Source organism: Acinonyx jubatus, chromosome C1 (assembly GCF_027475565.1).
Source record: "Acinonyx jubatus isolate Ajub_Pintada_27869175 chromosome C1, VMU_Ajub_asm_v1.0, whole genome shotgun sequence".
NCBI classification, from domain to species: Eukaryota; Metazoa; Chordata; class Mammalia; order Carnivora; family Felidae; genus Acinonyx; species Acinonyx jubatus.
In genome coordinates, this window is record NC_069381.1 from 132,635,001 (window position 1) to 132,740,000 (window position 105,000).

General features: G+C 38.7%; 1 protein-coding gene and 1 long non-coding RNA gene across 30 annotated transcripts in view; both read right to left on the reverse strand.

Annotated features, from left to right (window-relative positions):
- Positions 1–2,576: 2,576 nt before the first annotated feature.
- Positions 2,577–67,270, reverse strand: LOC128314022 (uncharacterized). 3 transcript variants are annotated; one of them, XR_008295321.1, is made up of 4 exons: positions 65,440–67,270; positions 61,307–61,408; positions 27,108–27,207; positions 2,577–3,359 (listed from the first exon to the last, which is right to left on the reverse strand). It is a non-coding gene; the product is annotated as an uncharacterized LOC128314022 (long non-coding RNA). The 3 variants fall into 3 exon arrangements; XR_008295322.1 differs by lacking the exon at positions 2,577–3,359 and adding an exon at positions 8,844–13,251; XR_008295320.1 differs by lacking the exon at positions 2,577–3,359 and adding an exon at positions 17,298–25,602.
- A 21,818-nt stretch (positions 67,271–89,088) lies between these two features.
- Positions 89,089–105,000, reverse strand: part of GTDC1 (glycosyltransferase like domain containing 1) — a 396,065-nt gene continuing 380,153 nt past the window's right edge. For 23 of the 27 annotated variants that reach the window (XM_053214999.1, XM_053215007.1, XM_053215005.1 and 20 more), the window contains 3 exons: positions 101,708–101,778; positions 100,914–101,005; positions 94,659–95,796 (listed from right to left, as the gene is read on the reverse strand). In XM_053214999.1, coding sequence (XP_053070974.1) covers positions 95,713–95,796; positions 100,914–101,005; positions 101,708–101,778 — 247 coding nt within the window. In that variant the 3' untranslated portion in view covers positions 94,659–95,712. Of the gene's footprint in view, positions 89,453–91,058; positions 91,384–94,658; positions 95,797–100,913; positions 101,006–101,707; positions 101,779–105,000 lie in introns of those variants that run through there. The other 4 variants (XR_008295325.1, XR_008295324.1, XR_008295323.1 and 1 more) reach the window with 3 other exon arrangements.

Genomic DNA, 105,000 nt, shown 5'->3' on the forward strand with positions numbered 1-105,000 from the left:
TCTGTGTTTTTGTTTTTAAGGAAAAAAAAAAAAAGAGAGAGAGAGAGAAGCTGGTCTAGTGACCTAAAGTCCCTCTTTCATCTTCCTTTTGTTGAAACGATACACAGATACCCTGGGGTAAGGTGGGAAATCCTATTCCACACGGGATAGAGTCATAAACTCTTATGGAATGTCATTGTCACGGGCGAATTCAGATATTATTTCAATAAACTCCTTTGAGCAACATAATCTATGAGTTTATTAAAAGACCCTCAGGTTTATTTGGTGGACTATAAATAATCTATATGCTCTTTCAAACAAAAAATTCAAATGGCAGAGCAAAGGCATTAAGCTTTCCCCTCAAGTTACATTAGGAGTGGATCTGCTTGCTGCCAACGCGGCCTCCTGATACGCTAGCAGGGGCTGGATCGGTTCCTAATGTAGCTGTAGAACAGCCACTGCATCTGGATTTCCCACAGCCTCTGAATTAGCGGTGGGTGAACCAGGGTTCAGAAACACACAAATAAGCCGAGGCTATTTCTTTCCGCTTCGTCAAAGGGAGCAAGTGAATTTCATTTGCTTCTCCTCTGTGTCCGTCCACAGAACTCTTCATTACCTTCTTCAATTCTTTCTGCTGCTGAACATCTTGGATTTTCTTCCAGCCGATATTGTGGCTCCACACCACCTGCCCTCTCTCCCTTGTTACCTCCTCCCCTTTCTCATTCCCTGTGTTTCCTCACTCACACGTACCTTTAGATTCTACCAAGTTGAATAATGACAAATAAAACTTGATAATTTCCTTTTCCGCTAGAGTGCAATTTTTTAAATCCTCTTGGGGTTGATTTTATGGATCCTGAGACACATAACATACTTCTCGATAATCTGAGGCCTCATTCAAAAGCCAGCCCAGAGTCAGAAAAGATGCTATCTTGAAAATGTTCTCTGATGGGATAAGTTTTTTGAAAACAGGAATCTGACTTCTTTGTCTTTCCATTTCCCACCTTGTCCAGCCTCTGTTTTATATTAACACAGAGTGAAGCAAATGCATGAATAAACTGAATGGTTGTTTGGGTGTAAGTTGAGTGTAATGACAAAATGTAAATACATTAATAAATAACCTGGTGGTAGCATCCGAATATAAATAAATTAATAAAAGCCTTAAAAAGTACATTCAAAAGATAAAGTTAATTGTAAGCAATAAAAAAAACACTTGAGGCTAAAAGGCCAGAAGTCTTTGGGGGAGAGGGATGACGTACGGCAAAAACTGACCCAAGTCAAGTCTGTTGTAAATGTGGATAACATAGCAGAGAAAGCGATAGTTGGAGCAAATATACGGAGTATTAAAAGGAGATGGAGATTTCAAATAGAAGCATAAAAATATCAACTTTGAAAATATATATAATTGCATCGCAAAAGAAAGATTTAGACCTACTTTTTCCCAAAGCAGTTTGTCCTTTTCTAATTAGGATCCCATGCAGTTACTGCTAATGCGTCCTAATTCATTAGTAGTAAATGGGCCTGATTTTAAAGTAACTCTTCCCCGTGGCATTAGAGTAGAATTGTTGGGGCAGAATAGGATATTCTAAAGAAGAAAGCAGACTAAAAATCTACTTCTGAAAAACCAAAGAGTTAAATGTTGATGAATGTAAATTCCTTGGAATTGGTAGGTACCTTTACCTGCGTGTGTCAGAGGTGTGCCCAGCTACAGAATGGATCTGCCGGACTCTGGCTTTTCTATTATTGCTTATTTCAAGTACAGTCTATGGAACCTTCTACTTGCATTGTCCACCTATTTGTTTTCCACACGATTTGATTTAATTTATTAGATTTCATAAATTTATTAAATAACAACAGACCAATGCCTGTTGGAGACAATCTCAAATTTCAAACTATTTTTTAAGGAATTACTTAATTATAGGACCCATTTTTGACACTGGTCTGTACCCTTCAAATGATGAGAGAAGGGGACACTCAAAAAAAGAATAATGAAAAGGGGTATTTACATAGTCTAAAAATATTATTGATTACAATGGAAAAAAAATAGTAAGGGTACAGGGAAAAAACCCACAAAAATACTACCCTAACCAAGTGATCAGAGTTAATATCATCAGTTATGAGTTATATCAATGTTAGTAACCCTCGATGGGATGAGGACACAACATCACTTCTGTAGTATTCTTTTTTTTTAATCTTTTAATGTTTTATTTATTTTTGAGAGAGAGATCACGAGCATGAGAGGGGAATACAGAGCGGTGGGGGAACAGAGGATCCAAAGCAGGCCCTGCGCTGACAGCAGAGAGCCTGATGCAAGGCTCAAATCACGAACCACAAGATCATGACCTGAGCCGAGGTCAGATACTCTACTGAGTCACACAGGCGCCCCTCGCTTATGTAGTATTCTTACCAAAAATGCAGAACTTCACTTTCACCATTGCAAAACACCAGTCAATTCCAAAAGGAGAGACATTTTACAATATAGCAGCCCATCAAAATGTTATTTAAAAAATGTCAACATCATAGAACACAAAAATAGACTAAGAAATTTTCACAGACTGAAAAAAAAAAAAAAAGAAAACCTGACAGAGCAATTAAATACAATATGGGATCCTGGATTGGATCATGAAAAAAATGGGTGATTTTAAAATGGACTGTAAGTGTAGAAAAAGACACTATACCTGGGCGGCTGGGTGGCTCAGTGGTTAAGTGTCCAACTTCAGCTCAGGTTATGATCTCACAGTTTGTGGGTTTGAGCCCCGCATCAGCTCTGTGCTGACAGCTCAGAGCCTGGAGCCTGCTTCGGATTCTGTGTTTGCCTCTCTCTGTGGCCCTCCCCCACTCATCATGGCTCGTCCATGCTCTATCTCAAAAAAAAAAAAAGTTTATAAAAAAAGAAAAAGACACTATACCAATGTGAACTTCTGGTTTTGATAACTGTACCATAGTTATGTAAGTTATTTTTTGTAACTTTCTGTAAGTCTAAAATTATTTCAAAATAAAATGTTTTGATAAAGAGTATTGTTGCATAAATATTTTAATGCAGAAATCTTATATAAGTAATGATTGAGAAGGTACACGAAAAAAGAGTACATGTAACCAAGAATTTTAGGGTCTGTTGAATTTGTTATTACGAAAAGCTGAACTTGTGTTATAGAATGGCATTAATAAATATTGCAAATCTCCATTTCTAGTGAGAGAAAAAGAAAGAAATTCAGACACTATGATAGGTTTGGAAGGAAGTAGTGGCATTCCTTTCTTTTCAGAACTTTAACAGGAAACCTTTCTTCCATGGCAATTTGAGAAATTATCTTTCTGTCACTCGTTCAGATTTCTATTCCCTGTGCTCAGAGAAGTGACTCAAACAGTGGGTGTTCTGTGAAGATCTGTTGAATAAAAGAAGGTAAACATTTTCAGAATGACTTGTGAAATTGTTGTGTTTTATATACCTGTGAACCCACATATATATCAGTCCAATCTTCAATACATCCTAACCCTAAATACATAGTATTTCTTCCATTAATTATAGGTGACGAGCTATTCCCCAAAACTAGTATGCCAGAAAACTGGAAGCCATTTCAGTTATATTATAAATTATCCCCATAATCTCAGTCTATTCATGAGAAAATCATCCAATAAATCCCCACTGAGGGATATTCTACAAAATGCCTAACCAATACTTCTTAAAACGTCAAGGTCATCAAAAACAAGGAAAGTCTGAGAAAGTCTAAAAGCCAAGAGGAAAAATCTGAAAAACTGTAGCAGTGAAGAGGAACCTAAGAAGACATAATAATTAATATAATGTGGAGTCTTAGATGGGATTCTGAGAAAAAGGACATTAGGAAAAAACTGAAGAAATGTGAATAAACTTTGGACTTTAATTAACAGTAATGTATAGTTGAGTCTTGAACAACACAGGTCTGAACTGCATGGGTCCACTTCTACACAGATTTTTCTTTTTTTTCAATAAACACAATACAGTATCGTAAATTTATTTTCCTTATAATTTTTAATAACATTTCTTTTCTCTAGCTTACTTTATTGTAAGAATACAATATTCTTCATGTCATATACCACACAAAAATATGTGTTAATTGACTATTTATGTTATCAGTAAGGTTCCAGGTTAACAGTAGGCTATTAGTAGTTAAGTTTTGGGAGAACCAAAGATTAGATGTGGATCTTTTATTGTGCAGGACGTTAGCATCCTTAACCCCTGCATTCATTGTTCAAAGTCAACTGTGTAAATATCGTCTCATTAACTATAAGAGATATACCATCCTAGCGTAAAATTGTTAATAATAGGGGAAATGGGTGTGGGATATATGGGAACTTTCTGTATTACCTTTGTAGTTTCTTTGTAAATCTAAAACTATCCTTAAAATAAAGTTTACTTTAAAAAGTTCAATGTAAATATGGGGCGCCTGGATGGCTCAGTCAATTAAGCGTCCAACTTCACCTCAGGTCACGATCTCGTGATTTGTGAGTTTGAGCCCCGGGTAGGGCTTTGTGCTGACAGCTCAGAGCCTGGAGCCTGCTTTGGATTCTATGTCTCCCTCTCTCTCTGCCCCATTTCCTGTTCACACTCTGTCTCTCTCAAAAATAAATCAATTTTTTAAAATTAAAATAAAATTAAAATTAAAAGTTCAATGTAAATAAAATATTTTAATGATTCATTTTCATAAAAATGTTTTAAACATATATAACAAATTTCTCTACTTTTTTAAACAGCAGTTTCAAGCATAATTTAATCTTTTCTTAAAAACTAGAGTACATTATACGTATCAGTTTTTATCCCTTATTATAATACAATTATTATTTCCTCCTGACAGTCTGAGGCCAGTGTGCACTTCTACTTTAGCAAAGTACTCTTATTAATATATATGAAGCATTTAGAATGGTGCCTGGGGGCACCTCAGGGGCTCACTCTAAGCACCTGACTCTTGATCTCCGCTCAGGTCATGATCTTGCAGTTGTGAGTTCAAGCCCCTCATCGGACTGTGCTGATGGTGCAGAGCCTGCTTGGGATTCTGTTTCTCCTTCTCTCTGCCCCTCCCCCACTTGTGCACGCACATTCTCTCTCTCTCTTTCAAAATAAATAAATAAAAATTAAAAAAAAAAAAAGAATGGTGCCTGAACATAGAAAGTTTACGGTAACATTAATATTATATGAAGATAATTGTCATTTACCCACTGTAAGCAGATTATAAGCTTTGGATTTTTCTAGTTCAATGATGAACTAATTGTAATCTATCCATATTTTGCTCACATGGTTGCTGTGGTGACCAAATATCAACATTAGTCAATGGTCAGTCAAGATAAGAAATTAAGTCTTTGAGCACGGAAGAGTGAAGTTAGATGATCCAGCAGGAAATTACACCTGTGTTTTAGGTCCCACTGGCACCATCATGCAAGCATGGGGGTCCACCCATACCCCTCCGCCACACCACCACATACACGTACCATCTTCTTTCTCTCTATTGACTTGCCTCCATCTTCGGGGGCAAAATAGACCAAGATGTAAAGTACCAAAATGAGCTGACAGGTTGTCTGGAAAGGTGACTGTATACTACCTGCGTTTCTAAAGTTTCTATCCAGCTTTCAAATGCTTCATGACCAGAAGCCCTCCAGTCAGCAGCATGGAAGAGGTCGTGGGTGACTGGTTCGGGTCACTCTGAGGCAATGCTTGATTGGAAAATTCCTTGCAGGATACTTACAACTCCTCCCTGCCTGGCTCCAATCCTGCCAATCAAAAATGAGGCAGGCATCCCCTTTTGGCAAGTGGCCAGAGGAGGGTGCTCTGTTGTTAGGGGAAGACCCTCCAGGAAGAGAGGGAAACAGACAAATAAGGATCCTCTTTACTCTCCATCTCCCTTCAAACCTGCAAGTGGAGCCCTTGTGGTGTTTCTCCTTTTTTGTCTCATCCTGTCACTCTCTAGTCTTTGAACAATAAGGGCAACAATGGTCTTGTCTAAATGATTTCACAGGCTATTATTCAGACACTCAACTTTTAACATTTCAATTTTGTCATTCTGTTTCCACACAAAAGGTGCACTTCTACAGTATAATGTTCTCAGAATTATGTCAATGAGCAGTAATGGCTTTTAACATTAAGTTGATCATTAACAACTACATTATCTGAGGCATAATCAGTGCTTCAGCCTTTTGTGAGATTATGACACTACGGAATTTGAAACTAATAGGAGGATGCACTCATAACAACATATAAAAATATTTACATGGTAATAAAAGCTTAGTGAAAAGCAAACATCTAAAACAGCCTACTGAATAAAAATATAAACTTCCATTTTATTTGCAAAAGGTGAGTCTCTAACGGAGAATATAGGTGAGCAATATCACTTCCACAAATTTCTTTGTTCATAAAGGTTTCTATATTGTATGTAAACGTTCTACATAGGCATAATTTCAGTGGAGCTTTATCAGAAGGGCTTATTCCAAAACGTTTGTATTTTTTAAAAAAGTGAAAAAATAGAAAGGAGATTCTGTTTTAAGTATTATTGTATCTTCTCAAATTTTCAAACCATTTGCCAAAGGATGTTTATTGATAATCTTGGGTATTGTTTTTAAAGTTGTTTTCTTCTCCCCGCCCCACCTCCAGCTCTTCGATGAGAACTCATTCAGGGAAGAATTGTGTATATTTGCCTACAATCCAATGTTTACAACCATGTACCTACCATCCCAGTGGCATTCAAGCCACAGGAGAACAATCACAGGGGTGACACCAAATCCTGAAGTCTAGAGACATGCCCAAGTCTAAATGGACAATGTCTTATATGTGATTTTGGGTCTTGATTAGAATTCATTAGTCATAAGGAGGAAATCTATTTCACCAAAAAATCAAGCCAATGTTCAGATGATCGTAAAGAGTAACATATATGGTATTATTATCCTTTAATAAAGTAATAAAATTTACAGAAATCCATCTTTTAAGAAATTTCTAAATCCAGAAATAACTTAGTACACAAAGAAGTTTACCATCACATCATCTATAACAGTGACTGTCAAACCAACCGAAATATCCAGAAACAGAGGGATGGTTAAGAAACCAATGGCTACATTTTCACACCTGAAAAGTGTGAGATGGCCTTGTGGTAAATGGCATAGCCATTAACCGAAAAAGTAATAAAAATTATTTATAAAATTAAATGAATAAGGACAAATACAAAATCATGGGTGTGTGTGAGTGTCAAGCACCCTGCATGGAAAAAAAGGAGGAAGTGGGCTGGAAGAAGAAAATATACCTAATATTTCAGGTGTATTTTTTCACAGTGCAGCTTTTCAAAGCAGTAGTTTTTTTTTCTGTTCTTCTTCCTTCTTCTCCATACTTCTCTGCATTTCCAAATTTTCTTCAAAGAGAATACATTCTTTTTACAATTAAAAACGATGTCTATTTCACTCTCCTGTGTAGTTGTCCTTCTTGGAAGATACCGAAACAAATATATACCCAACGAGAGCAATGCGCAACAACCATGGTTTTCATTCTTCCAAGCATTGAAAATCAGTCTTTTAATTGGAAAATACAAAAACTTGGGGCGCCCGGGTGGCCCAGTCAGACATTCTACTTCAGCTCAAGTCATGATCTCGTGGTTTGGTTCGTGGGTTCAAGTCCCACGTCAGGCTCTGTGCTGACAGCCCAGAGCCTGGGGCCTGTTTCAGATTCTGTGTCTCCCTCTCTCTCTGCCCCTCTCTCTCTCTGTCTCTCTCTCTCTCTCTCAAAAATGAAATAAACATTAAAAAAAAAAAGATTTGAAAATACAAAAATGCTGCATGGAACACATGTATGATTTCTGTGACTCCATCCCGGCCCCAAATCTTCCTTTCTCTGACAGGCCCCATCCACGCTGAGAACTCAGTATCATTTCCAGGTACACCTCCCTGCGCCCAGAAGGTTGGCAGCATCTCTCTCTGTGTGGAGTAAGCTCATTGTCGTTCACACTGACCTTTTCTGAGCCCGTCTCCCAGCATCAATACAAGAGGTTTTATTTAAGGAATGGAAGCAGCATATTTTGAGGGAGAGGGGACAGCTTTTATTGCCTCCTTCCAGGAACCAGGGAAACACGTAAGAGAAATGTATGTCCTCTGATTGCAGGGAGGGAACTTGAGGTGACAAGTTGTAGCGTGAGAAGGCAGATGGGCAAGAGAGGATTGTTCAGCACACACTCATTGCTCCAGTCAAAGAGTTCAACTTGCTGACCTCTGTATGGTCTCCTTCCATCTGTCTCCCTTTTCAAACACCTTATATTATTTCTCCCTCCTGGGGTACTCACTCTTACCCTGCCATTCTTATTCAAGCCCTGCCTCTATTTTTCTTTTTAAACATAGCCCATTTAAAAATAATAGATATAATATGATAGATAGATATCTTACTGACAGTACTTCAGATCCCAGAGGACCCTTTCCAAGGGTTCCAACCGAAACTTCAACTCTGTAATTTTTCTTATTATTTCTCATTTCTCAATTGCATGTTGGAAAAATACTGATATACAGAAGCATTATGCCAAAATTATATTAATAAAATATGAGCAAGGTTTATTCTCTTGGACATCTTTAAAGCTTCAAAGATACAAGGAAATGTTGTGAACTATAAAACACAGGGATAATGATTTTAGTTGTATGACTACTCTGAAGTTTTAAGAATTTGCTAAGACACCAAGTGGCTCAGTCAGTTGAGTGACCAACTCTTGATCTCAGCTCAGGTCATGATCTCATGGTTTGTGGTCTCAAGCCCTGCACCTGGCTCTGCATGGACCACATGGAGCCTGCTTGGGATTCTCTCTCTCTTCCCTCTCCCTCTGCCCCTCACTCACGCTCTCTCTCTCTCTCTCTCTCTCCCCCCACCAAATAAATAAATAAACTTTAAGAAAAGAATTTGTTACATGCATGCACATTTAGCTCTGTTGCTCTTTTCTGATTTTCAGTCAGTATTTCCTTAAAATACATGGAGAAAAAAAGCTTAGGTTTATCTTTGATATAAGGAAAGAATAAATGTACTAAGAAGATATGAGAACAAATCAGCCCAGAATCCATGGGTAGCCAGCCTAGCAAAACACAAGTCACTAGCTTTTTTGAAGAGCAAATCAGTTTTTCTACAGATCAGTTTAATCACTTGCTATGACAGAAGAGAAGGACACATGCACCAACAAGAATTCTTTGATATAATCTTTCTCGTCTTCAGGAAGCTTTTGGTCTCTGACTTTTGCAATACCGGTCAGGGCTGTCAACAATCCTGTAATGCCTACCAAAAAGTGACCGTCTACATTCCCCTGAGTGGTCTATCTTTGCATGAAGACCATGTTTCTTCTGCACACAGGATCTCACTTCTGCTGTACAGACCTCCTGTTACTCAGTGTTTGACTTCCTCCCATCCCTAGAAGCTAAGCAATGAGAATGCTGTTCATTGAATGGAGTACCATGACCTTCTTTCTTTCATGGTGCTATTAAACTGTGAGTCAAGTACTATGCTGCATGAGATTCACCAGTGGGGGGAAAAAAACCAAACAGTGCCCTCAGGTTATCTTCAAAAATTACCTCTGTGTTATTTATCTACTGCTGTATAAAAAATTGCCCCCAAACTCAATAGCTTCAAGCAAAGGTAAATATTTATCACATCACAAAGGTTTTGTGGTCAGGATTCAGTAACTTCTTAGACTGGCGATATAAGCCTGAGGTCTCTCACAACATTGTACTCAAAATAATGACTTGAGTTGCAGTCACCTGAAGGCTTGACTGAGACGGAATGATCCACTTCCAAGGTGGTTCACTCCCATGGCTGACAAGTTTGTACTAGCTGTTGATGAAAGGCCTCAATTTCTCTCCTTGCGGGCCTCTCCAGAAGGAGGCTCAATATGGGGACCAGCTCTCCTCAAGGATAGTGATAGAAAAGAATAAGAGAGGAAGACTTTTATGACCTAGCCTGGGAAGTCACAGACCATCATTTCCACAGTGTCATATTGGTTATACAGGGTGAGCCCTGTCCAATATGGAATAGAACTCTACAGGGTCATGACAACAAAAGGCAAAGATCATTGGGGGTCATCTTGGTCATCTTGCCATTGCTCTTGAAACCCTCCGTCAAGATGTGGAGTTTTTGTTTGACCAGTTTGAATCTGGACTCACCTACGATTGTTTTGAACTATTGAACACAGTGGAAATGAGGCAATGCCAGTTCTAAGTTAAGAGTCTTTTAAAAAGACTAGCAATTTTGATTTCCTGCCTTTAGGGGTCCTGAGCCACTGAGAAAGAAATTCAGGTTATGTTGCTAAAAGGATGGCTACCTGCAGATGTGCTGAGATATCAGGCATGTGTGCAAGAAAGGCCATCCTGGTTGATTTTTCAGAGGACTCCGGTACCTGGTGTATATGTCTGCAACCTCATGAGAAACTCTGATTAAGAATCACCAGCTGAAGGGTGCCTGGGTGGCTCAGTCAGTTAACGATCCGACTTCAGTTCAGGTCATTATCTCACAGTTCATGAGTTCAAGCCCTGCATCAGTCTCTCTGCTGTCAGCACAGAGCCTGATTTGGATCCTCTGTCCTCTCTCTCATTGCCCCTCCGCCACTCATTCTCTTTCTCAAAATAAATAAATAAACATTAAAAAGAAAAGAATCACTAGCTGAGCCCAGCTAACTCATAGAACTATGACCCATTATATAATAAATTGGTGTCTTTAGCCACTAAATTTTGAGATGGTTTGTCCTGTAATGACACAACCAGAAAAAAAAGTTATACAAGTTTTTGGCACTCATTTTTGGTATTTTATGTACAACCTTTACAACATAAGTTCTGTGATAATAGGAAACATACCTGGATCACTGTGATGGCCTTCTAACTGGCTTTTTACATCACCCTTGCCCCCAACCTTCCAGTCCCCAAATAGCAGAGTGACAATCATTATAACGTATATTAAAGTCATTTCTGGGGGCACCTGGGTGGCTCAGTCAGTTGAGCATCCAACTTGGGCTCAGGTCATGATCTCACAGCTCATGAATTTGAGCTCTGTGTCAGGCTCTGTGCTGACAGCTCAGAGCCTGGAGCCTGCTTCAGATTCTGTGTCTCCCGCTCTCTCTGCCCCTCCCCTGCTTGCTCTCTCTCTCTCTCTCTCAAAAATAAATAATAAAACATTTTAAAAAATTTTTAAGTCTTTTCTGATAGTCAGACTAAGCTACGTTTGTATTATGTAGTCTATATATCTATTTCATAATGTTTATTGGACTGTGTTTTTATTTATAATTTACATAATCACTTTTTTAAGTTGGTGTCCCTCACTACATCCTAATGTCTGACAGCCAAGGTGCATAAATATCTTCTTCATTAGTCTACCCTCAGTTTTAAGCACAGTGCCTAGAACACAGTAGGTTCTCCATAAATATTTTTTGAATGAATCAGTTTCAAAATATCGGTGCACTTCTCTTGATTTTGTAACAGCAACTTATTTTTTTGATGCTTTCAGCTTGCTTCTTTGAGCTGTTTCTGGTGGCAAAGAAAAAAAAATAAAGCCAATTAATGTTTCAGATAATTTTTTACAGGCTTCTAGAAATAGGTCATGGAAATAGCTACCTGAAATGTGACCTCTTCCAGTCATTGGCTTGACTTTGGATTCTCTTACAGAAAGCAGAGATCCAGTCAGTCTTTATTGAGACCAGCTCTTCAGATTCTATGTTGTTCATCAACACAGAATAAAAAAGCAATTTACCCAATCCCTTTTTCCAGTTCTCATTTGACTTTCTAAATGTACTATAATACTCTATTTTTATTTAAAAAACTGATTTTCTACCTTCTCTGTTGCATGTTTATATTTATTAACTTATTTAGACTAAGAATAAAAGATTCTCCAGCTCTTTCCTTCAGTGACCTTGGAAAGCATAAAGCTTTGGTTAATATAATTATACCACTCCTAGAAAATCAAAATCACTACCCCAAACTCTTCAACACTAATAAAAAATGGAGCCAGACTGACTGTTAGGTAAAGCATATGCTAATAAAGCACAGAAGTGGTTAAACACAAGGACATTTCCCTCTATAGGAGACCAAAGGCCCAAATATCCAATAACAAAAATTTTAGCCATATGTGCACTTATGTAGAACAGATTATTAACGGTTATCCTTCGTAAATATAAGAAATGAATTACAATAAATCTGAATAATTTTAGATTATTTTTCTGAAATCCCAGCCATTAAGCGGTGATGATCATTCAGGGGAAATTTTCATCAAGATACACGTACGACAGAAATTCCAAGTTCATTCTGCAGTGTCAAGGGGAGGCAAATTCTACAAATGCTTATATTCAAAAACATTTTCAGAGTAATTACGTTTTTTTGGACAACACTTTTAGCATTCTTTTTTTTTCTTACATATGCTTCTAAATCTGTGTTTGGAATCCAAATTTTAAATTTAATTACAAGCAGAAGAATATGCCTACTTAACATCCAATTTAGGCTTAAATTACCCTTAAATTTATAGAGATTCATGGAAGTTTAGGGTTGGAAGTTTTTTAAAGTTTACCTAACCCAGTGGCTTTCAAAGTTTAATGTGCATCAAAGGGCTTCTCGAAACACAGACTGCTGGATGCCACCCTCAGAGTTTCTGAATCGGTGAATCTGGGGTAAAGCCCAAGAATTTGCTTCTTTAAGGAGTTCCCGGATCATGTTAATGTGACTGGTCCAGGGACCACACCTTGAGGATCACTGATTTAACCCACATTTAAATTTTACAGATAAAGGCATAAAAGCCCAGAAAACCTGGGCTGAATGATTGGTTGAATGATTCTGCCACAGTCAGTGGCAAAAATGGCAGGAAGAGGCGGAACTAGGATGCAGCGTTTCTAATCGCAGGTAGGGTCTCCTTTGATTCGACTTTCCCAGTCCGAGGTGTTTCAGCACCATTTGAGGTGTCGATGACTACGCTACAGAAAAAAAAGTCACAGCGGAGGAAAAGGGAAGGCAACCCCAACACCCTCTCTCCCAGATTGACATTAAAGACATGCCCCGGACCGCACCAAAAATGGCATGATTCAGGTATTTCTTTGCGGCCACTACTCTCCTTTTGAAGTTCCTATCCCTCTAAACATCTAAGGACTTACTTTGCATTCTTACATTGCAACGTCTTTGTTGATAACTTTTCAGTAATTCCATTACGGCAAATCACAGGGTTGTCAAATCTTCAAGGATCAGAAGATCATGAGTTGACAAGTAGCAGATGCGCAGAAAGAAGTTTTAAATAACGTGCATTCATTCCCCATGTGGAGCCAAGTAGAATACCTATTACCCCGTGATAGTAAAAACCAGCCGGGGAAGTAACAAAGAATAGAGTTATGCCATGATATTTACTGTTTCTCCCACTTTTATTCAGTGAAGAATCAAAGAATTCAGAAGAAAGAAAACTCTTAGATTTTCAAACAAGCTGTTTCTGTTTAAGGACAGAAGTTTCTGTTAAAATTTAGTATAATTGTGATGTCACTGAGCACAGTGAAAGCTGCAGGCAAACAGAGCATTCTCATTGTAATACCACTACTGTAGGCATATTTGAAACACTATAGCTTCTTCAGACTATAATTATAACTGTTTGTTGCTTCTGTGGTTTCAAAGATAATAGAAGCTGTTCACAAAATTTACACAACACTGATGTGTTGCATATAAAATGTAGACAGTCACGTGTAAAATATCCCATTATATATTTTCTCATAGACAGAAACAGCTGAGAAACCTACAGACCATCAAATTATGACTCCAGTGTTTCATTACAAGCAATTAGACTCCGGAACCCAAAGGTACAACCAAAATGCTTGGTGTAATCTGGTTAATACCACTGAAGAGCTGGCCCACAGGTGTTTGCGTCTGTAGAAAAGAAAACTTCTAGTGGCTATAGGGGCTTGTTATTTTACTGGTAACTACCTCTATAGGCAGAGCATCAAATGTGGAACTAGTGAGAAGATACATGGTAAGTGAAGTGAGATATTCAAAATTATACTCATTCCTTCCACTGAATGGCTACTCTCTGTTAGACACAGTCCTTGCCCTCAATGAAATCAAAATCCAGCTAAGAGGTGGGCATGAATTCATTCCTTTGTCAAACATTGAACAGTGCTGTGAAGCTCTCAGTACAACCTGTTAGTAATATTGCAGAACACAGTGGCTTACGTGTTCAAAGGACTGGGAAATTAGGAAATTATCTCTAAGAAATGACACCGACCTAGGTCTAGAACACTTAAAAAAGTAGTTTCCATCTAGAAAAGAAAATCCCATGGTGGGACATAAAGTTATGAAAGACAGACGTCATATCCCTCAGAAAATTATGCTAAACAATTTGGACACTGTTTCCAGATAGTAGGAGCCATGGCGGGTATTTGAGGGCTATAAGCAGAGTAATTTCTGAGAAAACTCTTCTGGGTGGCACACCTTAAAAAGTGGACAGAAAATAAAAGGCACTTTTGGTAATGCCTGAATGAGCTGTCATAAATAGAGGACCAGCTAGGAACCCATTACAAAATACAAACAAACAAACAAACTAAAAAACAAAACAAAGCAAGCAAACAAACACACAAAAAAACCAAGGGAGGGGCTAAAGAAGTTTGGATGAAATTTTAGCCTGAGGCAACTGCTAATTCCTGGTGACCTGGAACCCAAATTTCAAAGACTCATGCTTTAGTGACATGACACAAATCCGAGGTCAAGGTAGAAATGGGGTATGAACACGACAAAACAAATAGAAGGAGACAATAAAATAATAGAAAAGAACTAAATGAAACTCAAAAATGTAAGGAGAAAACTAAGGAACTAAGTAAGAGGTTCTGTCCCTTTTCACAAGCAGCTAATGAACTGACAGAAAAACGTATGGAGAATCAACATGAGACTATTATGAGACTAATAAGGAACAAATCTCTCACAATAATAGTCAAGAAAAAGAAGAATACAAAATATACAATATGAGGAATGAAAGGGGGACTTAATTAGTGATGCAGCACATACTAGAAAGATTATAGAATATTATATCAACTTTATTGCAGTAAACTTGAATGATTCCATGAAATAAAAAAAAAAAATTAGAAAAATTCGTAACCAAACATATTCACAAAGACCTAGAAAAATCTGAATCACCTTAGAACCCTCTCAGTAAACTGATAAAGTCATTTAGAATTTCCGCAATGGAAAACACTTCCTTGAAATACTCCTTCTAATGCATTCTACCAAGCTGTCAAGAAGCAGATTATTCCACTTTTTTAGAGATGAAAAGAAGAAGAAATACTATCTAACATATTTGGTGAGACTAGCATATCTCTTACACCAAAACCATGCGGAGTCAGTTTGAAACAGAAAATTATGAGCCAATCTCACATGAAAAAGGATATTAACAAACTAAATCCAGGGAATATATGCAAAAGATAATACATTATTACCAAGTTGTGGTTATTTCATAAAATCAAAGTTGATTCAATATTAGAAAACTATGGGATAACTTCATTACACTAAAGGATTAAAGGAAAAACTCAAAATCACCCCAATAGGTACAGCAAAAACATTCAATATAATGCAGCCACCGTTCCGAATAAAATTCCTAGCAAACCAGGAATACAAGAGATCCTCTTTGACTAAACAAAGAATATCTACAAAAGCACCTACAACAACAATTATACAGACTATCTTTAAAATCAGGAATCTGACAGTGTTACACTTTACCACTAATTCTATTCAGCATTGTACAGGAGATTCTTACCATAAGGCAAGGGGGTGGGAATACTCCGTTTAATTTCATTTATATGACACTTTTTAAATGACAAAATTATAGAAATGGAGATCAGACTAGTGGTAAGCAGGGGTTATGAAGGAGGTGAAGATGAGAGGGAAGTTGAATGTAGCTCTAAAGAAACAACACAAGGGGCCCTTGTGATAACGGCCTATTATGTATCTTGACTGTATTAATGTCAATATTCCATTTGTGACACTGTACTATATTTTTGTAACATGTTACCATTGAGGAAAACTGAGTAGAGAATACATAGGATCTCTGTATTATTTCTGCATTTAAATCTATAATTATCTGAAAATAAAAAGTTTAACTGGGGGGTGGGCAGAAACAAATTTTGCATGGAACTTGACAAACTGATTCTAAAATGGATATAGAAAAGCAAAGAGCCAAGAATAGACGACTGGGCCAGGGACATCAACATAAATGGCGAAGTAGGAACTAAGTAAGCGGCTCCGTCCCTTTTCACAAGCAGCTAATGAACTCGCAAAACCTGTCAGAATGAACTCATGAAGAACACTGAAATCCAATCAAGAACTTACAACCAGAGGATGATTTTGGTGAAGAAAGAAACTGCTGCTTTGTAGTGAGAGAGTGCTGTGGCATTTTAAACTGCGCCCCACCCCCCCCCCCCCAACCCCACCACCAACTCGGATCTGTGTCAAGACTGTAGAGCACACAGTCCTCATGCACCTTGCTGCAGGGACCAAGACTGACCTTATGCTCAAAGAACTGTGCTCTGGGGTCTCCACTGGAGTTTCCTTAATGACCAGCGTAAAAGCTTCCCTTTGTGTCACCCCATTTGGAGCATTCCCAGGGCTGGGGTGGCTTTCCCAGGCAGCTTCTGCAAAACATTTAAAGGCACAGGTACTGGCCGGGGCCTGGGCAAGGGAAAATACTTGGAAGAAGCAATGGATAGATTGAGAAGCTGGAAAGGCAGGGAATGGAAAAGGAGATAAATACAGGAATAGGGATTTGAACAGCTTCCATGTGTACCAGAGAAGGAAGAATGACATATGCATGGCCAGGTTGGGACGTATGTTAGAAAAGGCCTCAGAAGACCTAAGCTTCCACTGCTGGCTGGCCTTCAGTCTCCACATGAGTGGGAAGTACGTACTAAGGCAGAGTTTTAAATAGACTAGCTAAACACTGAACGAGTGTCACAGCACAGAGCCCATCCGCAGAGTAATTTGTAATGCATATTTGTCTTATAATTCCTATTTCTTTCTCCTTTTTTCCCTATATTATTTATTTTCTTGAAACAGTTATTTTTTATTTACTAAAAAGATTTTTTTAATGTTTATTTTTGAGAGAGAAAGAGAGACAGAGCATGAGCAGGGGAGGGTCAGAGAGAGAGGGAGACACAGACTCTGAAGCAGGCTCCAAGCTCCAAGCTGTCAGCACAGAGCCCGACACGGGGCTCGAACACATGAGCTGTGAGATCACGACCTGAGCCGAACACGGACACTTAAGTAACTGAGCCACCCAGGTGCCCTGAGAGTAATTTTTTTAAAGGTTATTTATTTTTGAGACAGAGAGAGAGAGAGAGAGAACTGAAGAGGGGCAGAGAGAGTTGGAGACACAGAATCCAAAACAGGCCCCAGGCTCTGATCTATCAGCACAGAGCCTGATGTGGGGCGTGAACTCATGAACCACGAGACCATGATTTGAGGCAAAGTCAGATGCTTAACCAACTGAGACACGCAGATGCCCCTTCCCTATATTATTTAGAAGATAAATGCAAATATATATATATAAATAATTTTAAAACTAGGTTAAAGGGTGGGAGATGGAGCTATAAAGGAACAAAGTTTTTCTCTACAACTGAAGAATAGTCTGAAGAAATTTTTATCTAAAGAATAATAACCAGAGGAGGGACCTGACCTATCAGATAGCAAGGCTTATTACACATCTGTAGTAACTAAGACAGTGTGAGATTAGGTGTATGTGGAGATAACCCTATAGACCAGTGAAATGGGACAGAGATTTCAGAATCCGATCTGTACACCTAGGTGGAAACTTGATATAGGAAAGAACTAGTATTGCAAATCAGTGGCAAAAGGATGAATTTATCATTGACCTCTGCAAGGACAACTGATGATCCACACGAAGGAAAAAACAACGTGGTAGTGTCTTTGAACACATGAACACTCAGTTCGGGATGGCTCACGAACTTACATGGGAAAAGCAAGACTTTAAACCTCTAAAAGACTATATAGGAAAATGCACTTAACACTTCAGGGTAATAAATAACTTTCAAAGTAAACAAAAACATAAACCAAAAAGGAAAAGAGTGATAAAGGATTGCTGCTGTCCAGAATAAAATTTGAAAGCCTATGAATTAAAATGAGAATGTCAAACAACCCCTAGAAATGGGAAAAAGACATAATGAATAGTTTTTCACAGAAGATGAATGGAGAGTAAGCATAGGAAAAATTTCTCCATGTCAATGGTAATCAAGGCAATGTATATTTAAACTATCATGAAATACAATGTCATGTCCAAGCAGACCAGTTCAAAGTTAAAAATCTAAAAATGTCACGAACTGGCAATATGTGGACTAAAGATACTTCTCATACACTACTGATGTAGAATGAAGTGGTTACAACTACTTTAGAAAACAATTTAAAATCACAGGACAGGTGAATTTGTGCATATCCAACAATACCACTTTTAGATATATGTTCTAGAGAACTTCCTCTTTAAAAAAAAAAATTTGAGAGAGTATGAGAGGGAGAGGGTCAGAGGGGAAGAAAGAGAGACAGAGAATCTTAAACAAGCTCCACCCTCAGGGCAGAACCCGACTTGGGGCTTGATCCCATGACCCTGTGATCATGACCTAAACCAAAATCAAGAGTCGGATGTTCAACTGACTGAGCCACTCAGGTATCCCTAGAGAAATTCTTAAATATATGAACATGAGGAAAGTTATACAAAAACAATTATAATAAAACTGTTTTGCAACAATAAGTCTGTCCAAATGCCCAACAACAGTAAAATAGACCAAAAAAAAAAAAAATCAGAATGTATTTTTGAAATGGAGTACTATGCAACAGTGAAAAACAGATTACAGGTATATTTATCAACATAAATGGATCTCAAAAAAATCATGTGAGTGAAAATATCGAGTTATGTGGAATAACACATTATAATTCCCTTTATATGAAGTTCAAAACCAGGTAAAATGAAACAATATAGAGGTGTAGTTTATTTTTTTATTTAAAAAAATTTTAATGTTTACTTATTTTTGGCAGAGAGAGAGAGAGAGCACGAGAGCATGAGTGGGGGAGGGGCAGAGAGAGAGGAAGACACAGAATCTGAAACAGGTTTCAGGCTCTGAGCTGTTAGCACAGAGCCCAACATGGGGCTCGAACTCACAGACAGCGAGATCATGACCTCAGCCAAAGTCAGATGCTCAACCGACTGAGCCACCCAGGCACCCCTAGCGATGTAGTTTATATAATGTATACATATATAATCTTTATATAGGTTAATATATATACCAAGATGGTAAACTGAGGAAAACAAGGGAATAACTAACATAATTTCAGGATAGTGGGTACCTTTGGGGCAAAGAAAGGGAGATGCAATTGGGCAAGAACTCAAAAAACATAGGCTTTCAAAAGTAAAGGTAGTATCTTTTTGGAGCGCCTGGGTAGCTCAGGGGGGTGCCTGGGTAGCTCAGTCAGTTGAGCATCTGACTCGTGGTTTTGGCTCAGGTCATGATCTCGTAGTTTGGTGAGTTCAAGCCCCAGGTTGTGTTCTGCACTGGCAGTGTGGAGCCTGCTTGGGATTTTCTCTCTCCCTCTTTCTCTGCTCCTCCCCCAGTCATTCTATCTCTGTGTCTCTCAAAATATATAAATAAACTTAAAAAAAAAAAAAGGTAGTCTCTTACTTCTTAATCTGACTTGTGAGCAGTGATCATTTTACTAGTTTTTAAATGCTACTTATATGCTATATACATTCTTCTGGTATGCTATATTTCACAATGTATAAAGCATGCATTCACAACAAAATACAAAGCATTTCATTTACAGTAAAAAGGAAAGACAAAAAGAAAGTCTGAGTATGAAAAAATAGATCAAGTCCATGTTTTAGAAAGATTATTCTAGTGGACACGAAGAAGAGAAACACCAAAGGCTCCTACTATCCAGGAGGAAGAAAATGAAGTTCTAACCTCAGCAATGCCAATCAAGTACAGATTTAAAAGAGAAACCTTGTAAAAATAAGTAAATGAAAAATAAATAAGAGAGAAACCTTGGGAACACATAATTGACAGAATAGCTAAGAAGATACTGATGTGTTTTGTGCCTGGCTTATTTGTGCCTGCGTTTATTTTTAAGATGGTGATAATGACCAAAGAGGCCTGTAGGGAAGACCTGTGTGAAGTGCGGGAGGTAGAATAAGAGTAAGCCGTGGAAAGATAGACCCACAAGAGAACAATGTCCCCAAAGCCAGGTGAGGAGTAAGAAGTTAGAGTTTACATTAGTTAGCTTCCATCACCATAAAGTATGTTCTGAGGTCATCTGCTATTCTGAAATTTACAGGAATGGTTTTCTGGACTTGAGGAGAATGGAAGGCTTTGGAGCAGGAGCTATGGGAAATATAATGGGGGGGGGGGGAACAGAGACAAAATGCTGAACAGCAATGAGGGCTTGCCTGAAGTTGGAAGGCATGAACCTGTAGGAGAGTCATCTGGCATGAGTCATGACCTGGTCCAGCCACCTTGACTATCACTGAGCAGTTACCAAGATTGCAAACATTATCATGTCCAAAACATACAGATTCACACATGCAAGCACTAGCACATACACTCACACACTCTGAAGTCTGGGCTAAGCGATTTGTCAAAAGTCCATCAAAGACCATAGACCATGGCATAGAGGAGACTTTGTAAAAGCCCTTTTACTAGGTAATGTAATTTCCATGGGTAAGTATTTCCATCTAGGCACAGCTTCTTCAGGATTCTGGTTGGACAGCACTTCTGGGAAAACTTACAAGAGGAAAGTTGCTGGGACAAATTACAACCCCCACTGCTTTAGCTGACTGCAAGGCAGTAGCTGATATTCACCCTCTTTCTCATTCTGACCCTCTCCCACTTTTAGCCACTACTCTGGCTGGTCCAGGTGGCTTGCTTGGTGGTATAACCTAAGTCCTCATCTCTGAAATCTGTTTCTGTGTCCTTCTCAAGCCACAGTTACTGCATTTGCTTTTCACAATGGGCAGGAGAGGTGCCCTACACCTTTATGTAGCAGCAGGGTACCTGCTCATAATCATGGTCAATTACTTCTGCCAATATGGTAACTTTCCTTGCTTGCTGACCAGCTATAATAAGTGATGTGGTGCCAGCCAGGGCTTTGAGTTCTATGATCCATGATGGAAGCATCCTTATCTGAGAACAAGGACCTCAGGTTACTAGGGTGATGAGAAAGAGGACTACTTCTATTTCCAACCCTAAACTTCCAGACCCATGCATTTTACCTATTGAGTCCACAGTACTATGTAATGTTTTTTTTGTTGCAGTTGTATAGCATATCCTAAAGAATAGGACCCCATACTTTGAGTGTGTCATCTCTAAACCAGCCCCTCAGCTTTACCCCTGCCTTCAAGAAGCCATGCAGTATACTCCACAGTCAAATGCCAACTGCCACACTTCATCTGTTGTAAAGTGGTCCCTTGTTCCAAGGTAATGTTATGCAAGATTGCCTTTCAATAAGTTAGACACTCAAGGAACCCTCAGATACTGGTGTTGACCAACAACGAGCAAGCAGAAAAAAACCAACTCATACCTGGACTATGAGTGGATCTCAGTTAAGATGAAACACTGTACTTTCTATAGTACAAAGAATCTGATGTAGTCAATTCCAGCAAGTAGCTTGATATTGCAGGGGATATTACAATATCCAGGGATATTACTGTATCAGAGTGTGACAGTACTTAGCTATGATGGAAAATTCTGGCTACATGGCCACTGAATATCCTAAGTTTAGAAGCTCAATTTCCACCAGAGCCCAGTATAATGCCAGGAGTTGCTTTTCAAATGGCATACAGTTCTCTGTTGCAGATGATCTGTTCTTGCTCCTGACGGGCTTCTCTGTGACTCACCTATGGGTCCATATCAGAAGCTCTATATGCTGTCTTTCTCTTTCACACATATCTCTAGTACTATGGAGTCTGCTATGTCATTGGCCCAAGGAAGAGGCCTGCTTGCAACAGAGTCTAAGACCTACTCAAATCTACAGTCCCTCTCTGTCATCTAAGACATGACTTATAGTATTCCTAAGAGCAGGTTATGCTGTCTCCAAACCCAAAGATGCCTACCAAATGTGCTTCTCTCTTAGTGGTAAGAAGTGCAAGATGTTGCTGGATACCCATCTATCTTGCCTCTAAAAACGCCACGTTCAACGAACCATTCACATAGGTTCCTAAGGGTCATTCTCTTCTGCCTGCCATTATGACCTTGTTACTCACCATGGTAATTGTGCTACTTTATTTCTGACAGTTGAGTGTTGCTACTTGGCTTCTACTCCTCAGAAGTCCTATCATTCCCACTGTTACCAAGATCAGTTTTTTACAGCATGCCCCTACAATTAGCCCCAGCTTACAGAGGACATTCTACCATTGGGCTGCTTTTTATTAAATGCTTATTTATTTTGAGAGAGTCGGGGGAGGGGGGAAGAAGCAGAGAGAGAGAGAGTCCAAAGCATGTTCTGCATTGTCAGCATAGAGTCAGACATGGGAGCTCTATCTCACAAACTGTGAGATCATGACCTGAGCCAAAATCAAGAGTCGGACCCTTAATAACTGAGTCACCCATGCACCCCTACCACCAGCCTTCTTAAAGACCCTGATGTCCCCATGACCACCACCAATATATCCCTTATTTCCTTGATAAACTGAATGCCTTCCAGCCCTTGTGAAGAACTTGGCCAGTCAATATATTTTTCAGCCTTATGTGCTAGATTCATTGTAGCATGCCTTGTCCTCTGAGCCTTTGGATCCTTTCCTCCACAATTTCTTCCACTGGACTCCATAGAGGTTCTAGGACTTCTGCTTCATTTATTGTAGACCACTGGTCTTATCCAGCTTCTAAAACTATCCCAGCAGTATATTAGAACTACCCTTCAGACACTTGCTAGAGTGTTTAACAGTGTATCATGGGAGAATGCCCCATATCAACAAATTCTCCCTTGACTGGCTTTTACTCCCCTGATCCCCACTTGATCCAACACTCTAATAGGCCATTCCCAAGCATATTCTCCCGGTTCTTTTTGGAGCATGCTAACCAAGTCTCACAAATCTCTATCTTTTTCCCAGTCTGTACTAAGATTTAGCCATTGTTATAGGTATGGGACCAAATGAAGAGATGAGGGAAGACCTGAGAAACAAAACCATTGTGTTATAAGGAGTCGGCCTTGTTTGGAGCCTCTTGATAGCTTTCGGGCAAGGAGAGAATTTCTATTTTCCAACAAGGTGTAAGTCTTCCGTAGAACGAAAGGTCTCAGGGGAATTGGCAGATTCAAAGTCTCAGGATCTCATTTGCTTCTTATCATGGCCTAATTTTAACACAGAAGACTCGTCTAGTCTAAGAATTTAGCTTCTCTAAAATTCAGCCCACTTTTACAAGTAAATACAGGGTGACTAAGCATTGTCTAATGTTAGTTGTGTCTATCCTTCAACTACAGAAGGTGAGAGCCTCAAATGCTCACAGGTGGCTTTCTAACACTTTGCTTTAAATTGGTAGCTAGTAGATGTAAGCAGGTCATTATTTCTCTTCATTGAATCAATAGCACTTAGCAATAGTCACCCAGTTCCATAGTCCTTACAGATACTATTTCCCCCATATTTCTCAAATACCTGAGACATTGCACCAATTATTACATTCCCTTCACCTGTACTCCATCCCTGTTCGCCACAGATAAAAGTCTTAGCAATGGCACTGCCACACTATACCTGGGATGATCAATATTCCCCCTACCTCCAGTGATTGCCTAACATCTAGACAACAAGGAATCCAACTTCAGAATTCTACCCTTACAGTTGCTTCCTAAGACCACTTCTGCTCTCGACTATCTTAGATCTTGTGCCCTAGAAGCAGCCTAAGAAAGGGATTCTTATTCAGGTTATTTTCTGAGAGAGGCGGGGCAAGGCAGCAGGAAGAACCAAGAGAGGCTGCGGTCTTGGTTTCCTTCTGTTCCCATAAGAAGCTCTGGAGCAGAAACTGTACTGCAGAGTTGGTCGCAGCTTGAGACAAAAGGTTGACAGTTTTCTTCCCTCGTGTCAGACAGTCAATGTCTATAGTCCATCACAGGGGGCAGTGTTGGAGCTGGGTGTGTAGCCTTCCTGGGTGAGGCCCCTCCCCGTCAAGGGTAATTCTGCAGACAAGGGGACAGCTGTGAATGGTAATCAGCCTACACTACAGCAGCTAGGCAATGGATGCATCACAGCATGCAAGAGACCCAGCGGCATCCACTAAACTACTACTTCTTAAGATATTCTTAGTGCTCCAAATTACAGTAGCACAGAAGAGCAATTGCATAAAATCAAACCGTAAACTTAAAGTCATACCGTGGTGTGTTGGGAGCTGGCCTCTATCAAACCACAAGAGTAGATTATACACAGCTCTTTCCAATTCAGTGACGTCATGTTGGTAGCTCAAAATTGTCTGTGGTGGGAATATTTACACCATGGAAACAGGCAGAAGCTACACATCAGGTCCTTTATCCATCTGTCTGTCTATCTGTCTATCTGCCTATCTATCTATCTATCCATCTGGAAAGGACAGTCAAGTTGTTAGATATTTACCAGCACACACGGAAGCAGTGCGAGACAGAAAGCTTTATTCCTGATTTTAAATATGAGGAAAACAAGCTAAGAAAGAGCAATTAAGCGATAGTTTTAGAATTAAAACCTGTTGTTATCTACTTCATTGCAATGGGAATAATGAGGTTTAGTTCAACACACATTTATTGAGTGACAACCATGTGCGAGCACCGTCATCACTAAGATACATTCTCAGTCCACAAAGGAAATGGGATGGAAGTTCAATCTTCGGAAAACAAAGAAGATAGTATCTTGAAACCTTGATGGGATCACTTCAAATTATTTTCACATCTTTCAGATTTTAATAATGTTCTAAAGATTTTTCGCTTTCAAATTTATAAAATGAGGGTTTAAAAAATTGAATCCCAATGCTTCCATTTATGAGATACATATTTTGAAATGCACAAAGCTTAACACAAACGAATGAATTGTTAATAGGAAAATCAATAGTAAAGGTAACCGTCCTGTTTCAAATGGCTGAAGGAGCAGATCCCTCAGAGTCAAGATGAGGGCGTGACTCTACTATACTTTTCAATTGAGTCAAGACCGTTTTGTGTTGTGGTGTTTCAAGTGAGTTGGAACAACTTTGGGCTTTTATTTTAACAAGTGACGCTTTCATGTGATCAGAATTCTTGTGGCCCTGGAGAAACAAGCAGCATTTCTCTCTTCCAACGTCTGATTCCATATTGTTTTCAGAGCCAGAGCTAGAGTTGTTCTGAAGAAGTTTCCAAATAAAGGCAGCTCCAGCTGCTCGTGGTACACGCATCTTCTCATCTCCATTCAGGAAAGGTCGATGAGTTCAGTGCCTTCCTCTCTTCGGATGTTTGCTGATCTGCCAGTTTCAAGACGGTCATATTTCAAATCTTCTCTTCTGTTCCTCCTTTTATTTTCTCACACCTTTGTCCGTAACCCACTCCCTATCTGTCCTAGGATCTCCACTTCATTTTTCATCCCAGCTGCACTTGATTGCTCCTCTCATTACTATTTCTGGCAGAACAGTACATTATGGTCACACTGTCATTGGTCTTCGGTGCCATCAGGATACTCTGATGGAAGGGGAGAAATTAAAAGATGGCTTTCTATTGCCATAGTTAGAGGTATAATCACAGCAACAGAAACACTCATAACACTGGTAAATGTGCCAATCTGAGCGCCTTACTGGTTCTTTGAGAACCCAATTCATGTGTGCATAGAAACATTCACACACACACACACCTATGCGCACATACATACGCACACACTCCGTATGATTATATATCCTTTTCCTAACTGAACACAGCAAAGGCAACAGTACTCTTCAAAGGGTTTCTTCTCACTGGGCCGAAATTTGTAAGTGTGCTATCCGGGAAGGTTGCATACGACAGACAAAGACCAAAAAGTTGGCTTGTTCCCAGAATTTACTGAACGATTTCATATTGTTGAATTTCACCCATTAACACATGGATTTAGATCCTAACAATGACTGACAGACATTTGGAAAGCAAAAGTAAAAGTTGACCTGCAGACAGTTCAAATTGGCCATATGCTTGCTATCACCATTAACAGTTTGTAGACCATCCTAATTTATGCTTCAGCTAGCTAACCTGATATATTTTAAAGAGAGGGAATACCTGTTTCTTTTTCAAATAAGGTATTTTATTTTTCCCTATGATTCATAAGTATGACAACATAATAAATGATGAAGGATAAATTTAAGATAGTTTGAAGGGGGAGGAACAGTTTTTTTGCACCCTGGAACCTATCACAAATGTTTCCACCTGAATGCCCGCCTCACTGACGAAATTCTCTAACAATATTCATCAGGTACAATTTCAGAAATAAAAGGTATTTCCTTCAACATCATCTTTAAGGGGAACTTCTTGGTGCTTAGAAATCACTGTAGTTGGAATTGTATATACGTAAATAAATGACTACAAATACTCAGTTTTTACTCCAGTTTTTGCCTTTTTGGAAAAGAATTCTATTACCCTCTTGTGTGTTTAAATAACTAAACATCCCATTAACTAGCTGCCCTTTCTTTCACTTCTTGAAGCTTCATTTCTCAGGCACCATTATTGCTGGAAGGGAGTTCCGATGAAAGGGAAAAGAGAAAGAGGTCCATGTGAGTTGTTCCAGAATTTGACACTTCAGTGTCGCCCTACTCACCCTTTCCCCTTCATGTGCTGGGGAAAGGATGGGTCTTCAACCTTTCCAGTTTTAATCAGATAGCCCAGATGGTCATGCTCATAGTAAAAATGTTATTAAAGCCTGAGTAAATAAACTAATTAAGAGATTTACTAATTAATTTTTAAAATATTCTAGATTCTGAACAAGGGCTATAGATTGTGTCATACAATCTTTGTCCCTTCTGTTTGCAACATAGTTGTTGGGAGGTGGTGGTACTCAATAAATGAATTTTAATTAGTTAGTTAAAACAGTTATTTATAAGTCATAATATGTCTTCTGCTTCAAAAAGTGCCACGCTTATGTCAAAATATTCTGAAACAATTAAACCAACCGTCTAAAACATAGAAACATTAATTATTTTATGATAAGATACTCGGTTGCTTACATTTTAGCAACCGTCACCTTTCAAAGATCTCTTCTGAGGACACGGAAGGCACGGATCAGGAAAACAAGAAATGACTCGCGGTGAGCCACGGAAATGAAACCTGGAAAAAAAGGAAAACGGTTCGACTGAGGGCTCCTGCTCGTCGTCACGCCGAGGGACAAAGCCCTCGGAGATGCTTTTCAAAAAGGACCCACGACTCGCCCGACACCACCTCTCCGGTTTGTCACGGCTGGCCCTCCTTGCCCTCTAAACGGTCACTGGGAGGAGGGCGAAGGACGCCCCGCTTCACGCGAGGCCCCACCAAGACTCTCGGTTCCTCTGCGACAGCGAAGCCCTGGGCACCTGCGCCCTTCCGCAGGGAGCTCCAGACACCCCTTTGCCACATTGCGAGTTTCCTCAGGCAGCAGATGTCTTGGAGCTGCTGTGCAGGTCTCCAGCTCTACCGAGCCACCTGTACAACATATTTAATGCACCGGCAATGCTTTTGATGCCGCTTGGGAAAGATTTCTTTCTTTCTTTCTTTCTTTCTTTCTTTTAATTTAATTTTTCTCTCAGCCCCTGCACGATCGGTGGCACTATTGTATGAAATTCGGCCCCCTGTTGCAAAGTTTTGTACTCCGAAACAGAAGGGAGAAGCCTCTCCCCCCAAACGATTCAGGAAAAGGCTGTCGCCTTCTAGAGCATTGACAGTTATGCTTCGTTCCTTAAAAATCGAATGGTTCCGAAAGGCAGTTTTGCTGAACCACCCCACAGCAAAGTTAAGCAGCTAAGTGTTGAACTGCTGACCTTCTGCAGCACTCCGACACTACCAAACTTTAAACTGCGGGTGCAATCCTCTTAGAACATTATCTGGAACACATTCTGACTTTTTCGGCTGCTAAAGTGATACTTACAGTACCATTGTGTCTGTTTAGTTTAAAAATGAGGTTGATAACGATAATGCTTTTCCATAAGATGATCTTCTACTTTTTAATGACACCCGTAGTTTCCCCTACATAAATGACTAAATCCTTACAGAATCTCGGTCTTGATTAGCACTCCTGCTAGTAAAATTTCACATACTAAATCAGCACCAGCTGTAGCAAGAAAGAAGGAAAAAGGCAAGTGTAAATGTTCCATATGCCCCACCAAATTGGCATCTGTGTCAGTAACCCTTTTTTTTTAAGCTATTGTATACATACATTCTCTTAAGTGTTTTGTTCACAGAATACTGCTAACAAAATTCCTCTGTTGGCATCTCAAGGAAAGAGCCTGTCCTTGATATCATTCAACTGCACAAAACACAATTTCTCTTTCTCCCCTTGTGGTCACAGACACACCTGAACGTTCTATTTATGTAAGTTGCTTCAAGTTAGCGAACCTTTATTTTGACATCTGTTCTCTGTAATGTGACACTGCAGTGCTCTTACAAAGCTGTTTTACAGCTGGAGTTAAATGGATAGCAACGCCAAATAGTGTCAGAGAAACAATAGAATTATTTCGGTCGACCTGAAAGGTATCTCGGAGAGCAGGCTCAAAACAAATAACCTGGAATGTGGTGGAGATAGGAAGCATTTGTGATCACTCTCATCTCGTCATCCATATTTTCTTCAAATTACGAGGTGCCTCTACATAGATAGGTGATATAGCTATACCAGAAATAGTCCGAATGACGTATGTAAAGCACGGTGTTATACTGCTTTAGGTGGTTTCCAATAGTTTACCCATCAAGACCTTATTAACTGTCTGAAACCCATTAAATACAGTTCTTCGGGGACATATTCAAACCATCCCTAGGAATCCTACAATAGCCATCAGAAAGCTACAAACACAGAGGAGCATACTAATTAAATGGTTTACATAGAAGGAATAGTGGTCGGATATGTCCCAGAGAGCTATCTGGGAAAAAAATGTATTCTCTTCTCTCTTTGGAACATGGTTATGTTGGTGAAGGCCAGCCGACACGAAAAAGAGAACTGACCACTCTTTCTTTGTGACAGTTTTGATTCCTGCTCATTCATGTGTTCTCACACATGTCGAAAACCTTATGTTGTTCTTGTTTACTTGGAGGTCTGCCTCTCCTGATCTGACTCTAAGCTCCTCAAGAGTTGAGATAATATCTGTGTGGTCCTGTATCTATCTTACCAGAGTATCAGAATTTAGTAGATATGCAGGAAAGGTTTACCCACATCAAAATGGCTAAGAAGAACTAACAGTTTTTGTTAAACCTAAACAAACTAGTTGGGAAGCAACTTACCAACTCAGATCAAATGACCCAACTAAATGAGGACAAGGAAAAATGGATGAAAATGTCCCTTACTTTTCTGAAGTTTCCTACTACATAAATATCTTTCATCATGTGTTATCATAGTGCTCTTGAGATTTAGTCAAAGTTATACTTGATTACCATTTTATATCTAAGGGTGAACACCAGGAGATATTTTGGATACAAGTTTGAGAATCACTTTGACCTTAAGATCTAGTTTACCTAAATTCTTTTCTTTCCTTTGTTTAAGTTTATGTATTTATTTTGAGACAGACAGAGACAGCATGAGTTGGGGAGGGGCAGAGAGAGAGGGAGAGAGAGAGACTCCCAAGCAGACTCTGCGCTGCCAGCAAGGAGCCTGACGTGGGGCTCAAACCCACAAACCGTGAGCTCATGACCTGAGCCGAAACCAAGAGTCAGACACTTAACCGACTGAGCCACCCAGCAGCCTCTACGTAAAGTCGTAATGAGTAATTTAGAGAAGGTCATGTGGGAAAATCCACAATTGTAGTATATCTTGCAAAGTGCTTTTTTAAATTCATTCTCTTAAAAATACGTAGCTTCTCTTATAAGACAATGGCCTCTCTCCCCAGTACTGTAAGTGATCCAACAAAGCTGCTAGCCACCTCTCAGGGAAGCTGTGATACTGAGAAGTTTGGATGAGATGATCCGATGTTTATATACATGAAATCCAACTGCACCTACCAACCCTAGAGAGATCTTGTAGCTGTTATAATGATTATACTGAGCTGATTCTTAAAACATTTGGTCATATTATAGTTGGCAGTAACAGTGGTAAGATTTCTATTTCTACTAACCTATATGCTCCTGAAATGTAAGTACCGTTGTTTTTAATCTCCAGATTCCCACAGTGACGCAGAGTATGTATTTTAAAATGACTGTCGAGTACCTGAACTTATTTTGAACAATTGATTCCTTAACTTGGTTGTCCCCTTGTTTTTAGACCGAAGTTTGTCATTGACATGCTTATTTTCATACAGTCGTATGGATGGTAAAGGAACACGATGATACGGGATTTCCTCAAAGGACAGACAAGTATAAAAATGAACCTGGGGAGTCAATCAATCAAAAAGTCCTTTCCAAGAACACTGTGTATGCAGTCCCATGACACTTCTTCATGTAGCGTCATCAACCCCAAAGAATGAGGACAGTAACTTGAGCAAGCCGAAACAGTGTCAAGCCAGCATTCTGGTCACTCTATGTCTATGTCTGGTTGTTAAGCATTTTGAACATCAGCTTTGGTTTCTGATCTAAGGCAATTTGCGACTACATTGAGAAGACGCCATATCATTATAATCTTAAAATAATGAAGCAATAAGCAGTATGTGAAAAATAGGGTCATTTAGCCAATGTTTATAAGGAGGTTGTGGAAAATGGTCATGTTTAGGAGGCAAAGTTGTGGAGGTGATGACATCTGGAGTTTGTACTTACAGCACTGGTCTTCATATCCCAAGGTGATGTTTGGACTAACATGGTCTATGCATACTGGGAACTGATAGGTACCACTTGTCATTGCCTTTTATAATTTCATAGTCTTTGCTCACCAAAAGCTACCTCGTTCTCTAGAGTTGCACGCCAGGGTGGTTTGTATGTGGTGGTTGCTTCTTAAGAGGCCATAGCCAGGTCACACACTATTTAAAGCACTCCTTTATTTAAGACAACTTTCAAGTGTTTCTTCTCCCTTTGCTATCTATGATTGCCCCATTTCAGTTTGCCATAGAACAGCTGTTTCGATATCCAGCATTTATCCGTTCTCCGCATGCATCCAGCCCAGAGGGATTGTTAAGCAGATCATTGTTTTAATTCTGGCTACATTCCAGGTCCCCATTATTAGTGATCCTGTCTTAACATTTACTGTTCAGTTTGGCTCACAGGTGATGTTGATTAAATTGGAAATGCCATCTGGGGTAGGTTCTCGTCTGGTAGGCACATTCAAGGCTGAGCACACCATTCTCTCGTTTTGGTGTGACGCTTTATGCCGTATCTGATGGCCTTCTGGACATGGTTTCGTGCAACCTGGGTTTGACTCCTAGCTTATCCTTTTGGTAGTTGTGCAAAATTGGGCAATCTACCTCACTATAGGGTTTTGGTTTTCTAATGAATAGAGCAGAGAGAATAATCATTAAGTCGTTTGTTCACTTAGTTCCTTGTTAATTTTGTAACCATTTACTTGGCAACCACTTGGTGTCCGATACTGTGCTAGGTGTAGAGAAATCAGAGATAAAGAAGGAATCAAAGCGGAGGAGAGAAGACACATACCCAGAATGATGGCACGACTACATGTACTGTTTACAAAACGTCTCTTTGCTAACAGTTACAAGCAAAGAGCTCTGCAGCCTGGAAGAGAGAGCAACAAAATGGGCCTAGGAATCATAGGATTTCTCCAGAAGGACATGAGCATTGAACTGCACCCTGAAGATCAAAAGCTCCAAACTTTGCTTTTGTACATCGCATTGGTTAAAATGTCCGTGTCACGATAACATACAATAATTTTATCTCTTCCATTGGGGGAAAATATCAAACGTGTACAAATTACTTATTCATTTCATTAGTTGATTTAAATGAGCAATGAAGACTTTAAAACATGTGCTCCACTCTTGGTGGGAATGCAAATTGATGCAGCCACTCTGGAAAACAGTGTGGAGGTTCCTCAAAAAATTAAAAATAGACCTACCCTATGACCCAGCAGTAGCACTGCTAGGAATTGACCCAAGGGATACAGGAGTGCTGATGCATAGGGGCACTTGTACCCCAATGTTTATAACAGCACTTTCAACAATAGCCAAATTATGGAAACAGCCTAAATGTCCATCAACTGATGAATGGATAAAGAAATTGTGGTTTATATACACAATGGAGTACTATGTGGCAATGAGAAAGAATGAAATATGGCCCTTTGTAGCAACGTGGATGGAACTGGAGAGTGTGATGCTAAGTGAAATAAGCCATACAGAGAAAGACAGATACCATATGTTTTCACTCTTATGTGGATCCTGAGAAACTGAACAGAAACCCATGGGGGAGGGGAAGGGAAAAAAAAAGAGGTTAGAGTGGGAGAGAGCCAAAGGATAAGAGACTCTTAAAAACTGAGAACAAACTGAGGGTTGATGGGGGGTGGGAGGGAGGAGAGGGTGGATGATGGGTATTGAGGAGGGCACCTTTTGGGATGAGTACTGGGTGTTGTATGGAAACCAATTTGACAATAAATTTCATATATTAAAAAAAATTCAAAAATAAAAAAAAAAACCCATGTGCTCCATACCACATTGGATTGTTTTGCGAACCAAATGGCACAATTTGTGAACAAACACCTTTTAAAAGTACTGGAGAAAGCTCTTTCAAACGTGTGGGTGATGTTGCTTGTCTGGCCTATCCCGAGAGGCTATCACAGAAAAATGTGATATATATATATATAATAATAAGAGTGGTAATTGCTAACACTTAATTTGTTCTTACAATGTACTAGACCCCATCCTAAATGTTTTATATATATTTGCTCCTTTAATCCTCACAACAGCCAGCAAGGCAGGTTCTGGAGGTAAGCCAAATAAACTTGTCAGTATGGGACTATTTTTGACCTACAAAAATGACAGTTTCATACGGTTCAACCTGGTATTACACCAGTATTTTAGGGGTAATATATTACATCACTATATTAGATGAAGAAAAGAGGTGCAAATAGGTTAATTTACTCAAGATCACAGTGTTAGTAAAAGATTATTATTTTTCTTATTTTTTATGGACATTGTGAGTTTGTTAGAGTTCTTGGATTACAAGAATAAAAGCCCAAAATGTCTAACTTGACAGAGAAAAATAATTGATTGAAAGGATGTAGAATCACTCATAGAATCAAAGGAAAAGCTGAACAACAGAATATTTCTAGAATCCCATGGTTTCTCATCACCTCAAGGTCTACATCCTCTTTAAAGCCACCATCATTCCTCACCTGGATGAATGCAGGAACCTCCTAACTAGTCCCTGGGTTTCTGCCCTTGACCTTCTTCAGGCGATTTCCAACCTAATAAACAAATAGATGATGTTTGTTTCTTTGTTTGTTTCTTTGTTTTAATGTTTATTCATTTTTGAGAGAGAGAGAGAGAGACAGAGCACAAGCAGGTGAGGGACAGAGAGAGAGAGGGAGACACAGAATCCAAAGCAGGCTCCAGACTCTCAGCTGTCAGCACAGAGCCTGACGCAGGGCTTGAACTCACAAACCACAAGATCAAGACCCGAGCTGAAGTCAGAAGGACTGACTGAGCCACCCAGGTGCCCCCAAATAGATGATATTAAACGTAGATCAAGAAGTGCTACTCTCCTACTTAAACTGTTCAATGGCTCCATTTCACTCCGGATCAAAGCCAACATCTTTTCTCTTGACCATGGAATCCCTATGTGATCTTCCCCCAGCCCCCAGACCACTCTGACCTCACCTCCTACCACCCTCTCTCTCCTTCCCTCTGCTCCACTCACATTCCTTGAAGACCCAGGGCATAATCCCACCTCAGACCTTTGCATCTTTGGGTCTTTCTCCAGATAACCATGTAGCTCATTCCCACACCTCCTTCTGGTTTTTCTCACACCTCACCTTCTCAATGAGATCTTCCTTCCCTCCCCATTTAAAGTTTCCTTTTTATTTAACTTTATTTATTTATTTTGAGAAAGACAAGGCTCAAGTGGGGGAGGAACAGAATAAACAAAATGGTCTCTGTGCTGAGAGCAGTGAGCCCATTGTGGGGCTGGAACACATAAAACATGAGAGATCATGACCTGAGCCAAAGTCAATACTTAACCAACTGAGCCACCCAGGCGCCTCTCCCCCCACCCCCCCCCCCCATTTAAAATTTCAATCCCACGTGGCACCTGGGTGGTACATTTAGTTAAGCGACTGATTCTTGGTTTCAGCTCAGGTCAGTCTCATGGTTCGTGAGATCCAGGCCCACGATGGGCTCCACGCTGACAGCACAGAGCCTGCTTCAGATTCACTCTCTCCCTCTCCCTCCCTCTCTCTCTCTCTGCCCCTTCCCCGTTCGTGCTCTCTCAAAATAAATAAGTAAACATTCAAAATTTCAACTCCGCCCCATAGAGAAGCATCCCATTCTCCTGCTTTCCTTAATTTTTTCTCTGTAGTACTTATTATTGTTTCACATATTATACATTTGCTGACTTACATTTATTATTGATCTTAAGTAAAATACTAGGGCAGGGACATTTTACACAGTAGATAGCACCTAAATAAATACTCGTTGAATAAATGAATGACTAAACCATGGAAAAGTAACACAAACAAAGAAACAAATAGAACAAAACTACACAAAAGTAGAGTGTTGCAGAGCCAGGATGTTCCCACTACTCTCCATGAAATTGTGTTCAAAATAATAATTCTTAGAAGAAAGTATGATGGGCATAGCTTAGGTCCCATGCTCATCCACTGGCCAGAATAGGGCAAGACACAATGAGTCTCTAAAAAAAATAGCAGATAAAGGCATTATACTTCTAATACCATAAGAAGGAGGAATGGATTCTAGGTAAGCAAAAATCAATAGATATAGCACCCACTGCACATGCTGACCTTCTTGATTGGCTTATCTACTTTTTATTGTATTTTCTAGGCAATCAATATATCATCTAGTATTCTTCAAAAACAGACTTCCATGAAAATTTGATTTAAAATCAGACTTCCCAGTGCAAACCATTATTGTCTCCATTTTCTTTGTATTGATTATCTTTCCACAGTTGTGGGTAAACTTTAAAATATACTATACATATATTAGAATACCGGTGTATCTTATAGAAGCGTTTTTGAATTCTTACATTTAGGATTTTTATTTTATCTTAATGAAAATACTGAAATTATCAGCTTCTAGCTGATTATACTGCTTTTGCTGACAACAAGGCAATGTGTGCTAATTGAAAAAAAAAACTGGACACACAGACAAGTATGTAAAGCTACTTAGATCATGCCTTACCCCTTGTTTTCATCCTATCCCACAGGTATAGTGTCTTTTAACATGTGGGATATGTACTTCCAGTATATTCTTCTTTAATTTTTTTAATGTTTTTTTTTTAATTTATTTTTGAGAGAGAGAAAGAGAGAGACAGAGCACGAGCAGGGGAGGGGCAGAGAGAGAGGGAGACACAGAATCCGAAACAGGCTCCAGGCTCTCAGCTGTCAGCACAGAGCCCGACGCAGGGCTCGAACTCATAAACTGTGAGATCATGACCTGAGCCGAAGCTGGACGCTTAACTGACTGAGCCTCCCAAGCACCCCTGTACTTCCTGTATATTCTTATATCCAGCATACAAAATCACTAGATAGAATATTTTATGCACTACTCTGTAAACTGCATATTAGATAAATTAACATAATGCATGTTATTCTACAACTTGCATTCTTCATTTTACATTTTATCATGGACAACTTTTCATGCCACATCGGTCTACTTTATTCAAAGTCCATATAGTGTTCCATCAGATGAATGTATCGTAACTTATTTAACCAAACCTTTAATGATGAATATTGCTGCTACAACCGATGTCACTATATGTAAATGTTCATTTGCATTTTTAGGGTAAAGTCCAAACTGTACAATTACTGAGTGAAAGTATAGATCTACTTTATATTTTGATACGTATTACTAGATTGCACGAGAGAAAATTTATCACAACAAACATTCCCATCAACGACATATGGTAATGTTCACTTCTTAACACTTACCATCATCTAATAAAAGGCATGGAATCTATTAGTTTGTCTGTGAACTCTAGACTTTAGATACCAGAACTTATACAGTTCCATTTTTCACTGGTAATGGGAGGTGAGTCAGACAACTTAGAGTCAAGGGGTTTCAACATTTTCATCAAGACTGGATCCTCCCTGAAGTAGACAGATGGATGCCGAAATATAGTACTTAGAAACACAGTATATGCCAACAATGGAAGTACAGGACACAGACACCTCCAGCCCACATTCTCTGGACTTTGGCAGACAAACATGTTTCCAGTGATCTGAGGCTCTACCTCTGATCCTTCACAATACAGCTACTACAAACTCATTGAGTAGACACATCAGATAAAACATACCTGCCATCCCTGAACTAAGCTGTTGGTTTTGTCACATGGATGGAATTCAGAAGATACAGAATTCTCACCAGATGTATTTCAGAGGATGGGGAAAGTGCATGTGGCATCTGATCGTTGGCTTTAAGTCCATTTTTTTAAAGTGCTCCCCGGGGTGCCAGGGGGGCTCAGCTGGTTAAGTGTCTGACTTTGGCTCAGGTCATGATCTCACGGTTTGTGAGTTTGAGCCCTGCATCAGGCTATCTGCTGTCAGCACAGAGCCTGCTTGAGATCCTCTGTACCCTTCCCCTCTACCCCTCCCCTGCTTGATCTTGTGTGTGCTCTCTCTCTCTCTAAAAAATAAATAAACTTAAAAATAAATAAGTAAATAAAAGTGCTCCCCAATGTTCAATAGTATCAAAGATGTGAACAGGTGGAAGCCTAAAGCTTGGTTTGTGGGTGCACCTAGTGGAAAATAATAAATAAATAAATAGATAAATAAATAGCTGATTCAGAAGGATTCTGGTCAGAATCTTGATGGTGATGGAAACAAACATTACCAGAATAGCAACTACATCCATTTGATTTCATAAAACAATTAGAAATTCTGTAGTTTTTGTCCAGTATATCTTCAATGGTACATATATTTCAATAAATAGATAAAACACAATCTGCTGTCCCAAATTTTTTTAAACGTCCTTGATACTATATTAGTAAGGACATTTAATGCTAGCTGCTGTAACAAACAACCCCCAAATCTCATGGGTTAACACAACAAAATATATTTCTTGTTCTTAAAGACATCTCTGATGTCTCAAAGTCTCAAAGACTCTCTGATGAGAGTTTTCCTGGGTGCCTCTTTCAAGTGGTGACTATCGGACCCAAGCCCTGTGTATCTTGTGACTTCAACGAATGACCTCCATTGTTACTTCCAAAGGAGAAGAAAAATCGTGAAAGATCACAGAGATGGTTTGCTGGGCAGTTCTGGAAGTGCTGTATCTCACTTCCATCCACTTCTGGATGGCCAAGACCTAATCCATGGCCAATCCTGAAAGAAGCTGGAAATGGAGTCTCCTTGTGTGCCAGAGAGAGGAAATGGGATGGGTGAACATCCAGAAGGGCCATCTCTGCCACAAGTACACAACCAGGCTTAGGAGTTTTATTGTTCTTTGTAAATCTAGCAGTAAAACTCACTTACTTAAAAATTTGAAGGGAAGAGGTGTCAGAGTGGCTCAGTTGGTTGTGAACATCTGACTCTTGATTTTGGTTCACTTTATATTCCCAGAGTCGTGGGATCAAGCCCCACGTCAAGCTCTGCACTGAACGTGGAGGCTGCATAAGATTCTCTCTCCCTCCCTCTCTCTCTTTCTCTCTCCCTTTGCTCCTCTCCCCTGCTCACTCTCTCTCTCCCTAAAATAAAATTTTTAAAAAAATTTTGGAAGGAAAATTGTTTTGCTATATTTTACTGAGTTCTTTATGCCATACAATTCTTCATTCTTGGGAATAAAATTGTATTATGAATATGACCGAATTCATAGATTCTTAGATCTGAAAGCTGGAAGTGATCTCGAGAGTTTTCTTAGTTGAATTCACCTCCTCAGGCAGGTGATATTCTCTCCAGAAGTGCTCAACCTTTTTTAACCACCAAGAATACCTTCAGTTATTTCTCTACAAAGGCCTTATGTTTAGAAATAATTTGTCTACCAAATCACATGTATGGGGCGACAGCATTCATTTTTACCATGTGTTACTAATCAGAAATAGATAAAGCTGCAAATCAAAAGTTCTGAGCAGAATGTGGAGACTAGTCTTACACTGAATTAATGTAAAAAGCCAGCCAGATACAAAGAAACCTGAAATTCCAGTGAGCCTTTGCGTTATCTTAGCATTATGGACTAAACCCTGTCCTCTCCCAAAATCATACGTTAAAGCTCTAACACCCATGTGACTGTCTTTAGAGATAAGGCCTTTAAGGAGGTCATTACGGTTAAGTGACGTCCTGAAAGTATGCCCTCATCCAGTAGGATCGGTGTTCTTATCAGAGGAAAAGACACCAGAGGTTCTTTCTGTGTGCACACACAAGAAAGTCCCTGTGATAACAGAGCAAAAAGTTGCTGTCTGCAAGGCAGGAAGAAAGGTTTCACCAGAAACCAACCCTCCTGTCCTCTTGATCTTGGCCTTCAGACCTCCAGAACTGTAAGAAAATACATTTCTATTGTTTAAACCACTCAGTCTGCGGTATTTTGTTATGGCAGCCTGAGCAGAGTAAGACAATTAAAAGTCAAAGTTTTATACATCTTTAAAATATGAAAATAGACCTCAAATGTTTACTCTGTCATAGTCCATTGTGACTAGGAACAACTGAATTATCCTCCTTTGGTAAAGAGCTTTACTTCTGAAGGATGGTGTCATCTTAAGTCTCATTTTTGCTAGATGCGACTCTGTATATTGTGAGCCATATATCAGAAAGTCCTGGCTGGAGTAAGAATGCACCCCACAGACATGGAATTAAATAAGACTTGGTGTTTGTTTATTTGCTTGTTCTTTAATATAATGTCCCACCTTCCGGAGATGCAGGTTCTAGCTGTGATATTCTCCCTAGCAATCTTCACATACAAGCATACATGCACGTTAAAGGATATTGAAAGTGTCAACCCAACTTATTATTTTTAGATTAGTGCAGAGGATAAAGATAAGGGAATCATGGCAATTAAATAAAACATTTCAATCTGCCACCGACAGATCATTTTCCCATCCCTCTTCAAGGCAAGCATCAGTACACACAGGTGAAGGAAAAGTTATGAGGCAGAATGCCAGGGTCATTTTTTTGCAAAAATTCCAAGCCCTGTTTTGCAAAGAGGCACCCGTCAAAGGCATTTGCCATTGGGTCCTCTCTCCCTCCCCCTGCCCACATGACTCTCGTATTGTACTTCTTGAGTCTGCTTCTCTGACCAACACAGCCTTAAAGAATGTGAAGACTGTTAGAAAGCAGGATTTAGCATCCCCATTTTAATAATAAATACAAACACACACTTACCCAGTACGGTTTACGCCTGCCTGCAACCAAAACAGCTGAACAGATTGTGATGAAATTCAGAGACTGACAGTCTGACAAAAAAATCCCTTTTTGTCTAAAATCTGGCTTCCATAGGTTTTTGCAAATCTAAATATTTGATTTTGCACTGGAAAAGGAGCCAGTCTTATGTACAATTTATAAAATAAATGTGTAGATACATGTTTAAAAATCTCCAAATTTTGTCAACACATACTGTCCAACTTTAAAGACTTTTTCTCCCCCATTTTTTTCCCTATGACTTGGGTGTATTTTCCTCCTGCCTTTTAAGGCTTTAACTATATGTATCTAATAAGAACTCTTTTGCAAACCAGTGTTTCAATAGTGATTTACCAGTAGATTCAGTGTCAAGTTGCCCTTTCCACAGCAGGGACTTTTAAGCCTTGCTGTATTATACTTGCAAGACACTCAGGAGCTGGAGTTGGGACATATAATATTTTCTTTGAAGTTTGCCTTTCATGACACACGGGGATGCAAACAGGCTTCAGTTACTCAACAGTCAAATAATTCCACCACACAGCGACCAGGGCCATATATTGTACCAAATTTTCTAATTATGTCTTTGTGATACTTGCTACATGAGGTCAGGCAAAGGCAGACTAGAATCAATACAAAACTCCTTGTCTACACAGGACGTGTAGGCTTTGAGAAATTTCATTTACCGCTTCAAAATTCCTTTGGGAAGTCATAATTGCAATAAAAATAACTTGATGAAAACCTTAAAGATATTTCTGATCAATTAACGTATGTTAAAGGTACTTATTGTACCAGAGATTTTGTTTTTGTTTTTTTTTTCAGGATATATTTTTTAAATATGAAATTTATTGTCAAATTGGTTTCCATAAAACACCCAGTGCTCATCCCAACAGGTGCCCTACTCAATAACCATCACCCACCCTTCCCTCCCTCCCACCCCCCATCAACCCTCAGTTTGTTCTCAGTTTTTAAGAGTCTCTTATGCTTTGGCTTTCTCCCTCTCTAACTTTTTTTTTCCTTCCCCTCCCCCATGGGTTTCTGTTCAGTTTCTCAGGATCCACATAAGAGTGAACACATATAGTATCTGTCTTTCTCTGTATGACTTATTTCATTTAGCATCACACTCTCCAGTTCCATCCACGTTGCTACAAAGGGCCATATTTCATTCTTTCTCATTGCCACATAGTGCTCCATTAAGTATATAAACCACAATTTCTTTATCCATTTATCAGTTGATGGATATTTAGGCTCTTTCCATAATTTGGCTATTGTTGAAAGTGCTGCTATAAACATTGGGGTACAAGTGCCCCTATGCATCAGCACTCCTGTATCCCTTGGGTCAATTCCTAGCAGTGCTACTGCTGGGTCATAGGGTAGGTCTATTTTTAATTTTTTGAGGAACCTCCACACTGTTTTCCAGAGTGGCTGCACCAGTTTGCATGCCCACCAACAGTGCAAAAGGGTTCCCGTTTCTCCCATTCTCTTCAGCATCTACGGTCTCCTGATTTGTTCTTTTTAGCCACTCTGACTGGCGTGAGGTGATACCTCAGTGTGGTTTTGATTTGTATTTCCCTGATGAGGAGCGACGTTGAGCATCTTTTCATGTGCCTGTTGGCCATCTGGATGTCTTCTTTAGAGAAGTGCCTATTCATGTTTTCTGCCCATTTCTTCACTGGATTATTTGTTTTTCGGTGTGGACTTTGGTGAGTTCTTTATAGATTTTGGATACTAGCCCTTTGGCTGATATGTCATTTGCAAATATCTTTTCCCATTCTGATGGTTGCCTTTTAGTTTCGTTGATTGTTTCCTTTGCAGTGCAGAAGCTGTTTATCTTCATGAGGTCCCAATAGTTCATTTTTGCTTTTAATTCCCTTGCCTTTGGAGATGTGTCAAGTAAGAAATTGCAGCGGCGGAGGTCAGAGAGGTTTTTTACTGCTTTCTCCTCTAGGGTTTTAATGGTTTCCTGTCTCACATTCAGGTCCTTTATCCATTTTGAGTTTATTTTTGTGAATGGTGTAAGAAAGTGGTCTAGTGTCATTCTTCTGCATGTTGCTGTCCAGTTCTCCCAGCACCATTTGTTAAAGAGACTGTCTTTTCCAGTGGATATTCTTTCCTGCTTTGTCAAAGATTAGTTGGCCATACTTTTGTGGGTCCAATTCTGGAGTCTCTATTCTATTCCATTGGTCTGTGTGTCTGTTTTTGTGCCAATACCATGCTGTCTTGATGATGACAGCTTTGTAGTAGAGGCTAAAGTCTGGGATTGTGATGCCTCCCACTTTGGTCTTCTTCAATATTACTTTGGCTATCCGGGGTCTTTTGTGGTTCCATACAAATTTTAGGATTGCTTGTTCTAGCTTCGAGAAGAATGCTGGTGCAATTTTGATTGGGATTGCATTGAACATGTAGATAGCTTTGGGTAGTATTGACATATTAACAATATTTATTCTTCCAATCCATGAGCATGGAATGTTTTCCCATTTCTTTATATCTTCTTCAGTTTCCTTCATAAGCTCTCTATAGTTTTTTAGCATACAGATCTTTTACATCTTTGGTTAGGTTTATTCCTAGGTATTTTATGTTTCTGGGTGCAATTGTGAATGGGATCAGTTTCTTTATTTGTCTTTCTGTTGCTTCATTATTAGTGTATAAGAATGCAACTGATTTCTGTACATTGATTTTGTATCCTGCGACTTTGCTGAATTCATGTATCAGTTCTAGCAGACTTTTGGTGGAGTCTTTCCGGTTTTCCATGTAGAGTGTCATGTCATCTGCAAGGAGTGAAAGCTTGACTTCATCTTTGCCAATTTTGATGCCTTTGATTTCCTTTTGTTGTCTGATTGCTGATGCTAGAACTTCCAACACTACGTTAAACAACAGCAGTGAGAGTGGACATCCCTGCCGTGTTCCTGATCTCAGGGGGAAAACTCTCAGTTTTTCCCCATTGAGGATGATATTAGCTGTGGGCTTTTCATAAATGGCTTTTGTGATGTTTAAGTATGTTCCTTCTATCCCGACTTTCTCGAGGGTTTTTGTTAAGAAATGTTGCTGAATTTTGTCAAATGCCTTTTCTGCATCGATTGACAGGATCATATGGTTCTTATCTTTTCTTTTATTAATGTGATGTATCACGTTGATTGATTTGCGAATGTTGAACCAGCCCTGCATCCCAGGAATGGATCCCACTTGATCATGGTGAATAATTCTTTTTATATGCTGTTGAATTCGATTTGCTAGTATCTTATTGAGAATTTTTGCATCCATATTCATCAGGGATATTGGCCTGTAGTTCTCTTTTTTTGCTGGGTCTGTCTGGTTTAGGAATCAAAGTAGCTGGCTTCATAAAATGAGTCTGGAAGTTTTCCTTCCCTTTCTATTTTTTTGGAACAGCTTGAGAAGAATAGGTATTATCTCTGCTTTAAATGTCTGGGAGAATTCCCCAGGGAAGCCATCTGGTCCTGGACTCTTTATTTGTTGGGAGATTTTTGATAACTGATTCAATTTTTTTGCTGGTTATGTGTCTGTTCAAGTTTTCTATTTCTTCCTGTTTGAGTTTTGGAAGTGTGTGAGTGCTTAGGAATTTGTCCATTTCTTCCAGGTTGTCCAGTTTGTTGGCATATAATTTTTCATAGTATTCCCTGATAATGCTTGTATTTCTGAGGGATTGGTTGTAATAACTCCATTTTCCTTCATGATTTTATCTATTTGGGTCATCTCCCTTTTCTTTTTGAGAAGCTTGGCTACAGGTTTATCAGTTTTGTTTAATTTTTCATAAAACCAACTCTTGGCTTCACTGATCTGCTCTACAGTTTTTTCAGATTCTATATTGTTTATTGCTGCTCTGATCTTTATTATTTTTCGTCTGCTGGGCTTGGGGTGTCTTGCTGTTCTGCTTCTATTTCCTTGGGTGTGCTGTTAGATTTTGTATTGGGGATTTTTCTTGTGTCTTGAGATAGGCCTGGATTGCAATGTATTTTCCTCTCAGGACTGCCTTCGCTGCATCCCAAAGTGTTTGGATTGTTGTATTCTCATTTTAATTTGTTTCTGTGTATTTTTTAATTTCTTCTTTAATTGCCTGGTTGACCCATTCATTCTTTAGTAGGGTGTTCTTTAATTTCCATGCTTTTGGAGGTTTTCCAGACTTTTTCCTGTGGTTGATTTCAAGTTTCATACCATTGTGGTCTGAAAGTGTGCATGGTATGATCTCAATTCTTTTATACTTACGAAGGGCTGTTTTGTGACCCAGTATGTGATCTATCTTGAAGAATGTTCCATGTGCACTCGAGAAGAAAGTATATTCTGTTGCTTTGGAATGCAGAGTTCTACCTATATCTGTCAAGTCCATCCGGCCCACTTATTGCACCAGAAATTTTGTACGACCAGATTATATCACCTGCATTGTGAAGTTCCAGGTTAAAGCAGATACCATTTATCCCTGTGCATGTTATCATATTGCTCTTATGGTTTGTATATTGTAGTAATTCAGCTGCCTTAATGCCATTTCTACAAGGGAGTTCTTAATCATTTTTTATCCTAAAAAGGAGAGCTTCTCCTTTTATAACACTTCTAAAGGTTATGCATGATTCTTTTCTTTCTTATTAATAGTATATAGAGAGAAAAAACAAGAACAATAAACTGCCAAGGAGGCATCTTACCCACTAGAGAGAAGTAAGGTGTTGAAAAGCATTCAATGACTCAATAAAAAGCATCACTATTCCCCACAGGAAATGCAAGCAAATTGGAGGGGCCTGAAGAGTCAGGCATGGCCACCGAGGCATCCATCCTACAGTTCTGAAGAGCTGAGGAACTGAGGGAAATAGTTTTGTTTCATTACACAAATATAACCATTTCAATATTATCTTAAACTTTAAACAAGAATTCTGATGTACTTTAACATTCACTCATGTACAGCAGCATCTGAGCAATCTGTGTGGTAGAAAAGGGAAGACTGGGGGATTTCAGGAAGTTTGGGGTCTTCTGGAACACTCGTGGCATAGTAGAAAAGGGAGAGAGTATTGCACTCATAAGAAAGGGACACTAGCAGGATTTCTGTGATGGCAGCCTTAGCTAATAAGAAGATCCAGCTCTGCCATAGCCATCAGATCACATCCTTGCCTGCAACGGGCTGACCATTTCTAAGTCATAGAGCATGGAAAAGGGGGGTGAGGAAGGGCATACGCTAAAATAGTAACTGGCAGTCATCCTGGGACCTTGAACCCTGAATGATTTTTTCTTTCTGCATATTTATATTATTCTAACATTATAAAAATGAGCGGGATTGAACTATGTCATCAAAAAAAGCTCCTAAGAAGCAACCAAGGTGTCCTCCAGTAAGTGAACGGGTGAACTGTGGTATGTCGAGTCAATGGAATGTTATTTGGGGCTAAAAACGAGCAAGTGATCAAGCCACGAAAAGACGCGAAGGAAACTTCAGCACAGATTACTAAGTGAAAGAAACCAATCTGAAAGGGCTACATACTGGATGATTCCAAGTACATAACATCCTGGGAAAGGCAAAAATAGCTTAAAAATCAGCAGTTGCCAGGGATCAAGAGAGAGAGGGATGAATAAGCAGAACACAGAGGATATTTAGAGCAGTGAAACTAATACTAGACGATACTATAATGATGTGTGATATATGCCATTATATATTTGTCCAAACCCATAGAATGTACAACATCAAGAGTGAACCCTAAAATAAGCTCTTCACTTTGGGTGACTGTGAGGTGTCAATGTATATGTTCATCAGTTGTAACAAGTGCACATCTAGGATGTCGATTATGGGGGAAGCTGTCCATGTATGGGGGGGGGGGGGACAGGGTATATGGGAACTCTCAGTACCTTCCTTTCAGTTTTGCTGAGAACCTAAAACTGCTCCAAAAAACTAGTCTTTAAAAGAAAAACAACTAAAAGTCAGAATAAGAGTGACCAAGTATCATGTGCTCTAAAGAAATTTATAAGCATTGGCCTGGCCTGTCTCTTGTATCCAGTAACTAAACATACACCAGCTTGTTATCTTCTCCAATACTGTAACAAGGAAAGGTTGGCTAAATGTGCTTAAATAACTCATGAAGGTGAAAAAGGTAAATGCTCCGTGTAGTCAACCACGTGACACTCCATGTATCTTCAGAAAAAATTACGATTATAAAAATATCATGTAAGCCATATTTGGAAGAATTACAAAGATGCACCAGAAACACCCTCCAGATGAAGTTTCACAAATTAAGTCATTGACCTGCATGGAGTTGAACACCAAACAAGGTGCCCCTTCTTCTACAAGTAATGAATATTCTTCAAACGGCAAGGGAGTGCCGGCTGCTGTTTGATGCTGATGACATTGAAAATTTAGGAGAACGGAAAGCCCATCATTTTTCATTTGTATGCAAATTTGTCTGTTCCAGAAATTAACCCCTGGACCCCACGTCAGTTTTCATCTCCAGGAATTTTCTTTGCCAGCACCACACGGTGTAGTCGTGTCACTATCCTGAGGTCACCGGTTTCCCCAGTTTAAAAACAACCACCATCCCCAAAGTCATAATGGTCCTTTGTTTACCCTCATTACTGGTGGATAAAGAGCCATAGAAGGAAAGGCCTGTTGTAAAATGCACATCTCTGATGGCCGCCCCGGTGCCAGCAGCATTGAAATGCAAACTGCATACTACTTTGGCCAAACAGCTCTCATTGACCACTGCTTCCCAGTTTTAAGGTGAACCCAGGACAATGGACCAATCCTATTACCCTCCTTTTCAGCCAGATCTTCAACTGTTAAAAAGTTCCTTTGTTATTTCCCACCTTAGACAAATGTCACCATCTACATGTGAAGGGGAGAGAGGTGATTGAGGTTTTTAATTGATGTGGATTTAATTATGCTAATTTAGACAGCTGTAAAGCATTTCAGTATAGCTGCATAATAGGACTAGCAAATACAGGCGCCCTTCACTGTAGGGGCTTAATTTTTAACCTAGGTAGCTTTAAAAGAGAAAAGGAGTTCAAAAGCCTGGGCAATTCGAGATTTGTAGAGGGAGGTCCATCCGCCTCAGAAATACTTAGCCGAGTCTCCTGCACCTAAGAGCCTGAAGAAACACTCATTCTTGACTGAAAACTCCAAACTTGTCTCTAATTAGAATAGACCATATTAAATGATGGATTTATCAAGAGATGATGTGAGATAACACTAAACTCGAATTTGGGGATTAAAAATGACCTTTATTTCCATCTCTGGAAATAATCACACAATGAAAATGATGATAAAAATGAGCAAGCATTTTTTTTTTAATTTTCTTTTTTTTAAAAGGAAGGGACTTCTGTTTGTTTGTTTGTTTAACTTTAATGACAAGGTGAGTTTACCTTACTGTGTATCTAACGTGACTTCCCCTACCAGCACCATGGAGATAAGATATATAGCATCATCAGTGGGAATATAGTATTTGTTTAGTTTTTAAACTGCTGCATAATACTGCTTTGGTGTTTTTGGAGGAGTGGGGGTTGGTGAATAATGCAGCAAACCCTATTTAAGTTGTATTGTAAGAATGACATGGAATCCTATGCACTGTCCTGATGCTGAAGAAATGCCAGCTGGTGAATTCACTGCTCTCGAAGGAGGCTTGGTTTTAAAGGGCAATATTGGACAGGCCAGTATATAATAGTGTGAGTGGAGAGGAGGAAGGAGTTGAAGACCTTTTATGACTTTTTTTTGTGGCTTGCTGAAGTAGGGAGGTCTGAAAATGCTTCACTTCTGTTTCCATTCACCTCTGGGTTAACGCTTCCTTCGGCACTCAAGCTGTCCCTACAGACACTGAAAGTCTCCTCCTAGGAGGCCTATTACATTTCTAGGGGACAAAGAGCTTATAAATGAATCATCTTCCTTTCTCCCGGCCATTTCCTTCTACCCTGTCAGCCTTCTCTTCTGTGCTTCTCCTTTGTCCTATACTAATCAGAGATGTAATTAACTAGCAAAGAAAAGAAGCTGGGGCATCTGTCTTGGGTTCCACACAGAGGGTGGAGAGGGACCTTTCCAATCCTGCCCCAGTTTTTGGTGAAAACACAGATTTGGGTTTGAATTTTGACTCTGGGTTTTACTAACCCTTCAGATCTTAGATGAGTTATTTAATTTCACTGACTGAACTGATTTACCAAATGAAATAACATAAGCACGCATAGTTCACACATTTGGTGGTGCTACGTGAGATATAAACAGTGCCTAATATTCTGTCCAGCACACAGGGGCATAAAGGAGTTTGTTGTTTTCCTCTTTTTATCACCCACAATACTTTACACCTCCTCCATCCCGGCACTGCTACCTCCTTTCTCTTTTCATTTGTCCAGTGCCTCTTTATTCATTCCCATCTTATTTTCTCCACTCCTAAAAATTTACTCTTCGGCCTTTTTCATGTCCTTCTCTCCTTTTGCCAACTTATTACATAATTTTTGTTCTTTTGGTTATTTCTCGCAAATTCTTTCAGTATCTTCCTCTCATTTTTGCCCCCTTTGAGAGTTACAACAAGAGTGGAGAAGGGAGGAAGTTGTTAAAATGGGGCTCTTAAAGGAATGGAGAGAAAAGTAACGTTTAAGAACTTTATGGATGAAATTCTGAAATTCCTTTGCCTAAAGGAATTGAAAATAGTATGTTGACCGATATAAAGCTATACAAATTATTTCATTCTATCTCTATGCCATAAGCGTAATCTAAAATATGAAAATCAGGTATGTAAAAACAATATGAAAAAGTGGCAACTCAGATTACTTGAGGATTTGATTCTAGCAGCCATACGATTCTGTTCTTAAAAGGTATAGAAAAGGCAAGAACAGTAAAGACGGTAGCAGTCTTTCGACAATGTTTTAATAAATGCATTCACAATCATATAATAACAATCAAGGGATTTTTGTTTCTAGCAACATGACAAGCTGAAGCAACACAAATAAATCTTTCTCTCCTAAATTGTGGGGATGCTGGATACAATATAACAAAAATTATAATACATAGTGAAGTTTGAAAGGAAAATGAAATTGCTTCAGAAATAAAGAAGAAATTTGTGGTCAGAGTGATAAGCACATATCTGACAAGACAGTCACTGTGGAAGATACTGGTTTAGGTAAGCAGCAAGAATATTTGCTTCTGCTTGCTACAGGGGAAGAAATAAATTCTCAGCAAATATTAAACCCCCAAAGATGAGCCTTATGCAAGTGTCCATTCATACGGAGTTATTTGAAAATCTCAAATAAAGAATATGATGTACAGGAAAAAACAAAGTGAACTTGACAAAGCCAAATCCCGAACCTAGGTATAAGGACTCTGGCACAGCCTGGGGTCTCAACAATCTTACAGCTGAAGAAAAACCCACAATACTAAAATGACAAGCCACACAAGAAAACAGATTTCTGAAAGGGAGAATCAGGGGACACAATAGAAAAGCTAGTACCCTTATGACCTTAATGTAATAAAGTAATCCACAAGAATCTACAAAATAGTATGTTTAGAATGATAAAATCGATTAGAGAAGGAATAGCTATGAAAATGAAACAAAATATAATTTTAAAAAAGGAAAGGCAAACTTGAAAAATAACCAAATAAAACTTGAAGAAATTTAAAAATATGTTCATTGAAATGAAAATCCTCAATGGATGAGCTGCTCAGTGGCTAAAGAGCCATTGCATAAACTGGAAGACATGTCAAAGGAAGAAATTATCCCTAATTAGTACAGAAGGAAGGAGATCAAATGCTATTTTCTTACTGCTGAGAGACATGAAGGAAAGAATGAGATGGTCAAACATATGCCTAATAAGAATCACAGGAGGGAGCTCCTGGTGGCTCAGTCAGTTAAGTGTTCGACTCTTGGTTTTGGCTCAGGTCACGATCTCACGGTGTATGGGTTTGAGCCCCGACTAGGGCTTTGCAATGACAGTGTGGAGCCTGCCTGGGATTCTCTCTCTCCCTCTCTCTCTGACCCTCCCCCACTCATTCTCTCTGTCTGTCTCTCTTAAAATAAATAAATAAATAAATAAATGCAAATAAATGAATTATAGGGGATGAAATAAATACAAACAAACCCATATCTAGATACAATATAATAGAAATAAATAATGCTAAATTTAAAAATACATATATATTAAAAGAAACTGGAAAGAAAACTTAGGTTAACTAAAGTACAATTAGCTGAAGCAAACTTTGCATCAATAAAATAGAACCAGCAGAAAATGGAAGAAGATACTCAAAAATGCTGTGGAAAAAACAACTGTCACTTTAAAATTTTATATTCAAATCAATTATAATTAAAGGAGAAGAAGATGATAAAGAGATTGTTGAGTAGAAACTGATAGGGTTGACCATTTTCAGATTCCTTACTGAAAGAACCACTAAAGGATGTTCTTCAGTAAGAAGAACATTGAACCATTAGAAAGGAGAGACACGAATCAAATGATTTAGTAAATATGTGGGTAAATCAAAATAAATACTGCAGTAAAAATATAATAACTTCGTTTAGGAGACAAAACAAAGAGAAGCGAAATAAGATATTGATGGTAGAGGAGTGTAGTGACTGGAAATTAAAACAAGTATTTCAAGTGTTCTTGTTAAAAAAAATGGAAGACTAGAAATAGAAAATATGGTTCCCATTTAATAACAAAAAAGGGGGAAATGCAAGCAATCTAAATAGGAATAGGGGAAAAATTAGAAAGTGAAACACGGTAAGTGGAAATCATAAATGCAATTTGAAATCATAGGAAGTCCAAATATTTCATTCATCTCAGCAAAGTTGTGTGAATTAGGTCTAACACATTGAAACCTCATTAGCCTACATCATGTTTCTATATCATGTTTCTATAACTAGTTGTAAGGAAGTCTTGGACATAATAGTTTGGGGAATTCTACTTGGAGAAGAACAGCTAAAATGAATAGTTAGAATTCAGTGACAGCACAATTACTGACTTCCCTTAGGATAAATTATGCAGCAACCAAAGTCAGACAAATAAAAAATGATGGTGTGGTACACAAGAAAGCTCATTGGACCAAACCAGGAAATGTGTGATTTTGTTCTAGATCTGCTACTAATTTTGTGATCTTAGAAAACTGATTGATCCCTTCTAGTTCTCTATTTCATCCCGAATACAATGAGGGGTTTAGAGTTTTTGTTAAGCTTGCCTTTGTCAAATAAAAAGACCATGATACTTTGAGGTAATAAGAAAAGCAAGGGCAAGAGGTATTCTAGGCCCTCCCTTTTCACACCCTCGTATATCCCTCCCACCTCTACAACTGGACTTCACTAATTTTAGTATGTCTGTTAATCAGAAGAAGGGTTGTTTCCAATGGGTTCTGTGGCAGACACCATTAATTGACTCTCCAATAGCCATCCCTTCCCTTCTTTACAAAAAAAGAATACGAATTTTGAGCAGATTGGCACTAGGCCTATTTCAATACTTTTCTGATACCCTTCGCTAAAAAAAACTAAATCAACTGAGTAAAATTTAAAGATCTTTTTGGCTTTATTCAACAATTCATGAATCAGGCAAAATCCCATTTAACAGATAGAAAGAAGTTCTAATGAGCTATACAAAATGGAATACTTCTATGGGCAGAAGGAAGCAGGATAAAAAAGTTATTAGCAAAGAGTAGATTATTTCAGACCAGGCCACCTTTCCATGGTGGATAGAAGGGGTCTATCGGGCAGATAACCTTACTGGTGCTGACCAGGTAATTCCAGATTGACTGGTTAAAGGTCACATCCCGGGGAGAGGCCGAAACTACAATTAGGTTAGATATTAAGTCTTGATTTGCTATATGGGGCTTAGCACAAGTGACTCTATTTTGGACCTGTTGTCTCTTTTTTAACAGGTGCTAGGAAAGGCCATGTGACACAGATCTATCCAATGAGACAGAGTTGGAAGGCCAATAAGGATGTCTGGGAAAGCTTTGGCTTTCTTGATGTGTAGCAACCATCTTGTAGCCATAAGGCAACATAGCTGAGGAAAGAAACGAGAGAACTGTATTGAAATATGTCCTGATATTATTGAACTATTGACCCCAGACCAGCAGCTACCTTCCTCCAGACATTTTGTTAAGGAAGATAACGAAACCTCCATTGTTTAAGCCAAGTTTTCAGGTGTCTGTAACGTCTAGCCGAACATATTCTTAAATGATAAAGAATGATTTATTAAGGTTTGATTGTGTGTGTGCAGAGCCATTAGTGATGAATCATAAAACTAGACAAATTAAAACATGAATTCAGAAAAGTAAAGTCGAATATTGAATCCCATCTGTACTTTGCATAATGAAAGATATTTTAAATGTGTTACTGAAAATTAAAACAAACAAACAAATAAATATATTTACTTATATTTCTAGATACTGATTGTACAAACTTGTAACTAAACTTTCAATACATGAATACTCTTCAAGGTTACCTGATCAGTTTGAAGCAGATGTTATAAGTATGGTAAAACATCTGATGCTTAAACCTTTGAAATCTGAGAGACACTTTAGTAAATGGGTAGGGCAAATAGAAAGTGTAGAATATGTGATTTTCTTTCATTTTATGCACTTGGACTTTTAGCACCGGCAGAATTCAGGCATTAAAAAACCCATGTCATTGAGATTCAATCTGATGTTGAACGGTCTGAATATTTTGTATCCTGTAAAATATAACAGATTTACATACCATTCATCATCAATAAACATACATTCCTAAGTTTTGATCCATTTAGTTGGAATGTCTTAAATATAGAGGTTCAACTAGTGTTCTCACCTAAGCTCATTGAGGATATTTCCCGATGTTTCTGATTTTTCATGGACTAATCAATACTGATTCCAAGATATATTTGAGATGCCTGCTTTAATAGTTTCTTTAAAACCTTTACCATGGATCAAAAAATGACTGTCACACATTCTGTATGCATGTTTGAAAACTTGGTTTGCTGGGCTAAAACAGAGATAGAGAAAAGGCAAATCTCATTCCAACATTTAGTGCCTAGAGAGGGAAAATTTTATTAATAGCAAAATGACATTGAGGTGCTGTTTTAAAAATGGGCTTCTTCTTATGTAGAGTTCCAACTGGGGCAGGGGTTGGGACAGGAGGCCAGGTGCTTTCCTGTTTATTTTTTAAAAAGTCAGAAACCTGTTCATTTTTAAGGGAAGGAATCAGAAAGCCATGTGATGCAAAGGAAGATAGCATGGACTGCAGCCTCAGACAGATTTGGTTGCAAATTCACTCACATCACTTTACTTAATATATAGTCACTGAGTCATTACCACATTCAAAGTACTTCGCTAGGGCCCAGAGATAAAATGATGAACAAAATAGCTGCATTTCTTGATCTCATGCAACTTACAGTCCAGTACAGAAAACTCATTTCAAGAAATGCTCGCACACAAACGGATACTATGAAAAAAATGATCGGGAGCTTGCAGCTATAAGTGGTCCTGATTCAGTCCGGGGCAAGAGAGAAATGAGTCCCTAAAGAGAACGTTCAGGCTGCAATTTAAAAGATATAAAGAAAAAAAACCCTGAAGCAGGGTCAAGTTTCCACGCCAAGGGTACAGCATGCATGGCAGTCCTGAGGTGAAGGCGAGTTCAGTCCATTCAAGCAAGTAATGAGCGACTCTGTCTGGGTATCTTAGTCAAGAAGAGAGTCATCTCTTGCTTTCTGAGTAACCATTGGCAAGTTACTGGACCTCGTTAAATCTCAGGGTCCAACTCTGCAGGATATTGTGATTATTAAATGGTATAAATGAAATTCTACGGTGATAATTCAATATTGTGAAATTAAATGTTAATTAAGTGATGACTTTCTGTACATAAAAGGGCCTGGCATCTAGTAGATGCTGAATAAAACTAAGTTCCCTTTCCTTTTCTCAAGCTGAAATTATACTAAGTCATTCTCGTTTTTATCTCATTGGAAGCGGTAACTTCAGATATAATGAAACTTTTCATATGATTGACTGTCTGATATTCCATGTGCCAATTCAAAGCCATCTCATGTTTATTTATTTAAGGTATTCTTAGTCTTGTCACTCATTTCTCAGATCAACTAGTTAGTTTCCATTCTTATAATCTCTGATTATATTCGATACAGTGCCTTTTCTTATCAGAGCTCACTATCTTTTTGAGCCCACTACCCTGGTCTATTAGGGTTCTCCAGGGAAACAGACCAAGGGGATATGAATATACGTAGAAAGAGAGAGGGATTTATTTTAAGGAATTGGCTCAGGAGATTGTGGGGCCTAGCGAGTTTGCAATCTACAGATCAGGCAGCAGGCTGGAGACCCAGGAAAAAGTTGATGCTGCATCTTGATAATGAAGGCAGTCTGGAGGCCGACTTCCTTCTTTGTGGAGGGACCTCAATCTTTTCTCTTAAGGCTTCAACTGACTGGATGAGGGCTAGCTATATTATGGACAGTAATCTGCTTTTCTCAAAGTCTACTGATTTAAACGTTAATCACATCTACAAAATATCTTCACAGCAACATGTAGACTGCTGTTTCACACAAAAAACTGGGTACCCTAACCTAGCCAAGTTGACACAGAAAATTAACCATCACACCTGGTCATGCAGATTCAGTTCAATTCAGAGAAGTACTTTTCCCAAAGGCTGCTGTCTCCCGTCAGGGCCTGGATCTCTGGGGTGCCTGAGGAGACAGGACTTCTCCCCAGGGGAATGATTGCATGCCAGCTGACCTCTAAGCCAGTCTCAGAGACACGTGAATTCAAGACATCAGGGAAGGCCACAGTGAGAGAGGTTCAGAGACTGAAATGCATCCTCACAGGAAGCAGGAAGTGAGCAGGGATCACGAGGCAAAGGAAGGCTTGGTTGCCTAGAAGTCAGGGGGAGAAAGGAGTCTCGGGAGTGTACAAGTGTGAAGCAGCAGAAGAGATACCAACAGAGAGGGTCACAAGGACCCACGAGGATGGTAACACTCAACAATAGGAAGCTGCAGACACTGTTGTTGAGAAGACAAGATAACTGGATCTCCAGAGGTGCATTCTTCGCCAAGCGATATATCAGTTTCCACCTGAGTCCTGAATGTGCAGCTGTTGTTATGCCTGAACAATGCTCCAGTACCCCCAGTCCTATGACTGTAAAATTACTATTCTTCCATATTGTCATATATTGTCTTTGTCCGTTTGGAGGGCTATAACAACACCACAGACAGGATTAACTTAAAAACAGCAGATACTGATTTCTCACACTTCTGGAGACTGATGTCCAAGATCAAGGTGCCAGCATCGATTCTGGCGAAGGCCTGTTTTCTGGTTCATAGAAAGCCATCCTCTCCTTGTGTTCTCACATGGTTGAAGGGGTGAGGGGGGGTATTAATCCCATTTGTGACGGCTCCACTCTCATGACTTAATCACCTCTTGAGGGCCCAGCCTCCTAATATCATCACATAACGCATTAGGATTTCAACATCTGCATTTGGAGGGGGACACAAAACAAGCATTCAGATCATAGTGTTTTCTGGCTGCGGACCTTGGCTTGCCTCCCTACCCACCTTGGGCAATGATTTTGAAATTTGAGGCCCAGTTTTCACATCTGTAAAGTGGAAATAATAATAGTACAGCTGTAGTGAAAATTTAACGAGATAATCAATATACCAAAAGCTATTAATATTGTGGTTGGCCAAGAGTAAGTGTTTAATAAATGTCAACTGTTATCATAAATCCATCTCCTCCATCAGAAACATGTTGGGGGCACCTGGGGGCTCAGTCGGTTGAGCGTCCGACTTCAGCTCAGGTCATGATCTCGCCATGTGTGTTCAGGCCCCGCATCGGGTTCTGTGCTGACAGCTGGGAGTCCGGAGCCTGCTTTGGATTCTGTGTCTTCCTCTCTCTCTGTCCTTCCCCCACTCATACTCTCTCTCTCAAAAATAAATAAACATAAAAAAAAAAAAAAAAGAACCATGTTGGAAAGTTAATCTCTTGGCCACTACAAATGCCTCTCTTTATGCATGTGTATATGACATTTTTAATTCTGTGTATGTTAGTATATTTCTATCATATGTCATTTGTGTTTGTCCTGTACCTTCTGTATTTTCCACTAAAAGTCAGGATCTTACAATATGTCTCATACTTCCCAGAATGCCTCACAATTCCTAGTGACGATTATTAAAATTAACAAACGTTTATTGAGAACATACTACATTCAGTGTCCCATACCAGGTGCTATTCACTACAGTGGACTAATACAGTTATCAATACGGAACATTTTCATAAAGTTTGCATACAAAGTCTCACCACCAAAGTGAGAGTATAACAGTATAAACCTGGAGGCCGCACGACTGGGTGACTAGACAAACTCAAGATTCAGTAAGTCATATTCAGTTTTCAACATTTATGAAACGCCTGCTTTATGCAAGCAGGACACTCCTGAGCTTCAAAGGTGTTATACATTGACTTGACATAAAGATGTATTCTTCTCTGTTTAGACATTTTTGTTTGAAGAGGTGATCTATGATTTCAATTTTGATCAGATGTTAGCAGCATTCCTGACACTAAACAGACACAGCAAGTTGCTAATCACAGCAAGGGTCACTTATTTTCTCTATTGAGTGAAAGAAACATGACAGCTCTCTGTTCATAATGCCAAATTCAAAAACCCATTTTCTTTTTAAAACCCGAGTATCACGTTCCCTCTAACCACACCTCTCCTTTAAACCTGGTATTCGCTTCTCTCGCCATAGTTTGCAAGGCCCTGCTTAGTAAACAAAACGTGCTATCTGCAGGAATTGAGGGTTAAAGGAAAACTGAGCCCCATAACCAGGTCCTAGGAGCAGAGGGGTCGATTATGTCCTCAGAATTGCTACATGCATTCTCCATGGGCCCTCCTTCCCCACAGAACCCAAAGAGCAAAACAGAGTATCTTCCCGTGAATACGTTATCAGTACTAACTTGAGAGCCTTGCTGTTGACAATATTGATTGTATTTCACTCCCTTCCTGTGATCTAAAACCAGATCCAACACCCCTGGGCCCACACTGGGGATGTACAGCAGCTGAAGGGCCAACTGCCAATGGATCTGGAACAGAGTCTTTCCAGCCCCGGCACCTGACTTCCTGGCTGCCTCCCGTTCAGGTCTCATTGGTTGATGCGGCAGCTGTGGTTCTGACAATGAGCTTGGTGTTGGGTCAAGTTTTTGTCTGGCTGACTTACTCCCTTGTATGCCATTTTCCTTGACTCACCCTTGATTACAGGGAATGTTCTTTATTACCTTTTAAAATCATATGATATCCATAAGCAAAGCTTTGGATTAGAATTTTTGAAGGCATTACCCATGACTGATTTTTTTTTCAAAGCTGAAATGCAAGAAGTAGAGCCAGAGTCAGCCCAAACCCTGTGTTTAGCCCAGCAGTGTATCAAATATCATTTGTAACTTCAGAATCGAATGCACAGATTTGTTTTCCCTTCCTAGGAACCTGGATGCAATGTCTGCCTGTGTAAACAATTTATAAATGCAAAAGTAGTAAGCATTTTATGCATTAGAAAGGGTGTGAAAATCTTCCTTTCTCCAAAACTGTAAAAGAGTAAATATTTGTGTTATACATAGCAAATGTGAAATAAAAAGAAGTATAACTCTATCGATATAACAGAGCTTTATACAATAGTTATAAGATAAGTCACTTGTAAAACTTGCTTACGCAAGGAAAACACTCTCAGTGTTGTTTTTTTAAATCACAGAACACCATCGCCCTGTGATAATTAATGTCCATGGTATGAAAATTCTATGTGATATAATTTATTTCTGCTTTGTTATAAAAAAGGTAAATTGACTGCCAGCACTAGAGATGTTGAAAATAATGCTGCATATGTTGAAAAAATAATTCATTGCTTTTATTGATTCTGCTAATTATACATTGATATCTTTAAAGAACTATCATTATGGTTTATCATATATATATATATTTATATACATAAAATATCTAAATATTACAGAAATATACAAAGTAGAAACTAAGAGTCCTGCAGAAACTCTTACGCACCAGTCTGGTGAATATTCCTTCAAACTTTTCTCTTCATATTCTAATGTACATGGATATAATTTTTACCAAAATGAAAGCATACTATAATTCCTCTTTGTGATTTCATTTTTTTAAATTATATTTAGTATTAAAAAATTTTTTTAATGTTTATTTATTTCTGAGACAGAGAGAGACAGGGCATGGGGGGGGGGGGCAGAGAGCAAGGGAGACACAGAATCCAAAGCAGGCTCCAGGCTCTGAGCTGTCAGCACAGAGCCTGATGCGGGGCTCAAACTCACAAACTGCAAGATCATGACCTGAGCTGAAGTTGGTCACTCAACAGCCTGAGCCACCCAGGCGTCCCATATTTAATATTCTTAGAAATCTCTTCTCTTTCATGATGTCTAAAACTGTCTCATTCTTCAAAACAAAACAAAACAAAACAAAACAAAACAGGGGCACCTGGGTGTCTCAGTTGGTTAAGCGCCCAACTTAGGCTCAGGTCATGATCTCACAGTTCAAGAGTTTAAGCCCCACATCAGGCTCTGTGCTGACAGCTTGGAGCCTGGAACTTGTGTCTCCCAAGCTTTCTGCCCCTTCCCCACCCCTGCTTGCTCACTCTCTTTCTCTCTCTCTCTCTCTCTCTCTCTCTCTCAAAAATAAATAAACATTAAAAAAAAACTATCTCATTCTTTGAATATGTATAAGTATTATAGTAAGGGATTTATGGGCTCTGAACCAAATGTCTCGGTTGGATCTGAATTTTAGTTCTACCATTAGTAATTCTGTGATTTTGACATGTTACTTAATTTCTCTGGACTTCACTTCCTAAACCCATACAATGTGATGGTAACAACATCTACCCAAAAATAGTTTCTGTGTGGAAAGAAGAGGTGCTGTTTAGCACTTGGTAGGCCAGCAACTATGGCCATGCTGCTGCCATGGACGATGGATGTCTTGTTAGCAATGCAGTGTTGATAGGCATTTAGATTGCAGTTTTTATTCTCACACATGATGCAATAGTGACCATCCTTCTCACTACAGCTGTACCAATGTTGTAAGTATTCCTAAAGGTCAAATTTTTGGAAGTACAATTTCTTAATCATAGGTGACACACATTTTTTTCAACTGATAGATACTCCAGAGTAACTATCTCCAAAACTATTTATGCTATAAATCAGAGAAAAAAATAGAGTCAATTTGGGATTAGGAGAAATACTTTGTTAAATCTTTTTCCTGTACATAAAAATGCACAGTATTTTTTTTTTACAAACAAGCTGTGGATTGCCATAACACAACATATAATAAGTTAACACTTATATTATCCATAAAAATCAGAAACCATTTTCTATAATTCCCACCAGGCTCACATTTCTGTAAGACTTTGAGCCCTCTTTCCCCAGAGAAAGAATTCATAGCATCTTATCTATTTTAACTATGAACTGTTACTATGATAATAAGTGACTATGAACTGCAGAAAATGATATTCCATCAGGCAACTACTCATAAATACCTACCAATCAGATATGTAACAAATGTTTATGGAAATTAATAAGTTGAGATATGGAATTATGTCATCTTCTACAAGTATGGTAACGTTTCTGAAACCCAAATCGAACACATCCCTTGACAACCCTACCACATATTCAGAATTGAGATTGTTCCAAGCTGCTTTCTGTAGTTAATCAGATCTCAAAGAGGAGGAAATCACTGTGATACCAATCACCTTAATGTTTAGTAATAGATGTTATATGGTGGCATGAGAGAGTATTCCTTCAAACAGTAAGCACTGAATTTAACAGTGCCTGGAAATACTTATATATTTATTTCTAGCTCTTTGGAATAAAGCTAATTTGAGGCTTTGTCAGGGATAATAACATCTGAATCAATGACAGCATAAGAGTAAGTAGATCTCTCTTTATCAAGATAAAGTCTATAAGGGAGAAGAAATTTTTTTCTCTACTTTTCTAGGTTTGTTGGCTGGTCTAAGAAATTTTTTAAGTTAATTTATTTAATTTGAGAGGGAGAGCAAGAGAGCAGGGGAGGAGCAGAGAGAGAGGGAGAGAGAGAATCCCAAGCAAGCTCCGCACTGTCAGTGCAGAGCCCAGCATGGGGCTTGATCTCATGAACCATGAGATCGTGACCTGAGCTGAAATCAAGAGTTGGACACTTAACTGACTGAGCCACCCCATGGCTGGTCTAATAATTATATTGACATAAGACAGATTAACAAGAGAAAAATAAATTTAATTGCACATGTACAGGAGCCCCATAAAAATATGAGACCCAAGGGCAAGTCAAACAGCTGAGGCTTATATGCCATCCTGAACTAAGGAATGAGATAGGGGCCTGGTCTTTAAAGGAAAGGAAGGCAATTCATTAGGCAACAAGAAAAGCAGATGTTTGGTTAAGTAGATGTTTGTTCTGCCATACAGATAGGTCTTTCAGATAAAAGTTACAATAGCTTTCTGATAATCACTTTCTTTCTGGATCAAGCCCCCTATCTATATCATTTTGGGGAGTCAAGGAGAGGAAAAGGTTTTTCTTTAGTCTGCTGGATCTTGGTCACCTTCAGCTCAAAATAATCCACTTGCCAAAGTGGCATATTTTAGGGTCCCATAGTTTGCTCTCCTTCAAGCCAAAAAAAATTTTTAAATAATGAAGAGGTTTTGCATCACATGAATAGAAAGGTAAAGATAGTCACATAGAAGAAGTTCCCATGGGTAAATCTGTTCTTTTTACATACAACAGCAAATACTGTGTTCTTTACAAAGTTTTATTGTTTCCACACTCATTGGTTAAATGCCCTATTATTTCTGCACAATGAAGTTTTGAAGTGAAACAAATAAAAACATTTGAATATTACAATGGAGAATTTTATTCTACCCTTTCTCAAAATAGGTTAATAGGTGGCACTGATACTTTGAAAGCAGTTGAATTTTCCTTTCTAAAAATGGGAATTGGGGGCCAAATAAAAAATGAATGCACATGTATATTTAAAGAAGAGTTACTCAAAAACAATGCTTACTTTATCTAGTTTCATATTTAACAGATTTTAAACATAATCAATTCTCTATCCGGTCTCTTAAACTATAATTTGTCTACAATAATAAAGCCTAATTCTTTGGAAATAATGCTCTGCTAGCATAATTGGCATTATAGAGTTTTAAAGTATATTATAGAATATTCTGTCACTCAACACTAAATTGAAATTTTAAAGAAAATGATGGAAATAGCTGTAAGGGGGAAAAAGTAGCCTTTTAAATCTAATTTGTTATGCACTGCAGTAGGGTAATGGATGCAATGGAAGTTCTTTTATTGACTTCCCATGTCCAAAAGGTATTTAGGTAGCAAAAGATGTTAAGCAGACCCCCTGCAATCCCCTTTTAACTGAAGATAGCAGGAAATAAGGAATATAGGTCTGTGTCCTCCTGATTTTTTATTTCCTTAGGAGTACAACTTATGCAAAGGACACCTTAGGCTGCTTAGCAGATTACAAAGGGTGCACTGGACCCCCTTGCTGTCTGCTTAAATAGAGTGATCTAAAGGATGGCTGAAACCATACCGGGAGTTCAATCCTTCAGGTGGGTCTTTTCAAATTCCAATAGTGAGGAGTTACTGGAGAATTGGTAAGGATTTCACTAGGTCCCAGCAGGTTTGAGATCAAAAGCTTTGGTTAAATAGAAGCCTGTTGGGAAATCTTAAAACCTCTTTGTAATGTAACTTTAAAAAGTTAATACAAAGAACCCTTAGACTGAAGCTCGTAACAGCGCGAACAAAGAGTATATCAAAACTGATTCCATTAAGAGAAAGCGGACATACAAATTCACTTAATTTAAAGAGCAATCCGTTATATTACTTTGTGAGAGAATGGAACTTATACCATACCATCGAGCCCATTTAGAAGATGTGCTCATTTCTTGTTACATATGCCAGACTTCATTCTTTGTCATTCAGATATGCTTTTTAAACAACATATATATTCATTTTCTGAAAAGAGAGAGAGCAATGTGCATTTAAATTCACTCCTAAAGAAGATACTTTTAAAACAAATTAAAATTAAACTTGATGGGGACCCATCAGTCAGTTGGTTATCTCTTTTTCATGGTGTTAAATTGCTAATTGCCCATTCTCCTTAAAATAATAAACCTTCAATTGATATTGATTGGTAGATCATTAATGAGTGCATTAATTATAATATAATTTTTATAATTAATACCAATCCATTTCTTCGCAAGTCACACACTTTTATTAACTGAACTCATCCATTAATGGTGTAGTGGAAATATTTTGCTCAGTCAACAACGACCCCCCCTCCCCCGAATCTTTATTTGGTTTTAGAGTCTAAATTTTACAGTTAGTTTTGAATCTTTCAAAGCACTTTCATGTACCCAGTGTGTCTCATATTTTCACATTAGGCATGTGGGATGGGCGGGTTAGGGGTTGTTTCCCTTTTTGTTTTTAATAAATAGGGACACTGAAGCACACTGGTAGGACAAATAATGTGCTCTTGATTGCACAGCCGTTTTGAGACGGCTTGGACTAGAACCTTTAGCTCCCAATGTCAAGCGTAGAAATTTTTCAAATGAGCAATGTCTCCCAGATCCCAGAAGGTAATTATAGCTTAAGTTAAAAGATAAACTGAAGTTTATTAACGTTAAGAGTTTATTTGAGCAACTATCGATTCAAATAGGGGCAGAATCCAATCTAGCAGATAGAAAGGAGCTCTGAGGAGCTGTACTAAATGAAAGACATTTATAGGCTGATGGGAGCAGGAGCCAGAAGTTATATTAAACAAAAAAAGGGAGCTGGTTATTCCTAGGTCACTTCCCTTTAGAGGATAGCAGGGGCCTATCTAGTGCTGATTGGGGGATACCTAGCTGATTGGTTTAAGATTCCATTTCTGGAAGTGCCGAAACTATAAGTCTCGGTTTTGGGACATGGGCTTAGCATAAACGACTCCATCTTGGGCCTGTTGTCTGGTTTTTAACACTCAAACCACACACGGTTGTATTTCTTCCAAAGAACTCTTTCCCAAGTGTGGCCATTATGGACAGCAAATATCCTGAAATTCTCATATTGATAGATGGAGAAACTGTGGTTTGTGTACCCATATTCAATTTTTTATCTGTATTTTCTCTTGTCTTCTTTACTCATATCTTCTTTTACTTCTCCCCTTCCACCTCTGTTCTTCTCTTCACGTGTCATTTGATTAATGGTAGGAAAATGAGAAAAGGAGAATGGCAGATTATGTCTGTGAGACTTTCTGTGGGAAAGGTATAAACAGCTTTGGAAAAGAGTCAAGTATTCCTTGAATGAACCATCCCAATGAGTTTTTTTTTTTTACCAAGTACCAGCAGTCCCTTAAAAAAATATATGAACAAAGATCTCAATTGACTCTATTGAAAACAAATTTACATTTTTGACAATCCTATATTCTCAGAGTCACCACTGAAACTCTGAGCCAGCACCTTACCCTGCTGGACCAGTGGACCAGTGGACCAGTCATCAGACACTGGTCCACTGAAAGCTATTCAGCAAGCTCTTATTGATGTCTGTCCTGATGGAATGTTGACTCACCTAGGTCGTCTACCATGCAACTTTCTGTTTGTGATATATATAAAAACTTCAAATCAATAATGAAGGGTGCACATTATCCCCAAATATGTATATATGAGTATGCATTGTGTCAGTGTATTTATGTATATATTCTCCATGGGTTACATATGTGCTTGTATCAATATAGTCAACCTCTGAGGTGTTATTAGAGTATATTCTGCTCCAACACTGACTCCATGCTCAGTGAGAACTGTGTGACCAGCTTATCCCAATTGGATATTTTGGATACCTTTATAGATATACTAAGACCTTAATATTCCTGAAGTTATTGCTTACACCTTTAGCGGGCTTTGAATTGTAAAATCCATTCCAATGCATATTCTAGTATTTGAACATAAGTCTTGAATTCCAAAAGTTCAAAAATCACCACACTAGCAATAAATAACTTGAATGTAAAGGTGTTCTTTGAAACTTTGGCATATTGTCAGCAAGACCTTAGACACTAAAAAGATAATTTTCTTTTCTTTTATTTAAAAAAAAAAAATCAGGTAGGCTTCACACCCAGTATGGAGCCCAATGTGGGACTTGAACTCATGATCCTGAGATCAAGACCTGAGCTGAGACTGAGAGTCAGACACTGAACCGATTGAGCCACCTAGGAGCCCCAAAAGAGATTGTTTTGTCTTATTTTATTTTATTTATTTATTTAATTTATTTATTTTGTATTTTTTGAAAGATTCATTTATTTATTTTGAGAGAGAGCATGAGCTGGGGAGGGATAGAGAGGGGAAAAGAAAGAATCTCAATCAGCTTCTGCGTTGACAGCACAGAAACTGATGTGGGGCTTGAACTCATGTTTGAGATCATGACCTGAGCCCAAAACCAAGAGTTGGTCACTTAACCCACTGAGCCACCCCAGCACCCCTAAAGAGATTATTTTAAAAGTGTGTTATAGGACATTTATAATTTTGTGGTAGATGGAAGAATACCTGCAAAGCTGACACAAAAATTCATGAATTGTTCCATATTGTTTCTTCAGTGAACAGGACAAAGGACACATGTTAGGTGCTTAATAAATGTTAACTGAGCTAATGAATAAAAAATAGATGAACAATCAGAGGCCAAAGGGAAACAGATGATTATGTGTTGAATTTTTTTCAGCGACCAAAGGACAAAAAACAAAAATTAATATCTAGAATTTTTCAAAGTGAAAAGACTTGTCTTTTCTAGCGAATAATGTATGCTCACTGGAAAGTATTCAAATGTCTCACAATAATTCCTCTATGAAAGGAAATCAGTTTTACTGATTTAGTATATGTTATTCATCCACACATATTTAAGGTTGACATTTTTAAAAACACAATTGAAACCAAAATACATATATATATATTATATATATATATATTTCAATGACTAACTTTGAAAATTTAAAAATATATTGCTGATACCTCTCTACAGATACAAATGCCCTCTTTAACTGGTTAAGGCAGCTTATATTTTGTATATATGATAATGTATTTAGCTCTATTAACAGATATTATCTAAACTGCAGTAAATTTTTTATTCTTATAAACAATGTTTCAATAAATATCTTTTAACATTTTTCAATTTCAGATTTATTTTCTTGGCATAAATTCTGACTCATGAAATGGGCTTAAAATGTTGAAGTATTTTGGTAGAATTATTCTCTAAAATGGTTGTGCCAATTTATACTCCCAGCAACTATGTATAAACCATTTTCTCTATAAATTAGACTGGATAGAACTCATCTAAAAAATCTTTGTTAATCTAATAAGGAAAAAAATCTCATTGTTTTCTTTCTTTTTTAAATTTTTATGCTTATTTTTATTTTTGAGAGGGAGAGAGAGAGAGAGAGACAGAGCACGAGCAGGGGAGGGGCAGAGAGAGAGGGACACAGAATCTGAAGTAGGCTCCTCCAGGCTCTGAGCTGTCAGTACAGGGCCTGATGCGGGGCTCAAACCCACGAACCTGAGATCATGACCTGAGCCCAAGTCGGACACTCAACTGACTGAGCCACCCAGGCGCCCCTCATTGTTTTCTTTTTCCTTACTGTTATTTTAAATCTTAGGCTACATAGGGATCTTTAAAATAAATCAATTGTTTGATAAATCACAGATGGCCCACCCATGGAGTATGTTCAGTATCAAACTGACTTCCCTCTTCTATCCAACACTTTACTGGATTGTGTTTGTGCAGCAGATATGGATCAAGGAAATAAGATGATCTTAATACTGGGTTAAACACACTTAGGAAAGATCAAATCTATATATTAAATCTCAGAATAAAAAGCTTTTGATTATTGACCACTATAATTATTTTTCATCACTATTCCCCTCTAGTCACGTGGATAATTAAGGAAATAAAATAGTTCACAGAACATATGACCCTGTTTTAGGACACATTCTTCAAATCGTCTTGCTACCAGTAATAAGACAAGCTACCTGTAATTGTTTGGAAAGCTCCAGTGGGATTGTCCACTACAAACTCAACGAGCTGCTGACATGATGTGATGATGGGAGAAAGAATCTGTGAAACAAACAGACGTATCTCAGAATATGCCATCAGCAACAAGAATAAAAGCCATTTTATACTTCCATAGTACCAGTCTGTATATGTGCCAAACCTTGTCATGGAAAAACAAATTGTACTTTTGTAATACTATCCTAAAGAGTAACCACTAGTCGATACCTCTTGCCCATGAAGAATGGCAGGCAGGATCTTTGTGAGAAGGTCCTAAAGATGTCACACGTTTCTTCATAGACTTGGTCGGCATTTGCATGTAGCCTGCCCCTGGGTATGAAACTGTCTGTTTTGAAGGCAAAAGTGTAAAGATCTCTAGTCCCACTGTTTTACTACTCACTACAAAAGGAATATAGTGAGCTACCTCGTATGTTCACTATCAGACAGTAGTTGTGTTAGTTGTCTATTGCGATACAACAAATAAACCCACAGTTTAGTGGTTTAAAACCCCACACATTGACTCTCGCGCAGTTTCTGTGTTTGGAATCTGGGTACAACCTCCAGGATCTTTTGTTTCAGGGTCTTGCAGTAGAGATGGTATCACAGTCACACCAAGGTTCAGCTGAGGCAGGATCCACTTCCAAGCACACATTAGTAATTGGCTGGACTCAGTTCCTCACTGGCTGTTGCAATGAGAGTTCCAGTTCCTGCTGGCCACTGGCCAGCGGCTACTCTCAGTTCTTTGCCACATGGGGCTCTTCAATACAGAAGCATGGTTCATCAAAACCAGCAAGGAAGTCATTATGCAAAAGTCATAGTCTTTACAACCTAATTGTAGAAGTGACATCTAATAACTTTAGTCATATTCTTTAATTAAAACCAAGTCACCAGGTTCAGCCCACACTCAAAGGGAGAGAGGATTAGACAATTTGGGGAATACTGGGAGGCAGGGATCATTGGAAGCCATCTTAGAAGGCTGCCACAACAAGTGATTTCTCAGTTGGTGGCAGTAGAGGATATTGGGGGAAAGTAGGAAGGAGAATGCCAGGAAACATGGTGGGAGAGAAATTCCTTGGAAAAAAGCTCATAAAACCCCAGTGATATACACATTGTCAGTAAACACAGTTGAATCTGGGAGGTGTTAGCTGCCTTGAGAAAGTGTGTTAAGTCCCAGGTCAAATTAATATGTACCCTTTCAAAGCAATAATCCTTCCAATTTCATATACATTGGGAAAAATCGAAATAGGTATTACTGGGTGATGATGGCAAAATCTAAGACAAAGGCAATGATTGATAACAAAGAAACACAACCTCAAGAAAAAGGGAAAATATTCCATAGCTGATGCAAAAAAAAATCATAATTCTTATTCCCTTAAAATGCTGTATCTAATAATTAACATCAATACAATGAAATTAATGACATTCAAAAGACTCCGAATCTGCATTTATTTATCATTTATTTATCCATTTACTTATAATTTGTCAAGCTGAAATTCTAAGTTTGTTTTGTAAAGAACATAGACCTAGTGGTAATTTAATGTTTGCCCTTACTGTGCACCCACCCCTCATTTTGATAGGATAGTTGGCTCAAGGGGCATCTGAGTGCCTCAGTCATTTAAGCATCTGACTCTTAATTTCAGCTCAGGTCATGATTTCATTGTGAATTCGAGCCCTGCATTGGGCTCTGCACTGACAGTGCAGAGCCTGCTTGGGATTCTCTGTCTGCTTCTCTTTCTGCCCCTCCCCTCTCATGCTGTCTCTCTCATGCTCTCTCTCTCTCATGCTCTCTTTCTCCCTGTCTTTCTTTCTCTCTATCTCAAGAATAAATAAATAAATAAATTTTAGAAAAAAAGGGAATAGTTGGTTCAAGTTAGGGGTATATTTGGTGACCATTAAACAAAATATAAAAGTATAGCTTATTGATCCACAAGGGAATGGGGGGGGGAATTCATTCTTATGATTTCATTGTTATTAGCATGGCTGTTCTAATAAGTTGAGCTAATAAGCTGAGTGTATGCACGTATGGGTTATATACATGTTTTTATGATAGCGAAAATGAACAGAGATACAACAGATAAATTGTCTTAACAGGTTATGCTTGGTTTTCGTGTAAAAACTTCCTAATTAATGCCAGTGTTGCAATCATTTTTATGACATTCCCCAAAGATGGCACTTTAAGGGTTATGCCATATGCTGATTGACAGCAGCCATAATTCCATACAATGAGACTGTATCATATTGTTTGAAGTGAGGTGATATTCATCTCTTGAAACTGATCAAACATACGACTGCATCAAACAGTATTACAACATAATCATGCTGTATGTAGGGACTGCCAAGGTTGATCACCATGTTGTGCTCCTTTTCCTTGGACTTCTCTAATAGCAGTTGTGACTGCTTCCACATTTTCCTTTAAGAACTGCAAAATCTAAGAAGAAAAAAAAAACCTGCATAAAATTGTGATTTCGCTATGCTGTGTGAGTATACATCTGTAGACTGCTTTAGAATAACAAATTTGCTCCTGCTAAGATCTCCCTAAATATACAAATAAAAATATAGTAAGGCCAAGATAAGAAGCGGAGATTTGAAACACGGTGAAAATAATTCAAATACCTTTTCTTTCTTTTTCTTTCTTTCTTTCTTTCTTTCTCTTTCTTTCTTTCTTTCTTTTCTTTTCTTTTCTCTTCTTCTTCTTCTTCTTCTTCTTCTTCTTCTTCTTCTTCTTCTTCTTCTTCTTCTTCTAAGTAAACAGGAAACCTGGAAGAAATGTCTTTTTAAAAAATACTTTCCAGTGTCTGAAACTCCCAGTGGTATTTTTTTCTAATGTGTTGTTTTGTGAAGCCACGTAATTTTTCTACTGACCTTGGGGCTATTTTTATTTTGGCTTCAGATGAAATGATCAAGAATCTGTTCCTCTCCCACTCTCAGTTAATGCTGATCTTGTAAAGAAGTGTGAGAATGGGCATGAGTGAATGAGGGTGATTTGGTTATTCTCTTAGTGACATGACATCCTATAATGCAGTGGCTTGTAGAGTGATGTAAGTTAGGGACTGCCCTTTTATTATCCATCCATCCACCCACCTGTCCAATATACTAAAAAAGCCATTGTGGGGGGTGCCTGGGTGGCTCAGTCAGTTAAGTGTCTGACTTCGCTCAGGTCATGGTCTGTGAGTTTGAGCCCAACGTGGGGCTCTGTGCTGACAGCTCAGAGTCTGGAGGCCGTTTCAGATTCTGTGTCTCCCTCTCTCTCTGCTCCTCCCTCAATCACACTCTGTCTCATTCTGTCACTCAAAAGTAAAATAAAAAAAAACATTAAAAAATTTTTAAAAAGAACCATCAAGATACTTTTGGGACTATGATCAGAATAGTTTACAAAGAAACAGGGTGCTTGGTTGAGAGTCCTCTCTTCATGCTGACATTCACTGACAGATAGGTTAACTATTCTGATTCTCCAGTGTGAATCCACGGGAGTCTGCAGGATATCACTATCCTCTCTGGACTTTATCCCTTTGTGTAACTCTACCCTAACCCTGACTTCTTAGGCTTAAACATCCTGCCTTCTAGGCCTAAAGAAACTTCATGGTTCTTTGAGAGACTCATTGGGATGTGAGGAACACAGAGGCTCTCTCTGATTGGTTCCTTGCACACCCACACAGCCATCTGTCTTGTACTGTTCCTGCGTTATGGTGGGCACCAAGGAATCTGTGAGGTTGGAGGCCTCTTTTGGTTCTCCCGAGATAGAAGATCAGATCGCTCTCTGCTCCCAGATTCCTTCATTTAACCTTGGACATTTCTCTCAGATTAGGTGTGGGAGCGTCAGGCCAAAGTCCCTTCACAGAGACATCACCAATATTTAAGCTCTGTGTTTTCCTTCTGACCATTTTCTCTTTTTCTTCCCTTCAGCCTGTCTATGGGGTCTTCATTTAAAATGAGGTGGAAAACACTGGATTTTCTTCTGTTTTACCCAAATCTTTGCCTTGTGATATTAACGCCATGCTTTGAGATCATAGGGACTTCATGCTTGATACACAAATGCCCAGGGTTTCAAAATTAAAATTTAGGAACTGACTTTTCCTTTATCTTTCTGCAAGAGCATCCATTTCCTGAGCAATAGGGAAGTTCTAGCTGCTACCCAAACGTGGAGAAGGGCTACTATGCACCCTCTCTCTTACTTCTTTGCTTTCAAATGAATTCATTTTGTTATTTGACCTTTTTCTTTCCTTTTCTCTCCATTTTCTTAGAGTTCAATTGCCCGGTTTTTTTTTTTTTCCTAGTGTATTGAATGGAATAATTAACTTGCTATTTTTCATCTTTCTTCTTTTTAATTATAAATCGTGAAGACTGTGTAGTTACCTCTAAGCACTACTAAAACTACATCACAGATTTTTGTTTGTTTGCTATTGGTTGCTTTCCTTAAATTTTGGGTTTTTTTTTTAAGTTTCTATTTTATTTAATTCCAGTTAGTTAACATACAGTGTTGTATTAGTGGCAGCTGTACAATATAGTGACTCAACAATTCCACACATCAATCAAAAATCTGCTAAGAAATCTATACACAGAGTACAAATAATTCATTTTTTAATGTTTATTTTGACACAGGGAGAGAGAGAGAGAGAGAGAGAGAGAGAGCACGCAATGATTAAGGGAGGGGCAGAGAGAGAGAGAGAATCCCAAGCAGGTTCCATGCTCAGCACAAAGCCTGATTCACTATCTCAGGACTGTGAGATCATGCCTGAGCCTAAATCAAGAGTCAGATACTCAACTGACTGGGCCACCCAGGTGCCCCCAAAATGAATCATTTTTTTCTGACTACTTTTAAATTGCTGACCTGATGTTCTGTAAGCCCCACTTTAATATGTTTTTACAAAGGAGAACAACTCCCTATTTAACTGCAACACAACCAATAAAAGTGGAATATGAACTTTGATACACTCCTGCCCTTTAGTCAACAGATCACATTTCAGAGTCATCAGTTGATATAACAATATATATTTTTTTTAACCAAAGGACCCAGTTTAGAATCACACACTGCATTTAGTTCTCATGTCTCTTTAGTCCCCTCCAGTCTAGAATATTTCTCAGTCTGCCCTTGATTTTTATGACTTTTGTGCTGTCGAAGATGAGTATAGGTATTTTGTAGAATTTCCCTTGATTTAAGTTTGTCTGATGTTTCCTGATGATTAGATTCAGGTTATAGTACCATAGAAGAGATGCTGAGTTCCTCTCAATGCATCATACCAATTCACGCATGATTTCAGTAACTGATATCTTCTTTGACCACTTGATAAAAGTGATGTTTTCTAGGCTTTTCCATCATAAGTTACTTTTTGCTCCTTTCATGGGGCAGTACCTTGAAATCATATAGATATCATATTCTACATAAAACTTAAATTTATTCGTTAATGTCAGTATGGTTTCATGGTTTCCTATTTTACTTAAGATTGTAAATTCTATAAGTTGTTGTATTACTCTCAGTATTAACTTTGATACTTGAATTGTGGCTAATGTGGACAGTAGGAGCCCCTTAAAGCTGGTTTCTAGGGTCTTCTCTTATAAGTTTCCTCTCTGTAGCCCCAGAGTCAGCCATTTCTCTAGGAAATCCCATTTTCTTTTACTGGACAATGGTATTTAGAAGCCAAGATCTGTGTGTTCTCTGTGCTCATTGTTACCAGAGTGTTGCTGCTTCCAGGCCCTATCAAAAGACAGAACCAGGAAGTAAATGTATGCCTATACCATATATTTACATGTACATTTATTTCTATGTCTATCTATCTATACGTATTGAAAACCATGAGTTCAAGCTGACATTTACAATTTCACTGTAGTTTTTTCCCTCTCCATGTATGTAACTACCTTGTCTATTAGTGAGAAGCCTAGTTTCCATACTTCTTCAGATATTTACTTATGTGATCAACCTCACTTTATGCAACCAATCTCCCATTCCCATGATAACCCATTTCTCCACATAGATGCCTTCCTTTTCCTGCTTGGGCTCTGATTCAGCTGCACAGAAACTTTCTTATGCTGATTCCTCATGCTAAAGTACCTGCTATCCCCAAGTGGATGTTCTCCTCATCTTTGTTGGGCTCTGATATCCTCCTCTGAGCCACTGCTGTTCCATCTACCTAATCTGTTTCCCCTAATAGCATTAAGATTGAATTATTCAGGGAGGGGAAGGAGTATCACTCAAGTCTTGCCATTTAATGTGTTTATTATCCTTCAGTTCTTCAAGTCATAAGTTAGTTTATGGATATTTTGCATTTTTCAAATGTATTGGGTCTTTTGTTCGGAGTTTTAATTCAATGACATTGTATTCAACTCTATTTTCTAATTTCTAAATTAATCCAATTTAGATCAGTTCTTGTATTTGCCAAGACTTCTTTGAGATCCAATTAGTGATCAATTTGGTGAATGCTCCAAGTTTGCCTCAAAAGATTTCATGTTCTCAAACTCTTGGGTTCAAGGTTCACTATATATCAATCATAGCAGGTTTATAATTTGTGTTGTCCAAATTTTCTCTATCCATACTAAGATTTTTATCTGCTTGATTTACCAATTACAGAGGTAAAACCATTAAAAATATTTCCACTGTGATTGTATATTTGTCCTTTGTCTTTTTTTCCCCCAAAATTTGATCAATTTTTACTTCATATATTTTGAATGTATGCTATTTGATGAATACAAGTTCAGAAGTGGCATATCATCCAGGTGACATTCTTTTTATCATCATGAGCTAACCAAAATTAATTATTCCTGACAATGTTTCAATAATGGTTTTTGCCTTAATGTCTATTTTTCTGATATTAATATAGCAATACCAGTTTTTTTTAGTTGTTATAAAAATAATGTTTTCTATATTTGGATTTAGTTCCACCATCATATTTTGTGCTTTTTTTTTTTTAAACATGATTCTGTTTTTCTTCTTTCTTGCTATTTTTTGGGTCAATCGAGTTTGTTTTCTTTAAATTTTTTTTCTTGTTTGGAAGTAATATATTTTATTTCAGTTCTTTTACTGTAACTTTGTAAGGGCTAAGGTTAATGAATATGCTTACTTTTAACTAATACAAAAATGTAATGACACTTAAAGTATGATTATTCTTCACGTGTCATATATTATTGTTTTTCAGACTTTTATCCACTCTGCTTTTCAAAAAATATTTATTTCTGAATTTCTTATGACACATTCATCCAGATCAAAAGAAATGAAGAGTTATAGAATCACAACCTCTGCCCATTGTCTAATTTAAGAAATAAAACTTTATTCATATAGTTGAATTGACCAGTGTAGCCCTCCTCCCTTCAGAAGGGACTACTATGAGGTCAAGAGATATTTCATCTTGCTTTTATGCCCCAAATGGTTATTTTTATTATTTTATACAGAAAATGCTCATTTAGACTTATTATGTACTTACCATTTTATTTTGTCACTATTGCTTCTTTTATCTCATTCTTGTCTGGGTTCAGTTTCTTTCTATGAAGAACATTCTGACTTGGCTCTTTCAGTAAAGTTCTATAAGTGTTCAGCATTCTCATTATTTATCTGGAAAGAAGTATTTGCTTTTGACCTCATTCTCAAATGATATAGGTATAGAGTATGAAATAGATATGAAAATAGAATTGTTAATTGACAGCTATTTTCTCTCAACAATTTACAGATATTATTTTATTTGCCTATTACGCTGCAATTGAGAAAAATCTGTTGTCAATATCATTAGCATTCCTTTGTAGATAATCTGCCTTAATAGGTGGATGTTTGTCCTATTGCTTCTACTAAATCCTTGTGAAATTTCTATTATAAGGACTTTTTCATTCAAACCTCTCTTTGTATGTGTATTTGTGTGTGTATGTGTGTGTAAATTATATATACATACATATGTATAATCTCAGATTTATTTTCTTTATAACCTCAGATTTACTCCTAAATTCATGAATTCTGCCTAAACTGTGTGCAATATGCCCTTAAAACCACTGATTGCATTAACTTTGAGGGCAATATTTTACATTTTTAGAATTTCTAATTGGTTCTTTTTCAAATCTATCTGTTATCTTGTTTTGAATGCTTTATTTTTCTTTTTCTAATGCTTCAGACATTTTAAATCTATATATGTTATAGTCTCTCTGATATTTCTATTATTATCTGATAGTTCAAAAATTCCTTGGAGTATAATTCTGTTGTTTTTTTCTCTTTCATAAATCTCTCAAGATGGACTTTGTATGTTTTGGAATTTTGCATGATGAGCTCAGTGTTGATAGGCTTCATCTGGAGACATCATGATGACCTGGGATAAGGTTGTATCACACCAGATTTGCTCTCAGTTTGCTTCTGCTGGGAACACATTGACATCTCAACAGGAAATCTTTGGGGCCATGCAGTTTGAACACCAAGCTCATATGATTGGTGTTCAATCATATCAGTCACATGACTGACATGTCTGTGTTTACAAATTCCCCGGGGAGGCTTATTTTCCACCTTACACCCAAGACTAGAAGGTTTCCGTCATTGTTTTCTCTTTGTGCTAGTTTACAGATTATTTCCAGTCTACAATTTTACTGAAAGGGTAGCCCTTAAATGATCCTGGATTTATGTAAGTTTCAGTTTCAACCGCCCCCCACCCCCATCTCCCCCCAGAATTTTTAAAGCCTTGTTTTCTATGTATCTCTGAACATGAAAATGAAAGCTTCTAAGTTTCTGAGACATAACCATCACCCTAGCCTACCCCAACTCTTATAACCTGCCTCGTTGGTTTATGTCATTACCACCTGGGCTCTCTGTTCTCTCTTCCTTTGGGTCCCTGGTGATGTTTCTTACTTTCTCATGAACTCAACAATGGATTGAAGAGCATTTATTTTATTGTCTCTAGAATTGTAGTATTTGTAGCGGGCGAAGTTTCAGGGTATCTAGACCATAATAATACTGTAACTGGAAGTCCCTCTTAACTTCCCGTAGGCCTTTCAATTTGCTGCAAACTATTCTGGTGGGCTTCCTCACAAATCTGGATCTCTGCAAGGGTTTCCCATCTCAATTTCACAAACCAGAAAGTCATTCTGACTCCTCCTTCTTCTTCATGGTCCAACCAACTACCAAGCCCCATTGATTTCTCTACAGAATGTATCCTAAACCAATCCACTTGTCTGTCTCCCCCTGCTTTAGTGTAAGTCACCACCATCTTCCCCTGGACTACCATAACAACCTCCTAATTCTCCTCCCCTCTAATCCATTATTTACACTGTAGCCAGAAAAAACTTTCTAAAAACTAAATCCGATAAATGTACTTTCCTGCTTAAATCCATCAATAGCTTTCCATTATGCTTTAGATAAAAAGTTTTTTAATTCCTTAATATGATCTATTTCACATGGCTTATTCACTTCCATCATTAATTAATCTAACAAATATATACTGAGCAGCCACTACTTCTGGGCATGGTACTTAGAACTGGGCTTGCAGTGTGTATTAATTTCCTACAATAACTGAATGTTTGTGTTCCCCACCCCCCCGCCCCAAATTCATAGTTGAAATTCAAATCCCCGATTTGATGGTATTAGGAGGTGAGGTCTTTGGGAAGTGATTAAGTCATGAGGGTGGCCTTCATGAATGGTGGGTTTAATGCCCTTATAAAAGAGTTCCCGACCATCTCCTCTGTCCCGTCCATTATGTAAGAACACAGCAAGAAAATGAGAGTCTATGAAAAGAAAATAGGCTCTTAACAGATACTGTCACCAGACACTTAATCTGAAACTTCCCAGCCTCCAGATCTATGAAGAATACATTTCTGCTTAAAAAAAATTTTTTTTTAAAGTTTATTTATTTTTGAGAGACGGATAATATGAGTCAGGAAGGGGCAACGAGAGAGGGAGACACAGAATCTGAAGCAGGCTCCTGGTTCTGAGCTGTCAGCGCAGAGCCCGACGCAGACCTTGAACTCACAGATTGTGAGATACGACCTGAGCCGTAGTCGGATGCTCAACCGACTGAGCTACCAAGGCACCCCTAAATTTCTGGGGTTTTTTTAGCTACTCAGTGTATGGTATCTTTGTTGTAGCAATTGAATGGACAAACTACCATAACAAAGTGCCAGACTAGCTGGTTTAATTAACAGAAACTTATTTTCTCACAATTCTTGAGTCTCTGGAAGCTAGAAGTCCAAGAGCAAGGTATTGATAGGGTTGATTTCTTCTGGGGCCCCTCTTGTTGGCTTATAGATGGTGGTCTTCTCCCAGGTCTTCAGATGATTTTCCTTTTGAGTGTGTCTATGTCTTAATCTTCTCTTCTTATACAGATACCAGTCAGACTTGTATAGGGCTTACCCCAATAACCTCATTTTCATTTAAACACCCTATCTCCAAATACAGTCACATTCTAATGTACCGAGTGGTCAGACTTGACTATATGAAGTTTAGGAGAGACGCACAATTCAACCCTTAATTCTGTAGTAAACCTCATCAACCTTTGTTCTTGCAGTTTCCTGTTTCCTCTGCTTTCCAGATACTTCTCTGTAAGAAGTGGGCTTCTCTTTCTTTCCTTAGGGGCTTTGCAAAGATTGTTCCCTTCACTTGGAATGCTTTTCTCCCTGCCCCCCTTCCCCCTTTGCTTATCCAAAGGCTAGATCTCAGCTTCAATGTCCCTTCCTCAGAGAAACATTTCCTGACTCAGATTAGATTAGGCCTCTGTGTTTTGTGTTTTCGCATCCTTTTTGTACAACTTCCTATAATTCTAATTAAATGATTAACTGTATAATTAGTGAATTTCCTTGATCCTACAATTCTATGAGTTGTTAGATGCACCATCAATTTCAAAACACTTGTAGGGAGAGGAAAGAAATACTACTCTATTAGTCAGCTATTGCTATAATAATGCTGCATAAAAAACCACTCCAAAATTCAGTGACTTAAAACAGTAAGCATTTACTTTTCTCTCATGAGTCTGTGAGTTGCTGTAATTCACCTGCATAAGACTCAGTTTCAGGTTCCCAGCTCTGGGCTCCAGGCTGAAGGCTGGGTTCAGGTCTACTTCATGTATCTCCATATTCTCCTTGGAATACTGGTCACCCAGCCCATGGTACTCTCCCAGTGAATGACAGAAGTTCAGGTGGAGGGCATATGCAGTGTCTATTACAGCCTCAGCTTGGGACAGGTATACTCTCACTTCCATAGAATTTTGTTGTTCAAAGCCAGTGCCAGCCAAGCCTAAATTCAACATGCTGGGGAAAGTACCCTGCCTCCACTAGTAGGATCCCTGCGAAGGTACATGGAAAAGTGTAATGTATATATAATGTTCAGTTCTATGATAAGAAAGAGTTGGGAACAATAATCCGATCTACCATAACCATAGTAAACAGTATGCACATACATTTTTTATTAAGTTTATTTATTTTATTTTGAGAGAGAGCAAGCAAGTGGAGGAGGGGCAGAGGGAGAGAGAGAATCCCAAGCAGCTCCATGCTGTCAGCACAGAGCCCGATGTGAGCTCCAACTCACGAACCGTGAGATCATGACCTGAGCCGAAACCGAGAGTTGGATGCTTAACTGGCTGAGCCACCCAGGCACCCCTGCACATACATTTTTATTTTGTTTACTTAAAATAGATTATCTAAATAGTTTGTCTAAACAAAGATATACCACTTTCTTCTGTAGTCGGAGCAAATCTTCACAGAGTCTAAAGTATCTTCTGAGTCACTTTTGGTCACCAGCAGTTAGGCACAACACTCTAGTGACCAGTCCTTTAGATAGCCCAGGTGTGGGGTCTTGACTTCTTTAAGAGTTGTGTAAGTTTTAGGCATACAAAAAAATACTACAGTTGCATTTGCACTTTCAATTTAGTTAAACTCAGACATCCCCCCCGCCGCCGCCAAACTAATTTTCTTATCATTGGAAATTAAAAACTTTTTAAAAATAAAAATCAACAAGTAGTTTTTGACAGATACTTGACACCTGAATGATAATCCTTCAAATGCATGAAACTCTCAAGCCTGGAAATTCTACCATTCGTTTCCAATGGCAATTGTACTGTCTAGTATGTGACAGGTAATTCTTTTGAGTAGGTTTTAATAAGAAAACACACGTTTATCTCCTGGTGGATATCTGTCCACCTTAGGGGGGCTGCAAAGGACTTGAGTATTTCTACATGACATTTCAGTGAAAATGGGTCATTTCTCTGGTGATGAATGTTAGTTTCACTTATACTGTCATGTGGCTCAATTTCCAGGTTTTTCCGCATATGCGATAACTTTCATTTCAAAGCTATGGGAGTGTAATCCTTTCAAAGAAATTTGACAAGACAATTAGAAATGTAAATTTAAGTTAAAATTCAAACTTGTGTAGTGATAGTGGTGTAAATAACTCAAGTAAGAAAGTATTTGTTTAACAAGAGATACAATGTCAACTGTATCACAACTTATTCCTCTGCTTAATAGCTGGAAAGTTTCTTTTAACATGGATTGAAGGATCTAACCAATGTAATGCTGGAGTGGTCATCTGAAATTACATCTTGCTCCCCTAAGTCCCCTACCACAAGTGTGGGGAAAGTAAGGCAGGTGGGGTGAATAAGTGTCCTTTTTTTACCAGGGTATGATAGGTTCTTTCTTCTGAGGCTGTAAGGAGCATGTGAAATATGCAACACTGAGGTAGCCTTCTAGAGAAAACAACAACAACAACAACAACAATCCAGATGAGGACCTAGAGAAAGAGAGAGAGAGAGAGAGAGAGAGAGAGAGAAGCTGAGCCAGATCCCAGAGGACAGTGCTTGCATATGGAAATCTCTTCTAGGGCCCAGGATTATCTTCGAGGATTTTTTGACACATAAGCCAAACTTTATGCCTGATTAGTGTGAGTTGATTTCCATCACTTGCAGTCTAATAGAGAAATACAGATAGAGTCCCGGGCACTACAAAATAATACCCCACGTGAACAGCATCATGGTTAGAAACAACACACAACGCAGCAATCAAAAATAATTTCTTAAAAAAATAATTTCTGAATTCCTCAAGTTCTTCATTTGTTTTTTTGAAGAAGATGGGGGGAACAGGGATCCTTAAAAATTCCCCTTCGCCTCCCCCGCCTAGAGGTTCACATGTGGCAGTGGCTTCTGCTCCCTTACATCTGTCTTTGAATTCCAGTCTCTTGTCAAGATAACCTCCTCCCCCAGATTTAACCTTTGGAACTTTTGTTCTCTTTTCCTTTCCTCCCTAGTCTCACGCCTACAGCCCCAAAGAACTTGTCTGTCAAAGAAGCGCTCTCAAGGCAGGACGCATCTCAGAACACAAGAAACTGTAACGAGATGAAGAAAGCCTGAGAACGTCCAGTGCTCCTCATTTTCGTCCCATTGCTCCCTTTTTAAAAATGTTATAAAATGAAAAAAAATATACACCTTATGTTTGAGGTTACACAGATATTTTTCAGCATTTTTTTTCTTGCTCACCTTCCATGTACATATTAAGTACCTAATGACACTTTTTTGAATCAACAAAGAGGAACTTGCTGGCCACACGAATTACTGAGTGAACAAAGAAAGGAATGTATGAATAAATGGAAAAATAAGACATGACAATAATTTGGGGAAATTATCACTGAGAAATTTAAGGACATGGCCAATAAATGCTTGATTAAAAAATACATTTCTAAAATCCAAGTCTTTCTTTCACATACATTAAAAAACAAAGAATGGAAAAAAAAAAAGGACTGAAAATAAAAGCAAGTCCTCTACAAGCCAGAATAGAGGATCACATTTGTCTGCGGTTCTTGATCAAAAGTTATCAAAAATATTTAAAGATACTTAAATTACGAGTTGGAATTATTTGAGACTAGGGTTCGGTCCTAACTGATAGAAGTCATTCCTGTTCCCACTCCAGTTTATGCATTAATGATGCAATCAGGTGGATGGGGAATTCTCTGAATGGGCTTCTGGAAAAAGCTTTCCTTGACTGCAGAGACTCTAGCAAGAAAAAGTCCCTTCTCCTGCATTTGGAAAGAAGGTGTGGTAAAAATGTGATGGCTGGATTGCTGAAGGCCTCTCGTGAACATAAGGGGGATGGCCAAAAAGAAGGTGATATATCACGATGGAAGAGTGGAAAGACGTAGGTATGCTACATCTGTACCTCTAGCTGTCGGGAATGATCATTTTTCCTTACTGAGCAACTCAGTTGAGCCAGATCTTTCTGCTCTTTGCCCCTGACAGAATCCTAATAGAGAACCATATAAAGGAGAAGCTGGACATCTGAGTGTGGGACTGAGAAGAACCTCACAGGCTGGAGGTTAAGCAGCAGACCCCAACAGCTATCTTTTGGTAGAAATAGTCTGGTGGAGCTGTTCCGGGTTGGGACTGGAACATGGCACTAGAATTCCAATGTTTTCTTTGGTTCCTCTATTCGAGGCAGAAATTCAATCCTCAGGCCTGACTGCATTTAGCAAGAAAGAATTAATTCCTTAACTGGAACTTCAGATTCTAACAGAAGTTTAGGTAGATGTTGAATAGCTAAAAATATCAAGTGTCTACCACATAAAAATTAGCTGGTTTTCCCAAGACTTCCTGTATTATGGGTTTCCTCGTTTCTCGGTATTCATTCTCAGAGGGCCTCCATTTCTCCTGATCATCTCTTGTCCTTATTTCCTGTTTCCACAAAATTCCATGCCTTCGTTTTAAATCATACCTTCTGCAAAGTCACCCTTGGCCGCCTTCCCTATGCCTTCATTCCCCAAATGTGGAACTAAATCAAGCCAGTTTTGTGTCTCAGACGTTCAGTGGAGATTTGGGGTTACAAATGGAGACTACATTGGAATGAATATAAGCTTAGAACGGAGTGTAATATGCTCCTTTAATAAGAAAATAATAATCAACTCTATCCCACCCTGGGGAATTTGTTGCTGGCTATGTTATCTTTAAGACATAAGTTATGTCCCTCCATTCTTTGACCATTTTCTTTTTCTCTCTGGTGTGTGTGTGTGTGTCTGTGTGTGTGTGTTTCAATTTTTCCAAATTCCTATTAATTTCTTAAACAGAATAGTTCTCCATCTTGCACTCAAAATCAAGCTTGTGGCCTACTCATGCACATCCAAGACTCATTCAGGAGCTCTGTCAGTAGATTACCTACTTCAGGTCTCTATCTTTGAAAGCACAAAACACTGTGATAGCTTTGGAATTAGCTTTTCCTTCATACGATACAAATTTTAGGAAGTGCTTTCCTCCTTCCTAGTCTATGTAAGCAGAAGGGGAGCAACTTAAAGATTTATTCTTCCCCACATCACAGAAAACTCTGCAGGGATCATTTTGGTTTTTCCCCTTCCTTTCTTCTTCTTATTTCCCATCTTCCTTCTGCTCCTGCTCCTCCTCCTTTTCCTTCTTTCTACCCACCACAAAGACTGCAGTTTTGATTTACTGTCATAACCACCATTCAAATATGAGATCCAGTCTGAAGGAAAGGGAGAAACTGGGCATGATGTGGTATGACTTCCAGTCCCAGCTCCGCAACGTGCCAGTGGTAAGATTTTGAGCGCTTCTTATGAACTTTGCAACTAAAGCTCTGGTTTTCCTCTTTCACAAGAGTATTGCAAAGACCAAATTAGATGATGGATGAAAAGAATGCATCTTCAACTACCAAGGACTAACCAAACATGGTAAGAACGAACATGAGAGAGGAGATGCCACCAAGAGAGGTCCAATAGAACAAGGAAGAACCCAGCGGCAGACTATCTGTGTTAGGGGCAGGAATTTAATCAAAGAGCAAAGCCCTCAGGGACTGCGGTGTTGGGGCACCAGCATCAGAGTGGGGCCAAAAACGAGGTTGGAGCTTGAGCTGCAGAGCTACTAGGATTCCTTTTATTTTATTTTGTAAAGGCAGATTTGATCTCTGAGGTTGCTGCAGGTCAAACTTAAAAGAAATCTTACCCTCTGCTTTAAGGCTGAAGGAGCAAAGAGTTAATTACCTTGTTCTATTCGTCTCTCTTCCAAATTTTTCACATGGGCTTTTCCCTTAATTAGCCATCATAGGAAACTGAAGAATATTTATTATTTATTGTGTGTATTAAATTTTATGTCTTTTCTTCTTAATTTTTAAAATGGGTGAATTTATTACTTTTTCATGTTTTTCTCCTAAACAAGCAAGGTTTGTTGTTATTGTTGTTGCTTTTATTGTTTGTTTAGTGGTAGTCCTCATCTGACTTTTCTTTGGGTCGGTAATTCTTCATAAAAAGCAAAATGAGAAAAAGCTTCTGGCATGTTTTATATTAATTGGGAGAAGCAAATAGTTTCCCATACGTTTTTTTTTTTATTCTCAATTCTTTTCTTTTTATCTCTTACTCAATTTAAACATGATACCCAGAAATGCCCACTCAGTATTGATTAAGTTATATGGTTTAACTTCAGGGCTCTGTGGTAACTTACTAAAGTATATTTTATAAAGTGATTTTGGTTGTCAAGATAGCACGACTCTACAATGACTGATGTGCACGCATGAATCGTGGATATGGTTCTAACTCAGCTCTAAAGGGAACACGAAATGAGCACCTATGTGCCAATTTCAATTTTGATTATATTACCTACCACAATTCATTAGACTCGTCGAGTTCCAAAGGGGTTAGGCATTTAAGGACTTGCTTAACCTGTTTAGAAATTCACTGCTAGCCAAGGTGCTCAGAAGGAAAGCATGTCTGAATAATTTGTCCATTTAAAACAGTCTTTATTTTTACACCTACAGCATGTAGCATATATAACAATGCTTATACATAGTCTCATTTATTTTATGTATCCGTGGCTTACTTGTAGACTGTAAATGCCTTGAAAGCAAAGAGAGCCTCTATTCCTCTTTCTGTCTCCCGCAGTGTGAATATGGATATCTAGGGCAAGCTTCACTGAAGAAGGTTGGACTTGAATGGAAAAACTGATCCACAAGTATCAATCAAATTTCACTTAAGAGTTTCCCTTAGCTGTTTAATATCTGAATGCAACAATCTAAGTTTTACTTGGAAAGGATGATGCTTTTAATGATTATAGCTTATGGCGCTCAAGCAGTGTTGAAAGTTTTGTATGATGAGCCCTTTTCATCCCAGCTCTAGTGTCGGCTCCCTTACCTCCTTTGCCCCGTATTTTCTCCAATTTCTCTTCTTACCCCCCACATTTCTCTCTTTTTGGTACTGTCTCTGTACACTTGAGCCACTACTTAAGAAAAAGGAGTCTGGCATTTTCTTATCTTAACTGGAAAACAAGCCTACGAGGGGCGCCTGGGTGGCGCAGTCGGTTGAGCGTCCGACTTCAGCCAGGTCACGATCTCGCGGTCCGTGAGTTCGAGCCCCGCGTCGGGCTCTGGGCTGATGGCTCAGAGCCTGGAGCCTGTTTCCGATTCTGTGTCTCCCTCTCTCTCTGCCCCTCGCCCGTTCATGCTCTGTCTCTCTCTGTCCCAAAAATAAATAAACGTTAAAAAAAGTTTAAAAAAAAAGAAAACAAGCCTAGGTAAGACCACGTGGATTCATTGTTTGGGTGGAAAAAATCTGACCAGAATGAAAATAAATAGACATTTAAAATGTAACAATTAGATTGAAAAAAACAATTATGTATAGATGGGTTTGTTTACTTAGAGAAGGTATTCTTAGTGTTCTTAATTATTTGTAAGTAAATATTCTTCGTTGATAGAATTTTAGATGAAGCTGCTAAAACTAAAAGGTCTGAGAAAACAGATATCATTAAATGAAGAGAGAAACCACTTTATTGAGCACCCGTTGAACACTCAACTGAGAAGTAAAACATCCAGAACATGCCCAGCTCGTTGGGAGTGTGTTTTCATATTTCTGCATGCGTTTGTCTATAAAAGCATTTTGAGGAGTAGCTTTTTACTGATTCTACCTTGCCAAAAAAAAACAAAAAACAAACAAAAAAAACAACCAAGCAACCATCATTATGCTAATAAATGTTTTTGCCACATTTTCAAACTTTATCAGGCCTTCTGAGTTTTTAATTCCTTCTTCTTGGAAAGAGACCCCACGGTGTAAGACCTCTGGATTTCAACACAACGTCTGCCCTAAACTGAAGGCTCGGTTGCTGAGTTTCTCTAGTTTATTATGGAAGGGAAAATTCCTCACTATATAACTTGAGTTATATAAAAACCTCCAAACCTGCTCGTCTGTTGCAAGTAAGTGTACTCCCTTTGTTACATGGTATGCAATTAGATGCATTCGAAATAAATAAGTTAAATCAGAAGTCTCAGGGACAAGAATGTACTATTTTAAAACAGGGAGTGTCAAATGTTGTTTTTCAACCCAGAACCAAAGGATATTTCACAGGTAATTTCTCAGGGCTGATGTTAGCTAATTATTAGCTACCATACCCTGCCTCCCATTCTAAGTGACTATCTCCTGGCAGAAAGGCACAGCTAGGAGTGTTTTGTTTCATTTGTCCTTGGAGTTTTTATCAGCATCAAGAAGGTGGACTGAGCCAAAGTTAGAAGAATTCTGGAGCTAAGCAAAAAGGGACCCGTTTAACAGCCCCCATTAATTGGGGCTGTTACATGATTAATTTGAGAAAAACAGAAGAGACGGATTTCTTTACAACTCACAGTTGGACGCCATGCACTAAAAGTAATCCCGTAAATTACATTTTAAATCTTCAACATATTCCGAGCAGATAAAATAGTGGCATGATTGACCAAACTCCTTTTAAAAGTACACATATTACGATGCATCATAGTTATAAACAGATGGTATTTGGCCTCCTTCCTATTCTCAACATTTGGAATTTCTAAACTATGTGAATTAAACAATAATATTTTATAAACATACAAGGGATTTTGCTCACTGCTTTGTTAACATAGAAATTATACAATGCTGACATTTATTTAAATTTTAAAAAGTAAACAACAGTGTGCATTGAAATAAAGCAAACTAAAATCAACATAGAGAAGTACGTTCTGTGTGCATATTACCTACAGTGGCACTGGCCTTTTAAAGGAAAGACATAATAGGTTGAAGAACAAATGGTAGCTTAGACGGGCCTAATCCTTTGTACTCCAAAGGCTCATTTAACACCTCTGTGTAAACAACGGATATTTATACCATAATTGGCTCTTTGACCATCGTGTTCATTTACTATGTAACCTGCTATTATGGAGTTAAAAGAAGTTCTCCTTCATTGGCTTATCAGCTTTCATAGTAGTGAAAGTGTCCTCGCAGTTTTAAAAACACTTGCACAAACAGGAATCGTTCTGACACTTGTACTCATGATGAGAAACATTATCATCATATCAATAAGTAGATCTTCTTTTTTTCCTTTGGGGGATATTATTGCCAGAAATAAAGGGAAATGTATCAGATCTTAATGTCGTTTCCTGAGATACTTTTCTAAAATTACAGCTTTAACCCTTTAGCTACATTTTGAAAGGGAGACCCCTCTGCTGAGTTGATGTACAAAATAGAAGGCACTTGGTTTTCAAACACTATTCTTGGATTTGCAAAGTTGTGCTGCGATGAATAAATAATGAATCGGATATTTCAATCAGTTTTATGATTTTTGAAAGCCCTGGTTATCATTGTTTAGCGACAGTCTCCTCTCCATGCACTTCCCACGTGTTCTGGTTCAGCCTTTCAAGGGTAGGCTTATGTAGGCCAACCTCCCCTACCTCGGTTTACCGTTGGGCTGCTTTTCTCACATTTTAACCAACCAGCCTACCAACCAACCCATCAACCCATATTTCCAAGTCTACAATTCAAGTAATATTTCAAACAGAGGCGGTAGAATCTTGAGAGATGGATGGCAACTGAGGTCATGAACACTCTAAGGTTTCTTCTATTTGGTCATGGCCTAAAGCCACTTTAGCTCACGATCTCTATTGGTGGGAAAGAGAGACGATAACGCAAACGGCATTGGTGAAACCAAGGACAAGGGGGATTTTTTTCCTCTTACACATACAATTCTAAATGTGTACACTCAAATAAACATCGAATGCGAAAAAAATAATACTAGTGCAGGGAGGCTCTAAAAATTTTAGAAACCTCAAAATGACATTAAACGTCCGAAATTACAAGTGTTTCAGAAACGCGATGCTTCTAAATATTCTCCTGCCTGAATACCTCTTAACCCCTCTTCCCCTCTCCTCCTAAATAACCAATTGGTGGTTGGTTAGGAGGAGAAACAAAATTGGTAATCCTAAACACAGGTAAGAAGTGAAAAGGACAGCGCTGGGGGCCTGGGGTAGGATTTAAACCACACGTCGGGATATAGGAGAGAAGGAGAAGAAAATTTAAGCTAATAGCAGAATCTCTGCCTGGAGAGTGTCTGCGCCCATCCCCACTCCCTCCTCTGGTTTTTTTTTTTTTTTTGCTTAAGATAATCTTCTTTTCTTTAAGGGGAGGGGGCACAGACATCAGTACTGTTGCTTTTGCTCAGTGCACCCTCATCAGAGCGTCTCACTGAGGACTGCGGCCGACTCCGGAAACCCAGTTCAGTAAAATACTTCGACGACTGGAGAGAGTGCTGTCCTGCCCCCACCCCCCCAAGAGCTGCGCTGCCTTCCCCGGGCTCCGACAGGGAAGGTTCCCGCCCCGCGCAAGCAAGGGCAGCGGTGGGCCACGCGGCGCGTGTGCGTGGCAGCGCGTGAGTGCCGGAACGCGCGTGGCGGGGTGCGTGTCAGTGTCGGTGCGCGCCAGCGCGCGGGGCTGCAAGGGAGCCCCGCGACTGTGGGCGCCGGCGTGGGCGTGAGCGCGGCCGCCGCCCGGGGTTCGCTCGGCCCTCCGCCTCGGGGCTCTACGCAGCCGAGCGGGCTCGGCCACGACACCGTGACCTCACCGTCGCCCGCCTGCTCCCTTTCCTCGCGCCCGGAGACGTGCAGATCGCCGTCCACTCGTTCCGGACGGCGCCGCGCAGGGCATCGAGGGCGCCGCGGAGGACGGGAGCGCGGGCTCGCCGGCTGCGGAGGCGCCGCGACGCGGGGCAGAGGACGAGCGGCGATGGCGGCGGCTTCCAGGGGACCCGCGGGCGACCCGTCCCGCTGCGGGCAGCCTTGGCGCAGCGGCCCCGACGCCGGGCACAGGCTCGCGGGGGCTGGGGGGGAGGGGGATCGGGACCGGGCGGGGCGGGGCAGCGCCGGGGCGCGCGCTCCCGGGCGGGCGAGCTCAGGGCCGGGCCGAGGCCCCCGCGCCCCGCCGCGTCCCCGCTGCCCCGCGGCCCAGCCGGGCGACCTCGAGCCCCCGCCTGCGGCGGCGGGGCCAGACCCGACCCGGAGCGGAAGACCCGAGAGGCCGGGAGGGAAGGCGAAAAGAGGCAGTAGCAAGCCCCAGACAAGGAATCCTTAATTACAGATTAAAGGCAGGAAAACGTACAGCACAGTTTCCATGTGTCAGCTGACGGCCGCGACAAAAGGAAACACGGAACGCTGAGGGGGAAAGCGGCCCCTTTTCGTCCCCCCCCCCCCACTTTTATTATCTGTGCAAATGTAAAATGCATTTGGTAGTGACTCTGGGTAGGTGGTGCCTGGGGCCAAATCGCAGCTGCACGCTCCGGTAGGAGGACAGTTTGCTGATGCACCCAGAGGTCTGGGGGCCCTCTCACAAAAAAAGGACTATAAATACTCCGCTCGAGCACATTTCGCTTCTTCAAAACTCCCATTACTCACACTTTTTAAGTTTTAAAATTTGGTGCTTAGACTGTTGCAATTCATTTATCTTCAGCGAAATCCAACGGCGCGCGCGCACACACACATACACACACGCACACACGTATTTTGTTTTTCAGTTTTGTAGATTACTTTTTTTTTTTTTCCTGGCCTGCTATCACAGCATTAGAAATCCAGAGAAAAAGCTAAGCCGACTGAAAGCCAGGGAAGATAGCAGCAAGCACAGAGAGAGCACGAGTTCCCCACCATGGCTCTGCAGCTCATGAGGAATAAAGGAAAAGGTGTGTGCTTTGATGACTTTCCTCTTAACTATGATTACAGATCACCCTGTCCCTGGGATATGAGACATTGGTTCACCTCCACAATATGCTGAATTCTCCACAGATGAAGGAGTGTTCAGAATCCAAAGCCCACTCACTGCGCATTACAAACCGCTAGTTCTGTGCCCTCATTTTTAACACTAGAGTTACACGACCTTTGAGGGTCACCCTGAGCCACGGGGCAATGTACTCCTCTGTGTTTTCTCCCTCTTGTTGCTAGGTCAGTTTTAGAAATAGAAGGCTTCACCTCTTTGTCAGTTATCTATTTACTGACAGAATCGATGCACCAGGTTGAAGGCCACCAGGCCACCTTGTTCAGTCATTTTACAGGATCTTCCTCTTTGTAGATGATACTTTCCCATTTCATTTGTATTTTTCACCAATGTCATTTTCCCCCACAGATTTTATAAAAAGTGCCTTTTCATGTGGTTCCAGTTCAGTGATTTGCCCACCCACTGAATAATGCAATTTGCATTCCCGATTAATAGTTGTGAATCAGTAATTCTTAAGTACCTCCTGATCCATATTTTCAGTTTAAATGATTTCTAATGTTATTGGCCAGGCGTGTGCTTGAACCCAGTACCTTTGCAGACTGGTTCCAGCCCCAGGACAGCAGAGTTACACTCAGGGAATGTGAACATGCTTAAGTCTCTGCCCTGATCTCTTTGGTTGTAGAAGGCAGACAGCCTGCTTTCCCACCTCCCCCAGAAGTGGTAATAGGTGAGCAGATTAATAAATTGATAAAAAATCACACTAGGTTCCAAGCCCATCTCCTCTTCTGGTACATATTTAGGAAGACTTAAAAATCTCCTTGAAGCATCTGGTCCTTCTTTGATTTGGCTCTGCCCTCCCCACTTTTTGACTTTATCCTTCAGTAAAATAAATAAAGTGAATATTAGGAGTTTCTCTTTCCTTATGGCTTCCCAGTATTTGAGAGAATCATCCTGTGTTAGGCCAGTTGTTGTTAGTTCATGTTTTTACCACCCACCAAAGAACAGCACAGGATTAAGTTTATATTAATAAATGATGTTCATGACTAGGTTTTTACATGCCAGAGTTATGATTTATTTTTTTTAATGGGTGGAGAAAGGAGAGCAGCAATAAACTAGCCTCTAAGTCACTCAAAATCCTTGGCTTGACACATCTCTGTGGGTGTTTTTGTCTTTTTTTTTTGTATGTACCTCTAATTCTCCTTTAAGTTCTATTATAATGAACTAAATAGTTTGTTGACTACCTTTGTCCATGGCTTCAAACCCTGTTTATTTTAGTTAAATTTATGAAAAGTATGGTATGTTCCCCTTTTCTACCTTCTGTTTATAATTGTCCCTACTTATCCCTCCACCCCCTTAAGAATTTCACAAGAAAACCCTGCACCAAATAAATTAAAATCTGCAACTTCAGACACCCCAAGAAGAGGACATTAATCCACTTAGTAAAATACCCATACCTCCCCCTCTCAATTTCAGCTCTTCTTAATGTAACATTTAGTAATTGCAGCTGGCTCCTTATACTTTCCTCCCTCCTTTTCATTCTGAATCATATTGGCCTTGTTTGACCTTCATTTCCTTTCCTGCCCCCCACATTTGTCCACATACTTTTCTTTGACCATGTTGGTCTTTCTTTTGCTGCCTGGATTAAAAGCAATAAATAGAGCTTTCTAAGAGTGTAATACTTTCTGTTAAAATCCCACTCTACCTCCCCATTCACTATTAACGCTTTGTACAATTTTTACATATCTTTCTTGTTGTGTAGTTACTGCTCTATATTTTTCTGATTGATCATTAAGTTACGCTGGCTTTTGAGAACTGCCTCCATAATCCTGAAGCAAAGGCTTTTTACTTGGCATGCTCTTTTCCTTTGGAATGCCTTTCCTGGCAAGGACAGGCATTTCGGTTTGACTACGATTCTTAAGTTACAATTCAAGGCTAATTTGTTCAGTTAGGCTTCTACTATGAGCAGCTCTGGTTCTCACTGTGAAGTACTCCATGAGGTTGCTTAGTTGAAGGGTGTGTTGTAAGTACAAGATGTAATATACTTACATTGTACTTGATTATCAGTTTTCAAAAACAGCTGCATGCTTTGATATCTGTGTAAGGAAATATCAGAAGATAATATACCATTGGTATTTATTACTCTATAATTAAGGATGTGTCAGTGTTTCTCTTTTTTAAAAAAAACCCTATTTTCAGAAATTCATATCTCAGGCATAAATTTCCCTATGAATTACAGTCTAATACCATATTAGAAGTATCTTCTTTTTAAGTTATCCCTCCCCTTCCTTTTCTTTCCGGGGAAATAAGTTTCAGGATGTAATTTCTGGGTTATCTATTGGGGATGAGAGGAAGCAGTCCTCTGCTGCACAATTAAAGGTGCCTCTGCCGCCAATGCCACCTGCCCCCTGTATCCTAGACCCTCTGTGCACCAGGTGAGATCGTGGGGGCTGCCTCTGGATAAAGGGCCAGCCTCCCATCTATGTGGATAAGCAACTTCATCATGGTATGAGGTGAAAGGCAACAGAGAAGGCTCAGCTCTCCAGAAGTACTGCAGGTGCCAGAGAGTCTGAAATTTTAGTGCCAGGAATCAATTCTTATACATTCCTCCCTCTATGGTCACTTAGAATACAAATGTGGCCAGGAGTAACATGAAATAAATCTACGGAAAGGTACTGGCAACTTATCGACCCATGTTCCTTCTGCCAGTAGAAGAAGCAGAAGGAAGAAGGAGGGGAGGAAAAGAGAGAGAGAGAGAGAGAGATTTGCCCCTTTCCCTCAAGGGTGGTCTTGACCAATTGAATTGACCATGGCCTTCTGTAAGAAGCTGTTTCTACACCTGCCTCTACTACCAGGGGACCCACAGCAACTGGGCTTCTCTTTAGGCCCTCAATTTCTCCACAGGTTTCAAAAGCAAATGCTTACCAGGAGGGCCAGGGAAGGTACCTATATGCATAAAGCCGCGTGTAAAGACCACAGGGCATGGTGGGCCCTATGATGGACGTGGAGGCTGAATGCCTCCCGGCAGGTGCAGTAATAGTAACAATAAAGACACAACATTGGCTTCACTGCATGGTCTCTCCTGCCTCTTTCAAGACCAACAACATAGGCCACAAAGCAGCTCCCTGCTACCCCCTGCACTCTCTTGCCTAGGGGTCCAATAGTCCTGCACACTGACCTTGGTGCTTCCTGAAAGACACATCGGTGACAATGACACCATCCCATGGAGGGGAAGGCTTATGCAAAAAGTCTCTGTTTCTACAACATAGTCTGGTTCCTAAATATGCCTTTAGACGACCCCTTAATTTTCTCATTTGTGAGGTGATCATGGAAATCTTAAATTGTCAAATATAAAGGACTTCAAATTCCTAAGAGAAACATATCGCTCAAGTATTCCCAGAAGTCCCTTCTGGCACGCCACCTTAGGTCAGCTATTTAAAAATGCAGTAACTGTTAGGAGAGTAACAAGCATCTTGGAGTATCTCCCAAGGAGAAGCAATTCCTCACATTCATTTGTGAGAACAATTATGAACCTGTCTTAGGGTTGAAACTCATAACCATAGAGTTGCAAGGGAGAAGAAGGCATCATCACTCAGGTAATAATAATGGGAGGGTCCCTGAAGACACTGACCCCACATTCCACTGACGGAAAATGGGCCCAGTAGGGTGAGAGAGGATCCTGGTCCCTGAAGTCATACATACCTCAAGTACAGCTAGGAATTCCAAAGACATGAGAGAGAACTCCCTCCCATGGATCGCAATGAAGGACAGAGTCCACAATTCACCCTGTCTTCAACAGGAAAGGGAACAGGTGCCAGTATGGGAGATAGGTACTGTGGCTAGGAGCTCAGACAGCTCTGTGCTCTACCACACAGCTCTGAATTTTCCAAGACGCAAGGACTGGCTCATGTAACATCATCCTTTTTCTTCCTCCCATTACCTTTCAAAAGGGAGTTTCCAGAACTATGGTTTTCCATCTTGAGTTTGTAATGTTACAGGAATTAGTGAGAAATGGTGATCAGCAGCCCTAGGAAAAAGAGACCCATGGACAATCAAGTCAGACTTTTTCAAAGTATGATTTGTTTCAGTATCAAGGTTAAGTCCTTGGCTCCCGGTAAGCAGAGGAAAGTCTTCTCATGCAAAATTGGCAGGACGGTTTCTTCCACTGTTTGAAGGGAAATGGTTATCTGACCGGATCAGTAACTTAGAGTCAAGAAATGTTAAGGAAGGCATGGTAGCAAAACTAACCAAAGTAGTCCTAGCTCCTATCAGAAGGCACATCTAACAATAACATGTAAGACACGTAAAAAGTCAGAGTGTGAAAAGACTTTGGGTAGAATGAGCCAGCTTCAGAAATAAGCCACTAATCATAGAGTAAATGTTACTCTCCCAGTTGCATGTCTGTGCCTTCTACCATCACTCCTCTGACTTAAAAGTTAGTGTACATTTGCTGTAAATCCCATGGTTTGTTGTTGTTGTTGTCCTGTTGTAATCACAAATGCACAAAGCTTTCAGCAGCATGTAGAATTGTATGCATGTTTTTAAACTTTCCCAGTTACATTTTAATGAACAGCCTTGAAGGGAGGATTTACCATGGAAGCATTAGTCTCCTAGGGGCGCCTGGGTGGCTCAGTTGGTTAAGCGTCCAACTGTGGATCTAGGCTCAGGTCATGGTCTCACGCTTTATGAGTTCAAGCACCACACTGGGCTCTGCGATGACAGCACACAGCCTGCTTGGGATTCTCCCTCTCCCTGCCCCTGCCCTACCTGCTGTCTGTCCGCCTCTCACAAAATAAATAAATACACTTAAAAATAAAAGCATTAGTTGTCCTATATCTCAATTCAAATTTTAAAATGAAATGTGTTCATGTCAGTGATTTATAACATATTCTCTTCCTTGTTAAATATAAGATCTAATATTAAATACTACCTGATTTTTCACTGAAAGAGAGAGGCACTTAGGGTGATACTTGTCCACAGTCAGCAGAAGAATAAAACACATAGACTATGTCGACATTAAAAGACAGCATGGACTCTCATTTGAAAATTGATTCTATCACCCACAGAAAGTATCTTGAGACTTAACTGAAAATTTTATTGTGGCTCATAATATTTCTGGGTAGCAGATGCTTTCTCAAAAACAGATTTTACTTTTAAAAATACCAAATATAATTAACACCTTCAACATAAAATGAAATCTTTGCTTCCAGATGCATTTCAAGGTGTTGAAATGAATCTGTGCAGCCCTGTGTGGCTGCGAGTTTCCATCGACTTCCTGATTCTGCTGCCATCTTTATGTGGCATGTCTGAAGATGTGAGAGTCAGAGCAGGGCATTCACACCTAGCCATAGTGGAAGGATTCTTACTAAACCGCAAGCTTTTTGAGAAAGGTCTTCTGACCTATTCCTGATCAATGTGGCATAAGTGAATAGGTTAAGAACCAGGTGCCCTGCTTTTTATTACAGAAACACCTAACCAGAAACACAGATTAGGTAAATTCATGGCACGTATATCCTGGATGCTGTATCAAGGTCTTGATAATGAGCAGACTTTTAAAGATACTTAAAATTGAAATTGGCTTAATAATTTATTTTAAAAGAATAAAATTAACAGGATTGAATGTTCCAAAAAAGGAAGATCAAAATTTGCAACAACCATACTCAAAATAAGAAATAATGAGAGTGTTCAATTTCTTTACTCAGAGTAAGGGAACTACGAATTAACAAGTCAACTTTGGGGCACCTGGGTGGCTCAGTAGGTTAAGCATGAGACTTTGGCCTCAGGTCATGATCCCACAGTTTTGTGGGTTTGAGCCCCGTGTCAGCTGTGCTGACAGCTTGGAGCCTGCTTGGGATTCTCTGTCTCCCTCTCTCTCTGTGCCCACCTACTTCCACACTCGCGCTCTCAGAAATAAATAAACATTAAAAAAAAAAGTCAACTTGTATTATCAATTATCCTGTGATTTCAATGAAACATGGGTTAATTTACTTAATAACACTCTATCCACAAAATGGGTTTGAGAAGCACACAAAACACACACACACTTCAAGTTTCAATTGTTAAGAATTACACATTTACAAAATTTTTTTATTGCTCACTTGCACTGAGACCAAGTCTGATAGCATAGTTCTAAGAAGTGACAACTTTAATGTAAATTTTTATTCTAGAAGGAATGCTGGGCATGGCTAACGACAAAATCTGATTTGAGTTTATGGGTGTAGGAAAAAAAAACCCCTCCATACACAGGTAACTTTCAACTATGTCTACACTGAGATGGGAGCCCATTGTTTTCAGGATAGTAAAACACAGTAAACTCAACACTGTTTCTTGGCTGTGAGATCATACTATTATTTCTAGAAGACATCTTCTGACTGAAGCAAATTTACTGGTATAGTTCATCTTCTTAGATGATAAACCCTGCCTAGAAGTATCTAAGAACCTCTTAGGCATATTGACATCGAGTTTGCACTCAAAAGGCGCACCCCTGGTAGATTCCGAGTTCCCCAGTTTCAGACCACAAGGGACGTCAGAAATAATCCCTGAGCCCTTTGTTTTATGAGTGAGGATGTAATTTGTTCAGTGACTTCCCTGCAAGCGATACGACTCGAAGCCAGAGCAGTGATGTCCAGTCATGCGTTAAGGGTCTCATATTGGTTAGGGAGAGGACTCGGTGCAGAGATAGAGTTTGTTGTTTCTGCTTCTTAATCTTCCTGCTTTTAAATTCTCAGACCTCAGGGATTCTGAACTCCTGCCTTCTTTGATCTGTAAGATCACCTCTATCCTGAGGGCTCTCTCGGTCTGGCTCCTTGACCTTGATCTGTTTCCTGCTGACAATTTCGCTACCTGTCAAATGGGCCCTCCTGCTGACGATTTTGCTACCTGTCAAATGGGCCCTTCTAGAATTCTGAATCACTGCCTGCTCAATCTCGGATGCTTGCTAGACCAGTCAATCCTTCTAGAAGCCGGAAGGCCACACTTGGCCCCTGCCTACCCTCCTCTCCCTGGCTGTTCCTCACTCTGTAGTGTATAAAAGTTATTTGTTTCAAAAGCTAGGAAACTTACAATTTACCTGTCAGTAAACAGAAGATGGTTTATCAACAGACTTTACCTTAATGACTACAAATGTTTACCTCCTGCTTTCCAGAATGCAAAGAAAATCTTGGAAATGTCATAATATCTTACAAACATTTGCAAAACAGATCCTTGTACAACCGGAAAAGAAACAATTGTATTCGTTGTCTCTGACACAAGAAAAGTGTTCAGTGAGAAACATACAGATAGATGTACACTCTTACACAGAAATGAGATATGCTAATTAAAAATTGCAGTAGGCACTTTATTAAAAATTTATTTTACAATCTAGCCGTTCAAAACATCTTTATGTCAACAAATACAGCAGCTTGACTATTGGAATCATAAGTGATTTATCTTGAAAAGATCATATTTGTAGCTGGATGCAAATATTTTTGAGGAATATTTATATCAAAATTACTGTTTTTAGAAGTATTTTGATTTCTCTATTTTTACCCCGGGGGGAAAAAAATTGAAACGAGTATCTCAGTGTTCATTTTATGGGCAAGATGGCTCCACTTAGTGTATTTCCCATGTTTGTCCAAATTACAGCTGTTTATCTCGCAACTTTAAAATAAATTAAATGCAAATGTAACTCTGCGGATCATGGGAATACCTGCCAGACCCCTTATTAATACCTTCACTTAAACACCCCCGTGCCAGAGAGTCATTAATTGGCTAAAATAAAAGTGCTAAAGCAGCCCTTTGCCCACAAACAACTCTGAGATGGCTGCCCAATTAGTCCGGTAGCATTCTGATCCTCCCTTCAGACCCTGTGGCCCTTTGAGGACACAAGAAGGCTCCGATGATAACCTGGCAACCTAGGTAGAAACACAGCCAAGTGCGAGCTTTTGAAGCTGCAGTTCGGCTGCCATCGTGTCGGCAAAAAGAAAGAATTCAGGCACCATGTCATCCAGTACAAAGGATAAAAACGGATTCAACCGGAAATTCAATGTGGCACCACATATGGGATACATGAGTGCGGTTATACAACAGGCCACATATTTTTTTGAACAGTCTCCTCCATGTGATGCCGAGGACATGTGTAACCATCATAACGTCTCTAGGAATCTGTATTTAATTTGAGTTGGGGTGGTGGCAGGGATGGGAGATCTGAAGCCGCCACAGGTTTGTGGCAGATGGCTCTGTGTCAGCTATGACAAGCAGCCAGGCTCAGCTTCCTCTGCAGATTTTCTTTTCTCTCTGATCAGGTAAATATGGGCACACTCTGGAAAGTTCTACAGATTCTGCCTTAGGCTGCAAGTTTGTGACTTAGCCCCATCTGTCACAAATCTTCCCTAGGTTCTGTTGTAAGCAGAGACCTGAATTTACCATGTAGGGCCGCCCAAGAAAAAGGAGTCATTTCACCCTGCGAGGGGGAGGGAGAGAAGAGAAAGCAAGGAAGAAGCATTAACAACCGAAAGATGAAAGGATGTTCAAAATTCATATTGCAAATTTGCATAACTTACGTCAATTAGATTTCAAAAAGCCACCAAGTACATGGTTCTCGAGTTTCATCAACTCAGGAAATCCCAGTTTCTGATTGGTTTAAAGTGGAACTGTATTTTCAACCGTACGGGAAAGCTCCCGATTTTTCGCAAATGGGTACATTCCACCGCGCACATATTTCCTGGTTTATGTGAGCGATGATGGCTGCTCAAAGTTTATCATCCAACTTTTAACTTTTATAAACACAAGACACCCAACGCCCTTAACCCATGTTTTTGCTAATGTGAGTTTTACTTTTAAGTGGCTAAGGCACAAGAGAAATGCCATCACTCCTACGTTAAACGCATAAAGCACTTTGAGTTTACAAACAGGTTTATATTCGTTATTTCATTATAGCAGTACCTCGACGGGGGGCGGGGGGGGGATGCTATTAAGAATTGAGGGAGAAAAAAAATTCTTCTAAGTTTACAGATGAATCAGAGAGACAGGCTAAGAAGTTCACCTAGAGCCAGGCTACAAATGAGTAACAGAGAAGAACAAGCCGCCAAAACCTCTCACTGTTCTTGATCACCCAAAGTGTATCTATTGTGCTGAAGGTTTTTGCTTTTATTTTACTTAGACAAACCAAAGGAAAACCAAGCCAAAAGAAATCAAGGAAGGAAGTGAAGGAGAGAGGGAGAAGACTAGGGAGGAGGGAGAGAGGGAGGGAGAGAGATTGGGAAGTTGCCTTAAACTGTGCTCGTGCAGTTGAGAGATTTTTAGAAGTTCTAAAAATGTCACAAGCTTTTACGTTTTCATTTTTAAGGAAACAAGCAATGACTTCGGAGTGTTAATACAAGTGAGCAACACCTTATTGGCATCTAGAGTGTAATCTCGAATTAAAAGAGGACTATAACGTGACCAGTACCTTGAAGGAAACTTACAGTGGCCTGGCTGTGGTCCGGGTAGACAGAGGCTGATAGAATTAAGACAACCACAAATGGTTTCTCTGCGCACTGAATGTCAGCTGTAAGCTTAATCATTGTTTGGAGGCATTTTTAGGCAGAAATCTGAAAATTCTTCTTTCCTCCAATTAGGAGCAGGTTATAAAGGTTTCCAGAATGTTGAAGTACGTGAAGAGGAGAACAGAATAAAAACCAGCAGCTGGCATTTGAACAATCTTGAGAAACACAGGTCACTCTCAGAAAGCACAGGAGAGAACGCATCTCTTTTTTCCCCACTCAGAATGTCGCTCAATTTGCAAATAAAAATAAATGAGAAATAGGATGGGAACGAAAAGCTATCCGGGTAGTCCGGGCAGTATCTACTTTACACAGTGCCCTGTTTGTGCCCTGTGCTCTTTTCAGTATTTGTAACAATATAAGGCCCATAATTTTTTCTCTAAAGCATTTTAAAATATAATGATGAAAAGTCTGTAGAAACATAAGGAACTGATCTCAGAAGGTTGTTGGGAATTTTCAGTAAGTAAACTCACATAGTAAAAAGGAGGCAAAAATACAACTTCATGGTATTGAGCTTACCGGGGTTGGAAAAGGGAAAACTATTGTTAGTGTTAAGAAGTCAATCCTTGGCTAATTATTTTATGATTACTTCTAGAATCTTGTGTTCAAGTTAGGTTGGAGTCATAAAAAGCTCCCCATCGTGGATGAAATGAAACCTATTTTTAATCTGTGTGACAAGTATGTGGCCAATGTGTCTGACCTACTCAGAAAAGGAAGTGTTCTGAAAGTACGAGAAAGCTGCAGTCAATGACTAAACTTGGATGTAAACTTTTTAAAGAGGTGGTTTAGATTTTTTAAATTATGAAAATGGTTTTAGATTTTTAAAATGCTTAAAAAACATTTAATTTCAGTATGCATTGTATTTCTCTTAAGAAAGATCTTAAGAAAAGTGTGTGTGTGTGTGTGTGAGAGAGAGAGAGAGAGGGAGACAGGGAGAGGGAGGAGGGAGAACATACTTGCATGCATGTGAGGAATTTAAACATTTCAAATCTGAAACCATTTCAGGTGAGAAGTCATGGGCACAGTGTTCTGTAGTAGAAAGAGCCACTTTAAGAAAAAAAAAAGTATCCAATTCTGTTTCTGCTTTTCAGTTACTAGCATTCTGTTTCAAATCCTGCTTCAAGTTATAGCCCCCAAACTCTCACTCATATTGAAAGTATAATGTCTCATGTGAGAAGAAAGCCAAGTGTTAGTAGCCTTATTCTAGTCATTAAATTTCTAAGTGTGAATCCATATGAAAAATCCTATCCTAAAGTGAACCCTATGTGAAAAGCAGTTGAGATGATTTTAAAATGTAAACTTTTGACAAAAAAAGAGAGTAAGGTGTAAAAATGTAAAAGGAGCAAATTAAAGAATTCAGTGACATTCTATCCTTTTAGATCTTAGAAGCATATGTTTTATAAAAGCAAAACAGCACTGTCCAATGGAATAAGTCTAAAAAAAACCCCAACATTCTCGTTAACAGTACACACAAAAGACTCTTCCATTGCATAAGAAAAGTAAGGAAAATACTGCCTTGGGGGGAATAGTTCTCTTGTATTTAGTGAAGGCAAAGGTCACCTGAAAATGTGCGTATTTATAAACCATAAGGTGAAAAGATAGCATAGCTGTTTATATCTTAATTGTAAAGTTTTAGAAGGCATCCTTTTTCTGTTTTGGCTCTACATCCTATTACAATAACCAAACTAAATCTGTGGTCCTTTCCTGTATTTTTTTTTTTTAACCAGTTTCTCCTGAAAAATGCATCACAAAGCTCGGTTACCTTAATTCTTGGACTAATTTATTAATTTTAAGACTAATATTCAGATATAATATCATCAAGATCTATAAATGAGGGCACCTCTGAAAGCGTATAATAGGCTTATAAGAAAAAAAATCCACGGCAAAAATACATAAAAAAGAATTATACATACAAATTCCTATAAATGCTTACACATGAAATATTAACTTATAAAACTTGGAGCTGGAATACTTGAGGATGTTCAGTCTAAAAACATATGTAAAAAGTAATTACAGGAAATAACATGTAAGGCGTAGGTTATCTTTTAAGCTGTATGAAGAACAATTTGATATACTAACAGCATTACCACTGAGCTGACAATGTTTCAGAGTTTTTCCAGAAGTTGTTTGTAAAATAAATAATTATAGCTATGTTATAGAGTATCATATTAAAATATTTCAACCAGATGTCTGTTTTCCTTTGCAACTAAAGGTAACTTGTCACAGTAACTTTTGTAATGGTTAAGAATTTGTAAACAAAGACTAACAGGGATAATGAGGCCTAACCTGAAGCAAAGTTAAAAACCGTTAAATTTTGATGGTGGGAATAGCATTATAAAACCTTCACCATTCTCTTCACAAGAATATAAACATTTTCTTTCTTTCTTTCTTTCTTTCTTTCTTTCTTTCTTTCTTTCTTTCTTTCTTTCTTTCTCTTTTCTTTTTTTTTTTTTTTTGTATCTACATGAGATGATGGATGCGAATGAAATGTATGGTGGTAACCATTCCACAATAAACGCATGTCAAGTCATTATGCGGTACTGTAGTTCGTAAGCGGACACAGTACCGTCAGTCATATCTCAATAAAACCGAAAAACAAGCACAACTTCACCTAAAATTCACCAGAAGGCAGGGAGAGATTAGTAATTTGATGGTGAATTCACTGAAGAGATCTGTGTCATATACAGAAAATAAATCCATTTACATAAATACTTCTATTTCTTCCATTTTCATAATCTGCACATTTTGATAGCCTGTCACGTGGAAAACTACTTGATTAACATTTGATACAAATCTGACCGCTACTGAACTTAAAAAATTAGGGAGTTTGGATGTAAACCTATTTTCTCTGTGGAGCTTCCCTGTATACGGTACAATCGTATTGACTCAAGGAGTAATACTGAAGCCTGGAACTGTTCAGTCAGCATTTTAAACTATTATGAGCTACCTTCTGAACCATTGCCAAGTTAATAGACAATGAAAGATAATGAGCTTGAAATTGGGTGTTAAATTGCATTTTTGGTTCTCTCCCTTTTTCTTGAAGTTTAACTGTTTCCTGCAGAAACAAAGTCCTGTTTTGATGTATCACTATGTAAATATGTATTTTAGGCCATGAAAAGAGAAAGGAGAGAAAAAAGGCAGCAAACTGTATTTCATGTAGGAAGGTTATACATTAACATAGGAAAATTAAAATATACTGGATTATAAAACTGCTAGATTGTAAACTATACTGAATTTATGTAAAATGAAGATGCTACATTCAAAGAATATAAAAAGGTATATTACTCATGGCCTAGAGCCACCTTCCAAACTCATAAAGCAGATTTATCCCAGTTCAATTACTTAGACTTTTAGCAGGGCCTCTTTGTGTTGTCATTTCAACAATGTAAAATTCTTGATTCAAACAACGGAAAAAAAAAAGATAATGAAGGAGGGGACTGCATGATGATGCTCTTTAAACTATTTTCTTTCTGCCTTTGCCATTCAGAGAGGAGACGGGCAGTGTCATTCTAAACAAACTGAGGATTTTTATGTCATTTTATTAAACCGGATAAGGGAAACATTTGATTCTTGAAAATCATCTTCAAAGTAGTTAAAAAATGAACACCAAACTTCATGAATGTCATTCACCTGAATTTTTGAGGCCTGAAGATTTCATTATGATGGGAAGAAAGGCTTATCCTCATTAGTATAATTGTGGAATCTTTCCTTTACTTCCTTTTAAACTAATGAGTTACATTAATCCAGGTTCATTTTTATAAGCCTCTTGGGGCTAAGTGTAAAGGACAGTCATCTTAGAAAACAATAAATTAAAAAAAAAGCATGTACCATGCATTAAGTGCACGTATTTCATAAGACCTAGGTTAATACAACTGGCATCCAGTTTAATTAATCCTTGTTAGTGTAACAACTAATATCCCTCCCTAGCATGTTTCCTTTAAACATTAGTATGTTAATTAAATGTTTTTTTTAAAAAGATTTTTCTTTGTACTTCAATATGGCATTTATACCACGTAAATCTCTCCTCAATATCTACCTTATAAAGATGTTTTCTTATAATATCTGGTCTCTTGCAGAAATTCTGGAGCCTTTTTGAAAGCTGTTCAGGTGTAGAATACAGATATTCAGCTGCAGGAAAAACAGATACATTTTTAATGAAACAAAAACCTCAAAGCACACACTCGATATTAGTCACTTTACTAATTAAAAATGCATATTGCTCTGTGCTGCCTCGTGTTTTACATTATTTAAGCATGATTTTATAAGGTTACCTCAGCTCACAAGGATGCTTAATGCTAAATAAGACTGTGTAGTTGTGCTGTTTAGACATCTCCTTTGGGTGATTAAAATACATTATTCTAATGTAACACAATGCATATGTGATATATTTAGTGATGGGAATTTTTTCAAAGAACTGGTACTATAGCTGTATGTACCCTGTACAAGAGTTGCATATTATTAACTAGTCAATTGTTTAAATAATTTGGTGTGATTTCCAGTCCTCGATTTTTCTCTGTGTATATCATTAGAAAAAATCTGTAAGCAATCGCAGCAACACTGACCTGCTTATAAAAATCCATCATTATGGGATGTGTATGCTAACAATGAAGAATGCTATTTGAAAACTTGTTTTTTTGTTATCTTAAAAGAACAGATGGTAAATATAAGCTTACTCTAATGTATTAAAACACATAAAATTTTCCTTAACACTAACATGTTGACTTGCCAAATAAACAATTGCTCCCGCCTAAGTTTATTTTCAAACTTTCTAATTTAGCATGAATCATGTATTAAATCTCAACCAAGATGAAAGTACATTAAAGAGGCTACCTGGAAATATTTCAGGATAAACCAAATCTTTGGGACAAAGTGGGTAGCAACCACAATACACAGCTTCCAACCTAAAGAAATTTTAGAGAAGATAAAAAAATATTAAAAGGACATTACTCTGATAGCCAGAAAGTGGTTTTGTTTGCCTAAGTTAACAGTATGAGCCCTGAGTTAACTGGGATGAAAAACGTGGTCGGCAGTCCAAGCCTTAAAGCCAAAGTTGCTCTTTTAAAAGATTTTATTGATCATATATGAATTTCATAGAACAGAACCAACAGCATATGTTTTGTTCACTGAATTAATCAAAGCGCAGCTCTGCATTTTTTTTTTGTTTTTAAAATACTGTTTAACACATTTTATAATCAGCAGATAAACACATGTAACAACATGGTAAAGTATGGACAGCTTTTCTTAATAATGCTGCAAAGCCCCAGAATGTTCATTTTTCAAAAATGTTTAAATAAAATAGCAAATACTTAACTTTAACATTGTAGCCGTAGAAATGATCAAGGCACTTTTAAAAGCATCAGAAAAAAAATTTACAATCTGTTGTTGGGGCATTTTTATATTTTAAGCTCATGCTTCAAAATAATTTGTTATTTTTGTAGAATGCAAAATAATTCCCCTTTTACTGAAAAATCCTCATGGAGATTACCTTAATGAAAATTTTACTTTCTTAGCCAAAAATTCAGCTCATTTTCCATTTTATCAGAAAAGAATACTTTCTTATTAAACAAATAAGCAAGAAAGTTTCACTTTGAGAGGATTTCTCCAAGGAACACCTATAGGAAGTTGTTTTTTTTTTTTTTTTTTCATGTCATAGTAGTAAGGGTTAAGCAGAGAGAAGGTATTGCATCTCAAAGGTTGTTGGCCCTGTATAATGGCTATTGATCTGACATATAATAAACCTTAAAGATACCACTGTAATTTCTGTTGGCTAGAAATTACACAGTGAAATTCAAAGCACTCTCTAAAATATGTTTATTTTATGAGAGACTTTGAATTGCATCCAAAATGTTGACCAAAGGCGGATTTTTATTTTGAACTGCAGATTTTTTTTCAACCCAAGAATAATTTGAAGTTATGTCAATGTTTACCTTGTTTGTTTACAGTGACAAAGCACATGCAATTTAAGCTGTTTTTAAGTGGGTGATGTTTTCTCTATTTTATTATGTTGACTGAAATTAGTTTAAATGAAAGGTATTTACTTTGAGCTGCAAAGTTTGGAAAAATACTGAGTTCAAAGTTTTGCTTGAGAACTGACAAGAGTTACAAGATAACATAGTGAAAAGGCACAGGATCTAGTTACCCATTATTAATTTCAAAATCCAAACTAATATCTAATAGATTTTTTTCTCTACAGACGTAGGGTATGCATAGGAATTCTTATCCCAAATACAGCTATAAACCACATGGCAACTGCATTATAAAACAGTGTCTAAAGTTTGAGCACATAAACCAGTGAGACTCTTTATGAACCAAAAGAAAATACGCACTTTATCTGAAGACACTCAGTTTTAAAATGCTGTGCCAATCGAAAAGTAAATACATATGAACATTCTCTTATAATTGCACAAAATCAAAAGAGTGAAGTCACAGCCATTTCAGAAAGTGCACATGTTATCTGCTTTTTAATAATGGATTTGAATTAGTGTTCTGTTCCCCGAAAGAAAATTGCAGGCCAAGTTACATTTTGAGTCATCGTATGAGCATGTATCATGTCACTTCCAAAAACCTCTGCTAATTAAAATACAGTGAGATAAGAGTGGCATTATTTGACTTAGGGAGAAAAAATTTACAAATTTTGGATTTCAACTTTTATTTACAAATTATCTTATTTGTAGTGATATTTCTAATTCATCAAGGAAATACACACACAGACACACACACACACACACACACAAACCAGCCACCACCGTTGGTAAAATTTTGACTTGTTAAATACTAAACTTTATTATCTAGATTATTTAGATCAGAACTATGTTTTAAAATATATTACATAGGCCATAATATTTTTAAAGAAATTTGTAAAATTCATTGCCATAAGTTTCTCATATTTTGCTATGTTGAAGAAAATGATCATCTCATGACAATAATACAATTATTCACCATTTCAATTCTTATGCACTACCAGTTAAATAATAAATAGGGTTCCAATTGATCTATTGTTAAAATGACTAGCAAATGACCTTTTTATTCCAATTAACAAATCATCTGCTAAATCTATGAATCTTAATATTCAGATCTATTCACTTCAATTCATACAATTTATCTGCAAATAGTTGTTGGGCTTTTGATTCTAAATATAATTAGCTGATAATTTTGCTTGGCTGAATTACTTTTCTGGAGGGCCTGCAAAGGCTCTCAGTCGCATTATCTAGCAATAATGAATCTGATAGGTGAAATTTTTTACTGTAATGAGGATGAGACACAGTTGTGACACCTGAGTCTACTAATAACAGAAGACTGCTAATTATCGACAGCACTTTTTTGTGTGATGCAAGGAGAAAAAAAAATCCCTCATTATTAAAAAATAAAAAGTTACAATTATAAGTGACACTGGAGGAGAGTAAATAAAATGGAGTGATTAAAACATTGCTGCTTTAAGGGTGTTTTTAATTAAGTGGAAATGCTAATGTTGTCATACTTAGCAGATGGGATTAAAATTAGTTATTGTAAGTAACTCATATTTTATGTTATGGTTTCCACAGCATGTCTACAAGATCTAAGAAAGTGATACATTCCATAAGACATTTTAAAAATGAAATTCTCATACTCTTTACAACTCATAATAATGAACATCATGAATAAACTATTGAAAAAAATCCTGCCAAGGATTTTACCATAGTGACTTAACTAGCAAGGAATGTAGCCATAATGTACTGGACTGTTACAATCTCACTGATGGTATGCCTTTTGCTTTGCTGATTGTTGCATTCCGTATTTCATTCACACTCAACAAAAACAAAAGTTTGGTACTTGGGCATTTAGCCAACATCAAATGTGGTGTCAAGAAGGTAGGGCCTGGATACAAGGAAAGATCATGACCACCCACTAAGGTGATGTTCTAAACTAAAACAGAGGATGCATCATGTAACTGCAGATAAAAACCTAATTGCACACTTTCTCCTACTTTATTTGTGTAAAATTTTCCATCTGCTACATCTAAAGATGTCTAAACTGTTAGTATCAAACCTGCATTCAGCTGCCAGCTGTGCACATTAAGGATTGCAAAACACTAAGTAAATGAGCCAGCGTGAAGCCGAGTGGTAGTGGTCCATCTGCCCAGGGCT